Source organism: Balaenoptera ricei, chromosome 7, assembly GCF_028023285.1.
Source record: "Balaenoptera ricei isolate mBalRic1 chromosome 7, mBalRic1.hap2, whole genome shotgun sequence".
NCBI classification, from domain to species: domain Eukaryota; kingdom Metazoa; phylum Chordata; class Mammalia; order Artiodactyla; family Balaenopteridae; genus Balaenoptera; species Balaenoptera ricei.
In genome coordinates, this window is record NC_082645.1 from 4265763 (window position 1) to 4409941 (window position 144179).

The 144179-nt window shown below is 39.7% G+C and overlaps 1 protein-coding gene across 2 annotated transcripts; it reads left to right on the top strand.

Moving 5' to 3' along the window:
* Positions 1-17459: 17459 nt before the first annotated feature.
* On the top strand, positions 17460-72914 carry ACTR3 (actin related protein 3). 2 transcript variants are annotated; one of them, XM_059927631.1, is made up of 12 exons: positions 17460-17752; positions 39038-39093; positions 41152-41276; positions 46105-46215; positions 49373-49468; positions 50921-51028; positions 54036-54179; positions 56435-56608; positions 66371-66463; positions 66672-66797; positions 70136-70219; positions 72130-72914. In XM_059927631.1, the coding sequence occupies exons 1-12, from the start codon at positions 17709-17711 to the stop codon at positions 72223-72225; spliced, it is 1257 nt and encodes a 418-aa protein (XP_059783614.1). In that variant the 5' UTR covers positions 17460-17708; the 3' UTR covers positions 72226-72914. The 2 variants fall into 2 exon arrangements, with proteins under 2 accessions (XP_059783614.1, XP_059783615.1); XM_059927632.1 differs by lacking the exon at positions 17460-17752 and adding an exon at positions 18093-18223.
* The last annotated feature ends 71265 nt before the right edge of the window (positions 72915-144179 follow it).

Here is a 144179-nt window from a genome sequence, read left to right on the forward strand (position 1 = left end):
TGGTTTTCATTATAATTCACATAAAAACTGCATTTTCTATTAATGGCAAAATAAGGTTGAATGCCATGTTGTTGATACAATGATATGCACTCATAATTCCCAAATGAAGATTATTGTAAATTTCTTCTTTAACGCTAATAAGTAATATAAACACTCCTAAAGGAACTGCAAACTTGGTAGCTACTGCTATTTCGTAAGTGGTTCAAAGGCTATGAAATTAGCAAGATATTTGAACCGCTCAAACCAACAATGGCTTTAAATCCATCCCTTCCAAAATTGCACCTAGGAGCCATTTTTGCAGCCAATAAAAGCTTTAATTTTTTTTAACTCAAGAATGTGGGCTATGATAGCACAGCTATCATATTTAAAAAGCACTTAAACCAAACTGACACTAGGAACTAAAAAGTAAGATAGGAAAACTTGACTTTATATGTTGTACTCTAAAATACAGTCGGTTATCATTATTCGCAGTAGTTAAATTCTATAAAGTTGCTGTGAACACTGAATTAGCAAATACTGAATCACTATTCCTATGCGGAATACAGGAGCCTCTGGTCACAAAATTTTTGTCAACTGAACCCATATCTTGTTTCATGTGTGTTTCTGTTTAAAGACACATTATTCAATGTATATTGCTGATTAACATTGAACTCACGGCCAACAACACTATAATTCGTGCCTGAAAGAAGCTTATCTAACACTGTATTTTCTCTATAAGGCACATCATAGCCGTCTTATGCTTAGGAGTGGGAGACACCACTGCAGCACTATCCTCGGGGGCCATTTTAAATACCAAAATCCCCACAAAAAGCACAAAAATGTGAAAAACATAGCATTAAATAGACCACAAAGAGGACACTTGTTTATAGTATGAGACCTGAAACAAGAAGGCCAAGTGGCACCTTGTTTGACCTCATCTGGGAATGTGTATAATCAGCAACTCAAATTTTTGGCCCCTCTGCTCATCTCTGGGAATGACGATGAAAATGCCATGGGTATTGATTTTGGGGTTGTAGGTAAATTTTTAGCAGGTAGGAGAATTCACAAATACAAAGCCATGAATAATGAGGTACTTTGACCTGGCTTCCATTGCCCATAAACCAAATAAATAAATAAGGTCTTATTTGCCTAACAAAATAGGTTATTTACGTTTAAAGTTGATATTTGTAATGTGAGGCCTCATTGAGTGCTGGCTAAGTATAATTAATGTCCAAGCCTTGCTACTGATTGTGAGACTGACCTTGGGCATGCTGGATTTCTGTGGGCCTCAGCTTCTTGTTCATAAACTGATAGTCTTGGACTACAAATATATATACGTATATATATGTGTATATATATATATATATATACGTATATATATTTGTATTCATAGAAATACAGATATCTTAAAGCTATTTTTAGAACGCACACAGAAGAACACATATTTAAATGTGCTTAACATCAGGAAGATATATAAGAAAGTGTTCTGGACAGATGGGGGACAGTGATGATATAGATGTTTTCTTTTTATGCCTTTTGGTTTTTGAACCATGAAAACATACTAGCTATTTAAAACATTAAGCAATAAAATTGAAGATGAAGAAAGAGAATAAGAATTAAACTTTAAGAAGAAAGGAGGAGGAGAAAAGAAAGAAGGAAGGAGGGATGTAGGGAGAAAAGAGAACTCCTGATAGGCATTTCATGTTCTGTATGGCAAGGGGTAGATATTACAAGCTCAGATTATACTATGACCATTAGGCCACAGGGTTTTATTTACATATCTTTTAATAAATCATGTGCTTATTAGGCATTTGCTGAATACCAGGGACAGTGCTAGAATATTATTCTATTTAATTTTTTCCTTATGTCTGTGAAGTAGGTATTAAGTTGAATCATATGAAATTGTCAATACTCAATGATTTTTGACTCACAAAAATGTCAGTTTCATATGTTCAACCTAATGTTAACATCCCCATTTTAATGATGAATAACCCAAGGTTCATAAACACTGAGTAACTGTCCAGTGGCACACACAGCTTGCAGAGAGACTCCTGATCTGAACCCAGATCTCCTGTTTCCACCGAGTAGCAGGTATACATTTCAGGCCACAAAAGTAAATGTCCAAGAAATGTTTAACTTTCTTTACATATGTGTGACCTTAAATGCCACCAAATGGTAGAGATTTGACTGTAAAAACAAAAACAGAGATCGGATGATGCTTCTGCCAGCCCAAGAACACTGAAGATTGCCGGCAAGTCACCAGAAACTAGGAGAGAGGCCTGGAATGGATCCTTCCCTCAGAGCCCTCAGAAGGAAGCAACCCTGCCAACACCTTGATCTCAGACTTCTGGTCACCAGAACTGTGAGACAATACATTTCTGTTGTTTAAGTCCCCTAGTTTGTGGTCCTTTGTTACAGCGGTGCCAGGAAGCTAACATACAGCCCATCACTGGTTGAAGAATAAAACTAGCCCTCCCCCCGCCCCCTTGTAGCTTCTAGCTCTGCTCCATTTCAACAAAACCAGAAAAGAATTTACTTAGAAGCGAGACACAATGAACTGAATCCTACCCAAGGTCATGAAACCATAGCTTCAACCTTTCCCAGAGCACAGAACTCTGATTTTGAAACCTACCTCGAAGGATGGGTCACTCCAAGGCCATTTGGGCCACTGACAACTGTCCTGGACTCTTTCTTCCACACAACAAGTGTGACTGCTTTTGTGTCATGGAAAGATTAAATTAATGAGAGAGAGTTTCTGCGGGGAGAGCAGGAGAAGTCTCCATTGCCATTTAACATTAGCAGTGCTAAATATACTTTGTTACCTATACTGGGTGCTGATTACATCTTGCTTTCTTTTGTGCAGGCAAATCTGCTTGGAATTATTTTGGACTCAGCGTGGGCATGGTTCTTTGTTCACTCTGTTCCATTCCCCATGGTTTCTTTATTGATGGGAGATTATTAATGAATGAAGATAAGAACTAAATGAATGTTCCTTTTAAAAAAATTAAATGACCATGTTTCCGTTTATATATTTCCAACAGCATGTTCATTAGCTATTTTATATCTCTGCTGTGTATTTTGGGACGTGAGCCTCGAAATACCTACCTGAGTTCTTCTGTGATGACGACGATCATTTGGTTCTTTGCCTAACAATTCCCCAAGTATTGCCTCTGGAGACCAGTCAAAAACCAGAGCCCAAGTGAGGTAGTTTGGTTGAGGGAACTTAATACAAGGAACTGGTTACAAAGGTGTTGGACGGGCCAGAAAGCCAAACTGGGGAAGGAAGGGAACCTCAGTGGGAAGCAATAGCCGGAAGCCTCTACCCTCCATCCCTAGGGTTGGAGAGACCAACAGACTGGCTGGATTAACAGAGGCCTAGAGCCACCGTCCCCAGATGGACCTAGAATGAGAATCACAGAGAAGCAGTCACTGTGGGAGAAGCCCCCTGAATCAGAAAAGGAGGAAAATACCTTGGCTTCTCTTCTTCTTCTGCCAGTGTTCCTAATTTATTTTTTTATCTTTCGTTGTCTTAATTTCTTTTTGGCATGGTCAAGTGAGTCTAGGAATGGAGTTGGCAGGAATCAGCTTCCTTCCAAACAGACAGAATAAGAGAATGGCAAGGAATGAATGGATTTGAGAGCAAGTAGGCAAATGACCAGCACATTAAGCCCCTAGTGCAGTATGTGATGTTGGGCTTTGGGTAGCAAATGGTCAAAGCAGGTCAGAGAAGCCAAAACCAGAGATTGGGCAAAGCCAGTGAGGTATGACTGATATTGCATACAGAACACAGGGTCATAAACAGGAGTTGAGTCAACAGAGGGGACTAGCACATATACATCATAAACTATTAGTAGAGACGTATAAAACAGTCTCCTAGAGATCAGAGGAAACACAGTCATAGATTTTCATGATAATTAGGCCATATTATGGGGATAGAAGGTCAACACACACAGGGTAGTAACAAGGGGTCAAATAGGCTTAGAGAGTTGCAATTCATTGTCTGTATGTAGGAATCCATTCCAAATAACCAGTGTGAAAGGTAGACATTAGAATTCCAAACGGACTTTTCTTTTTGTCAATATCTTTGCCATTTTATATTTTCTGGTTATCTGAAGTTAATTCCTACATCTGCTTGGAAACTGCACTTTGAAATCATTGATATTAGCTTGACTACTTGCCATTGCTTTCTCATGACAGCAAATTATAAAGAAAAGTTGTAACTATTTGAGTTTTCTGTTGATTTCAAACTCTATAAGTAGGATGTTCCTGTTAGGCACCCAGAAGGCACTTATCTGCAGTGAGGAAGGCAAAGATAATGGGGAATAAACAAAAAAGGAATCATCCAATCAATGAACAGAATGAAAGCTTAAACATGAAGAGTAATGTAACCAACAAGTTAAGTCTTACATTTTCTGTCCTTGTATTATTTATCTTTCATGGGCTTGAGTAAAGCTTTTCTTATTTATGGCACCATATGAGAAAAAGATAAATAGATACTTTAAAGTGATCATACTACTCTATTTAAAAATAATCTCTCTGGATCCACAAATGCTTATTTGGATAACTGAAATGAAAATTGTTCCTTGTCTTTAATTAGATTGAAAGTTAAAAAAATTTTTTTTTATTAACCAAGCTCTTTTTGGTGGAATCTAAATTAATATCCATAGGAGATGCCTGGTTCACTGATTACACAGGCACCTTGCAATAATTAATATTTGGAAGAAAGCAGTGTATTTTGCATACTCTTATTCATCAAAAAATGTGCATTTTGGAAAACAATAAAGGAAGCATGTACAATTTTAGAAATACTAGTTTATATGATCACACACACACACGTGAGGCCCAAAGCCTATATAACGAGTCTGCTGTAGCTGTAATCTAGATAATTAATAAAATTCATTCACCCAGAAATGGAGGCATCAAGTGTGTGCAGGCACAAGGCTAGGCTCTGAGAACATGTAGATACACATAATTCCTAGCTTCAGGAAGTTTATAAGCTAGAGAGAAAGTCTAAGAGGCTGCTATAGAAGCTATGAGGTGACTCTTGCCGGGGACCACAGGTGGCACAAAGCAGGGAGGGGTCCTTAGGCGAGGAGTCATCCACAGGTTTTCAACCTCAAGGTTTGCAAAGCTGAGGCTCTGGATCTTGGATAGCCCAGTCCCAAGCCTTGGCCTCCTGCCCATGGCAAGCTCCAGCCTGGCCTCCACCTTGAGCTAACATCACACTGCTGTACACACAGCTACACGCCTCCCGCCTACCTCTCGCTCCCAGTTCTCAAGGGCACCCTTTACAAACTTAATGCCACCTCTCCCTCCCCCTCCCTTCCCCCCCACCTCACTTCCTACATCAAACAGACTGTCTAGTGCTGCCCATTACGTTTTGCAGAAGTACGTCTGAACATCTGCCCGTGCTACAGTGCAGGTACCTGCCATTTCTTAGTTTGTTCTTTCACAACGGTCTCCCATCGGGTCTCTCCATCTCCTGTTTTGATCTGCTCTACTGCAACTTTCCACTGGCAAAGAGCTATCTTTCTAAAACATGCTACTCTCTTTCCCAGTACCTTCTGATAGATCCCCATCGTCCACACACAGTGGCTCTCAGACTTGGATGTGCCCCATTATCACGTTAGGGAACTTTTCTTTCCAACAGATTCCTCTTGAACCAAAATTTCCGGGAAGTGCAGCCTGGGCAATCTGTATTTTTAACAAGTTTTTCAGATGGCTCTTTACTGTCAGCCTGGTTCTAGTCGGGGGACCAGGGTTTTGGAACTGCAAGATGGAAGTCCAAACTTAGCACACAAAGTCATTCACATTGACTCTTCCCCAGTACACATCCCATACCACGGCCACAGCTGTAATCCACTTCTGAAACTCTCAGGGTTCTCCTAAGCCTCTGTCACTGCACATGCTGTTCTCTCCAGAATTGCTTTTCACTCCTTTTCTACCCTGGAAAGCATTCCCTAAGCCTTCTTCTTTAAAGCTTTCCCTGATCTCTCAGCTGAGTGAGGACTTTTAAAAGTCCTCCTCTGCTTTTAAAAGCCCTGTGCAAATCACTGCTCATGGTGTACTTTATTTATTTATTTTTTAAAAAAATAAACATTTATTTATTTATGGCTGCGTTGGGTCTTCGTTGCTGCACGTGGGCTTTCTCTAGTTGTGGCGAGCGGGGGCTACCCTTCGTTGCGGTGCGTGGGCTGCTCATTGCAGTGGCTTCTCTTGCTGTGGAGCACGGGCTCTAGGTGCACGTGGGCTTCAGTAGTTGTGGCACGTGGGCTCAGTAGTTGTGGCTCGCGGTCTCTAGAGCGCAGGCTCAGTAGTCGTGGCGCACAGGCTTAGTTGCTCCGCGGCATGTAGGATCTTCCCAGACCAGGGCTCGAACCCGTGTCCCCTGCATTGGCAGGCGGATTCTTAACCACTGCGCCACCAGGGAAGCCAAGCCCTCATGGTGCACTTTAATTTTCACTTGTCTGTTTCCCTTCCTGTACTTGGACTTCTTCAAGGGGTGGGGCTGCAAATTACTCATCTCTTTAATCTTAGTGTCCAGCCTTGTTCCTGATTCATAACTGGCACATAACATAAATAAATGAATGGATGGATAAATGAATGAACAGAGTTCTAGTCACACTATGGTAGAAACTGGCTGTGTATAGACCATTATCCTTTATGAACTAAATAATTATATATCTTCCAACAGAATACTATTAAGTGAAGCTAGCATAAGTTCTTCAGTATTTGAGATGAAATGGAAACAAAAATAAATGCTACTGCAAAAATATAATTGCTTTCCCAGTGCAGGATTGAGGGAATCATTAAACATTTAGATTAATGTATTGTTTGGCAGATGGCCAACGTTTTTATTCTTCATTTGCCTTTGTGTTCATTTATGGGCTGGCAAGATACACACACACATGCAATGCATCTTTTTTTTTTTTTTTTTTTTTGCAAAGTCAAAAATATTTTTCAGGGCTTCCCTGGTGGCACAGTGGTTGAGAATCTGCCTGCCAATGCAGGGGACACGGGTTCGAGCCCTGGTCTGGGAAGATCCCACATGCCACGGAGCAACTGGGACCGTGAGCCACAATTACTGAGCCTGCGCGCCTGGAGCCTGTGCTCCGCAATAAGAGAGGCCGCGATAGTGAGAGGCCCGCGCACTGCGATGAAGAGCGGCCCCCGCTTGCCACAACTAGAGAAAGCCCTCGCACAGAAACGAAGACCCAACACAGCCATAAATAAATAAATAAATAAATGAGAAAAAAAAAGAAAAAAAAATTGTTCAGTGTATTTCTATTTTTTCTGCTTTTAGTGTTGGTAGTATTTTTGTTTCAATGAACGTATCATAAACCCTCAACCACTAAGCAAGAAATTAACACTTAGTTGTATCAGTTTATAATTTAATGTAAATGTAAATGGAATTTTTAATGGCTTTGGTTTGCTTTTGCTTAGATTCATTACCTCTCTTTGGGTACCATACACTTATTCTTCCCTTTGTGACTCCTCCTCCTCTTTCTGTCCATGTGGTTCTTTTCGGTGGGACTGCTCGGGGGAGGGGGGCATGTGACCCAGGCTTGCCCAACTGGAGTCACAGTGAAGTGCTCAGGGAAGACACCTAACCCAAGGCAGCCAATGAGAGTTCGTGCCAGTTCCTTTGTCGGGGCTATAGGGGAAGATGTACTCTGTGCACTGGGATTGATAAAGTATTAGAACATCAGCCATTTTTGCCGTGGAGTGAGTAAAGCTGCCTAAGAATGAAGCCAACACAGTGAGAAGCAAAGACAAAGAGAGGCAATTTCTGATGATATTTTGAGCCTCTGCCTATAGCTGTAAAGGACTGTAGACAGTTTACCCCTTGGGATTTATACTTATTTGAGCTCCACTCACTCTAAAGAAAAAAATTCCTTTTTATTCTTAAGCTGATTTGAGTTTGCTTTCTCTCATTTACTACCGTAAGTGTCTTGACCATAAGACATTACGTCTGATTTTATAGCATCACTGAATTTGTTGTATTACACAAGAATTGTGTGAATTTTCAATAAAGCTCTTCTCTTCTATGAATCTCTAGAGATATACTTAAGTAGAAGTAATTTACTAGTTTGTTGTGAGATCTTAAATAAGTCACTTAATTCTCTGTACCCCAGTTTCCTCATTTGCTAAACTGGGGAGTTAATACTAAGTCCCTTCTGCAGAATTATTACTCTGTGGAAAAAACACTTGACACTTTAGAGCAATTGACTGCTATTTAAGGATCATAATTCCCCAACCATAAAAGCTGTTATGGCATATAGTAAGTGTCAGGGGCTGGGGGTAGTGGGTAGGGTGGAAAAGCAGGAGGAGAAAGTTTGATAAACTTCATTTTGGATAAACCCCAAACAGCCAAATAATTTATTGGGTTGGCCTACTCAATATTATTTATCATATTATCATTATTAGCTTCTTCTGTAATTTGGAGATCAGTTCCAGAAATGTGAGAACCGTCACAGGTTGTCAGATTTACCAAAGGATGAAAATAGATGTGTCAGAAAAAAAAATGTATTCATAATTCAGTTTCTTCTCATCAAATTGGAACCAAATGCACAGTTTTAGATGGAGAGGAGAAGCCTAAACATTCGTCAGATATGTGGTTTAAAGAGATGGCAATGCCTGAGACAGAAGTAGGAAAAAGTAATGACTATTTAAAAATCTGGGCTGCTCTAAAACCAGAACCAGTTTTAATAAAAACCAACATGATATGTTAAACTAAATGTAATTACACACTGGTCACATTGTAACTTCAAAGAACTCAGAATGCATTTCTTTTTATCTTTTACTTAAAAAATAATCATGGTTCCATTTCCTGAAACACTTTTTTTCTCTATTTTTTTCTCCAACTGACGCATATGTTTATATAACTTCCTGTTCATTGACACCTAACAAAAGTCACTGCTACCTACAATGTGTTTGTGTTTTCTCTCTCAAATTTGTATTTTCTAATTTTAGGTGTTAATACTTAATGACCTGCTCCTAAGACACACTGAATTTCCTCAGACTGAATCATCCTAAAAGTTTTCTATGACTATGTTGTGACAATTGCATTGGATTTCCAGTCTGGGTAACTTCTCAGCAATTTTCCTTCTACCTTATTAGATTTTTTTTTTAATTACAAAATTAATGTATATTCATTGTAATGAGACAGAAAATACAGAGTTATAACAAAAGTTATAATGAAAAAATTAATCTCCTTCCTTCAGTCTCATCTCTCTTAGGTCTCCATTGCTTCATGTGCAACCTTCTATGTAGTTTCTATGTTTATACCACATAGAAACATATATGTATATAGGGCCCACCCTTCCTTCCTTTCCACCTCCCTTACTACTCCTTTTTTTCCATAGTTTTCCAAATATTAGATCACACTACAAATCAAAGATCACACAAACTGACGGCCCACCATCAGGGAAAACATTTTGTTGGCAAAACGTTAAGGAAATTTAACATGAATGACCTAGACTCACATACGTACACGGTAATCATATTATTGATGTTGCACAGGCCTTCCAATTTAACATGGTCCTTTCCATTCCCTGTTATTCATACCTCCACTAATCCACCTTTTCATATTACTGGCCTAACATCCATAAGCATTTGAGTTTATATTCTCCTGATATTACTTAGCTACTTGCTTTTTGCATTTAACATTATGTCATGGTATTATCAATTAGAATTAACTTTAGCTGCATATAACCGAAAATGCCAAATTACAGTGGCTTAAACCCTAAGGGTATCTTTTTCTCACATGTAAAATAAGTCTGGAAGTGTGTGGTCCACAGCTTACATGGTACTTCGGAGTCACAAGGGACTTGAGCTCCCCCTATTTTTCTCCTCCACCTTCCTTGGGACGTGGATTCTAGTCTCAAGGTCAGTTAATCATCCCTAATGGCTAAGGAGCTCTAGTCTAGTCACTTGATCTGTGTTTCAGGCAGTAAAAAAAGTGGAGGGCAAAAACAAAATGGTCAGCTTCTCCTGAGTCAGCCCTTCTTTAAAGATATTTCCCAGAATTCCCACTCAAATACTTCCACTTAGATCTCATTGGCCATAACTTTGTCATACAGCCACACCTAGCTTCACATGAGGTGGAGAAATGTTGTCTTTTGGCTGGGCACACAGGCACCAGAGTAAAATCCAGGTACTGTTATTAAGGAGAAGATACAGATATCAGTCTCTGCTCCATATCCCTGCAGGTTAACACGGACATATGGAAGAGACTGTGAAGGCCCTCAATATCCAGGCTCGTCTTCTTCTGAGTTAAAAGAAACCTCAGATTTAACCTGGTCGCAGAGGCACTTGAACTGAAGGCTATGTTTCTGAATCTTCACATTTTTAAATAATTCTTCATAATCTTCTCTCCCTCCAACATCAGTATTTTAATTTTTTTAGGATTCACCAAATGGGATTCCTAGGACTAATGTAAACAAATTTTAAGTTTTAATAGATGCTGATGGTTAACTTTTTAGGAGGCTGTGACAATTCATTGTCAGGAACAGTGTTCAGCTGCATATCCATTTTCCTATACACTTCTCAGCGCTGGATATTTTCTTCTCCTTTTAAATGTTGTGAATCATGGGTGAAAAATTATATCTGTCATTGTTTAATTTGTGGTTCCCTTACTACCAGGAATGAAAAGCCTCTTTTCCTATGTTAATTGCCCACTTAAATTTCTTCTGTAGGGAGTTTGTGTTAATACCCTTTGCCAATGTTTCTGTTGGACTATTTGCCTTTTTCTTATCATTTTAACTATGAGAGATGTTAACCTCTGTCATATGTGATGTAAACATTTTCTTCTAATCTCTAAATTCTAAAAAAATCTCTAGCCATTGGAAATTTGTTTACATAACCAAATCTTTCCATGAATGGCGATGGGTTTCTACTTTTACTTAAGTCTCTCCCACCTTGAGCTAATACAAATATTCTCCTGAATTTTTTTCTAATTTTCTAATATACTTATAGTTTTTAAAAAAAAATAAATTTATTTATTTATTTATTTTGGCTGTGTTGGGGTTTTTTTTTAACATTTTTATTGGAGTTTAACTGCTTTACAATGGCGTGTTAGTTCCTGCTTTATAACAAAGTGAATCAGTTACATATATACATATATCCCCATATCTCTTCCCTCTTGCGTCTCCCTCCCTCCCACCCTCCGTATCCCACGCTTCTATCTGGTCACAAAGCACTGAGCTGATCTCTGGCTGCTTCCCACTAGCTATCTATTTTACATTTAGTAGTGTATATATGTCCATATATACACTACCACTCTCACTTTGTCGCAGCTTACCCTTCCCCCTCCCTGTGTCCTCAAGTCCATTCTCTAGTAGGTCTGCATCTTATTCCCGTCTTGCCCCTAGGTTCTTCATGACCATTTTTTTTTTTTTAGATTCCACATATATGTGTTAGCATACGGTATTTGTTTTTCTCTTTCTGACTTACTTCACTCTGTATGACAGACTCTAGGTCCATCCACCTCACTACAAATAACTCAATTTCGTTTCTTTTTATGGCTGAGTAATATTCCATTGTATGTATGTGCCACATCTTCTTTATCCATTCATATGTCGATGGACACTTAGGTTGCTTCCAAGTCCTGGCTATTGTAAACAGAGCTGCAATGAACATTGTGGTACATGACTCTTTTTGAATTATGGTTTTCTCAGGGTACATGCCCAGTAGTGGGATTGCTGGGTCATATGGTAGTTCTATTTCTAGTTTTTTAAGGAACCTCCATACTGTTCTCCATAGTGGCTGTATCAATTTACATTCCCACCAACAGTGTATGAGGGTTCCCTTTTCTCCACACCCTCTCCAGCATTTATTGTTTGTTATACTTATAGTTTTGTTTTTATTATTCGACTCATTCAGTCAACTATTTGTTGACCACTTACTATGTGCCAGGTCTTCTTCAAATTCTAGTGGGGAATGCCTTCTAGTTAGGAAAGACGGACAATAATGCAATGAACCAATAAAAAAGCAAGGCATTTCACCAGAGAATTAAAACATGGTGACATGGTAGAGTGAGGTGGGCTATTTCAGATTGAGTGGTCAGGAAAAGCTTCTCTGAGGAGATGGGATTCAAACGTATTCAGGAATAACTACTGCTCTGGGGAGAAGTCCAGGGAGAAGATGCAGGTGGGAATGGCCTTGGGATGTGTGAAGGGCAGGAAGGCTGATGTGGCTAGTGCCTCAGGCTGAGGAGACGTGCTGGAGAGGGGGGCAGGTGCTGGCAGGCTTAGCGGGCCAACGAGGAGTTTGGATTTTATTCTACACTGAGGACTTGCAGTCCACCTGGACTTTGTTTTTATATGTAATATGGTATGTGTGTGTGGGGAGTCTAACTTTTATTTTCTTTCACATTGAGAGTTATCTTTTAAATAAACTATTCATCGTTTGCGGTGGTGGGGTGGGGACCAGGGTGATATCCCACAGACCCTCACCTCATTTCAAACACTGTACAGATATCATCATTATATGAAATATACGTTCAACTGAAATTGAACATATAATGAGTCTAATTTTTTTTGTTTTTGTTTTTGTTTTGGCCGCGCAGCAAGGCTTGTGGGATCCTAGTTCCCTGACCAGGGATCCAACCCGTGCCCCCTGCAGTGGAAGTGCAGAGTCTTAACCACTGGACCACCAGGGAAGTCCCCATAAGTATAATATTTCTATCCCAGGGATGTGACCATTCAATAAAATCCTTCTAGAACTACTTTTTAGAAACGTGGTCAGGAAGTCATCTCAAAACCCAGTTTTAATACTTTATAGTCACACAAAACTTTTGATCAAAAACCATAGCCCTGGGCTTCCCTGGTGGCGCAGTGGTTAACAATCCGCCTGCCAAGGCAGGGGACACGGGTTCAATCCCTGGTCTGGGAAGATACCACATGCCGTGGAGCAACTGAGCCCGTGCACCACAACTACTGAGCCTGCGCTCTAGAGCCCGCGAGCCACAACTACTGGAGCCCGCGTGCCTAGAGCCCGTGCTCCACAACAACAGAAGCCACCGCAATGAGAAGCCCGCGCACCGCAACGAAGAGTAGCCCCCGCTCGCCACAACTAGAGAAAGCCCACGCGCAGCAACGAAGACCCGACGCAGCCAAAAATAAAAACAAATAAACAAATAAATTTATGTTAAAAAAAAACCCACCATACCCCTAGTTGACTGGCCATTTTATGCATTAGACTTGGCTCTGAAAAAATAATTTTGGGCCAATTCTAAAGATCAAACCTACCCACAAAGGGCCAAGATTTGTTACCAATGAAGATATTTAAAGGAATGTGCAACAGGCTCTGAAGGCAAGCCTGAAGGAAACCTTCCAAAAATATTTTGCATGATGATAGCGTTAAAAGAGTAAGCACACAGGCCCCAAGATAAATTCTGTGAAAAGGAGGACCAACTTTTGGATGTTTAGGTCTGTATAACTAATAAGCAAAAGAGTCATTACTTTATAATTCAACCATATTCCTCTTGATCTGTTCGTAAAATCATTATATAATTTGTAATATGCTTTTTTAAAAATTTAAGCTTTACAACAACCCTGTGGGTTAGGTATTCCTGCCATTTTTACTGATGAAGAAACAGATTAATTTAAAAAGCTCATACTCAACTCAAGTTTCTTGATTCCAAGTTCAGTGTTCTCTCAACATACGAAGTTATCTAAGATCACACAACTTGGAAAGGAGAAGCCACAGTTCACAGCCATCATCCCCTCTGACCACTAGGCTGCATGGACATCTTGACCATTTATCTATCTGCTTTAATCAATGCTCTCTGTAGATTTGACTGGTCTGCCAACTTGCAAATAGTCACCCGTGCAGCAAGTACCTAAGCTGAAATAATAATGTTTAAAAAAATAATAATGTTTCCCACTTTAAAATAATGGAGATTGAGTGACACGTGAATTTCTTGGACATTTTAAGATTCAGAGACATGTGCTAAATTGGCCTTAAGACACAGGAATGACCTAGGAAATCTCATGGTAACTGGTAACCAGTATATCAGTCAAAATTAAACAATGCTTGTGGCATTATAACTAAAGAGCCCTGAAAAGGGGTCAGAACTGGGTTTTGGTCTGGACTCCGTTCCCTAGTTTGTCTAAGATACTGGGAAAATCACTTAAACTTTCTGGGCTTCTGTATCACTTAGGGTTCTTAAATTTGATGCAAGTAATGGGAACTGATTGCTGCTAACTTAGGCAAAAGGGGATTTATTGGAAGGATATTGTAAGACGCACAAACGCTTGAAAGGCTGGGAACTGGGCTTGGAAACTAATAAGAACAAAGCACCTGGTTGACCTGAACTAAAAGGGAAATTAGGGTGCTACCAGGGAGTAATGGATTTAGGGCAGTCCAACAAACCCCACCCAACCACCACTGCTTTCCTTTCCACATCTTACAAGATCATCTCCAAGAGGGCTTCTAGTTCAGACATCCTCTGCTTCTCTGTATTTGGAGAAGGGTGGGCAGGAAGCAGGGGGTGCATATGCAAACAGGGTGGTCAGAAACGCTTTGGCCAGATGTGCCTCCAAAGTACAGACGCTGACAATGTGGCATGTAGGAAGCAGGAAGTAGAAGGGGTCTTGAGCAAGCAAAGCGTTTGGGTAGACGTTATGAGGAACCTCCACAAATGACACTTCTCATAAGTGTTGCAAGCTTGCAAACGCTTCTAACACTCACAGCCTTATAGACAAAGGACAGTCCTGACTACGTGAAAGAAACCGTGGCAGGGTTCCTCACGCCTACGAAATGAGATACAGCACCCAGCACTGACATGAACTTCATATTTGAGTGTAATACACAAGTAAACATTAAACAGCCTCTCAACTCAAACGTTGAAAACTGACAGACTACAGGTCAGATACAGCCTTCAAAGAATTAGTTACCAACAGATAAAAATACAGATTTCTGACTTTTCTTGAAAAAAGGGAGGCTTTGGCAACACCAGGCCTACATTCCCACATAGCAACAGTTTTCTACTGTCTTCTGTGGGCTCTCCGCGTTGCCGTACCCCCCACATAGTCCTCTTCACTTATAATGTTGCCTGCCCGGGCTGTGGGAGCATTCTAGTTTCTGAACACTGATGTAACTACTTCCACGACAACCCACCCAAGGCCAGCATTTGCACAGCCATTCTGAGGATCTACCACTATGGGTTTCCCTGAGCGTGAGAACTTCCCCGAGTTCAAGTTCCTAACCTCTGTCCTTGGGACCCCTTAGGTAAGATCCCTTTAGTCCTGACTTACCACCTGTGATGCTGGAAACAACCATTTGCTCTACTGCAAAACCAAGCCACATCTCCCTCCTCTGTCAGAGTCAATCTTTAGGCATCTGCTCTCCCAAATGACCTTAAATACCTGATGGTGGAAAAGGCAGCAATGAATCCCCATAGAGCATCTTCTACATGTAGGGAAAAACAAAACAAAACCACGCATCTGAACGAAGAATCACTTCTGTCTGCCTTCTTGGAAGACAGTCTCTGAGGAAAGCCTCCCCTGAGGATTATCTGTTTATTTATTTTCTATGAGTAGCTGGGGATGTGCTGGGCACCAGGTGATGGTAATGATGATGACGCCCCTTAGTAAGTCTCCTTTGCACGTACCCAATCCCATCTGGATGCTACTCCTCACACGTTTCTATCCCTGAATGCCAGCATCATGTACGATATATGGTCATTCACTTCACTCTTTACTCTGTGGGATCCACTCCCTACAAAGCAGCCAGAACTTTTCCTTGCTTTAAGTCTCTTTGATGGCTTCCAAATAGCTTTCAGGCTAAATTTTACGACACTTAGAGAAGTCTACAAATCCTTGCATCATTTGATTCTTCCTTCTCTCTCAGGTTTCATCTCCCATTCTGTCTTCCCTGGCTCACTTTACTTGGATCACTTGCGTCTTCTTTCAATTTGTGGAAGAAGCCAAGCTCTTTCTCACCTCAGGGCCTTGACTCCTGCTGTTCCCACTTCCTGAAGGGCTCCCCTTCTTCCTCGCCCTCTCCTCTATTTCCTACTATCCTCCAGCCCTCAGCTTTTAAATGCCACTTTGTCCGAGAAGCACCCCCTACCTTCTACCTCCCTCCAATTCTCCCACTCCTCCTCCCCATTTCTCAGAGCCCCCTGCTTTCTGACTTCTGTAGCTCTTAACACAATTTGTATGTTCCCCCACTAAACTGTAAACTCTACAGCACAGAGACCTGATCTATTTTATGCCTACGGAGTATTTAGGGTCAGCAGAGTCCCTGCCATAATAGAGTGGGTGAGCAATCCTTATCTGCCAAATGAATGAAAAACCTATACCCCATCCCCCGGGCTGGTCTAAATCTTCTGGAGTAATTAGACATCCTTTCTGAGGAAAAATATTTCTATTTCAGTCACATATAAGCACATCCACATGGTTTATCAGAAGGTAAGCCTGGTGGAGAAAAAAGCTATTCACTTTATAGTTTTCCCAGATTGGGGGGCGGGCGGGTCCCAGACCATCACCTGAGAACTCGGTAGAAATGCACATTACCAGGGCCCCCTCCACACCAAATCATCAAGAGAATTCACGGCCCAGCATTCTGTGCTTTAACAAGCCTTCCACGTAATTCTCATGCACACTTTGAGAACTCTGAAAACCACTGTTCCAGGCTTTCCAGTTTTTAGCTTTTTTTTTTTTAATTAAAATCTTTGGTCCTTAATCTTTGGTTTCATCCTGCAAAAGTAGAACAATAGAATCTTAAACTACTCCAGAGGGAAATCTTTGTCATCGCCCAAAGCCGTCAAAGATGTATTTGTGTAGAGTATGTTACATAGACCATATTCTCGGGAGGTCTGCCTTCCTCGTGGGCACAGGCCTGCCCTCCGGAGGGCCTGCAATCTAAACCGTGTTGTAACGCTTGTAACACGCGAGGCTGTAACAAACGCACAAGTGTAACTGAAAAAAAAAAAAAGAACGCATAAAGGCAGAGGAGCCACGGCGCAAGCCTTTGTTCAACCCTCCACCGACTGCTCACCCTCGGTCTGATATCGCTCTTTTCCACGCGCAAAAGCAGCCACTCAAGTTAGCAAAAAAGGATGTGTGCCGCTGACAACGTTTTCCATTAGGCCGTTTTCCCCGGGGCACCGGAGAAGATATTCGCGGCTGCGATAGGCGGTCCCAACCCTCCCTCAACCAAGCACAGAAGTAACTGAAACTATCAGCCCCTTCCAGCTTCAGAAGGAGACTTGGAGGCTCGGGCCGACTTCCCCGCCCCTACCTGGACGAACACCCGAAGTGGACTTCCTCACCGTCGGGACCGGAGCGGCGGCCGGAGGCGCACCTCACTGCGCATGCTCTCTCGCCCCGCCCGCCCGGAGCCGGAACGGGGAGCGCTCGCGACCTGGGCCTGGCCTGGCCGGGGCGTCGGCACCGGCAGCCATCTTGGCTTCCCGGGGAAAGGCGGCGCGAGGGGAAGAAGTTGTAGGGTGGGGGCAGGAGCGAGGAGGAGGGGAGAGAGGGGGAGGAGGCCGCGGCGGGGCAGGGCGGGGACTGCCTGCCCGCCCGGGTTGCGGAAGTGGTAGCCGCTGACCGAGTCTGCTGCTCTCTTGCTACTGCTTTGGCTTCCCGGCTCCCCCGCGGACGGAGAGGGCGGCCTGGCCGTGGATGGTCAGATAGCCTCTACCTCTCGCCGCCCATCCCTGGCCCCAACCGGCACGGAGCAGACGGCGGCAGCGGCAGCAGCAGGCGAGGAGGAAGATGGCGGGACGGCTGCCGGCCTGTGTGGTGGACTGTGGCACGGGGTAAGGGGGCTGATGGGCGGGGGTGGGGAAACTGAGGCGGAGGGAGGAAAATGGCGGGGCCGGCAGGAGGCCGGGAGATGAACGATGCGGCGAGTTGCCGCTGCCGGCGGTGTCCACCCCGGCTCCGCCGGCTGGCGAGGGGTGGGGCCCGGAGCCAGGGCCTCCCTCTTCCCTCGCGTTTCACCTTCTGGGAGCCGGGCGGGTGCGCGGGGCCGAGAAGCCCCCGGGGAGCGGCCTCCTCCACCCGACCCCTCCCAGCCCTTCCCCCACCGCGGTGGGCAGCGCCGCCCGCGGAGCTGCGGGGACGGTCGCCTCCCCGGGGCCCGCGGTCGCGTTGGGGTGGTCGCGGAGCCCGGCGCGCCCGGCCCTCCTTTCCCCCCGTGCCGCCTCCTGCCCGTGGGTTTGGGGACCGCGGGGCATCGAGCGCGGAGACTGGCCTGGCAGAGGAGCGAGGAAGGAGAAGCGCTCCTGGTAGGTTTTGCAAGACTGCTGTGACAACACTCTGCCCGGGGTGTGGGTGGGGAAAGGGAAGAGTCGGACTCGGAAAATGGGAACCTAGAGCGGGGCTTTCATTTGACCACCCGCCTCCTCTTGCTTTTCGGACCCCGGTCTTTTCCATCTCCCACGATGTTCTTACCGGTCAACCAAGTCACAGTTTAATTTGAGAGAAAGATGTCATGTGTTACTTCTCCTGCCTCGAAAAAGTCCCCCAGTGAGCAAGCGCGCTGCAACTTCCTTAGTTTTGTCAAAGCCGCTTCCTGCTTTCAGTCTTTTATACCCTTATAAGGTAGTTTTTCGTTTCCAACCTGAGCACATCTTATTAGAATTTTCAAAATTAAACAGTTTTCACATAGGCTGAGTTACTGGTGCTGGGTGTCAGTTTATGGGAACCTAAAAAATGTATTTGTATTCCACGGAGAGGGAGGAAGGGAAGCACCCAGGAGGGTTAATTTAGGTTGTATACGTTCATTCTGTGACGGTATCTTAAGGCGCGAGGAAGGTGATAGAGTTGTAAAGGGATGTGCTTGCTTTGCAAGGAGTTGTTTATCATAGATCTGTAGTGTAGTTTACTCAAATACAGGATGGCGTGAAAGTGGTCGTTCCTTTTGTGTTCATAGGCATTTTAGAGAGTTACAGCACACTTTATACTTACGTAGAAAATATTGCCTGTATTTTAATGTAGAGTGACTGCTTTACGTTGCAGTATCGGAAGTGTTTTCTTTTGTCCGTGTGTATACCTTGCTGATATATTATTACTTCTCTCATTTCCCAAATACTCCACATTTTTTGTTTGGGGGGTTGTTGTGAGAAGTGGACTGCCAGCCTTTTTCCCCCCTTTTTTACTATTCAGCAAACTATTGTTACTTAAAGGATGGTCTGCTTCTCACTCTGTTTGCTCTCTGTTAACATTTCTCTGTAATCTTCATGCTCATACCTTTATGCAAGTGTGGCAGTTTCTAAAATCCCAGCCGTGCATAGGGAAACAACCGATTTATTAATATGTTAATATAATAGTAATATAGGAAACACCGGCCTCGTTTAGCCTTGAAACTTCCATGTAGTTTTTCGGTGGACAGCTAATTAAAGTTTTTTTTTCTTAATCCAATTTCATTTCCCTGAACCAGTATTTTTTTTTTTTTTTCCCTCCCTTCTTAGTCCAGCTGGTGAGTAGTTTTATGTGTAGGGTGAGTTTTAAAATTAGATTTGGCAGCCTAACAAAGAATTTTCAAGTATGTTTTGTTAAAGTGAAAAATATTGCTACATAATTAATATTCTATGCTTTAGTAATCATTGCCTTGTCAGTAAAATTAGTGTAGATAATTGTTGCTCTAATAAATAACATGGTAACATCTTAAGTAGGGTGTTAACTCTTTCTCACTTCATTTTTTTTCCCTTTCACAATAGTTTTGGTTATTTTTGAATTAATGTGCTGGGTATTTCATTGAGGTTAACTATCCTTAAGTGACCTCTTTCTGATAGGGCAGCCTTGAATTTACGACACAGACTGAGTGAGCAGGAGGCCTGGGGGACAGGGGTTCAGGCTATGCTTAGGATATTTTTGTTTTAATATAGCAGTTATTCTTACATTATTACATTAGGTTAATCTCACCGGGAGAGGTTGTTAGCTGGACACATGATTTAAATGGAACTGATTAGGATACTTCTCATTTCCTTTTACCATCTGTCAGTCTCTGAAATTCCACCTTTAGAGATCCATTTATTTTGGTTTTCAAAAGGCATTTTGGTGTTTCCTGTTGCCTATTATGCAAATCCTGGAAAGTTACACCTTCAACTTTATTAGCACTTAGAGGAGATAGCTCATTGAAATTGGGCCTGTGATAAGCATCTCTAAATAAGGCCTTAATAGAGAGTTTCATGTTCCAGAATACTGAAAGTTCCCAGATGCAAATTGTGCACCTACAATTTGTGTGTTCCTTTGTGCTTTAGAGAATGCATTCGTCAATCACAGTTACCCACTTAATATAAGTGAAAAATTATAACTGGAATCAAGTTGCTCATTCCATTTCATTATATAAGTTAGGCAAACTGTGACTGAAAAAAGTGGCCATCTATGAAATTTGGTGGTCTTAGGTAAGAAAAGCTGTAAGAGTTTCGATACGTGAAGCTTAATCCCTAAATTTAAAATTAGAGATCCTCCAGGAGAGATCTTTTATTTCAACATAAGATAAGGAATCACCGGCCCAGATCATAAAAGAGATAACTCCTTTTGAAAAGAATTTAGAAAAAAATACTCCTTTCATATTGATACCATGTCTACATACTTTTTTGGTGGGCGATCTGTATTGGAATAGTAATGTAGAATAAAATTTGTGGACAGAGATTCTTATTGATAGAGCTGGTTGCTTAAGAACTAAGGTACAGACTCAAACGGGCTACCATTGGTGAGGAAAACTTTTTTTTTTAAAGCATTTTTTAAAACGTTGTAGTACTTGTAAAGTTAAGATTATCCTAAATTATCTTTTGCATGTTTTCTCTCAGAATTCTTCAACATTCAGGCCATATAAAGGAACTCCTTATGTACTTTTATTATGTTGTAGCTTGTTTACAAAGCTTTGCATTGTGAGATTTCTCTTCCCTTTTATATCTTTCCTTTTTTTTTCCTAATAAATACTGCACTGGTAAATTATTTTCATTGATTATAATAGTTATTATAGCCTTATTGTAGAGCTCTTGGATATATTCAGATCTAGAATGAGTTAAGGAATTTCTCTGAGTTAAACTTCTTAGCAATCTTAAAATGTAAGGATAAATATTTTGCTGGAGTCAGTGGATGAGGAGCTTATATTATTCATCCTGTCGTCACATTCTAGCTGTTAGTACAGGTAGGATGATCTTGTTTGAGAGCAGTGGGGAAGAGCTGAGTGGGTGGGAGAAAATATAAGTGGGAAGTTCACGTTTCTTACATGAATTTTGTACATAATATGTAATAATACTATTTCTCCAGTTGTCTGCAAGGGCAGAAACATTCACAGTATCTAGTTGTTACCAAAAACATTCATTAAAACTCTTATTCCGTCATGGGTCTTGTTTTTTTTGCATGCTGTTTGCAGTAAGTATAGCACACTTGCTCCTGTTGAGAAGTTAGATTCTTACTTAGTCTTGCCTAAAATATCTTTCTCCTTTCCTTTCCTGCCAATCTCTTCCTGCCTGCCAATTTTGTGTTGGAATATTGACTTTGGATTGGGTGCATATTGAATCTAATGAACTTTTCAGCCTCATTGTAAAAGAGTTTGGAAATTTTACTTTTAAGCACAGAAGGGAAAGATCCACTAGTGGAGGACCTGCTGGTCAGGCTTTTTATTTAACTTATTTAATCTTGTGACAGCTATTTTTACCTCATATTACAAGTGAGAAAATAGGATCAGAGAATTTAAATTACTCTTTTAATGTCATGTAGGTGGGTTGTGAGAGTTGCTATTTGTATTTAAGGTTTTTTTTCTTTTTTTGTATTTAAGCCCTGTGTTCTTTCTGTTACACCATGGGCACTTCTTTTCAGACCTATGCACATTGCTTTATTTGTATTAGTGAGGTTAACTCTTTATTCTTTTTTTTTTTAAATTTTATTTATTTTTGGCTGCGTTGGGTCTTTGTTGCTGCACGTGGGCTTTCTCTAGTTGTGGTGAGCGGGGGCTGCTCTTTGTTGCGGTGCGTGGGCTTCTCATTGCGGTGGCTTCTCTTGTTGCGGAGCACGGGCTCTAGGCGCGCGGGCTTAAGTAGTTGTGGCACGTGGGCTTCAGTAGTTGTGGTTTGCGGACTCTAGAGCACAGGTTCACTAGTTGTGGTGCACGGGCTTAGTTGCTCCGCGGCATGTGGGATCCTCCCGGACCAGAGCTCGAACCCGTGTCCTCTGCATTGGCAGGTGAATTCTTTTTTTTTTAATTTTTTAATTTATTTTATTTACTTATTATTTTTGGCTGCTTTGGGTCTTCGTTGCTGCGCGTGGGCCCTCCCTAGCTGCGGCGAGCTGGGGGCCGCTTCTCGCTGCGGTGCAAGGGCCTCTCATTGTGGCGGCCTCTCCCCTTGTGGAGCACGGGCTCCAGAGTGCAGGCTCAGCAGCTGTGGCACGCAGGCTCAGCAGTTGTGGCTCGCGGGCTCCAGAGTGCAGGCTCAGCAGCTGTGGCGCACTGGCCCAGCTGCCCTGCAGCATGTGGGATCCTCCCGGACCAGGGCTCGAACCCGCGTCCCCCGCATTGGCAGGCGGACTCCCAACCACTGCGCCACCAGGGAAGCTGTGCCAGGCAGATTCTTAAGCACTGCGTCACCAGGGAGGTCCTTCTTAGATGATTTTTAAGCAGTCCTCTCAGCACCTGTTATGCAGGAATTCTGAAATAGGGTGTTGGCAGTGGGAATGGAGCAGAAGAGATAAATTTGGGAAAGATTGCTTCTTTTGTTTGTACCTTTCTTCTGGCAATTATATTGCTTTGTATGGTTTATTTAGGGTTAGCAAGGGCTTTGTAGTCAGAGCTGTTTTTGAGTTCAAGCTCTACCATTTACTAGCTGTGTGACCTTGTACACTGCAAACTCTACAGGTCTTAATTTTGTAATTTGGAGATCATAGTATCTATCTTACGGGGTTTTTGTTTTTTGTTTTTTTGAGATAATGCATGAAGATGGTTCAGCACAGTGCTTGGTACATAGTAAGAGCTCAGTACAATGTAATTATTACTGTTATCAGTTAGCTCCCTTTTTTATTGAATTGAAAAGTCCTTAAGGAAAGGAACACATTGTCTTATGCTTATTTTCTTATTTCCTGTGGGCTTTGTCTACCACAGTTCTTTGCTCAGTCAAAATGTTTTTGCTGATTTGAGAGATAGAGGTATAGCTAGGACTTGGCAGTTGTTTCTAGTGTATCGTAAATAGGAATCAATGAAGATTTCCGATTCTGAGTTTGAGTGGGACAATAAGGAGTTGGTTTTAAGAAGCTGAGTAAGATTGGAATTTGGATTAATGATCCATAATTGGAAATGTTCTAGGGGAAGTTAAAAATAGAGGAGCTTCAGAAGTGAAGGTGGGGGTTTGACAATAATCATTATAATTTTTAAATTGAAGCTAATAAAATGACAATTTAAAGAGAGAACAAAAAGACTGAATATTAATCTTCCTTAAAAAATCTTGGTTATGTGATCTGGCTTCTTGAGCATCACAAACAGAAGAATGAGTGAGCACTGTGGCTTGAAGTGGTGAGTGATTTCATCCCACTCTTTAGGAGGCACAGTCCTTAGGAGAGTTTAGCTCAAGGTAGGGCTCAGTTTCCCTCCACAGTGTTCCTCCTTGTCCAGAACGCGCCCCCTCCTCCAACATGTGGAAACGGCTAACCGCCTGGATGAGGAGCGGAAGTCTGGGATGGTTGAAGTGTACCTGTAGGCAGTACGTTTTCTGAAACAGAATTCCCCTGTAAGAAAAGCATTTGAGTGCCCACCTGTAATTCTTTTGGAACTTGTAGCCTCTTTTATGACACTGTGGATCTGTGATAGCCACTAGCATAAAGAGGTAAGAGCAAAATAATAATGCTACATTAACATGCTTTATAGCTTACCAAGCACTTATAAATTCATGAATTATTAAGTAATGGTGCAACATAAGGTGATGTTATTGGATAAATATTTTAAATTTGGTTCTTCAAAATAGGATACTGATTAATACTGTTTTTTGTGTTGCTTGTTTTATATCTTTATGTGGGCCTTTATATCGTAAAATGTATAAAAGGTACCTGCATAACTGATTAATACCAGAGCAGAAAGACAACTAGTATCTTAATTTTTCCAAAGGACTACTTTGTGGAATTTTAATAATTTTCTTTCAAAAATTTTTTCAAAACCTTTCCAAACTGTTCATTTAAACACAAGTCATTCTTACATACTCCTTGCAACCAGGAAAGGAACAGCCTTGAATTTGTGTGGTCACATATATTCTTCTTCCCTGCTACTCCTCCTCTCCTCCCTACCCCTAACCCATACCTCAAAGACTATTTTCTTCATCTGTTCTGATGCTTAGCATTCCATCTTTAAACATTCTCCTTTATGGCTTCTTGCCCTTTGTGAAAATGCCATACTCTTGCGAAGGATGTCTTTAACACTTTTTCAGTTACAGGGTTTAGTGTGAATGAGGGGTTGCTACAAGGAGGGTAAAAGTCTTAAAAAGGGGAACTAGGATGCAAAATACCTTACAGTTTAGGGTTGGGTTGGAAACTGTAAAAATATAAACTATGTTTTTAGTATTGGTCGATGATAAAACCCAAGTGTTTGCTTAAAGTTCTAGAGTTTAGTATAATTAAAATACAGTGCGCTTTTCTTCTGCTTATAAGCATTTAAAAAATTCGGTTACTTTGAGGCTATTAAAAATAGCGTTTAATGTGTATTTGTGACACACTTCAGTGAATTAAGAGAAGTGCCTAATTACTCACACAGAATTAATGGAGCTGAAAAAGAATTTGAGAAATAATTTAATCCACTCTTTATTTACAGATTAAACAGAGGTCCAGGGTTGAGAAATGTCTTTCAGGAGTGTTTTTTACGTGTCAGTTGACAGCATTCTTGAATTCTTTTAAGTTTTCTTAGGAGTTCATGTTTATGAGTTATAGTAATTGAAATTTCTTCTTAATAGTCGAAGTAACATGTATGTTTTTTGTAGTTAAAGTAGTCTTGTTTGAGATGTGGTGCAACACATGCATCAGAATTCTTTAGTGTTTCTGTTGTAATAAAAATGCGCAGTGTAAGGCACAGATGAAAACCTGTGATTTTATGTTCCCCAACATAACGTTAGAGACCGTTTTCATAAAATTGATGATCTTTTCACAGAAATGTGCTTCTTTATTGTTTTAGGCATTTAAATGTTAGATACATTTATTTTAGGTTTTGGATTTCAGTTATTTAAAGACTTATTACGTGGAATGTATACAAATCAGCCATTTCAAGGCCTTTTAAGAGTTTAACAGTTTCAGAAACCCTGCAAAGTGGGTATGTACTGTTCTATAATTACCATTTTAAAGATGAGGAAAGTGAGGTATGGTGAGCTTAAGTAACTTGCTTATGTAAATAGTTAAGTAGTAGATATAGAAATTGAGCCTTGAGGCAGTCTGACTCCCAGGCCCACTACTATACTACCCCAACTTGGGATATTATTCAGTAAGGGTGGTTAAATTGTTAAACCCAGGTTTTGAAGAGTTCAAATTTTAAGCTACATATTTAGAAAAATAAATTTCTACTTTTAGAACTGTTAATTTTTAACAAATATGAACTATATAGGGAGGTCTTTGTAACCAATTCTTTGATTTTATTAACTTGAAACACATGTAAGTTAAATGACATAGAATTATTTATTTAGTCCTTTGAATATTATAAAGACATGTATTGTGTCTAGCGTGGTAAAACTGACAATAGCTGGTTAATTCAGGACAGCTCAATTAAGGAAATGATGTTTAATTACATATAACTTTAAAATGAAGGTGTACATATTCGTTAAGCTGCAATTTGAAAATAAATAATCGATGCATTAAAAGTCATTCCTCACTAATGATTGCATAAAACATAGAGATGAAACAGTTGAACCTAAGAATAAAAATAACTTAAGAATATAGGACTATAAAAAATAATTTTTATGTTAGACTCAGAGGACTTAGTACATATTTGACATTTGACTCTGCAAATAATGAATATATAGATTAAAGGAAACACATGGTTATTAGAAAGCAGATTTTTCTTTTTCTAAACGAGAATGAACAAAATTGTTATTTCTGGAGTATATGATGAATTTGGATACATTTTATTGAAAAAGCACAGGTAAGAGCTTGTATGTTTCCTGTTTGAAGGTATTTCTTTTAAAACTTTGTTTCATAATGGTCAAAAAAGGTAGAGGTAACAGCAAAAGAAAGAGACTTGGGGGGAGCTTTTTTTCCTACCTTTTCTTGATGAATTTGTTATTTGTATAAAAGACTAGTTGAGAATTTTATTGCTTCCATAATGCCTTTCAAAGGGATGTGCCTTGCTTGTTTAAGTTGCCTTACTGTCAGGAAAGTTATTTTAGAAACGAAACTTTGATTTTTTTAATAAAATGAAACAGGATTTAAAATTGAGAGCAAACTCTTGAGAAGTAGAAATGAGAGATGTAACTTGTGGTTATATCAGTGAGAAATTAGCTACAAACAACAAAATAACTTTAGCTAACATAAGCAAAAAAAGGGATTATTGAAGGGATATGATGTAGATCACAAAATTGATGAGAAGGCTGAAGAACCAGGTCCAGAAAAGCAGAGAAAAAGGAAGGTCAGGTATCAAGAGTCTGCTACCAGTCATGCTGCAGGAGGTCTGCAGAATGCTGCAGCTAGACACTAGCAATACCAAGTCTAAACCATTTCTTCATCTTTTGGTTATTCAGTCAAGATTGAAAGTTCTGACCTAGGCTCAGATGGGCTAGACATAGATCATGTGATATATAGAAGCTGACAGGAGTGGGATGGGCCAGCGTCAGTTCCCTCCTTCTGTTAAGTGATGTGGGGTTTTGCCTCCTGTGGGTCCCTCAGGATAGGAATGGTGATTCAATTCTGGCAGAAAAAATGAGTGTTCACTGTAGGGGAAAAGATGGGTATGGAGAAGTCAGTTGCCCATTTTTCTTTATGTTGCCTTAAATTCCTTATTATTTCATTTTGATAACTGCATTATCCATTACTGACTAGCAATTTGAATTAAAATTTTTTCCAAAAAATTCAGCCTGAACGTGTTGAAAGAGCAGTTTTTTTTTTTTTAAGAATAATGGATGATGGTGTGAATAGTGTGGGATTTTTCATTAGAACAGAGGTATAATAGTCTAGCAATTTGGCATTATGGAGTATTTTGGAAAACAGGACCTATTTGATAATGACAGGCTATTTCTTTAAATTTTTTTTTTTTTTTGAAATTGTAAACCAGGATTATAATTTAAAGAATTTGAGCTACACTTTTTTTTTCCCCAAGAGGCAATGGGATGTGTATGTATATATGTGTGTGTATGTGTGTGTATACACACACATACACACACATATATATAAAACTTGGAAGGGAGGAAATAGCTTATGCATTTCATTTGTTTATAGTTGGAGAAATTGGTCTTCAGTGAATAGTAAGCATCATCTATGCAAATGAACACTTTTGCAGGACTTCGTTGTGGGGAACGTAAAGATGAATAGGAAATGCTGCTTGCCTTTAGGAAGCTCGCATGTACACAAATGATTATGACAGTATGGTAAATGCTCTGGTAGGTATAAAATGAAATTTTTTGGAATCATAGGTGAAGGAACATGTACATTTTCTAGGGAACATGAAAAAAAATTTTCCTGATAGAGATAATAATTGAAGTAGGCCTTTAAGGATAAGTAAAATATTGATAGGCAGAAATAAGACTAGTGTACCAGGTGAGAGAACAGTGGGAGGAAATAGTGAGGTGGGAAGTGTAAAGGTAGAATTTGGGTGTGTTAGGTTTGATATAGTACAAGGAAGTAGTAATGTTTGAGATGGTACAGAGAAGTAGTGAAATGTTTGATATGATACAGGGAAATAGTGAAAGAGTCTGACATGTGGAAGGTGCTCAGTAAGTGCTTCTTGGGTTGAATTAAAGTAGAAAGATGTTGGAGCTGGATTATGGAAGGCTGGAAGGCCTTGAATTCTGTACTAACTTGGTTCATGTTGTAGGTAGTATGAGGCCACAATCTGTTTTAAACCAGGTTTATGAGAGTAGGAAGTAGATTTGATGACTTCGTTATGGTGATTTATGATGATAAAAAAATAACAGCCAACAGTCATATAGTGTATACTATGTGCCATACACTGTTCATTTGATTGCATTACATATATTAATTCATTTGATACCTAATCCTATGAGATAGTTACTGTTATTCTCTTTTACTGATGAAACTGTGACACAGAGTGTAAATTACTTGCCAGAGATCACATAGGTAGCATGATAAACTATACTGTTAGTTCTTTCTGTGGTTTTATTGTGTATGTAATTGCTCATGCTTTAGGGAGACAGTACAAACCAGCATTGACTGGAGGCTGATAGATACTTAAGTTCAAATCTAGCTTTGCTATTTCTCTGAAGTGGTTTCTTCTCTGAGTTGCAGTTTCCCAGTATGTAAAAAGAGATAAAACATCCAGGGTAATGATAAATATTAGGGATAATGTAAAGTGCACAGCAAAATAATTGGCATACAGTAAATAATGGTGGCTCTAGTTATTATTAAGGGTGTTGAAAGTAATTAATTACTTATTTCACTGTTACAGTGTTCTCAGTTCTATGCTGAACACTTTGGTATGTACAGAAAGCTATGGCATGGTTTTATACTGGAAGCTTGCAGTTAAGTTACAGAGATGAAACTAATGTATGTGAAATAATTAAGGATGGAATTTTATTTTATTTATATATTAAAATATCTTACAATTTTATTTGTCAGTAAAGCTGGGGAGAAAAGTCAATGGGTAATTATAATAACCTAATTGAGGCAGAACATCTAATGGTCAAAGCATTCAAGAATGAATGTTGAGTCATCTTCTCAGGCAAAGAACCATGAAGAGCTGAGTGTTGGGTGAGGACAAGGGTGTGGAAAGAAGGTGATTATAAATACCAGCAATGTGACCTGCTACACAAACCAGGACTGAAATAGTTTGTTTGTTTTTTTTTTCTGGTTATGTAGGCATTGCCAACATTTTTTTAAAATGAATTTTTATTGGTGTATAGTTGCTTTACAATGTTGTGTTAGTTTCTACTGTACAGCAGAATGAATCGGCTATACATATATCCCCTCTTTCTTGGATTTCCATCCCATTTAGGTCACCACAGAGCATTGAGTAGAGTTCCCTGTGCTAAAAGAGTAGGTTCTCATTAATAAGGATGGCATTTTAGTATTTAGTTGTTCAGGGAGATTAATAAGGGCTGTAGTATTTGGAGGTTGGTTTATGAATTTGATCAAATCCTTGGAAAAGTGTAAATAGGATATGATAGATGGAAGGGTAGGAAGACTTTGTCAGGGTAAGATGTGCAAGCTAGGTTGAAAGCTTTATGATGGCAGGATGTCTTTTGTTCAGCCTCCAAGTTATGGCCTCATGCATAGTATTTAATAATGCCCAGCAAATATTTTATTGATGAAGGGAAGTCAAGAAGGAGTTTCAAAATATTTGAGGGAGGGATCAGTTAGGAGATTGCCCTACCGGGAATTGAGGTATTCCTATTGGGAGCTTTGGGACAGCAAGTATTTTATTTATTTATTATCCTGCCTTATTTCAGAAGGAGCTTAAATGGGACACAATTGTTTGGAATGAATTGATGGGCAGTTGATTGTGTAGATCATTAAGCAGAAGACTGATAAAAGTTAAATTTATGCAGTATTAGTCTGAGTCTAGTATTTTATTTTGTTTTTAACAGCTCTATTGAAATATAATTCACATACCATAAAATTTCCCCTTTTAAAGTGTATAATTGAGTGATTTATAGTATATCACCAGGTTGTGCAACCATCTCCACAGTCAATTTTAGAACATTTTTATCACCCCAAAAAGAAACTTCATACCCATTTGCAGAAACTCTCCATTCTCGTCACCCTCAACCCTTGGCAACCACTAATTTACTTTCTATCTTTGTGGACTTGCCTATTTGGCTATTTCATATAAATGGAGTTATACAACTTGTGGCCATTTGTGACTGGCTTCTGTCATGGGGCGAGTATTGACTGCTGTAGTCTACATGTTTAGAGGTGGACGCTTGGACTGGTTAGTAGCAAAGAGGTTGGGAAAACATCGCCAAGAGTCTTTGAAAGAATAATTATGGGAGTGGATAGAGGGGAAAAAAAGGAGGACTATGGATAAAGGAAAATGATCTGGGGAAGGAAATGTTTACTGAATACTTAGTGAGTGCCATCCACTGTTATCTTACTTGTGATGACTGCCTTGCAAATTTGGTTTCATTCCTTATGAATAAAGTCTATGATCACAAGACAGTAAATGGTGGAACAGACATTTCACTCATGATTTTCTGATTCTGCGGTCCATGTTCTTTCCTCCCTAAGACTGAAAAGGAATCATTAGATTTTAAGTTTTAGATCTGGAAGAACTGGGAGAATATTTCTGTTGACATTTAGGAATCCGGGTTCTTCCACTCAACAGTCTTGTCAGTCTTTTTGTGTTAAATAGTGACTTTCATGTAATGAGAAGAACATTGGAGGGAACTGGAAATGGAAATGCTTTTTTAAAAATTGCTAGTTATCTTTATAGCTAACATTCCCTTTGAATTAGCTGTTACATTCTTGTGCTAAAAGTTCCTCACACTACAAGTACGAAGAAAACTATATAGCTAAGCTGAGAATTGAGGTATCATGAAAGTTGGCATTGGGATTCATTTGTAGACCTACATTTTCACTTAAAATTTGAAAATTTTATGCTTGTTATGTAAAAATCTCTATGTGTGCTTTACTTTGTTTTTATAATATGTTCAGGGTGGAAGCTGGTCATTCATACTGAGATAAAATTCTTTCAACTTTAAATTAGTGGTTCTCAATACCAAGAAATTTTGGAAAATGAGTTGTACTAAATTATTAAGGTTCTATCCACCCTAAAGTTCTAGGGTCTTATATTCATTTTGTTGTATGGTTTAAAATTGTTGAAACATTGAAAGTTAAAACTCTACTGCTGTTTCTCCCTTAGGTAGTCTGTAGAGTCACACACTATATTTAGCGTAATAGCTTTGGTACATGTTTGTTCTTTTCTGGAATGATTTTTGTCCTAGCTTTTTATTCCAGTTCATTTTTGAAATGTAATTTTTTTTTTTTTAAAGATTCTGTTCTCATTTAGTGGTTCAATATCCATAATTTATTGGGATCTTCAAGTAGATTTTGCTGTGATAAGTTTTTTCAAAGCAAAAAGAAGTGAAGCATCGTATTAAATAAAAAAGTACTCTGTCAAATCAACTACATGCTTTCAATAAATAAACATGAATTTGCAGAATTAAAAATAATATCCAACATGAGGGATGCTACTGCTTTTAACTGGTTTTACTACTTAAAAATATTCTTTCCATAAATAAATTTCTTCCTTTTAGAAAGGTATACTGAATAATATAACATATACCCCTATTTATCAGAATCATTACCTGGTAATGATTCATCTCTTTTTGTTTTTTAAAAATGAAAGAACATTATAAATGGCTCTCCTCAAATCCACTTTCCCCCTGCCCAGAGGCAGTTAAAACCACAATAAAGTAACTATTTCTTGTATAAAATTCTTTTTTTTTTTTTTTTTTTTTTGCTGTTCATTTCTATCAATCCGAGCTTTCCCTCTCTCCTAACTTTATTACATTTCCACTACTGTTCTTCTAATCACTTTGATAACTTCAAAAGTGCTTTTGAATTCTCTCCTTTACTGTATTCCTTTCTCAAAGCAATTTCCAACTTTGCTGACCAAAGCCAGCATTGTAGATCTTTTCTCATTGCTACCACAGTCCAGGGAGATTTTCTGTATATTTAACCTGCTTGCCTGGGCCACAAAGAAAAAATTTGGTTTAGTTTTTCAAAGTATTGTATTGCCCTTATGAATTTCATAAACTTAGGATAGCTTTGCCTTTTTCATTTTATGGTCTCTTTTTAAAGACCACTTAGAAAATGGCACTTTCTTATTTAAGTATAGGAAAGCATAAAGAAGTGACATAGATTCATGATTTCACTACCTGGATAACCCAATGACATGTTTTAAATTAAAGTAACATAAATGCCTCTCTATGCATGAATTATCTCTGGAATACATAAGTGATTGCCTCTTGGGTTAGCAGTGGGGTGGCTAGGAGATAGGCCTGGTAGGGAAACTTACTTTAGTACTTTTTATGTGGTAGGGAAAGTTACTTTAGTACTGCTGCCTGTTTTATTTGTTAAAATTTTTATCATGGGCTAATGTTACCTATTCAAAAATTCTTTTAAAAAATAATTTAGTGCATGGTTAGACCATTTAAGATAAGTGTTAATTTGAAAAACAAAATTCTCCCATCCTGCTATCTGTAGATAATCAGAATTTACTATTTCTTGTGTAGACTTCCGGAAGACAAAGTGTGTGTATATGCTAGCATTATATAATAGAATTATTCTTGTGTAGTTTTATTTTTTCTCTACATATATATGTAAATTTTTGTTTACAAGTGACATAAAAATATTTGATATGAAAGTATCAAGGTATTCACAAAATGTATTTTCCCTGTTTAGGACTAGATTTGAAAGTATTCTCGAGATATTTCAAAGTAATAAAGTGTAGTGTAATTAATATTAAAAATAGACACACGTGTACATAGGCAGGAAAACACATACACACACACCATTTATTAAGGAACAGCAAGTTGGAAGGTATTAGGACTGTACTAATTTTGCCTGGGAATCATACTATGAAAATCAGATGTGTCCAAAAGGACTGATGAAAATGGAAGATTTGAAAAGGGCCTTTGAGGAAAAAAAGGATTAGGATAAAATAAAACAAAAGCAACAATGAAAAGAAGGATGGAGCATTTATATTTTGTAAGAGCTAGGATTTATGTTTTTTCTTCCTAAATATAATTACCAAGGTTTTGTAAAAGTGATTCTTTCTACTTCAGACATAACAGAGTATATCGCAGGGGTTGAGGATTATGAAAGTGAATTGTGGGTACTTAGATGAGTCTGGGAAGGGAAATAGGGATCAGACCATACATAGCATGTTGAGGAGTAGTCTTCCAACCAGTGAAATTCATTGAGGTGTTCTAAAAAGTAGAGCCTTGATTTTTGTACTGTTAAACCATGCTTGACGTTAAACTGTTAATAGGCACATGTACATTTAAGATTGTTATGTCTTCTTGATGAATTTATCCTTTTATTATTATAAAATTTCTCTTTATCTCTGGTGTTAACTCTTTTTCTTAAAGAAGTTTCATCTGATATCAATACAGCCACTTCAGACTTACGTTTACTATTTGCCTTCCATCCATCTTTCTTCATTCTCCATCTCTAAAGTGCATATCATGCAGACAATATATAGTTGGGGCTTTCTTCCTTTCTTTTTCTTCCTTTCTCTTTCTTCTTCTCTCTCTCTCTCTCTTCCTTCCTTCCTCCCTTTTAATTGGAGACTGTAGTGTATTACATTTAATGTAAAAATTGGTATAGTTGAATTTTGGTGTACCATTTTATTTATTCTTTTACTTAGAGTTAATAATTTAAAACTTTAATGCAGAGTAGAAACCATGCATCTCTGTAGATCTGTTAACTCTCTTGCCACTACCTCTACCCTACTGTCCTTGTATGCTATAGTTATCATAGGTATTACATCTGCACATATTATAACCCCACAAGATAATTTGATTTTTGCTTTAAATAGTCAAAAGTATGTTAAAAAATTAAGCAGAAAAAAGTCTCATTTACCTAGCTGAATATTTCTGATGTTCTTCATTAATACCAGTTTCCCTCTGGTATCGTTTCCCCTCAGCCTGAAGAACTTTATTTAGCTCAGGTTTGATGGCAGTGAGTTTTCTTTTCTTTTTTCCTTTTTTTAAATAGATCTTTATTGGAGTATAATTGTTTCACAATACCGTGTTAGTTTCTGTTGCACAACAAAGCGAATCAGCCATATGCATACACATGTCTCCGTATCTCCTCCCTCTTATGTCTCCCTCCCATCCTTCCTATCTCACCCCTCTAGGTCATCGCAAAGCACCAAGCTTATCTCTCGGCTGTGCTGTACTGCTGCTTCCCACCAGCCAACTGTTTTACATTTGGTAGTGTATATATGTCGATGCTACTCTCACTTCGCCCTCCCACCCCATGTCATCGAGTCCATTCTCTATGTCTGCCTCTTTATTCCTGCTCTGCAACTAGGTTCATCAGTAGCATTTATTTATTTATTTATTTTTAGATTCCATGTATATAATACTTTGTATTTCTGCAGTGTCAGTTGTGATTTCTCCTTTTTCATTTCTAATTTTATTGATTTGCGTCCTCTCCCTTTTTTTCTTGATGAGTCTGGTTGAGGGTTTATCAATTTTGTTTATATTCTCAAAGAACCAGCTTTTAGTTTTATTGATCTTTGCTTTCTTCGTTTCTATTTCATTTATTTCTGCTCTGATCTTTATGATTTCTTTCCTTCTACTGACTTTGGGTTTTCTTTGTTCTTCTTTCTCTAGTTGTTTTAAGTGTATGGTTAGATTGTTTATTTGAGATTTTTCTTGTTTCTTGAGGTGAGATTGAATTGCCATAAACTTCCCTCTTAGAACTGTTTTTGCTGCGTCCCATAGGTTTTGGGTCATCGTGTTTTCATTGTTATTTGTTTTTATGTAGTTTTTTATTTCTTCTTTGATTTTTTCAGTGCTCTCTTGGTTGTTTAGTAGTGCACCGTTTAGCCTCCATGTATTTGTGTTTTTTACCGTTTTTTTCCTGTAATTGATTTCCAGTCTCATAGCATTGTGGCCAGAAAAAATACTTGATAGGATTTCAGTTTTCTTAAATTTTCCGAGGCTTGATTTGTGACCCAAGATGTGATCTATCCTGGAGAATGAGTTTTCTTTTATTTGAAAAATGTCTTTATTGCACTTTCATTTTTGAAGCATATTTTTGCTCTTCAAAGATTTCTGGGCTGACTATATTTGCACCACCTTCAGACTTAAAAAATGTTATTCCACTGTCTTTTGGCCTCCATAGTTTCTCATAAGAAGGTGCTAGTAATTTGAATTTTTGTTTCCTGTTAATGAGCCATTTTTCTCCGGCTGCTTTCAAGATTTTTCTTTATCTTTGATTTTCAGTAGTTTGATTATGATGTGCCTAGGTATGGTTTTCTTTGGATTTATTCTGCATCTCTCTCTCTCTCTCCCCTCCTTCTGGAACCTATGTCACCTTTCAGATATTGTTCCCCAAGTCTCTGAGGATCTATTCTTTTCACTTTGTGTCTCTCTTTTTAATATTTTTCCCCTCTCTTGTCAGACTGAATGATTATTACTGATCTGCCTTCAAGTTCACTGATTATTTCCTCTGTTCTGCTGTTTAGCTCATCCAGGGAATTTTTTATACCTGACATTGCATTTTTCAGTTCTGTAATTTCCATTTGTTCTTTTTGATAGTTTTAGAGTTTCTGTGATATTTACTATTAGTCATTACTATTTCATTGTGATAGTCACAGCTGCTTTCAAGTCTTTATCTGATAATTCCAACATTGTGTCATTTCGTCTTCTGTTGAGTGTCTTTGCCTTAGAGAATGGGTTACATTTTCCTGATTCTTCATAGATGGAATAATTTTGGTTTGTATGAATATATCAAGCCTTGCATATCTGTTTTCTTGATGAATATACGCTGTGCTTCCAGTTTTGGGCCATTATGAATAATGCTTTTGTGAACAAATGTTTACTCTTCTTTGTGGGGACATATTTTCTTCGGTATATACCTAGAAGTAGAGTTGCTGGGTCATATGGTAAGTGAATGTTTAAGTGTTTTCCAAAGTGGCTGTTTTATTTACAAATGATTTTGATTTTTTTCTATCATTCCAACTAGGAATGTATGAAATTTACCTCAGTGTACTTTTTTTTTTTTAATTATTAGCACCTTTAATTATTATTTATTTATTTTGGCTGTGTTGGGTCTTCGTTTCTGTGCGAGGGTTTCCTCTAGTTGCAGCAAGCGGGGGCCACTCTTCATCGCGGTGCGCCAGCCCCTATCATGGCTTCTCTTGTTGTGGAGCACAGGCTCCAGACGCGCAGGCTCAGTAGTTGTGGCTCACGGGACCAGTTGCTCCGCGGCATGTGGGATCTTCCCAGACCAGGGCTCGAACCCATGTCCCCTGCATTAGCAGGCAGATTCTCAACCACTGCGCCACCAGGGAAGCCCCCTCAGTGTACTTTTAATTTGCCCTTTTTTTTCTTTTTTTATCCCACAGAGGTGAGCATCTTTTCATTTATAGCCATTTATATTTCTCTTTCTTTGAATGGTTATTGTCTTTTACCTTTCACTCTTCCTTTCTTCCCTCCTTATTTCCCTCCTTTGTTGACATCACCTTCTAGATATCCTTTATATATTAAGGTGATTAACTCTTTGTCTCTGAGTGCAGATAATTATTCTCTTTTGGTCATTTTTCTTTTGGCTACTTTTAGTATGTTTTTGTGAAGAAGTTTTAAATTTTCACATAATTTGAGTATCAGTCTTTTCTTAATGTCTGGATTTTGAATTATAGTTACTAAGACTCCCCTATTACAGGGTTATAAAGAAGTTATCCTGCATTACCTTTTAAAGTTAATGATTTATTTCCCTACCCTGTTTTAATATTTCATCCATTTAGATATATTTTGTTTTAACATGTACGATATGTACAGAATTTAATTATTTTCCCCAGTAGCTGTCAAGTTTGCGTAGCTTTTTAAGAAAATTGTTGTAAAATATACACAACATAAAACTGACAGTTTTAACCATTTTTAAGTGTACAGTTTAGTGGCATTAAGTACATTCACAACTATCACCTTCAGAACTTTTTCATCTTCCCAAACTGAAACTCTGTACCCATAAAACAGTAACAACCATACCCCACCTCCATCCCTGGCAGCTACCATCCTGCTTCTGTCTCTGTGAATTTGACTATTTCAGGTACCTCATGTAAGTGGAATCATATAGTATTTGACCTTTTGTGATTGGCTTATTTCACTTAGGATGATGTCCTCAAGGTTCATTCATGTTGTATGTAGCATGTGTCAGAATTTCCTTCCTTTTGAAGGCTAACTAATATTCCATTGTATGTATATACCACATTTGTTTATCCATTCATCTGTCAGTGGACCCTTGCATTGCTTCCACCTTTTGTCTATTATGCATAATGTTGCTGTGAACATTGGTGTACAAAAATCTGTTGAAGCCCCTGCTTTCATTTTTTTTTTTTTTTTTTTTTTTTTTTTTGGGTATATACCCAGAAACGGCTTTGCTGGCTTGTGTGGTAATTCTGTGATTAATTTTTTGAGGAATTGCCATATTGTTTTTTGTAGCAGCTGCACCATTTTACATTCCTATCAGCAGTGTACAAGGGTTCTGGTTTCTCCATATCCTCACTGATATTTTTGTTTGTTTGTTTTTGTTTTTGATGTTTTGGTAATAGCCATCCTAATGGATGTGAAGTGGTATCTCATTTTGGTTTTGATTTGAATTTTCTTAATTATTAATAATATTGAGCATCTTTTCATGTGCTTGTTGACCTTTTGTATATCTCCTTTGGAGAAATGTCTATTCAAGTCCTTTGCCTGTTTTAAAAACTGGGTTGTTTATTTTGTTGAGTTGTAGGAGTTCTTTATATATTCTGGATATTAACTCCTTATCAGATATATGATTTGTAACTGTTTTCTTCCATTTTGTGGGTTGCCTTTCACACTATTGATAGTGTCCTTTGGTACACAAAAGTTATTAATTTTGATGATGTTCAACTTATTTTTTATGGTGTTGTTGCCTCCTTGTCGTGTCATGTCCAAGAAATCTTTGCCAAATTTAATATCATAAAGCTTTGTCCCCTATATTTTCCTCAAAGAGTTTTATAGTTTTAGATCTTATATGTAGGTCTTTGATCCATTTTGAGTTAAATTTTGTACGTGGTATAAGATAAAAGTCCATGTTCATTAATTAACGGATATCCAGTTTTTCCAGCACCCTTTCTCAAAAAGACTATCCTTTCCCTGTTTGAATGGTTATGGCACCCTTGTCAAAAATTATTTGACTGTATATGGGAGGATTTATTTCTGGGCTCTGTTCTGTTCCATTAGTCTGTGTGTTTCTATGTCAGTGCCACACAGCTTTCATTACTGTAACTTTGTACTAAGTTTTGAAATCAGGAAGTGTGAGACCTCCAACTTTGTTCTTTTCCAAGATTGTTTTGGCTATTCATAGTCCCTTGAGATTCCATATGAATTTTAGGATAGATTTTCTCTTTCTCCCAAAAAACATTGTTGGGATTTTGATAGCAATTGCATGGATCTGTAGATCAATCTGAGTAAGTAACTTCCAAATGTGAACGTTTGTCCCATGTCTGACTCCTATACTAAATAATCCAGTTATCCAAATGGCAGATTTAAGAAAAATCCAAGCTGTTTAATCCCATGTTTAAAGCTTAAGGAGAGGAAAAGTTATCAAAGTGTCTACTAGCTGTCTGAAGGAAGAGTTTTTCTGAAGGTGCTACTGAACAATGAGGCCAAAAAAACTGAAACATCGGAGTTTGGAGCAGAGAAAGGTTTATTGCAGGGCCGTGCAAGGAGATGAGCAGCTTGTGTTTTACATGGTTTACCCCTACCCTTTACTTTTATACAGATATCACATAGTTGACCATTGTTCTGTACCTTGCTTTTGTTCAGTTAACAATACGTTTTGGAGATTGTTCCATATCTGTACATAAGGAGGTTCTTCAATCTATTTTTTAATAACTGCATAATATTCTATAGTATAAATGAAGCATATTTAACTAGTTTGATGGCTATTTATTTCCGGTCTTTTACTATTATAAGCAAGATTGTCGCAAAAGGCCCTGTTATATGTTATTTTGTACATGTATGAATATCCCTGTAGGATCAATTTCTAGAAGTGCAGTTCCTGGTTAAAAGCTATGGGTATTTATAATTTTGATATAATTTTGAAAGCAGAGATGTTTAAATGAACTGAAACGATGGAATTTTGTATACTATTTACCCAGAGTGGAATCTTACTTTATAACAAATGGAAATCAAGAATTAAATTCATAATTGCTGAGATATTTGTGAAATCCTTATGAAATTCTTTTTGTTTTTCAGGTATACAAAACTAGGATATGCTGGAAATACAGAACCACAGTTTATCATCCCTTCCTGTAAGTATTTCTTTTAAGTCACAAATAAGCTGATTTAATATCTTTTCTTAATAAAGTAAAATAAATAATCATTTTTGACACTCTGTAAGATTTAGTCCTTTAAAAACATGGTTTGCCAAGTTCTAAGCATGGCCTCATTTCTGTACCTCTGACCATTCATTTCAGATCTCTGTTTAGCTCTTCACTGACCAGATCTGCCAAGTATCTTTTTAAAGACAAAAATGAATGAGCTGATAATTAAACAGTTTTCTGCTTTGAGGGTATTGCTGTTAATAATGTGTGTGTGTTACTATTAAGTAATGCATTCCCCATCACACGCCTACAAAGGCTATCCTTTGGTTTGTGCATGTGATTGTTTGCAGGGCTCGTGCTTGTTGACATCCCTGACGAGAGCTCATGTTTCAAAATAAGGATGGCATCTCATCTTTAGAGATGCGGACTTCAGCTGTTTTCTGACATCTTTTTCTTTTTCTTTTCTTTTATTTTATTTATTTATCTTTGGCTGTGTTGGGTCTTCGTCTCTGTGCGAGGGCTTTCTCCAGTTGCGGCAAGCGGGGGCCACTCCTCATCGCAGTGCGAGGGCCTCTCACTGTCGCGGCCTCTCTTGTTGTGGAGCGCAGGCTCAGTAGTTGTGGCTCACGGGCCCAGTTGCTCCGCGGCATGGGGGATCCTCCCAGACCAGGGCTCGAACCCGTGTCCCCCGCACTGGCAGGCAGATTCCCAACCACTGCGCCACCAGGGAAGCCAATTTTGAACTTTTGAACCTTGGATTCTCATCACCATTGTATCCTTTCTCTATTTCACCTTTCTGCCAAAATTTGCAGTTTTAGTTTTCATTGTCTTATGAGAAGCTGTGGCATGTTAAAAATCCATTTGCGTATGAAAGAAGGTTTTTGATTTTGGGGGGTTTTTTTTCACCCAGCCAGTTTTAATGCTGCAGTTGTAGTTTTATAATGAGCAGATATAATCACTGCCACTGATAAGCACGGATATTTTATCTGGAAAACCTGTGGATATGGTTCAAAGTTATTTTCATAATCTTTGTTTTTTAGGAAGTTTATAGTGAGCCATCTGATGTCTGTGTACATTGTAAATAAATTGCTAGAGAAGCTTTCTAACATTTAGAAGTAGATTGGATTTAGAATTTCCTTCAGTATTTTCTACCCACCTTATTAAGGATATAAATTGTTATTAAATGAAAGTGTAACAGTTGGGTGCCATATCAGCTTAAGTGCATGCAGATTTTTTTTTTTTTTTTTAATTTTTGGCCGTGCCGTGCATCATGCAGGATCTTAGTTCCCTGATCAGGGATGGAACCCAGACCCCCTTCAGTGGAAGCATAGACTCTTAACCAATGGACCGCCAGTGAAGTCCCCAGGCAGATATTTTGAATGAAGAACTGTTTAACTTGAAGGATTCAGAAATTTATAACTTAATTAAGAAATATACAATTTTTAGGTCTAGAACTGTATGCTGGATTTCTGAAATTATATAAGGAGATTGTTGTGGGTTTTACCTAAATGATTTGCAATTTCCTTTTTGTATATGTGATTTAAGTTTAATAGGTCTTTATGCCAGTGTTATACCTAAATTACTAGTTCATAATAATGCAAATAGGATAGAAATATGAAGAAAACTTTAAAAAAAATTTCCCCATGCAATTTTCCTACTTTTATAACTGTTTTTCAGTTTTTTCTTTCTGGTTGTCCATCAAGCATAGGTTGACTTGGTGAAATTATAATTTTACTCAGATCAAAATAGATCTCACATAGTTTTTAAAAACATAACTGAAACATTCCCACAGCAGTACTTTGGTTTTTTTTGGGCTTTTTACACTTGAGGCCTTGTCTCTGGGTGGAAGTTGAGATTTCATTGTGTTAAATGAATTTTGTCTTTTTTTTTTTTTAAATGACCTTTTTGCTTTAATTTGACACTTTAAATATACTAGATCATGTTCTATTTAGTAACACTTTATTACGGAAGAAATACAAGTGAAAAATTCGTCTCACTTGAAAAAAATACAATTTTTGACATGTATAAATAACTTCTATTTTAAAGGTATTGCTATTAAGGAGTCAGCAAAAGTGGGTGATCAAGCTCAAAGGAGGGTGATGAAAGGTGTTGATGACCTAGACTTCTTCATTGGTGATGAAGCAATAGAAAAACCTACATATGCAACAAAGGTATATTTTTATGATTTGTATAAATACAAATAACATTTTCTTTCAAAAAATTAGTTTGTTCTATAATTGTGCCGCTTGGAATTTCAGTCAATTACAAGCCTAATACCCTCAACCTCTTCACAATAGAAATTCCTTCTTCTCTGTGGCTCCTCCCAGCCTTGCTTTGACTGTACTGGTTTTTTTCCCCAAGAGGAAGATTTTAGCCCCTTCAGGTGAGCAGTATTTACTGTTTCCACCTCAGAATCATCAATGTGATTGGCTTTCTCTTGCCTCCACATCGCCACACCTAGAGATATTTCCCTCCCGTCTTTATTCAGACCCACACTTTCTGCCCTTTTGAAGCCTATGTCATCTGGAAGTGCCACTCTCTTTTCTCCTTTTTATCTTTTTCCCTTTCTTATTTGTTCCCTACCATTCTTCCTCCTTCTCCCTTATTATTGAGGTATAATTTATATACAGTAAAATAGGTAAGGCTTAGTTACACAGTTTAAAAATTTTTGTGACTGTAATCCTAAAAGTTCAGGACATAGAACAAGTCTAGTAACCCAGATGCTTTCCTTGTGTCTGCTCCCACAGTCACTACCCCACCTGCACCAAAAGGGAAACACTATTCAAATTGACTTTACCTAGTTTGCACATTTCTTCCTTGGTCCCTCTTTTCTTCCGTTTTAGTAATTTATTCATTAACAAACAACTACCATGTATAAACAACTTTACTAAGTGCTGAGATTAAATAAGAAAAATGGCTTTCCTGACTTCAAGTCTATTATAATTGGTGGAAAGGAAGCCATTGAAGAAATAATTATAAGTGGCTTGTAGTTATATAGATATTTGGCTCTTGGAGCTTAGAAACAAAACAGAACTGGAGATAAATATTTAGAAGGTATTAGTTACCTTTGGAAGGGATAAGATTCCCAGGGGTAGGCCTAGGACAGAGCCTGATCAATGCATCATTTAGGTTTGGATGGAGGAGGAAAGCCTACAAAGGAGACTGAGAAGGCATAGTTAGAGAGACTGGGTAAACAGGAAGGAGCGATAAAGAGTGTGGAATGCTGCAATCAAGTTAAGCTAGAGCCTATAGGTTATTTGCTGTCTTTAGCTACAAGGATGTCATTTATAACCTTAATAAGAATAGTTTTAGAAGAGCAATGAGGCTGGATTAAAGTAGATTGGATTATGAATGACAAGGAAAAAATGACAGTAATATTCAGTGAGGTTTAGCTTTGGGAAGGAGAGATGAAGAGACAAGTTGTGGGCTTAAAATGGAAGAGATGCTTAAATGCTACTGTGAAAGAGTCATTAGAAAAAGAGATTAAAGTAACAGGAAAGATGGAGTATAATACAGGGCTCTTGACAAAGCTAAAGGGATGGAATCCAGATGATCTACTTGATATATGGAGGATCTCTTACATTATAAAAAATGAAAAAGAAAAAAGAGGTAAGTATGGAATCGGTTTTATAGATATGGGGAAGAAAAGTTGGATTCCTGACTGTTGGCTTCTGCTTTCCTTGTGAAATACATGGTGATGTTATCTCTGCTGCCCAGGAAATAGGGGGGAGAAAGTGAAATCTGAGTGATAGGGAGAATGTTTAAAATCATCACTGTGGATAACAGAGTAGGGAAACAAAGCCTTGCCAGGTAAATTTAGGTCCATTTGGCAATAGCAATTATGAATTCTTAGTTTTATCAACCAGCTCTGTGTGATTTGTGTGATCAGCATTCTGGGTATAGGCAAGTTTAGGGTAGGACTGTGCTGAGTTGGGTTTTGGTAGATGGAATGACAAAAGGAAGTATGAATAGTCAAAGTGATGGGGCCTAAAATCTAAACTGTGTGTGTGTTTGTGTGTGTTGTGAGGGGGATGATTTTTGGCGAGGGAAGAATTACAACAGCCAGTGGACTGCAAGTCTAATTGTGATCCAGAGAGATACAGTGAGGTGCTGGAGTATGCTAGAAGGATAAGAAGTTGTGATCAGAGAGGGGTGTACTTGCATTTCAGGGACTTAGAGATGATAGTGATGATCTAAACTGTGGCCAAAATGGAAAAGACACCTTTGAATGTCATGAAGTCAGTGAGCTGAGAGGCCAGAGTTCCTCTGCATTGATTCTGTTCTTTTAAACACATTTTCATGTCTTCCAAATGCAACAAACACACTCAAATGACAAAAATTCTTTCAATCCTACCTTCTTTCCTTAGCATTTTAGCTATTGTTTTATTTTCCTCTTTTAAAACCGAACTTCTTATTTAGTCTCATTATTTGGTAAGCTCTTTGTTAAATCCAATTATATGTAACAATTTTCATCCTTCTTGATTTGTCTTTCTTTCACAAGACTACTCTGCTGGTTCTCTTCCTAACGTGGACTATTCTTTTTATTTGTTACTTGTTTATTTTTTTCCCCTACTGTCACTGCTTCTTTCTCCTTTGCCTACTACTCAAAGGTCAGTATTTCCTAGGTACTGTCCTTGATTCTCTTTTATTTCTTTATTAGAGACTTTCTCTAGGTGATCTCATCCACACCTTCGTCAACAACCACAGCCTACATCTCTACTTCCAATTCCTTGACCCCATTTCCAAGTACCTACTGTCACCTACCTACTACCTGGCTCTTGAGGTTAATATACTCAAAACAAAATTTATTACATATACTCTACCCTTGCTTATTCCAAGATAAGACAAAACACAACTTTCGTGTCTTGATTAATAGATCCTTTCCATCCTGACTTCAGAGCTAGAAACCTAGTGATGATATCTTTGAGTTTTTCCTCGTAGTGACAGAAATCTTGAATCTGGCCTAGCGTTATTTACACCAAAACTGGGGCTCTTAGTCTTTCTTGCTTGGTTCTTTTAAGATTCATTTCAGCTTTCCCAATGCTGCTATAATAATCTTATTAAAAATTGAAGCTATTCTTGTTCATACCCTGCTTGAAAATTTCTACTGATATTCTGTTTCTTATAGAATAAAACCCAAATACAAGGCAAGTAATCGTTTTTGAGAACCTGGTCCCCTTCGTGTAGAACTGATCTATCTGTCTACACCCCTTTCCCTAAAGGCACACGTGTTTTTCATTGATCACTGTTGTGTTTGTATATTATTGCGGTGTTTGTATATATTTTTTTCTATTCTCTATTTACCCCACCCCCTGAAAACAAAATTAACAAGGTTGCTCCTTTAAGACCCAGCTTAGATACGACCTCCTCAGTCATAGAGGAATAGGAGCCTTCCCATTTTCCCTCTGAAGCCAAGTTGATCATCTTGTCCTAGGTACTTTATTTCCTTAAAAACTTACAATGTTATGTTTGTATCTATTTCTTTCACTGGACAGCTTCTTATGGCAGGATGTTCATGTCCTTAGCATTTGTGCCAATGGTTATAGTAGGTGCACAATAATAAATGAGGAATAAATGAATAAATAACACTTAGAACATTAAAATATGTCAGTTCCAGTAATGTTATAAAGTGAATGATGTAGTACATTTTTTACTTCCCTAAAGCAAAGTGGGGAGTAAAAGTTATTTTTTAAGTATAATGACTTAGAAAGTATCTAGAAGGCTATGGTGAAATGTGGATATTAGGAATTAATAGATAAGAGGTTTAATGATTGAGTAGATGACTGTAGGATATTTATTTCACTAATGCATTCAGCCTTAAGTACTGGGTGTGTATTTGTACTATGTGCATGGAACTATATTTTTTGTTTATTTTTCTTTTGTATATTTTTTGAAGTTTTATGCCTACGTTTTTACTTTGCTTAAGGAAGTCTTCATATATTCAGAATACTAATCTTTAGTTACATGTGTTGTGAAACTATTTTATTGCAGAGATTCACAAACTTTCTCAGTGGCCTTAGTGTCTCAGTAAAATTTTTTACAGTGTCACTTAGAAAGAAATTCCTAACAGTTGTTTGTTAAGTAGCAACTTAGTAGCCACTTGAAAAAAATAAGACACATATTTGAAAGGAAAATATTTTTATTGTTAAATAATCACAGTTACTAGTAGGATGCATGTGCCTGTCGGGCACTTCACAGTTTCTTACACCTGGAATCAGATTGCACATCACCATCCTCATTTCTTATTGTACATGGGTTTTTTGGGGGAGGTATTTAGTTTTCATCATAGCAACTGCTGGCAACCCAGCTTTTCTAAGAAGTGCTATTACTTGAAGGGAATCTAGTATGATCTGATGTTGAAACTGAACTACTTTAAAGTAGTAGGTATGCAGTGCCAAACTGATTCTGAGTATCACCAAGTTTCCCTGGAAAATGTAAAATATTTGCGGTGTCTTTGAGAATTTGCTGTAGTACCCTGGGGCTCAGTTTTGGAACCATGGTTCTATAACAAATACATATGACTTGTCTTATAAAATTTTGCTTGCTTGATTTATGGTTATTCTTGCTCTATACTTACCAACTGTGTTTTATATATTAGGCACACAACAAATACTTGTGAAAGAGCTAATAAAGATTAAGCAAATTGTCATAACCTGTAATTTTCACAGACTAAATTTTAATAGGTTACGTTTCCATTATTACAAAATTTTCAGCAATCTGTAAAGACCGGTGCAATGACCTGCCATCTAGATTGTACAGTTTTTAACATTTTGACATATTTGCATTGTGTTTTTTAATTGAAACATCTGAAAATATGTTGTAGAAATAATTTCTTTTATCTCTAAATAGTTAAGTATGCATCTTCTAATGATCTCTGTGTCATTAGCACACCTAAGAAATGCTATCCTCATCTAATACTCACTAGTGATCTGTTTTATATTTGATTTTTTTCTGATATTAGTAAAGATTTAATTCCTGTTTTATTTTTTGTTTTAATAGTGGCCAATCCGCCATGGTATAGTTGAAGATTGGGACTTGATGGAAAGGTTTATGGAGCAAGTGATCTTTAAATATTTAAGGGCGGAACCTGAAGACCATTATTTTCTTTTGGTAAGTACAAATTTTAATTTCTGTGAGGAAATTTTTGAAGAAATTTAATGAGAATGTTTTCATCACATCTGTACTCATAGGACATACGTTCTTGTTTATTAAATTGTCATGTATCTAAAGACTTTGTTATAAAGCTGTATCATCTTTAGTATCTTCAACAGTAAGTTTCAGGGGAAAAAGTTGGAAACATGGCACTTTATTTTTAAAAAAATGACTGGTCTGATTATTATTTCATTTGTAATTCTTGGTAACAAACTACAATATAATTTAATTTTTAAACTTTTTTCTTTCTTTTTTTACCAAAGCAATGCATGTTCATAATGTTAAAAAATCAAGTGCTATAATATCAGATTTAAATTAAAATTTTCCTTCCTCACCTCCCCCTACCCTTGAACCCTTGATTCCCCCTGGGCAGACACTTTAAACTTTTAAAGAGTTTTTCTTGATAGTTATATCATGTATTTCTTGTATTTTTGTTTGTTTATTTATTTATTTTAGTTTTTTTTGCTGCGTTGGGTCTTTGTTGCGGTGTGCGGGCTTCTCATTGTCGTGGCGTCTCTTGTTGCGGAGCACGGGCTCTAGGTGCGTGGGCTTCAGTAGTCGTGGCACATGGGCTCAGTAGTTGTGGCTTGTGGTCTCTAGAGCGCAGGCTCAGTAGTTGTGGTGCACGGGCTCAGTTGCTCCGCGGCATGTGGGATCTTCCCGGACCAGGGCTCGAACCCGTGTCCCCTGCATTGTCAGGTGGATTCTTAACCACTGTGCCACCAGGGAAGCCCGTATTTTTGGTTTTTTTAAATATTAGACAGTCTATTAACTTCCTGCTAGGTAAGATGAGTATTTCGTTCTTTTCCTTTTATCCCCTCCTTTACCCAAAATCCTTACCTTCTCCCTCTTTCTGTGACATTAATTTTGGGTTAAATTAATATTTTAATATTTTTAATATTTTATATTTTATTGTGATTGTGAATATTGTTTATGGTTGGACCATAAACATAAAGTTGAAAAGAACCTTGCAGTGAATGCCCAATATACCCACAACCTAGACTCAGCAATTAATTTTACTGTAATTGTTTTAGGACATCTATCTATTGGGTTATCCTTCTATCACTCCATCTTATTTTTTTAATCACTTCAAAATGAGTTGCAGATGGAGTCATTTCACCCCTAAATACTTTAGCATACATTATCATCAACTAGAGTTTGTTATTGTTTACATTTTTTCTTTTATATAAAACTTACATTCTGTAAAATCACACATCTTAACCCTACCATTTTATGGGTTTGACTGGGCATTGGCAGACTTTCTCTAAAGCTAGTTAGCAAATATTTTTGGCTTTGTGGACCATGTGGTCTCTTTCGCAGCTGCTTAATTAGCTCTGCTGTTGTTGTGGGAAGCAGCCATAGGCAATACTTAAATGAGTGGCTGTGGCTGTGTTCCAATAAAATTCTATTTACAGAAAGAAGTGGTGGACTAGATTTGGCCTGCAGGATGCATGATGTAGTTTGCCCATCCCCTGGGTTTGACAGATGCATACATCTGTGTAACCTAAACCCTTATCAAGATAACAGAGCATTACTGTTAACCTGGAAAGTTATCTCATGCCCTTTTCTAGTTAATCCCTGCCCCCATGCCCTGGAGGCAACCCTTGTTCAGATTTTTTCCAGTACATACATGTTTTGCTTATATTTGAGTTTCATGTAAATGGAATTGTACAAGATGTGCTCTTTGGTAAGACTTCACTCATCATAATCTTAAGATTTATCCATGTTGTTGCATATACACGTAATTTGTTGCTTTTTGTTGCTGGGTCGTACTCCATTGTATGCCTCCCTGTCCATTTTCCTGTTGATAATCACCTGGGCTGTTCCCAGTTTTTGACTACTGTGAATATTTTTTGTGTATCGTGAACATTCTTAAACAAGTCTTTTTGTGGGCATGTTTTTATTTTTCTTTTGTAAATACCTAGATATGGAATTGCTGTTTCACAGGATAGATGCATGATTAATTTTATAGGAAACTTTCAGAACTTTTTCCAAGGGATTGTACCTTTCTGCACACCCACCAACTATGTGTTAGTGATCTGGTTACCCTATGTATCCAGATCCAGCATTTGATGTGTCAGTCTTTTTAATTTTAGCCATTCTGGTTGGGTGGGTAAACTTTCTCATTTTGGTTTTAATTTGCATTTTTCTGATGACTGATGATGTTGAGTACTTTTTCATGTGCTTATTAGCTATTTGAATATTTTCCTTGTGAGGTCTTCTGATTATATTTTATCTTGTATAGAATTTCTGCTTTTCTTGGAGTTTATAATTTAACTGCCTTGGTTTTTTAGTTTTCTTAATTTTATATGTAACTCTTACTGAATTATCTTCAAACTCTTGAACATAGTCCAAAACCCTCTTAAGTTTAAACACATCAAGTAGTTTAGAAGTTAAAGGTTTTACATATGGAAAAAGTCTAATCCTCGTTAATTTTCTAAAAAAAATTTTATAGTGTCTTTTAAAATTAAAAAAAATGATTTTATTTGTAATGAATTTAAGTTTTATCTGTCTTTCCTTTTGCAGTTTATGTTCATTAAATTTAAGCAATCATTCCTTACCTCAAGGTCAAAAACATAATTCTTCTGTATTTCTTAAGTTTAAACTTTTGCCTTTCAAGTTTAAATATTTGAGATAACAAAAAGGATTGGATAGTCAAATCAGATTCATAAGAATGATGTCTTATGTAGTTTCAAGCTTTGGTAATATGAAATGATTTAGGTATTCCTGAGGCATAAGTGAAACATTAAGTCCAGGATTTTGAGGGCTGTTCCTTAGGTCCTTTCTTCCCTCACTGGGATGTGTTGTGGCCCAGACTTAACCCGCAGGTTTCTAAGTGATGTGATGTATGCAGTCACATAACTTAAACTGAAGAAACATCTTAAACTGTGTAAACATCTCCGTTTTATACTCTAGCAGTTATATAAACATACAGATCTGTTTGAGTTCTCTACTGTTTTTTTTTTTTGGTCTGTGTGTCTTTATTTTTGTACCTCTGAGTTTAATGACTTTTAAATACAGTGTTTGAAATACATTATTTCTCACGTAAAAGTTATCTATAAATTTATCAAAATAATTTGATATTGCGTACTTAAAATCTTATTCAATTTAATAGACTGAACCTCCACTGAATACTCCAGAAAACAGGGAATATACTGCTGAAATAATGTTTGAGTCCTTCAATGTTCCAGGCTTGTACATTGCTGTACAGGTAGGCAAGTTTATAAGTCAAAATAAGCTTGACTCTTAAATTTTAATCTGGTTTAATTCACTCTTAAAATATATGTATATTTTTCTTAACCTCAAAGCATATCATAGTTCTACTGAACTGATAATTTAGAAATTGTATTAGAGGAATGGAGCTATTTAGTCAGTAAAAGAGAAATGTTAAAGGAAGTAAGTTAATGTTTTTTGGATAAATCAAGACCTTTTATAGAACAGAAATAAGGGAACTGATAGTTATTGAGAATTTACTCTACGTCAAGAATTTTCTGTACCCATTCATTTACCCTTGTAACATTCACTGTGTCCTTTTTTTGTAGTCTGTTTTGAATGACTTACCACTACATATATTTGACCACTGCCTCCTTTGTGCCCCTCTGTATCCCGTATATCACAAATCCCCATAATATTTTATTGCATTTAATTTGTGTATGTATCTGTATGGAACAGCTTCTCTCCCATCCCTCAGGATCAGAGCTTACTTCTTACTTGTTTTTTAACGCTGTAGCAAATGTGATACCTGGCATATCACAAATGCTTAAAAAGTATATAAATTACTGTGTAGTTTTGTTAGCCCACGGTTATTATGGTGTGATCCTGTGTTAAAATAGGAGGATGGCCTAGTTACCTTTCTAGGTCCCTTTCAGCTATTATATTGCAAGTAGGTAAAATAAAGCCAGCTTAGTTCTGTTTTTAATTAATTAATTATTTATCTCGTTCGAGGCTTGGATTTGTATGAAATTTAGGTAATTTTTTTTAAATGAACTAGCTTCATTAATTTCTTAATTTGCAAACTTTTAATAGAAAAAATTATACTTTATTGCCTATGCCAAGATTTTTTGTAGAAGTACATTATTTCATCAACTTTGCTTTCCTCATTAGATCATAGTATTTGGAAGTGTGCAGTGGCCTTTTCTGGTTAAATAGCTTGTTACATATTCCTAAATGCATGTTGCACTTAGAAAATTTGGAGCTAATCTTATGAGTGATACTTAGTATAGCCATCTATGTACTGAATAACTCTGATGATTGGTGGTTGTGTGCTTCTCTCTACCTTACTTTGTGGTATGTTCCAGGCTAGGCCATATAAACATACTTTTAAGTCCTGTACTGTATTATCTCATGTTAGTCTTCCATATGTTAGTACCGTACTATCTCATGTTAGTCTTCCACATTTTTGGGGGGTATAGGAGGAAAACGGTCCTCACTAAAATATCGAAAATTTATAAACATGCCCCTAAAGACTAATGTAAGTAAGCCTGTAAGTTGTCTTAATAATATGTAGGCTGTGAACAATTTTATTGTATAATATAAATTAATTTTGTGTGTTCTCTTTCCAAAGATACTACATTTAAAATTGCATAAAGTACTCCAGTAAAAAATTTTTTCTAATAACTCTTTGTTTTTATTTTTTTGCCTGTCATATTTCTTTTTGTTCAAGGCTGTTCTTGCCTTAGCTGCATCGTGGACCTCCCGACAAGTAGGAGAACGGACATTGACCGGTACGGTAATAGACAGTGGAGATGGTGTCACTCATGTCATCCCTGTGGTAAGGATATTTTAAAATTACTGAACAAGATATCAGATAACACCTGGAAAAGTTAAATTATATGAATTAATGCCACCTTTTAAAAACTTTAAATATTACACTTAAAAATTTACTGTAATTTGACCATTGTTCAGCTATAGCTGTGTTTTGCTCAAATTATTATTAGAACTTTGTAAACAAATTCCAGATTTTTTTTTTTTGCTATAGGTTTTTACTACAGTTAAAAATAATTAGAAAATTATTAGAAATAGTTTCTAATTCATAATTAAGAAATGATGAATTAGAGTATCTGGAATGGAAATATGCCTTTCTTGTCTTAAACGTGGAACTCAGTTTTCCAGTTTGGATGCATCTGTTTGTGTGTTAGCCAGCTGATAGTTTTTCTTATCCTTAATTAACAGATTTCGTACTGGTCATACGTTATCTACTAAATAGGAGTTAGTCGAAAGTGCATGACCATTAATGACTTTTGGGGAATTACGTTTTTGAATTAAAAGGCTCAAGTTGTGATTGTGCTTTATGGTTTGGATTTAATCAAGCATGTTAAGAAAAATGCATCAGATTGGAGTATTTGTGAGAGATAGCATTTTTCTGCCAAAGCCTTTCTGCTTCCAATTTTTAATGACAAATTAGATTTTTTATTGTGTCTAATAGATTCAAAATGACTACTTAAATTCATACTAATTATTATTGGGTGCGTATATGTAGAAAGGTTTATCTTTTAAAGTAATTTTTATGTTATATTGAATAACATGTAAGTAATGAAATTATTTAGAACTTTTATTTTTTCATTATTCTTATTCCTCTTTTTAATGCATCAGGCAACCTCTGTTGAAGATTACATCCTCCGAGTGACTACTTTTGGATTAGATGTCATAATTTATTCTTCTGATGTCATAATAGTAATAATTGCCCTTCTTTAAAAAAATTAAAACTTCCTCGTGATATAATTCACACACCATACACTTCACTCATTTAGAGTGTACCATTCAGTGTTTTATTGTATATTCATAAAGTGCATCCATTACCAGAGTCAATTTTAAAACATTTTTATCACTCTAAAAAGAAACCCTGTATCTTTTAGCATTCACTGTCCCCCCATAACTTTAGCCCCTGGCAACCACTAATCTACTTTCTGTCTCTGTAGATTTGCCTGTTCTGGATATTTCATATAAATAGAGTCACTCTTTTTTTCTTTTTTTTTAAACATTTGTCACCAGGTTTTTGTTTGTTTGTTTGTTTTTATTTTTGTCTGTGTTGGGTCCTCGTTGCTGTGCTCGGGCTTTCTCTAGTTGTGGTGCGTGGGCTTCCCATTGACGTGGCTTCTCTTGTTGCAGAGCACGGGCTCTAGGCGCGCGGGCTTCAGTAGTTGTGGCTCACGGGCTCTAGAGCGCAGACTCAGTAGTTGTGGCACTCTGGCTTAGTTGCTCCTCAGCATGTGGGATCTTCCCAGACCAGGGCTCAAACCCGTGTCCCCTGCATTGGCAGGTGGATTCCTAACCACTGCGCCACGAGGGAAGTCCTAGAGTCACTCTTTTGTGACTGTCCTCTTTCACATAGCCCCTTGTTTCAAGATTTATCCATGTTGTAGCATGTATAGTACTTCATTTCTTATTATTGCCAAATAATATTTCATTGTATGGATAGTCTACATTTTATTTTATTGCCATTGGGGGATATTTTAATATCTCGGAAATTAGGATGTGTCCAACATTTTGATGGCTTTTTATAATTTAGTTGGCATATTTTTCTTTCTTAGTGCTACGTATTCTTTCCCCTTTTTTTTCCAAAATGGGATAATAATAGTGACCTATGTCATAAAACTGTTTTGAGGATTAAGTAATGCATATATGTATGTTGCTTAGAGATACATAAAGATTTTTAAAATGTTCATTTATAATTCTCATTTAAACCTCAAGATCTATGCTGTAGATTATATTATCCTTTGAGGACTTCAGTTTACTCATTTATAAAATGCAAATAACTGAGTTGCTTAAGATCACCAAATCATAGGTCATGGGGCTAGGATCTGAACTTGTTCTTCCTGACCACAGTCTTTTCTTAACATCTACACAATTAAACAGTAATATTATTATCTTGAAAATTAATATTAGAGTAGGTAATTTGCAAAAAGAAGTTACCAACTTGGAAAAGAAAGAGTTTTAGTAAGAATATTAAGAATTGGGTATTCCTGTGATTTTCCTGCCTTCTTTTGAATTAATGGACTGTTTTTTATAATTTCAGTTTATCTTTTTTTATTGACTTATTAACTATGCTATATATTTCTTTGTTATTGTCATTTATTTTTTGGTGGTTTTTGCTCTAGGGCTCATAGTAAACATCTCTAATTTATTATAGTCTAACTACAAATAATATTTTACCATTTCATAAACAAGAATGTTATGTCGTTAATGAAATTTAATTTTGCTACATTATTTTTGTACTTCTGAGTTGTATTAGTAAGTTTATGAGTTCATTCTGCAGAATTAAATTATTTGGAATTTTGATGGTACATGGACTGCCTCAGGCTTGTGAAGTTGGTACCTACTTCATTAGGAAAATGATAGCCAGCTTGTGGGTTAATGATCAAATTTCTTACAATGCGCTCTAAATTTTTTGCTGAAATTATAGAAGATTTTAAACTAATATCCTATTTGAAGTCTGTTATCTAAAACCTTTAATACTTCTGAAACTCACTATTTCTTTGTTGTTGAGTCATTTCAGTCTTGGTTGTAAACTCTTATCAGTAGGAGAATAAATCTAAGCTTTGTTCATAAGTTTTGTTCATTCTTGTTCATAATATCTGTACAGTATTATAAATTTTATGCTAGGTTAACTTTGAGGAATACAGTTGAGGAATAAATACTAGAAGAATTCTCCTGGGATAAAGCAATACTTAAGGATACAAATACAGTAATCTGAGAAATTGGTCTTTAATGATTAATTTAGGTGATACTGATTTTTGAAAACCTTGAAAGTAAATTTGACACTTTTTTTTTCCATCTAGGCTGAAGGGTATGTGATTGGCAGCTGTATTAAGCACATTCCCATCGCAGGACGAGATATAACATATTTTATTCAGCAATTGCTGAGAGACCGAGAAGTAGGAATTCCTCCAGAGCAATCCTTGGAAACTGCTAAGGCAGTAAAGGTAAAAAAAAAAAAATTAAGAATATAATTCAGTTAAAAATTAAAATCACGTTTATAATAGGAACATGAAAAATTCTTAAGTCAAGAACAGTAGTTTAAAAAAAACTTTTGTTAGCCAGTTACAAACCACTACTCTTAATTACATGTGTTTTTTCTCTGTATTTCTTGTAGGAAATTTTGGGAGATTATCAACCCTTTGCTTACTCTCACCACATTTCACATTTGAGAGGACTAACATATAAGAACATTTATACCAACTGACTTCAACATACATTTCTGTGATTATTCTCTTTAGTAAAAATAAATGTAGCATGCCTTGGCGGTACTGTGGGTTCTGTTCCAGACCACTGCAATAAAGCGAATATCACAGTAAAGCGAGTCACACAAATTTTTTGGTTTCCCAGTGTGTTTAAAAGTTATATTTACACTATATTGTAGTCTATTAAGTGGCAATAGCATTATGTCTATAAAAAATGTACATACCTTAATTAAAAAATACTTTTTGCTGAAAAATGCTAACCATCATCTGATAATGCAGAGATGCCAGAAAAGTTCAGTTTGTAAAAAACACATTATTGGTGAAGCACAGTAAAACGGGGTATGCCTGTAATTAGTTCACTTCAGAGTCCTCACATCTTAATTTTTGCTGACTTCTTTATTTTTAATTCTAGCGGTTTTCTGTTACAATAAAATTTTTGATGTCATTGATTCATTTGGCTGTATAATAGAGGCAATGGTTGGCTCAAGTGATATGGCCCATAGAAGAAAAATGTGAAGGCTGTGTAAGGTATTTTAATAATTTGTATGCTACACCAGGGCTTCATGCAAAATACCAAAATATTTAACATTGCTTTTTAAATTTATCGTTTGTCAACATACCTAAAAAATTTCATTGGGTCTCACATATGTTTTGAATATGTCAAAGCAAACTTCCCAGGTAAAAATAACTCCATATATTTGACAGTCTGCATGATTATAGTGTTTTCTTTGCTTATCAAAGGATAGGAATGAAAAGGAATTTACTACTTCCTAGGTAGTAAAGGAATTTGTAAATGGTTGCCAGAAGTCACCTCAGGTAGGTGGCATCAAAATTAAATATGTAAAAAATTAATATGAACACTACTGTTTCAACATCTTTGGGAAATTTCTGGAGTTTAAAAATTAACAAAAACACCAAGGATTTGTTCTAGAGCATACTAGTGCTCAGTCTTAGTGTCTTTTAAGGATCATCATTTCCATGTAATTCCTACTTCCAAGATTTGGAGAAAGAAGACCTAATATGACATACTCAAATTATCTTCTGTTCTCCAGTATTCTTTCCCATTATGTGTGTTGATTATCAGTAATAATATTTGTACCTATCTTGGATAGAATCCTTGATGTATACAAATATGTGAAATGTGTGTTTTTCTTCAAAAAAAAAAAAAAAGAAATAGACTGGCAATCAGGAGTCCACAAATTGCAGATAGAAAGTTATAACATGTTTGAACTGCATTTTTGATGAAAACTTTTACTGAGGACGTATATCCAAATATGCAGCGATTCAGCCTTGCAGGTGATAATAGTAAAAAAGAATAGTTTATATTTTCAGTTTTTTTTCTTTTGCTCACTTAGCCCATAATCTTTTGTTCCAGATAGGTATTGAAGATCTATATATGTAAAAAAAAAAAAAAAAAAAATTTTTTTTAACTGAAGTTTAGTTGCTGTATAATATTATATAAGTTATAGGTGTACAATACAGTGATTCACAATTTTTAAAGGTTGTATTTCATTTAAAATATTGACTGTATTCCCCATGTCGTACAATATATCCTTGAAGCTTATTTTATACCTAATAACTTGTACCTCTTACTATATTAATTTGTGTGGTTATGTCAACTATTTATTCTCCAGTTCTTCGTGTATTTTATGTTTTCTTTTTTCTAAAATGTGAACTCCTTTAATTACTGAAACAGCATAAAATTTTGGATGACATTAATGAGTGCTTTCATGAAACAGCACTGAAATATTAGAAATTGGCTCTTTGGTTTACGTCTTATTCTCTTCATCTGTGAACCCTTCGCTTATGTACAGGAGATGAGCTGTTTATTTTACTACACGCACGATAACATCTGAGCATAAAAGTTTCTTCAGCTTCATTTGCTCATTTTATTTTCTGAAGACTTTTATTCATTTGATTTCAGTTTACTGAAAATATGCCATTCTGTTTTGCTTTTCCTAAAGCAAGAGGAAAAAATTACTCATTTCTTTTTCTAGGAGCGCTATAGTTATGTCTGCCCAGATTTAGTAAAAGAATTTAACAAGTATGATACAGATGGATCGAAGTGGATTAAACAGTATACTGGAATCAATGCTATCTCAAAGAAAGAATTTTCCATTGATGTTGGATATGAGAGATTCTTGGGACCTGAAATATTTTTTCATCCAGAGGTAAGTTTTTTTTTAGATGGAATTGTTTTGAAATATTCAGCAGAAAAAATCAGTCAACTATATCAGAGGACTTAATCTCAGGAACTTTCTTTTGTATACTAAAATACTATAGTGAGTCATATTTTTCAAGAAAAAAATTGCCTTTGTGTTAAAACTGGGTAAACAGTTACTATATTTCATACATTTAGAAAAATGAAACTTTTGTCTAATATTTGTGGCTTACTTGGGGTCATGGAAGGTGGGGAGCCCTTAAATTCATGGTCATTTAAATAAAATATTTTAGGAGATGTTCTAGAACTCTCTCCTCCTCCTCCCATATAAAATAACCATTATACAAAGAACCCTCAATTGACTATCATAACAAAATATTTAACTATTAGCAAAATAGTCTTCTCTCTTTATGAAGTGTTAGCCACATACAGGCTATATTAAATTAATGAAATATGTGCTTTTAATAATGAAAAATTCTTCTAGTAAGTTAGTATAAGAATTTTTTGTATTAGAATTAGTAACATTAAATGCCTTTTCTGCTTGTTCAGCAGTAAGAATAGTTTGTTTAATATTGTTTACTCAGTCAGCAAGTGGTAAGTGAATACAGTTTTCATGATCTCAGTTTAAGCATTGTGTATTTAAGATGAAGAATTATTTATCTTGCTCTTATCAAGCTGAAAGAATGAGAGATGAATATCTAAAAAATGGAATAGTTGCTTAATGAATGCATGTATCTGGTGAGGGCATGGGAAGAAAGAGCATCTAAGTCTGCTTGGGAGAATCAGGGAAACTTCTTAGAGGAGATAGCAGTTGAACTGAGAAAGGATGAATGGGTATTTCTCAGGCATGTGTGTTAGGGGAGTACATTTCTGGCAGAGAACTATATATATATATAAAAGCTGGGTAGAGGTCTGGGGCGTAAGAGAGCTAGATAATAAAGTATAAAGGAAGAGAGTGGTAGGAGATGGATCCAGATAGGTGTTAATGAGAGACTAAAATGCTATGCAAAGGAGTTTACTGGATTCTGTGCTTGTGCAGAAATGTTCAGCGTGGAAATGACACAGATTTATGTATGGTATGGGAAAGGTCACTGGTTGCACTGGGTTGGATAGATAGGAACAGAATGAATTGTGTTGGAAACAGGTGAGTTTATTGCAGTTTCCCAGATGAAAAAAAGTCAGTAGGTCAATGAGAATGAGAAAGGAGGTGAGAGAAAGAATAGAATTGACATGATTTACCGATTGCTTAGATGTGAGGGGAGTAAGAATATGAAGAATCTGTGATGCTTCCCAGGTTTGTAACTTGAGCAACTCAATGTTTTGCCATCACTGAAGTTAGGAAAACGGAAGGAGAAGATAGATAAGGTAGAAAGAGGTGAGTTTACTATGCATCTTTTAAAAAGTTTGAAAATGAACACTTGGGTTCTAAGGGTTTTGAACTGGGGCATGTGTCCTGGAGTGAGGATAGATGTCAAGTCATCACCATATATGGTGCAAAGGAAGAGACTGGCCAGGCAGAGAATGTGGAGTGGGAAGGATGGGGCCTTAGTGCACACTAACACTTTATAGACAGGCAGAGTAAGAGGAGCCTGCAGAGGATACTGAAAAATACAGAAAGGAAGGAGACAAGCCAAGGAATTGCGGTGCTGACATTGAAAGAAGTGAATGTTTCAGGGAAGGAGGAGGTTAAATAGTGCCAGTTGCTACAGTGAGGTGATAGAGGAAATTTGAGAAATACCCATGGGTTTTTAGCATCCAGATTAGTGGTGATCCTAGGGGAGCAGTTCCAATGGAATTGTGTGATAGAGGCAGTGTGTCGCATCAGTGAGAGGTAAAGCTCTGGGAATTGTCAGTGTGGGCATCGTGAGAGGCGGCTGTAAAAGAAAGCTTAGTGGCTACAGGGAACTGGTAAGAAGTCAGTTGTAAGAAGGCTGAAGTTAGTTTTATTTTTAAGAGGGGTTACTCCAGGGACAGAGGTAAGGGGTTAAGTATGGGTGCAGGAAAGTGTGGAGCTGGAAAGGGTTAGAGGAGCAGGCAGATAGCTGAAGAAGTTTATCATCATAGTTCATAGCTTTAATTATTTTTCATGAACTGGAATCAAGCTGTTGTCTTGGAGAAGGGATCAGACAGAAGGTCGAGGGCTGGGAGAGAATAGTGACTTGGAATCACTCTTGAGGAGAATTGAGAAGGTGACTGTATTACTAGTCGTGGGGCACCACTGAAATTAGATACTCAGAACTTGTAGTCATAGAATGGTGTCGTCCCCGCCCCCTGTCCCACCCCACCAGGCAGTTTTGGGAAAGGACCAAAGGGCTTTGCCAAGGCAGAGGTTAAAGTGGTGCAGTCCAGAGAAGAGAGGGAATCCGGAAGGCTGAATTACTTAGAGATAGTGAGGGATACCGGCAAGGATTGGAGGTCATGATGAATTGGCATGTAGTTGGAAATGGGGAGCAAAGGAGTGAGCACCAGAAGGGTAGGGCACTGTTGTCAGACAAGTGTACAGGAGTTTTCAGATTTTAGACAGCACGTTTTCTTTGTAGTTCTTTAAATAAAAAAGGATATGTGCGTGTGGTGTTAAAAGTCGGATAACACTGACAGTGATGTGCAGGGCGGCCACTAGCTCTTACTTAGCCATTACTCTTGGTAGTTACTTCCAGATTTCAAAATACAGTGCTTATACTGCTGTTTCTTGATATATCAATGTAAGTAGTTTATCTAGTAACCTCCTTTCAGTTGATTTTGTTTCTAGAACCTCTTTTCTCTTAGCCTGTCTATTATGTTATGTTATTGGCTGTTATGTTAAATCAATAGTATGACAGTATTTATAATATTATACCCGTGAATGTTGTTTGTTTTTGAGGCAGTAATGTAATGTGATTTTTTTTCTCTTAAAATTTAGTTTTTCCTAAATTTTTGCCTCATTTCTTCATTTGTGTCATTTTGTTTGTTCGTATATTCTTTCTTTCATTTATTCATGGACATTGTAGTTAACTACCTGGTTATACCAGGTCTGGAAAGGAACCTGGGGGTGTCACTATTCCATGTAGAGAATTTTAACAATTTCTTTCTTTATTTTCCACCTAGCATTTTTTTTTAATTGAAGTAGAGTTGATTTACAATATCGTGTTAGTTTCAAGTGTATAGCACAGTGATTCAGTTATTTATATATATATATATGTATATATATATTCTTTTTTCAGATTCTTTTCCCTTATAGGTTATTACAAAATATTGAGTAGTTCCCTGTGCTATATATAGTAGGTCCTTGTTCGTTCTCTATAATAATTTCTTTCCTTATATGGTTTCTTATACCTTCAATTTCTGGGAATTTTGAAGGTGCTACAGGGTGCTCTGGAAACACTTAGGATGTAAGGTCCCTTTTCTGTTTTCCAAACAGGGTTGGATTATTTTATTGTTTCCTTACCTCCTGTTTTCATCCTTGAGCATTTAAGTTTCCTTGTACTTTCCCTCTGTCCTTGTATTGGGGATTCCAGAGGATGCAGAGAGAGAACCATATGTAGCTGGAAATCAGGGCACATTTTCCAGTGGGGCCATGTATATGTGAGTGGCTGAAGTAGAAGTGGATTAAAGGTCACTTGAGTTAAGGAACATCAGTTGTTTTGAAGTTGAAATGTTGGAGAGAGATGTTAAAACCCTAAGTTGAGGACAGGAATTAGAGTATTATGGAAGATTCTGAACCAGAGTCTTAGATGAATAGGATCCACAAGATAGATAATAGCATGGAAGATAGGAGATACCCTGGATTTCAAAAGAAGAAGAGTTTGAGTGAAATACTCTTTACAGGTATCTTTAGCTAACATCTTGACTGTCTTAAAAACCTTGAAACATTAGATATGTAAATAAAATGTGTTTTGGTTGTGTCATATTGCTTAGAAAAGGGATAGTTGTCTGGATGAAAATATATCTTGCTGTTTAAGGTTTCATATATAATTTTTTAAATTAATTTAAGTAATCTTTATTGTTTGATAGATGAAGTTTTCTTCATTGTTTTTGAAAACTTTGAAACATCTTTTCGTCTCCATAGCTTTTATTCTCTTTGAAATTTCTTCTATGAAAAATCTGTTTTCTTTTCCCTTTTTTAAAGTTTAAAAAAAATTAGTTATGTATACGCACATTGTTTAAAAGTCCTAGTTGTTCAAATTCTAGCAAAAAGTAGGAGTGCCCTGTATATATTTCCCCAATTTTTTTCTAGAGGTATACTCTTACTAGTTGATTCTTTTGGTGATTGCATCCATAGCTGTGAATAGCTTTGGTTATATTGCAACTTCAAGTTCAGTTTTAGACATTTTTGTCAACTTCTAGCTATGGAAGAGGAGGATTGCCTTTTCTTTCCTCCCTTTGTCTCCACCACAAACAGTACCTTTTCATAATCTTTTGTCCCAATAGTTAGATTGTAATTTCAGTTAGGTAAAAATCCAGTGCTTATATGTTGGTGAACACAAATTTTATTTAGATGTGAGCCATGTAGTTTACCATGAAATATTTTCCTGTCTAGTATTTTGTTTTCCCACAGAGTCATTAATAAGTTGTCCACTTAGTTTTAAAATAATGGTCATTAATTCACTTTGCATCTGTCTTCTCAGCATACTCAGATGCATAGGGTTTTTTCATCAGTTTAATTTTCCAGAGCATCTGATATGTCCCAATCTGAACTTGTTTCCTTCTGCACCTGATAGAGAGTTCACCATCATTCTGGGGATTCCCTTTGCCTCTCTCTTGTGTTAGAGTTAGATCCCTCTTTCCTCTGTCCTGTGTCTTTCCCTTTCTTACTGTCCACTTCTTTATTTTGGTGGAGATCATCTGCCAATAGAGTTCCTGATAAAAAGGGTACATGGGAAATGAAAACTTTAAGACCTTGCATGTCTGAAAATGTATTCATTTTATCTTCACACTTGTTTGGTAGTTTGGGTGTAGAATTCTAGATTGGAAATTATTTTCCTTCAGCATTTTGAAGCTACTGCTTGATTGCTTTCCATTATAACTTGAAGTGAAAAACTGCTCTGATTTCTAAACCTTGTATAGGACCTTTTTTTTTCCTCTCCAGATAGATACTTGTAGATCTTCGCTTTGTTCCTTAGCGTTCTGCTGTGCTATTTTTCTCTTCTAGTTGCTCTTTGTGCTTTTGTTCTGATCTCTAGATGATTTCTCCGACTTTGCTTTCTGAACCCTCTATTGAATTTTTTATTTCTGGTAACATACTTAATTTTCAAGAACTTCCCCTACCTCTGCTTTTGATACTCCTTTTTTATGCTACCGTGTACTTGTTTCATGGTTGCATATCTTTTGGCTCTCTGAGGATACTAGTCAGAGGTTGTTTTTTTTTTTTAAGTTTTCTTCTTTCTGCTTTCTTCCAAGTTGCCTTTCTCTTTGTTTTGATTCCTATATTTTACATGCTTGAGACTCTAGGGGATCACTTATTTAGGAGGGGGACACTCAGCCTGTTGGAAATCTAAGCTTTGTGAGTGGGACTTGTTGACTATGGCTTTTTCTTTGGAGGATAGCCCTATGTGTGTTTCTTCAGATCATTTCAGGTAATCCAGTTGCCAGAGAAGACTCCTGCCTAGAGAGTAAAGGTTGGCAGCCAAATTGAGGAAGAGGGTTGGTATTTATGTGTTAGCAGTAGGCTGCATGAATACCTTCACTTAAAATCCTGCTGCTTTCATTCCTTTCAGTTGTGTGTAAAGAGTCCTGGCACTCTGCTTTATTCCCTTTAGAGAATAGGTTAGCCAGTTTTCTCCTTGGATGATGAGGAGGCATTTGATAGACTTCTTTGGAGGGGATCTGGAGCTTTAACTGCTCCTCAGAGAGACTTTCTGCCAGTCTTCCTCCCTGCCCTCCTTCTAACTTAATTTCAGCGCTGACAGGTACAGCTAGTTCTTTGGGGGATTTGTGATACAGCTTGATTCGTGGCTTTTCCTACTGATGACTTATTAAGTGCTTTAGGGGGAGTGCATGGTCTTATCCATCTGCTTTTCAGATTCTGTTTTACCAAATTTTGTTGCTGTTTCTTCCTGTTCTGTTCTCTCCATACTTTGGGGATTATGCCTTAAAAAATTCTCTTTATTGGTGCTTTTAATAGAGAAAGAGCAAGATTAGATATGTGTGTGTTCAGTTCACCACGTTTTCCAAGAATAGACCTGTTTTTTGTATCGTTTGAACTGTCACTTCCCAAGTTAATTTTAAGATTCTTCTGTAATTTTAGATATTTCTGTCATTTGAAGGATTTGCTCAGTTTTTTTGTTTTGTTTTGTTTTGGTTAGATGAAAGTGTGGGCATTTGAGCTTGATTGAACACTGAAGATAAAATGTGTGAAAGAATAAGGGGATATTTATTATTGAACTGCTAAATTTATCATAAATAGTAGAAAGAACTTTTTTAGAAGGAATGGGTTTAGCACTTCATTTTTTTTTTTAAAGGAAGATTTTTTTCACAAACCTCTTTGGGCTGCTGTGCTTTAGTTGGGTACCTTCCCTATAAATTTTTCAGAAGAGAAAAAAGATATGTCTTCCTTGAGAGCTACTTGCAGTAATCCTAAGACCTGATCAAGGAGCAGTTAGGCAAGACTAATCCTTTTGCTGAAAGTGAAAGAAAAGGCCTACAGATATTAATAGGCACCCTAGGTTGAGCCTATTAGTAGTAAAGTAGCGAATAAATCTCCAACACTTTATTGTTAATTTATTGTTAATTTTTTCTTTTTTCCTAAATTTTTTAAAGAAATATTCATTGCTTGCTTCTTTACTGTATATTATTCTACTCGTTCTCACCTGGGGTTCTGCAGCACAGTAGTCCGTGAGCTTTTTCAAAACATACTTTCAAATCAGACTCCATTTCTTTCTAAATGAGAATTTCTGTGGGTAGATCCCAGGGTATGTGAATACTTAAAGGTTTATAAATATTTTCTTTTGCATATTCCTGATTAAAAATTACTGTGAGAAGGGCACACAGGTACATAGCACAGGAATGAATGACCCTATCCCTACCTTCTGCTTGCTCATGGTATAGCAGACAAACTGTCTTGAAGGTAGAAAAATAATTCCAGGAAGGTTAATCTCGTGTGTGTGTGTGTGTGTGTGTGTGTGTGTGTGTGTGTGTGTGTATTACTGTTTTAGGTAAGTACTGAAGAAATGGCTAACAAAGAACCAGCAGAGAATTTGGAGGTGTCCTGTCAGCAAGTTGATAAGATAACATTTTCGGGATTCCACTTCTGCTGCTCATTCCCTGCCTGTAACCTGAGCTTGTCTATGAATGGCACAGGAAGGCAGCCAAGTTGAGCTGTATTCTCCCCTTGTTCCACAGAGTTCCATACAGACCACCTCGGACAGATGAAACATTCTCTAGTCTGTAGGTTGGGTTCTTGAGACTCAGTAGGAGCCACATTTTTATACCCCCTGTATATCCCGGTTAGAGTTTCTTACACTCATCAGCATGTTTCAGAAAATTAGATTTTGGCTGCCAGTTTCTTTTCTCTTACTGTGGTAGTAGAGGTCAGTAGAACCTTTGTTAGTGGTATTTTACTTTATGTAAATTAAAATATTTTCTGTCATTATGCTTCATTACTCAGGTAACATTAAATCTCTCCATTGTGTGCCCACCCTCTAAATAACTTAAAACTAATTTTAAAAATTGTGAAAAATCGACACATGCCTGATAATTATCAGTCAAGTTATGGAATCAGTTTAATGAACAAAGGAATGTTGTCTCTCCCATTAGGACAACCTAATTCTAAAAATGAGAGGCCAAGAGAGGTTGTTGGCAGCTCATTTTCTAGAAAATATTTTAAATTGTATTCATTTTAATAAAGTATACCTATTTATTTTTGACAAATTAGAGCTAGATTCTGACCTTTTATTTTAATCTAGGAAAAATCCCTTCTAGCATTTCCTTTCCAATTTTAATGACATGGCAACTTACACATATTTTTGAAAAATTTTGGTAAAATGAGATCTTTGTTTCAGAATACAAGTTTAATTCTGAGATCCAGCATTTGAAAACTTCTTTATGTTTCTCTTTTTTGTGGTTCCTCTCAGGAAATATATGGCCTGATTTAGGAGGGCTATAGGCATGCATATAAAAATAAATGATGGGTAAAAAGGAAGCTTTCCCTAATATTGTTTCTCCTTGTGTCAGACCTCTTTGTTATATATAAAAATTAAATTTTAAATTATTTATTATCTTTAACCTCATTCCATTTCTGTAATAGTTTAAATTGTCAAACAACTTTCCATCTCAAGCCTACCCATCTAGCCAGTCTGTTAAAAAAATATTCTGAAAAGTGTATTGTATAACGCACATGTACTTAACCACCCCAAATAAACACATAACTAATATTTTAACATTTTTCATACATTTTTTTAATGAAATTAACTACAGAAAGAATACCTTCCTCAGACCCTTTCCTTTCTCTACTTCCTTTTCATCCTTTCTTCCTCCTGAGGTAATCACAGTCATGAATTTAGTGTGTTTCCAGTCTATGTTTTTAAATGTACATGTATCCATAAAAAATATATATTTAAAAAAATTTGCATATATGGAATCATTCAAGTTTAAAAAAACGAGTGTCACTATTTGGAAATTGTTTATTTTGACTATGAGTATATCATCCTGTGAATACTACAGTTCATTCTTGTTATTCACAGTAGATGTTATATAAAGTTGCTGTAAACACTGAATTGGTGAATGCTGAGCCACTGCTCCTAAGGGAAATGCGGAGTTAGGTTCCTGTGAGGCTCAGGCTACAACATTTTTGTCACTGAAACACGTAACCTTGTTTTATGTGTGTTTCTGTTTAAAGACACATTTTAAAATAGATATTATTGATTTATTAACATTGAGCTCAGGGTCAACAGCACTGTAATTCGTGCCTAAATGAAACTTATCTAACACTGTATTTTCTCCATAAGGCACATCACGGCCTTCTTGTGCTTTAGGAGCAGCAGACAGTACTTCACACTATCCTTGGGGGTCATTTTAAACAGCAAAATCACCGACAAAAATGGGAAAACTGTGGCACTAAGAGATCATGAAAAGGACACTTATTTGTAGTATAAAAGCTGAAACAAGAAGGCAGAGCGTTGCCTTGTTCCACCTGAGCTGTGAATGTGAATGTCAGTCAGCTCCAATTTTCACAGCTCTGCACATGCGCATGTCCATGTGAAAGCACCGCAGATACTGATTTCAGGGTTACAGGTAACTTTAGTAAGTAGGCAAATTTGCAGATAACCAAATCCATGAATAATGAGGATTGACGGCACAGCATTTTATTTATTTCATACCCTGCTGGTGGACTTCTGGGTTGTTTTTACTCTTAGAAGCAAAGCTGCTATAATTTTATGCCTTTATGTAATAGCACATGTGTGGGAGTTTCTTTGGGGTTTGTTATAAGAAGTGGAGTTAGTAGTGGTACATTTTAAATTTTATTAGATGTTGCCAAATTGTTCTCCAAAGTGTTTATATCAATGTATATTCTCATCAGCATTGTAAAGTGTTGCACAGATTTTTGCCAGCTCATAGTATATGTTTGGCTTTACATTTTTGCTGTTCTGGTGGTTATGAAATGGTATATATGATCATTATTTTAATTTGATTTCTTCTGAACTCTCTGATTTCAGTGTCTTTAATTTGAATCAGAGACCAGAATTTATGGTTTTTAGAAGTCCTTTTATTTTTGAACTGAAAACTTTCTTAATTTTTCATTGTGATATTTAAGTCAGTAGTGGTCTAATCTCTGTCATACGTCCAATTTACTTTTCAGTTTGCTAATCCAGACTTTACTCAGCCTATCTCAGAAGTTGTAGATGAAGTAATTCAGAATTGTCCTATTGACGTCAGACGTCCTCTCTACAAGGTCAGTATTTACAGCAAAATTGTTATTCTAGGTCATACTTTTTAAAAAACTTCTTTGTTTTCTCTCTGTTGGTGAATGTAAATTTAAAAACACCTGTCTTCAAAGGGGTATAATAGGATTTTCGTACCATTTCTTGTATCTTTAAACGTTTTCTTCTTTCTCTTACATAAAAGTTGTATTTATTTATTTATTTTGTCCACTAATACAGAATATTGTCCTCTCTGGAGGTTCAACCATGTTCAGGGACTTCGGACGTCGCTTGCAAAGAGATTTGAAAAGAACCGTAGATGCCAGGCTGAAATTAAGTGAGGAATTGAGTGGTGGTAGATTGAAGGTTGGTTTTCTCAGTTATTGGTGGGAAGGTTGAGGGTGCCTTGATTATTATATTGGGAATGCAAAATGTCTGTCAACTTTCTTTTATTTAGAAAGGTAAGAGGAACCTGAGGTATTCTGATGGAACGTGGTTAATTTTATAGATTCATATCCATGATATTCTCGGTCATTCCATTCCTCTAGGATATTACCTACATTTCTGGAAAATATTCTTGGTTATAGCCATGAGAGAGATTTTTTTTGATATCTGTCTCAAACAGATAATTTATATATAGTAGATTCCTTGCATATTCCAGCGATAATATTCTTTATGGGTCCACAAAATTTTAAATACTTTTTACAGCAGGACAGCAAAGCAGAGTTGAGAGAGAAAGGCTGTTGTGTGGTCAAGCCTGCTTTCACAGACTCTAGCCTCTAGCCTCTCCCATAGCAGCCTCATAGTGTGAAATCAAATTGGTGGTTCAGCAAAACAACCTTTCTATTACGTGTCCTGTAATTTTGGGCTTGCTGGCAAAAAGTCAGAATTAGCCTTAAATTCTCAGATGACTGCTTTATGTATTTATAAGACAAATTTTCAGTAAATTTTGTTCCATTTTCGTTAAATGTGGGATACTGAAGCAAAACATTGATTCAGAGGATATGTTGCTAAGTAAAACACATTTTATTCAACTTGGAAAACTACCAAGAATGAGGGCTCCATCTGAGACTACCACAGTCATTCAAAATTACTTACAAGTAAACTACAGCACTCTTGTATTGCTGCTTGTTGAGAAATTGCATGACAGCTGACTGTTTTCAGCCCCTAAATTTTGATTATCTTAAACTTATCCCTTGGAGTACAGTAAAAAGTAGTTGTTTAGTTTGTAATGACTCATTACAGATACATGAAATGAAAAAAGAAATGCTGTTTTTGAAAACAATATTTCAGTAAAGTAAAAATGTTTAAAATATTTTTAAGCTTCTTGTATATTTCTAAATAAGAAATGAGAGATTTTTTTCCCTCAGTGATGTCAGCACTATGCTGACATATCTAATTATACAGGAAAAACCTGTATACTAGAGTACTCCGCCTCCTTCCCTTTTATTTTACTCAGTAGTCATTTTTATAGATCTTCATAACATCTTTATGTATTTGTATTTAAATCTGGCTTTATTTCTTGTCAATCCAATTTTAAATGGCAGCCAAACAGCTTTTTTTTTAAACAAAAAAAGCCAGATCTTTTTATGACATGTAAGTTTAAAAATTTTTTATTTTGACATAATTTCATGCTTTAAAAAACTTGGCAAAATCTAGTAAAAGATTCCTATATGTTGTTCTCCTAGGTTCCCCAAATTTTAGCATTTTATTTTAGTTTTATTCTGTTTTTATAAATATATGTCTGTATGCAAATACACACATACACCTTTTTCTGAACTATTTGAGAATGAGTTGCAGATATGGTGGCCCATTACCCCTAAATATTCTAGTGTATATTTCCTAAAAATAGACCATTACAGTTATCAACAAAATTAACCTTGATACACAATATTTTATCTAGTTGTAGACCTGGTTCAAATTTCTCCCATTATTGTTCTTTATAGCAAAAGGAAAAAAATACATTTTTTTTTTTTTTTTCCTGGTTTAGGATTCAATCCAGGATCACATGTTTGAATTCGGTATCATTTCCGTTTAATCTGGAAAAAGTATCCGTGTTTTTTATCTTTTATAATCTTAATATTTTTGAAGAGTACAGGCAACTTATTTTGCAGAATCTTTCTCAGTTTGGGGTTCTCTGATGTTTTATTATGATTAGGTTCAGATTTTGCATTTTTGGCAGTAATACCGCAGAAGTGATGTTGTATTCTTTTTAGTGCATTGTATCACTAGACACGTGATATGATTTGTCCCATATGCTAACTTTGATCACCTGGTTAAGTGTCTGTCAGGTTCCTCTATTATAAAGTTATTTTTTCCTTTGTATTTAATAAGAATCTTATGGGGAGATACTTTCAGACTATGTAACTATCCTGTTTTTCATCAAACTCTCACCCACTGGTTTTAACATCCATTTTTCTTTCCTAAAATAGTCATTACTGTGGTAGCGGCCAAATGGTATTTTGCAAATTCCGTCATTTCTTCTATGTTTTATAGTCTCATTTTACTGTAAGGAAGAGTATTTCCTTCCACCTCGTTCATTCATTCATTAAGTAATATCTATGAACTCCTGATTTCTCAGTTATTCTATAGGCTGTATCATTAATATCATTGTGATATAATATCAACATATCATCATACTATTATTAATTTTGATGTTCAAATTTTCTCAGCTTTGGCCAGTAGGAATCATTCAAAGGTGGTTTTTATTCCTTTTGTTGTGGCCCCAGTATTCTTCAGGTACTTCCTTACTTTCTGGAACAGCAAGATATTGCAGGTTCATCTTGTACTTTCTCTTCTCCAGTCTTGTAATCAGCCATTTTGTTTCAACGTACCCTTGTTCCTTTTAGTGGGGAATGCTATTAAGAAACAAAGTTTTATGCTATACAGAAAATAGATAAGCAAAAAGGATTTACTGTATAGCATGGGGAACTATATTCAATATCTTATAATAACCTCTAATGGAAAATAATCTGAAAAATATATATATATGAATCACTTTGCTGTACACCTGAAACTAACACAATATTGTAAATCAACTATACTTCAATTTAAAAAAAAAAACACCAAGATTTGGACACTAGGTATATTCATTGCTACTGAGGGGTCACTGCATTTAGGCCTTGTTGGCAGTCAGAGCTAGGATGAGTGTGAGTATCCATCTATATCTAGTTGACTCTATTTATATAAATTAAAAACTATGGATTCATACTGATAATGCAAGTTCCAGAACACCATAAGGTTCATTCTAGCCTTCTACCTTCCCGTATTTGTAATGTTCTTCCCTGACAGTAAGAAACCTGGCTTCTATTTTCTATAGTACATTTGTTTGTGCTCAATCCTGGAATACATATATAGTAGTTTCAGAATTATTAATCCATACCACTGTGAGAAATAGACCCACTAACTGAAGTTCAGTGTTTGCTTAGTTTTTTTCTTAGGCCTGAGGACACAGCCATAATATTGTGTTCACAGGTTACCTGCGTTAGTTCCTTTCCCTCACTTCAGTGTGGTTATGTTTTTTAAAAAATAATAAAATTAGCTTAATTTGTTTTTGTTGTATTCTGTTTTGCCGTGTGTACCCCTCCCCCCACATCTTTTAAAGTTTTATTTATTTATTTTTGAGTACGTACATCTAAGGTTAAATGATACAGAAATTGTTGTATGAATTTACCATTGAACTGATCTTACTATGCCTTTTATAGCCAAAACCTATTGATGTACAAGTCATTACACACCACATGCAGCGATATGCAGTTTGGTTTGGAGGGTCCATGCTGGCTTCCACGGTAAGTGAGATGAAGCTTACTTTAAAATTTGATTTTTTTTTAAGATAAAAGAACTTATCAGTACTTATACAATTTAAAAGAACAAGAGGAATTTCTTAAATTTTGATATAATATTGTATAGGGAAGTTACTGAATAGAAATGTACACAGTATTTTAAAAAGTGGAATTCATTTGGATTTTTTTTTTGTTTTTGTTTTTTTTTTGTTTGTTTGTTTGTTTTAGAGTGAGCCTTTAAAGTTTTAAAATTTATCTGTAGGGAAAAATCTTTTAACCCTGTGGTAATACGGATATCAGAAGGTCATTGTTTTTTCTGTGCAAATATTTAAAAGCATTAAGAGTTATGTTTCATCACATAGGAAGTATGATGTTCTAAACTGAATAAAGGGAATTACTAAGATCCCTCTCCCCAAACCAAAACATCTTAAAACCCCTTTAAAAGATATTTTAACATTGTTAGCCTACGAAATAATGGTGCTTTATCCTGTAGTGCACAGAGTATTAAATAAAATGTAAGAACTTTTATCTGAATTATTGAAAACTATACAACCTTGGATTGAAAACCATTTAAAAATAAGAGGTGAAAGTTATTTTCTTCCTTAATTTGAATTGTCTTCAGTTGTGCCGTGTAACCTAGTTGAGTGTGTAACTTTGCCCTTTGAGAACCCTCCTGCACTGTTGGTGGGAATGTAAACTGATACAGCCACTGTGGAGAACAGTATGGAGGTTCCTTAAAAAACTAAAAATAGAACTACCATGTGACCCAGCAATCCCACTACTGGGCATATACCCTGAGAAAACCATAATTCAAAAGGACACATGTACCACAGTGTTCATTGCAGCACTATTTACAATAGCCAGGTCATGGAAGCAACCTAAGTGTCTTATCAACAGATGAATGGATAAAGAAGATGTGGCACATATATACAATGGAATATTACTCAGCCATAAAAAGGAACAAAACTGAGTTATTTGTAATGAGGTGGATGGACCTAGAGTCTGTCATACAGAGCGAAATAAGTCAGAAAAGAGGAAAACAAATACCAGATGCTAACGCACATATATGGAATCTAAAAAAAAATGGTACTGACGAAACCTAGTGGCAAAGCAGGAATAAAGATGCAGAAGTAGAGAACAGACTTGAGGACACAGAGGGGGAAGGGTAAGCTGGGACGAAGTGAGAGAGCGGCATGGACATATATACACTGCCAAATGTAAAATGCATGGCTAGTGGGAAGCTGCTGCATAGCACAGGGAGATCAGCTCGGTGCTTTGTGACCACCTAGAGGGGTGGAATAGGGAGGGTGGGAGGGAGGCTCAAGAGGGAGGGGGTATGGGGATATATGTATACGTATAGCTGATTCACTCTGTTATACAGCAGAAACTAACACAACATTGTAAAGCAATTGTACTCCAATAAAGATATAAAAAAGAAAAAAAAAACTTTGCCCTTTGAGAAATGAGATAACAGAGCATGGAATAGTCTCTCCATACCAGAGCATGAGTGAGGAAAACAGGTTAATCTAGAAGTTTTTGTAGCATGACTAGGAGTAGTTTATCTGTAATTTAGATTAATGCTGCTGCTTTTCTTGATTCACTGTACGGTGTGGGAAAGCCTCAACAGAATGGTCTGGGCATTTGAGATTCAACCTTCCATTCCTCAGAATTTCAAAATCCCAGGAGAAACAGGTGTTGAGGAGGGGGATGGAGGGACTCGAGTTAAGTGCTTCTTTTCAGTTTTGGTTATAGACTTAAAGCTGAATTTGAGTCATGGTTGCTAGAATTTCTGAGCTTTGTTCAAGTACCATGAATGGACTAGTAATAAACATTTTAGATTTAACAAATCTATTTCAAAGCATGTGGAAGAGTGGTAAATTTTTGACCTTTACCAAAATATATGTTTTCATTTGCAGCCTGAGTTCTACCAAGTATGCCACACCAAAAAGGATTACGAAGAAATTGGACCTAGCATTTGTCGTCACAATCCAGTGTTTGGAGTCATGTCGTAAAATTGGCTTCATAGTTATTGGGGTTAGGGAGGTGGGGAAGAAATAATCTTTCTGATTACCTGTTTTGTCTGGATGGCTGGTTTTGAGGTTGTAAACCTGACTTGAAGTAGTAAGACCAAACGTAATTATACAGGAATATTTTAATAAGTATATCAACATGCGAATGTAGAGGAGAGCCAAAATGATTAAGTGTTTTTCTTTAGATTGAATATTTGAATCTTACGTGTAACAAAAAGAAGTGGGTTTTAGTTCTTTCTGTGCCCTGCTATTTTGTATATTATTGAATTATCCAAGATTTGATGGGATTTATCGGTATGTAGATAGCTCTATAATGCTTGAATTGTACACTCTGAAGTGTGCAATGCAAGAGCTTGTTTATATTTCATACTTTTTATACTTTGAGGAAAAAAAGTCGAAGAAAAACTAGTATTTGAGGGAAAAAAAGTGACCAAGTAAAGGATAAATACAAAACATAGCCTGTGAGACTTGGCATACACACACACACATGGGATTCCAGTTATTAGGAAGTGCTTCCATACCCTATGCCCCCCAATGGTTTTCTTTGCAAGTGCTTTTGGAACTAAGAAGCTAGTATCTTGGATTAACTGATGCCTGCTAGTGCTTTCTGATTACTCGCATTCTGTTTCTCGCTTTAAAGGAAAAGTAAAGACAAGACTGTTGGACCAGTATTGCAGTTCTGCAGTGTCATTTCTTATTAAAAAATGAATAATTTGATTACCCAAATTGGTATATTTAAAGCCTAACACCATTCTAATAAAGGCATAAATTTCTTTTTAATACTTGTTTCAAGCTCTTTAATCTCTTTATAAGTTAACTAATAAATCTATTTTCTTCAAACCTCTGCAGTAGTTCTTTAAAAATCACAACAGTTGGTTAGCAAGCTGACTTTTTTATGTGCTCTAAACAAATAATTGTGAACTTTTAATATGTTGATGAGTGCTTTCATTTTGATAACTGGATCTCCATTTGGTATTTTCGTTTGTATAACTCATTTGCAGTCTGAAAATTTTTTTAGTGCCAGTCCCTGACATATCATGGAAAGTTAATTTTCATTGCATTTTAAAATATCTGGATCATGAAGAACAAGTGATGAAAATAAATTAAAACTGAATTACCTTTTCTGTTTTTTTTTTTAGAAGCAGTGTCATTCTACTTTGTGTTTATATATTTACATACTTTTTTATTTCTGTTGAGATAGTAGGATTCATTGAAATCTCTATAATGTATATGGTAGAAAATTTCTTATGAACTTGAAATTTTACCAGTTATTTATAGAAGACTAAAACGGGAGATGTTTTATAGGCTTTTAGAACTTAAGCAGTAGTACCAGTGAACACTTGAACTTCATTATCCGTGAAAATAACACACAGGATTAATATATATACCTCTGTCCAAAAGTTGAAGAACAATTTAATTGTTTTTGTTGTTTTTAATATAAAGATAGAATTGGGGAGTAAACTTTAGTTTTTATTTAGAGTGAATCTGGACATTTAAAATTATATTGATCATTTATGTGACTCTTAATTCTTTGGGGGAGTGAAGAACATACTGTATGTCTTGTAGTGGTAATAGTATCAGGGTCAAAGATCTTCTTTTACTTGAAAAAGTATTTCATGAATGTTGTAAAAAAAAAAAACTGTTCAAACAGTACCAAAGAGTACATAGTGAAAGTAGATTTCTTTCCCACACTAGCCTGTCTCATTTTCTCATCATTACACTGTTAGAATGTCTTACGTGTCCTTGTAATTTTCTGTGCATATAGAAATGACTATAGCTCCCTTATTTAACACAAATAGGAGCTTACTATATATGCTGTTTTGCACTTTGTTTTTTCAAAGATCTTTTGATACAGAACTAAATTGATAAGCATTGAAGATTTCATCCTCCTGGCCCAACAAAGTATTATTAGTATTGTCATAAATGTCTTTTCCATCTAGGATGGTTGAATAGTACATAAGCAAGCTTGAAAGACATGTTTACAAAGCTGCAGATTACAGTCTCATGCATACTTTAATAAAGATGTTCTTAACCATTTGATATGAAAATGTGAAGCTCAGAAATTTTGCTTTAAGCTTAAACTTATTTGGGGAAACAGGAAGACTCTAAACTTTTCCTGTATGTTTCCTGATGTATAATATGATAGAAACAGTGCTCTTTATTTCTTTACATCTCTCCTGTCATTATATATCATTTCTTCTTTATATAGCACCTTTGGTTATATATGTGTAGAGGTTGGCCAAGTGAATTAAAATCTGTAACACTGATTTGATGTCAGACTTCATGAGCGTGCTACATTGGAAGAACACTAGACTGAGGCCAGAGGTTGAAATTTTTATTCTGGTTCTACAAATCGATAATACAATTCCTCCAACTTTTTTTGTTGTTATTGTTAAAACATGAAAAATATATTTGTATAATCATGGACATATTGTTTGAGCTTTATGGACCTTAATTCAATTTATAATATAAACGTAGTAGTGTTATCTGGATTTAACAGTGCAGTTTTTATGAGTTGTGAGAATATAACCTAGCCTTTTCAATTAATTCATTTGTGGTAGTAAAGATGTTATCGAAGGTCTCCTTTCTAATAGGCAGGGCTTTGATAATTGGGAAATATTAATGGACAGAAGTAAAATAGATGATGGCTACCTAACTTGATGGCTACTCTTTGGTAAGTACAGCTTCACCCTTAAACATGAGTAAATGGTGTAGACTGCAAGTATCACCCTCTGCATTCGGGTCCCTCAATGCAATTCTTTGGTTTGTCTTCAAAGCTACTTTAACAGATGGAAATAAATTGTTCCTGCAGTTTCTAGAAATATCTTCAGAAATAATAAAATGAACTATAGGGATAATAGGCTATTACGTTCTTTATTCTTCACTTAATTTCTAGAGAAGTCCTAGAGGATATATCTATATAAACAGAAACTTTGTTCTTTCAGATAACCCTAAAGGTGGTACCAGAGTACTTGTAACAATATTGAGGAAATTATTTGTCATGTAAAAATCTTATTTGCATCATTGTAGAGAGTGCTGTTGTTTCTTTAAATGCTGGACTGATCTGTCAGTAATAAAGTCCGGTGTATTTCCGGTTTTCTTACCAGCCCAGCTCTGACTCCTGTGACCTTGTACTTCCTGTTGTTTTGTAATTCATCATCAATAGACTTGAGTACCTTGGATAGCCCTGTGCAGTCTCACCTTTTAACTGTTAGCCCCCAGAATCCCAACTTAGGTTAAATGGGCACTAAATATATTAGCTAACATACTCACAAACCAAAATATGTGCAGACTCTAGGGGTGAAACATTCTCCCATTCATATTGGAATCCTGTGTTTTAGAACATATTTCCGTGTAATACCACTTAGTCTGTATAGTTGGCCAAGGACAGAGTTGTTAGCGAGAAGTTATAAAGAACTTTCACAGCAAGTTCTGAAAGTAAGTACTTTATTTCTGTAATTAGGTCCATACCACACCTAAATTGACCTTAAGCAAGAATGTCTAGATTCTGCTTGTGAGTGTGGAAAGTTTTTAGACTTCAGTGGAAAAGGATTTCTGTTACTCATTGTTAATAACTCCTTAATACCGTAACATGTTCATCCCTCTTCCACATAATTTGTTTTTCAGCGTACCAGAACTTTCTTTATTATAACCTGCTTGGTCCTGATAAAATCTTAACAAAAACAAGTTAAAATCTGTGGTTGTCTTTGGTATTCTCCATGCTATAACCCAGTTTAACTGATGCATTTGGGACCTGGAGTTGAAATAACACCTACTGGAATTCAGAATTGTATTAACATTGCTCCAGTAGTCACAGGAACAGTAAAAAAAGAAAAATAGAGATGAATGATTTAGAAAAAATGGCAACTTAGGGGGAAAAAAAACCTGAAAAAAGAAAATAAGGAAATTAAAAATTAGGAAGAAGAAAGGTATTTTTCTGTTATTTTGATTTAGCAAATAATTATTCTTTACTGTTTTCCAGTGTTCCTTCACTTTTGGTGACTTTTATATATTACATTAAAACTAAGATGCTGAGTCAAAATAGTTTGTTTTATTCAAACACTACAACTCATTTATACTACCTATATAGTGCATCAAGTCTGGGGCTTCTAATCCCAGAGGTATTTCTTGACTACATACTATGGGTCAAGCACTACATGAAGATGAATGAAACATTATGTCCTGAGCTTAGACGCTGATGCATTAGTAAGGATGCTCTCAGAGGAATGGGAAATATTTTGCCCAGAGTTTTAAGAGACATCATCCTAGCTTAGAATTTCTTTTCATAAAGATGGTGGTGGTGGTAGTACTGGTTTTTAGGAAAAAATAACTCAGCTAGGTAAAGGTGAAAGTTATAAAGTGTGGCTACGGTTTAAAATTATTATTTTGTGTGTGCCTGAAATTATTTTTGATAAATGTTACCCAATAATAGTCAAAGTAATTGCACAGTAGGGTCTGTCTTATTCATTTGGTATTTCTAGTGCCTTACATATTTCCTGGCACATTGTAGTGGTTAGGTAAATGTGCTGGATAGATGAGTGAATAAAATCCATTTTTCACTTTGAAATTAAAACTTTGAATTACTTGAGTATACAACTTTTTTCCTTTAAAATTATCTATATCAGAAAACTAAGGCTGAATTTTTGCCTTAAAAATAAAACAGTGAAATTTTACATAAAACAGTGGGGAATTATTTAAGTGATCGTAAATTTTCTGAAGTAGGTCTTCAATAATTCCTTAACTAGGTCTTTGATCATTTTGAAATCTCCGTGGTGTAAATAAATGACCATGTCTCTAAATCATAGCATTGTACAAGGCTAACTGAAATGCCCTGAAATGTTTTGTAACATTCAATGTCAATAGTAGAAACACTACTGATTTCTAGCTCTGGTGTTTTATTGATCAATTTTGATTCTTTTGTCCAAATCCCATTTTAAACCAATTAATTCAGAGGTGATGACTTCAAAATTGCCTCCATTTTCAATGAATAAGAGTCAGTGATGTGGTAGATTGTTAATCTCTTGGAGGTTTATTAGAAAGTTGATACTGGAATTAGAACCATACATTCTTTCTCTTATTGGACGTACATGGTATCTCTCCCAAGCAAATTCTTAAGAATCCACTGTTCAGAGGGTTGGGCAATAAGAAAATCTGAGACTTGTTTTTTGGTGCCATAATGCTTAGCTGGGATGTCACGTACATTCATGAGATGATCGAAGTACTTCACAGGGCAGTTTCTACTGAAATACTACTGGTCTTTCCTGAGACCTTGAAAGAAGAATAAGATTTTGGTAGATGGAGAATAGGTGGGGAAGATGTTTTGGTTATGGAAGCAACGGCCTGTGTGACAGTAGCTGGGGAGGGTCAGCATGTTGTGAATGTGGACAGGCTTGAAGAGTGGGGCGTAACATGGGAAGATGTTTGCTACCCTCAGACATGGAGAGACTTGAAAATTGATGCCTTTAAGGTTGAGATCACACACGCACACAATTGACATCAGTAACATTGTGGAATTTTCAGAGTTTGGTCTAGTTCAACTCATATTTTACAGATGAGAGAACACACTATGTGAGGCCACTTAAGTACTTAGTGGCTGAATAGGACTTGTTCGTGATGATTGTTTTTATGTTTTGTTTATACTGAACAGCATATGGTTTATTAATTTTTTTTTTCAAAATTTATTTGGCAGCATTGCTTAGCCTCTCAGACCCATCCTGTTGGGAGAGCTTATACCAGCATTATTGTGCTAGATGCTGCTGACGAGAGGGAGGTATCAGATGACCTAAATATGTGTCTACCAAGCCATGCATGATGCCCATAGTTACCAGGCTGAAGGGCTGAATGAATAGCAAGAGCCTAAAACTCAGCAAGTCTATTCGAGGCTGAATTGGACGTTATGAGGCAATGATGTTTAAAAAGAAAGAAAGTAAAGGACAGTTGGTACACAGAACAACCATTGGAACCTTAAACTGTCCTGATCTAGGCCAAGTGGCATATCTGAGCTCTTACACATTTTGGCCATGTGTCTCTAAATTTGTGCTAAATTTATGTACCATATTTCCGCTCTCACTGATGATGAAATTTAAATTTGTCAGTGATGTAACTGGATTTTTGTGAATTAGAAAGTACCTCAACTAGTACTTTAAAAACTGGGAAAGCGTTTTTAGGCTACAAGTAAAAGTGAAGTTTGTGATAATGTTATGAAATACAATTCTTGGCACATGGGAAGTGCTCAAATATTTCTTGAAAAATGATCTAGATCAAAAAGGACTTGTGGAAATGGTATTTTTGATTCTGCCACTGTTTTGATTCAGTAATTAAAAAGAATACTTACGATGCAGGCAGGGTGATGTCTGTTTTAAAAATAGGTCACATATTTGGCACAAATTAAAATTCTATTTACACATCCATTTATAGCTGTCTTTTTAACTTCATCCCTTGCAAGATGGGCCATTGAAAAAGTGGTTCAACCCTTATATGCATGTATGTTTTAATAACTTCAAGATCAAGGATCTGCTAATGAGCTCACGTTTGGATTACATTTGAGTTGTATGAATTCACCTGCCACTGATACATCTCAAAAGAAATATGTTTATTTGATCTGAGCAGTACTGTCTTTTCCTATTTCTCTTTCTTCACCTTTATAAAATGGAAGTTGCAACTCTGGACATTATTCCTTAGGGCACTGGAAGGATGAATTAAATGGTTTTAAGTACTCTTCCCACCCCACCCCCAACTCCCCCACCCCCCAACCCCCGCAAGAAGAAAGATACGGCTTCTTAAACCCCAAGTAGAAGACTGTGTTCAATCGTTAGCATTTTAGTATTCTTGAAATTGAAGTAACTAACTTGCTTTTGACCTATTTCACAAAGAAGACAAATGACTTTTTCAGACATTTAACAAGAGATGGAAGAAGTGGGGTGGCTTTTGAGTTTAGTCTTTCAATCCATCCACTAGATGTCTCTCTTTTCTCCATTCATAAATGAATATATTTCAATTAGATTTGCTGCTATCAAGAACAATTTGGATCTGGGTTATAGAAACAACACATTTCACTTTCCCATTTAAAGGATGCCATCTTCAGCAATATACCTTTTTTTTTTTTTTTTTTTTTTAATTTTATTTATTTATTTATGGCTGTGTTGGGACTTCGTTTCTGCGCGAGGGCTTTCTCTAGTTGTGGCAAGCGGGGGCCACTCTTCATCGCGGTGCGCGGGCCTCTCATTATCGCGGCCTCTCTTGTTGCGGACCACAGGCTCCAGACGCGCAGGCTCAGTAGTTGTGGCTCACGGGCCCAGCTGCTCCGCGGCATGTGGGATCCTCGCAGATCAGGACTCGAACCCGTGTGCCCTGCATTGGCAGGCAGACTCTCAACCACTGCGCCACCAGGGAAGCCCCAGCAATATACCTTTGACTTCAGTAAAAACGAAATGTTCCTTAGGCTGTTTCAGTAATGCACAGTGTGATTTATTCTGCAGTATCAATTTGTAACGTTCTATGTGCTAAATACTGTTCAAGATGCAGGAGCATTATAGCAAAACAGAAATGGTGTTCTTTTCTGAGACTTTAAGGGTAGGCTTTGTACAATTTCTCTTCAGTGATGTAAATCATTGGAAAGATGCCAAGTTAATTGCAAAGTCAACAAAGAAATCTAAGATCGGTTTCATCTCAAGTTACAAAGACATGATTTGATAATTGTCTTTAATTCATGCAGATTTGCGACACCCATCAACTTAAGTTCCACATTTGTCTAAGGTTAATATATAAAGGGTAAATGAAGGTTTCTTAACCCAGAAAGAAGTTCAGAACTACCTCCATTTTGCAACATGTGATCAAGAGCTCCTTGAGTGGTGTGTTTTACATATCAAACTGAACCTTAGGTGACAGCATGGATTGGTTTGGCCAGTTGCTGTTTGTATTTTAGCATAGAATTAACCATAGGTGTCCTGATCCTGAGATCCTTGAGCTTTGGCATCGGAGAGGATTGTGATTTCAGTTTTATATTCCAGAGTCTATTTATTCAGGATAAATATACCCTCCTCTGTTCTATAATTTAAATTGGTTATTTCCCACAGAAAATCTCAACTTTTTTTTTTAACTGACCGAAGTCATAAAATTATAACAAGAACCGAGAATTGATGGTGTTCTGAGACCAGGGCTTGTGTGCTGTCCAGTCACCTACATTCTTGGCTAGATCATTTCCCATTCCCAAGCGGCCTTCCTCCTTGGGCCCCTTTATATTCTCAAAATGAGCAGCACCGGCAGAAGGAAGTGGTTAAAGCTCCTTAAGTCAGTGGCCTTGGGCCATCTGAGCCTAAGTAGCAAAGAAATGAAGTTATCCTTTATCAAAGCAGCAAGCATTTTTATTTCCTCTATGTGCTGTTACGTTGTCCTAGAGCTGCCTCATAAAACCTGCAAACTCTTAAAGAGCCACCTTTAAGAATGCCTCCCCCTCCCCCTCCCCTCATCCTTGGGTTAGGATAAGACAGAAAGAAAAGGCTGATTACTGTTCCCATTCATAAAAAGGGCAAGATCTGAAAGATGCCGGTTTGAAAGTATGTCATTCACATGAGCAGGATTTACACAGAAGACTAATCCGAGTCACAGCTGCCTATTTCCTTTGAGAGTTCCTTTCGTAGGTGCAACTTTGCTGAATGGATTCCTATGGAAATCCTGTTAAAGGATTGTTTCTTCCAGCTGAGGAAGAATGGCCTGCTTTCAGTTTTGCAAGTGGGGAGGTCTTTGGGTTGTTGAAGAGCTCCCTGACCTACTGCTTGACTCGACCTAATCTTCGTTTTGCTTGGGCTTGATGTGCCGTTTTGATGAACTTGAAATATTGCTATTTCTTGATAATCAAATTCAGCCCCAAAAATGTTTTTGAGCCTCCATCACGTCGGAGGCACTGTGCTAGGACCTTGGTGGGGATACAGGGCACTTTGTAGTTATAGCTTAACTTGGAGACAGCCCTGAGCATTACTAACGAAATGCAGCACAGTGTGTGTTTCAGGTTGTAATGGCGAGAAAGCAAAAATTAGCTCAGACTGAGAAAATATAAATCTGCATTGCCCTTCATGAGGCACAGATAAAGCCAGCTGCAGAGTTAACAGGAAACAGTATTTCTCCCATGGACATGCCGCAGCTGTAATGTGTCATAACAACTCTCTTCGAGTGACTGCTGCTTTCTTACTCACTGAGAAACTTCGTTTTCTAACTATCATAGACTATCAGAAATTTTGCTATTTGAAATTGTACCAGTAAGATGAAATATCCCCCTTTTATGTAATTCGCTTTGATACGAAAGTTGCCTTGGCTTCTAGATGAGGGACAGGGCTTCAAATAAGGGTTTGGGAACACAGCACTGAACACACCAACTTTTGTTTCCAAGGATACAGAACCCCAGGTCCAGTTTGTTGTCCAAACCTGATGTTCAGCCCTTTACACAGAGCCCTGCCTTGCTCTGAGTCTATCACAATGTTGATTTATTTAAATTTCACCCTTCCACCCAAATTGGTAATTTCCACATTTCCTCCATGTGCAGTACATGTGCAGGTACTTTCATAGCAATGGATATTGTCAGACTATTGACTTTGTCAGACTATTGGTTTGCTTCTGGAAGCCTTAGGCTGATTGGGCTAGGACAGATGTCCACTTTGACAATTCTCAATTTAGCATTAAATCTATGTGTAATGTATTTACATAATACATGTGCTGCATATATCCATGTATCCTGTTTTTTCACTTTTAATGGTTTTGTGTGTAGATAATTTTTCTTCCACAAAGTAATATCTCTTCCTGGAGGGTGGCGTCTGTGCTTAAAATTCCATCTGATTTTTTTTTTTTTCAGTGTCTTGACCAGCATTGTGCATACAGTAGATGTTCAATAAACACTTTCCACAAAGAAGCTTCACATCTTAGCTATTTCTTTGAGACTTTCTCCAAGTTTGAAACCTAACAGATTGTGGTATCCTCTCCTTACAATTCTGTCTCTGCTTAATAAAGTGCAAGTTACCCAGGCAATGAGGCGTGGTGCAGTTGAAGCTTTTTATAGCTCCATCTGTCTGCAGTCACCTAAATGTCAGTGGATAGATGTTATTTGTCAGAATGTGCGGTAAGTGCAAATAAGCCCCCCGTTAGCAGTATCACTAGAGATAAAATAGATGCACAGGAACTCAAAGAGGTGATAAACTGTCAGATTGCACTCTGAGGAAATACAGCATGTCATTGGTAGCTGAAAATGTGCAGAAGTAAATGCACAATTCCTCACTCCAACCTGATTTGTTTTCAAACCTTTGTGTATTTACTTTCGTTCATCCACCACTTTGGTTGAAATAAACCATTAATTAAAAACAGTTCAGGAAAACCACTGACGACATTAATAGATCTCAACACAGTAGCAGCAAAACAGCAGTCTCAATTCACCAAACTGCCTTCCAGGTGGGCCTTGCCCTTTCTGTAGAGGATGGTGGAGAAGCAAAAGTCTCTGGCTCTCGGGGGCCGCTGGGGGATCGCTGATCTTATGTCTAAAGTAATGCTTTTCCTTGAAACTTAGGTATGCAGGGATTCATAAAACCAGCAGAAATAGGAAGTAATAAAGCCTTTTGAGTAACCAGAGAGGATTTGGTAAAAGCCCACACGCTGCATAATCCGTGCTCCTTCCTCGTGGTTGTGCCCCTTAGTTCATGTTTGCCTGACACGCGGTCCTGAAAGCTCTCTGTTCTAGTGTTTGCTCCCTAATGAATGTCAGTGTATTAGATTCTGAGCTAGTGACAAGGGACTTACTTGTGTTCCTGTCCTCACATTCCTCTGGATGAACTAAGTGGTTTGATTAAGCCCGATCACTTCAGTGACGTACACTGGAACGGTTTGATTTTTCCCCACAGAACGCGCATCAAGGAACCAGGAGAGAGTCAGTCCCAATGTGTGCTGTTAACGTTCCTCAGGATCCGCTGTCTTGTGGTCTGGTCGTGTTATGAAAATTGCAGTCTCAAGTCATTTCAAAACCCCTGCCCTTAACCACAGCTCAGATTGGCCAGGGCTGCCCCAGCAACTCGACGCTAAGACGTCCAGGGCCCGAGTTCTCTCCCCTTGCCCCCTTCCCCTGCACCTGCTCCACGAGGGGTGGGAGGTTGGGGAGTTTGCTGTTCTCTCCTTGACGGGTTGCTGCTGCCGATCAGGTTTCTAACCCTACAGATTCATTATGGCCAGGCGGGACTGGCAGGCCAGCCCGGGCTCTGCCGAGGTGGTGAGCCTCCTGGGAGTGCAATGTGCCTTCTGCCTGCAGGCGTCGTGCTCACGGTTCCCCGAAGCTCACTCCTGCTGTGGCAGCCCCGACAAGCGGCAGACCCCACCTCACGCACCTTCCGCGTCGCCGAAGCAGACATCCAACTGGAAGATAAGATGCAGACATCTCCAAACATCAGGAAACATTCTCTTAGAGCCGGTCCCCCAGCCTGGGTGAGAGTCTGGGGAACAAACTGAACACGTCCCTTTCTCCATGCAAAGGAGAGAGAGAAGCCACGTTCTCAAGAAGAAAACTGTGCGAGGTGGTAACCCGCTCCCCGTCTCCAGCTGTCTTTATCCCGTCTTTGTCCCCCCGCAGGCTGACAACCATTGCTTTAGAGACCACTGTCTTATGCGGCTCCTGATGGAGTTTCCTGATGCTGAACCAAACATCTCCAGGATGCTGTTCTCCCTGGCTGGCTCGCTCTCTACACCGAGTGCCCAGTCCTGCCGCCCCCAGCATCACTCCAGCAGTGGGTTTCATCTTCAGGACCACACGTGTTGCCGGAGATGCTCTGACTTGTCTTGAGCTCATCTTCTGATATTTGACGGGAAGAATCTACACACGTCAGCAAGGCCTGAAGGCACCGTGTATGTGAAAGATAATGAAGATTGCCAGTCATGATCCTAAGCCTTGGTTTTGATAATTTTTCCACAGAAAGATTCAATTCTGTTCAATAAATATTAAAAAATTATTGAAAGAAGAAAGTGTTTAAAGGAGTATATTTTTTGCTACCTGGAAAACAACGTTGACAACTAGTTAAAAATATAACTACCAGTTATATATATTACTACCAGTAGTATAACTACTATAATTCCCTGGCAGTCCAGTGGTTAGGACTCTGTGCTTTCACTGCCGAGGGCACAGGTTCAATCCCTGGTTGGGGAACTAAGATCCTGCAAGCTGTGCAGCGTGGCCAAATTAAAAAAAAAAAAAAAAACACAAAATAAAAAACTACTATCTATTGAACACCTACTCTGTGCTAGGCAGTGTTTTAGATACTTCACACTTAATCCTCACAATCATCCCATGAATTGGGCATCACTAGCTCCATTTACAGAGGAGAAAAGTGAAACAGCACAGATGAAAGACTTGACCAAGGTAGAATCCATTTGGATACATGTAACAGAAAAATCCAACTCAAATGGATTAACTAAATAAATAAGAATGTAATCTTGTATTGAAGCAGTCTATAGGTAGGTCGCTCCAGGAATGATTAATCTGATAATCCACTGACCTCATCAGGGACCCTGTTTTCCCTATCTTTCTGCCGTGCCAGTCTCAGCATGGGAGGCTCTGTGTTTGCGCTGTCTCTTCCCATGGTTGACAGTGAATGGTTGCTTTTTCAGGTCTCCTGTCCAGACATAATCACGTCCAGCAGCAGAAGAGACATCTCTTCCTGGATGATCTTTTTTAAGAAGACGGGCAATTTCCTACACGCTTCCCAGAAGAGTTCTCCTTACGTCTCCATGGTCAGAATTACAGCGTATGTCCATGCTAAATTGAGTGGATTTCAGTGTCTGGCTTAGTGAGAGCAAGTGGAAGAGTGTATCTTACTGAGATAAATCGGCTGCTTGGAATGGGTGTGTGTGCACGTGTTGGATTGCTGGATACACAGCTTCCCTCAGAGCAGAGCAGGGATTCATCCCAAAGCCTGGGCTTGTCTCACGCATTCCCCAAACTCACATGTGCATAAACGTTTACTGTGTGTGGCTATTATGAAAAATGTGACTGGAACAGATCCCAATGTTTGAGAGATTTACACTTGTGATTATATTTGGGTTAGGTAAGTATTAACATGTGTTCACTTTCTCTGGATATTGGCCAAATGGTGTGTGGAGCAACTATGGTCTTGAAGAGTGTGACGTCTTAGCAACAGGACAACTTAGCTCCTCTGACCAGTGTTACGGTCTCTTCTTACATAGCATCCCTCTCCCTCTCTCCTGTCTGAGGAGTAGTTGTGGCTAGTGAGTTTGGGAAGGCAGACAGATTGAAGAGGCCCTTGAATTTCAGGCCAACGGATATAGACTTTTGTTTTCTCTAAGGAATATGGAGTCACTGAAGACTTTAGCCAGAAAAAGACATGACCCGCAACTGTGATTTAGGAAGATTAATTTATCAGACTGGATGGGAAGAATTGATTGAGAGAAAAGTCAGAGGTCTTTCCGTTTGTGGGAGGTATGACTCTCAGTCCATCAAGTCTAGTATACACGAAACGCCCATTTCTTTCTTTCTTTCAGGTTGAGTTTTCAGTTTCATTCTGCTGGGCTGATAGGAAATTCAGTCTCTATCGTTGTTTGGCACTCCTGCCTTCCCAAGGACGCTCTCAAATCTCGAAACTTAATGAGGTACCTGAGAGGCTTGGGAAGGACCCCTACCCTCCATTCCATCATGGCTGCACTGACGTCTGTAAAGTTGAGTGGCCTCCTGTGGCTTAGGGTATGGGAAGCTTTCCTAAGTCTAGGACCCTTGGAGTCCAAGGTCCAGGTTCCCTGAAGACCACACAGCCCTCTCCTCTGAGTGGTGTTTCCTCTTCAGGGTGCTACCATCAGAAATACTCAGGTAACTCCTCCCATCACCCTTTCCCAATCTCTGACCTCTTTTTAAATTTTATTTATTTTTGGCTGCACTGGGTCCTCGTTGCTGCGCGTGGGCTTTCTCTGGTTGCGGTGAGCGGGGGCTACTCTTCGTTGTGGTGTGCGGGCTTCTCATTGCGGTGGCTTCTCTTGTTGCGGAGCACGGGCTCTAGGTGTGTGGGCTTCAGTAGTTGTGGCACGCGGGCTCAGTAGTTGTGGCTCGTGGGCTCTAGAGCACAGGCTCAGTAGTTGTGGCGCACAGGCTTAGTTGTTCCGCAGCATGTGGGATCTTCCCGGACCAGGGCTTGAACCCATGTCCCCTGCACTGGCAGGCGGATTCTTAACCACTGCACCACCGGGGAAGCCCTCTGACCTCTTATTAAACTTTGCAATCAGTGGACTTTGTAGACTTCACGTGTAGAGTTTGATGTGTTTGGATAAATGGAATAGCCATATAACCACAGCCCAACCAAGATACAGGGCATTCCTCTCGCTCGAGAAAGCTCCCTTTTGCCCCCTTCCACTCAATCCTCCCCCCTCCCCCAAGGCAGCCACTCTACTGAGTGCCGTCCCTATCAATTAGTGTACCTGTTCTAGAATTTATTATAAATAGAATCCTTCAGCTTTCACTCAACATTGTATATATGAGACCCCTCCACATGGTTGTGTATATCAACATTCATTTTTGGTGCTTAGTATTACCTTTATATTGTTGAATAGTATTCCACTTCTTTTATTTTGTCAGTCTTTCCCTATCTCTCCTCCTCTTTCCTTAAAAGCATCTCCTTTGTCCCCTTGTTGCCCTCAAAGGCATTAAGTGTGCTTTCTCCAATAAAAGCCAGAAAGGATTTTATGAGAGGCAAGGATGCACCAAGTGTTCAGCTGTCTTCATGGAATGGAGGAGGGAAATGACAACATGAAAACACACAAATTAATCTCAAGAAGTTAGCCTACCACTTAATTCTCCAGAAGAGAGGAAGTCCAGGCCTGAGTTAGAGTGGAGTGTGGGAACAGGGTCAGGAGAGTGCGTATGAGAAAGCTGGTGCGGAGCGGCTGTCAATGGAGTTCAGTGCATCATGAGACCCGGGCAGAGGTGGAGGAAAGACAGTGCTGAGCCTGGGTGGGGGCTGAGGATGGATGTTGGTGCCAACAGCAGAAACAGGAATAGAGCAGGTTTAGGCTGGAAAGTGATGAGTTCACTTTGGTACCTGTTGATGGTGAGGGGTGTATGGAAGGGAACAACGGAAATGTCCATGAGGCAGGTGGAAATAGAGATCTCTAGGTCAGCAGCACCTTCAGAACTGAAGATGAAGATCAAGAGTTATGGACAAAGAGGTGAATGCTGAAATCTTGAAAAGGGAAAGTTAAAGGAGAGAAACAAGGCAAGGACAGGGCTTTGGAGAATGCCATGCAGGGGGCTCAAGGAGGAAGAGGAGTCAAAGGAGGGAGGAGTGGTAGTCACGGTATTAGCATGAGAATTGCAGAGAGTGGAGTGTCTTGGGAATCAGGAGAGCAGAGGACATTAAGGAAATCGCTGGCAGGAATGCCAAAAGCTGCAGAGTTGACCAAGACGAAGGCTGAAGAAAAGGTCATTAAATTTCCCAACTGGAAGATCACTGGTGGCTTTTGAGGGATCAACTTCAGAAGAGAAATGGGAATTGCAGCAGGTTGCAAGGTGCTGTGGAGTAGGAGAGGGTCCTGAGACAGACCTAATGATTCTTAACAGCTTTTTTCAAGAAATGTGCACCTAAAGGAGTGAAAAAGGGTTCCGTGTAGCAGAGTGGTGGAAGGAGGGGAGAGAGGACAGGTTGAGTGGGCTTGTTGGTCCCAGGAAGTGGGGAGCATGGCCGGGGGCTGGGCGAAGGAGGCATGCTGAGAGAGTCGCTTAGTGCTTTCTGATTCAAGTTCCCAGAAGAGGTAAGAGCTGGTGGGATGGAAAGTGAGAGGGGGCGGGTTAACCCTGGAAAAGTGATGGGTCAGTCCTCTTCTTGGAAAGAGAGGAGGAGAGGATGGGTGGGACACTCCTGGGTGAGGATGGCACAGCCCCAGCTCCAGTGGCTTGTCCTCAGCATAACATGGCTCCTTCAGAGCTTTTCTGTTCTATTTACTCTGAACGTGTGAAGTTGATAAAACATCCCGCTTAGGGTTCAGGAGGTTGGATATCAGTGCAGCACATATAGAGGAGGCCTCTCCCAACTGCCCAAGGCTAGATGGTAGCGATCACTCTCCCAAGAGTCAGTCTGTAGCCCCTCCATCGTGTTGTGGCAGAGATGGCAGCAAACCCTAGGTTAGGGACCACACTATGATGTGTTAACAAGAGATACTGGGCACAAGTCCTCTGATCAGATTAATCAGGGATGGAATTACCCGGCACTACCGACTGAGATTAGCATTGGCTGCAGAGGTTGGCAAGATGAACCTGGGAAATGCCAGACTTTGAATTCAGGTGACCTTCTGGTTTGTATTCATTTTCAGAATTGTATCTGCAGCATAAAAGGGGCTCTCAGAAGTCTGAATGGGCTTCACAATGAATGTGATGCTGTGAGTGTACAGTTCCCTCAGGCCAGAGTGCTTTGCTACTCCTCCTCTACTCCTTCTCTACCACCAGTTGGTGGTCCAGTGAGGCAGTGATGCTGTGATATTTTTACCCGACCCCAGGATCCTGGTTGTGTTCTGGAGGGTTGAAGTTGCCGGAAATCTGGCTAGGTCTTAAAAGGATACATATTTTTTAAAACCCTAGCAAGTGGGGACTTCCCTGGTGGTTCAGTGGTTAAGACCCCATGCTTCCACTGCAGGGGGTACAGGTTTGATCCCTGGTCAGGGAACTAAGATCCCACCTGCCGAGTGATGCAGCAAAAAAACAACAACAACAATAACAGCAACAACAAAACCCGAAACTAGCCAGTATGGCCAGTCAACAGGCCCAAATATACACAGATTGAAATATATGTAAGTATACTTTTGACCTTCTCGGCACAGGATACTGGTCCAAGGCTGCTCCACTCATTCACATTGTGGTGGCTTCCTTATCTGATATTACAGATTTTATCATTGATGCTTCTGGAAAAAAAATGGCATTTCCCACTTCCCTTGCCCACACGTGTGGATCTTACAACTTCTTGTCAATTCCTTCTGTTACCGGTGCCTAACCTTAAACTACTCGTGGTGGGTGCTGCAGGCATTAACCTATGAAAGAATAAACGATGCATCTAGGAGGCCATCTTTCTGGAAGATGTCTGTACTCAAGGACACTAGTTTTTCTGAATGTTTAGATGACAGCTCCTAAAATTCTATCAGTGCCCACAGAGTGGGGAGAGCTCAGAAACCGGAGGCTGTAACAGTGTGTCTCCAGCGGCTTCCACTTCCCTCCTCCCTCCCACCGTGGTCCTGGTCGTTTTCTGGTATGTGAACTCCCTCTGCCTGGAGGTGAATGCGCCCGCTCGCGGAGCCCCAGCAAGATGTGCTCCAGGCCTCTGGGAACTTGCCTTGTGATGGATGGTGGCAAATTAAGCTGGCAATTGAAAAAAGTCAGAGCGTTTCCAGACCCTCTGCTGGGGGAGTGATTCCAGAGGGGGAGAGGCAGGGAAGACACATAGCTGGAAAGTGGCCAAAGACATTCGGCGCTCGGCATCAGTCTGGCCAATAAACACTTCCTGAACGCCTATGAAGAAGGAGCTGCTCCAGACGCTACAGGCAAACACAGAGATCACAGAGACCAAATTTTGTCCTCTATCTAGTAAGTCTGAGAGCACATGGAGGGGCGCAGGGACAATTCTAGGCTGGGCAGAAGGAGGAACGAAGGCTTCCATAAGGGTGAACCGAAAATTGTAGTCACCATACAATAACATGGTAATGTGTGTGGACGGGGTAGGTCTTGAATGACAAGAGGAGGAGAGAAACAAAATTCTGGGGCTGGAAGGGACACTTGGCAATCCCCTCAATTTAAAGGTGGGGAAACCGAAGCCCCTCTTCAGTAGGATAAAGTGGTTTGTTCAAGGTCAAGGTCACTCAGTTATTTGGTACTCAGTGATTAATAGTACTACTACTAGTACGAATAATACCATAAATAATAGTACTAATAATACTGTATTATGAATGAGAGTGGTAATAATAGTACTAACAGTGCTTCTAATAGCTGAGATTATAGAGCACTTACTGTGTGCCAGCCACTATTCTAAATGCTTTCGGTGTATTAGCTAATCGAATACTCACAGCTGGTTATGTTGCTTTCACCTCCATTTCACAGATGGAAAAACAGAGGCAGAAGAGTCCAAGTAGCTTGCCCAAAGTCATGGAGCCAGAGAGTGTTGGAACTGAGATTCACCCTAGGCAGTTGGGCTCCAGAGCGTGTGCTCTTCATTTCTGAGCTACACAGCCCCTCAGGCCTCTGACTTCTGGTCCAGTGCCCCTTGGACTGAGCATGTAGGGTACTGAAGAGACACTGAGCAAGGGAGTGACGTGACAAAAATGATATTTAAAGTTGATTCGTGTGGCTTCAGTGGTCGAGGTGGACTAGGGAAGAAATGGAGAAGGGAGACCAAGTAAAAGATTGTCTAGATACAGGTGAAATGAACATCTGGACCACAGCAGGAATAGAGAAGATTGCATTGGACAGGAATGATCAGGTAGCCATCACTCACCCCCTAGTACAAATCAGCCTGTTGCTTATCCTCTTAGAAAACAAAACTCTGACCTGTAGAAGGCGGGAATGGAGAGAAGGAAGAAAACCAAGAAAGGGGAGAAACAGTACAGTAAAGAGAAGGGGCAAAGGGGCAAAAGTAAAAATGGAACAAATGTTGGTGGTTTCCCCCATATTTCTTACATACAGGTCCTGGTCTTTTGGGGATGGTTTAATGTACTTTGGGTAAATGCCTGTGTCAATTTCTCACTGCATGAGGGTAAGAAAGAATAGAACGAGAAAGATGCCGTCTCCTAGCGGGAATGAGACCTTAACAAGGGAATAAACACCACGTGAGGAGCCCAGCTAGTTGTCAGGGATTGGGGATGCCCTCAGGGAAGGACTCGCTGCCCCCTTGCTGGGAGGCCTGTAGCAGACAGCTACAGCAGTAGAGGGCCTCCCTGTCCCAGGGCTTGCCTTTGCTAGGTGACCCACACCCAGTGACTGATGGATACGAGGGTATAAAGGCTGGGACGTCTTCACCCAAAGTGGGCAACCCCGACAGGCCGTCTACACTGCAGAGCTCCCCGTGGGGACGGCAGAGGCTGGTCTTTGGCTGCATCGCAGCTCAGTTCTTCATCCTGCCTCTTTCCCTTCCCGCAGCCTGCCCACCAGACTGCAGAGTCGCTTCCCGGGGAACCCAGGGGCCATCAGGGAAGCCTCTGGCTGCCTCGTCTGCCACCCACTGCGGCGTGACTGCTGTGATGGGGAGTGGGTGTCTCCTTCCTCCATCACCAGGCACTTCCTCCCCGAAACTGTTTGCACCCTGGACGATGATCGAAGAAAACCTGCTCTTCGGGCGGGCAGAGGTGTAGCCACCCCCCTTGCTAGAACCTTCAGACGGGCCCGAGCAGGATGGTTTATCTCGTTGTGGATCACAGATGTTACATAGAGCGTGGAGGCCCTCAGAATTTTTTCCATTAGAAGTGATTTTTTATTTCTGTGAACTCCTCCGACTCCCCCAGGTGACCTCAGAGGTCTGGCAGCTCAGGCTTCAGGATCCACTGACAGATCTTCAGAGAGTGTGTGTGTGTGTGTGTGTGTGTGTGTGTGTGTGTGTGTGTGGTGTGTGTGTGTGTCTGTGTGTGTGTGTCTGTGTGTGGTGAGTGTGTCTGTGTGTGTCTGTGTGTGTGTCTGTGTGTGTGTGGTGTGTGTGTGTGTCTGTGTGTGTCTGTCTCTGTGTGTCTGTGTGTGTGTGTGTCTCTGTGTGTGTGTCTGTGTGTGTGGTGTGTGTGTGTCTGTGTGTGTGTCTGTGTATGTCTGTGTGTGTGTGGTGTGTGTGTGTCTGTGTGTGTCTGTGTGTGTGTGTGGTGTGTGTGTGTGTGTGTGTGTGTCTTAATTATAAGTAACCACAGAGCCTGCTCCAGTAGAAAAAGGGGAATTCCCTGGTAGACACAGCGAGGCTCATGAAGTCCCAGGGCCAGCGTGCAACCCGGGACGTGGAACGCTCCAGAGCACAGACAGGAGGGTCTCTGCAGCTGGCTGTTCTCCGGTCTGGGGTGTGCTCGTGGCCGGCCAGCCTTGGTTGCTTTCCTGTGCACGTGGTGGCAGCAGTCGCCCCTCAGCACCAGAGTCCACCTCACTGCAGATGTAGCTGCAACAGTTCATGGTTTCTGAATACTGATTCCAAATCCCAAATGCCAGGAAGGCAAGAATCTGGCTGCCCAGCTTGAGTGAGATGGCCATCCCAGTTCAACCAACTGCGGCCGGGGAGTGGTGGACAAGCATGCTGGGACCCCCATCTTCATCAGGGGCGCAGAGTCTCAGAGGAAGGGGCCATGGTGAGCTGGGGAGAGGACCCAACTGCGGCCGGGGACTGGTGGACGAGCATGCTGGGAGCCCCATCTTCATCAGGGGCGCAGAGTCTCAGAGGAAGGGGCTGTGGTGAGCTGGGGAGAGGACCCCTCCACGGAAGGATTAACCACATGTGTGAATCTGTCCATGGAGAGTTGGACTCGACAAGCAAAAGGCTTTTGAATGAGGGATGACTAGATTTCTCAAGATACAACTCTCAGAGATGAATGTCCATGATAAAGAGAAGCAGAATTATACTTCAGAGGAACAGAATAGACACTGAATAGCTATTTGAATTACAGTCGTCCCCCCTTATCCACAGGGGATACGTTCTAAGACCCCCAGTGGATGCCTGAAACCATGAATAGTACCAAATCCTACATGTACTGTTTTTCCTATACATACATACCTGTGATAAAGTTTAGTTTATAAATTAGACACAGTAAAAGATGAACAGTAACTAATAATAAAATAGAACAATCATAACAATATACTGAAATAGGACTTCCCTGGTGGCTCAGTGGTTAAGAATCCGCCTGCCAATGCAGGGGACACGGGTTCTATCCCTGGTCCGGGAAGATCCCACATGCCGTGGAGCAACTAAGCCCGTGAGCCACAACTACTGAGCCTGCGCTCTAGAGCCCGCGAGCCACCACTACTGAGCCTGTGTGCTGCAACTACTGAAGCCTGCGCACCTAGAGCCCGTGCTCCGCAACAAGAGAAGCCACTGCAATGAGAAGCCCGCACATCACAACGAAGAGTAGCCCCCGGTTGCTGCAACTAGAGAAAGCCCGTGTGCAGCAACGAAGACCCAATGCAGCCAAATAAATAAATAAATAAAATTTAAAAAACAACAATACACTGTAATAAAAGTCATGTGAATGGGGTCTCTCTCAAGGTATCTTATTGTACAAATTGAATGCCTTTTCCGTCTTAACTAAGCACTTACCACGTGCTGTGGTCGTAAGTAACTTCTGCAGTTTGAGGTGCGCCAGCAAAATTAGCACGGACTCCTTTTTCCTTCTTCACAATTTCACGGATAGATTTGTTCTTACTGTAGATCTTAGCAACCTCAGCATATGATTTTTTTTTTTTTCCTCTTCTCATTACATCCAGAGCTTTCCCCTTTTCACTTAAAGGGAGCACTTTCTTTGGTTGGCACCCGAATTGCCAGCACCAGCGCTCTTGTGCGTTGGGGTCATTATTCAGTAAAATAAGGGTGACTTGAACACAAGCCCGGAGACATCCCAGCTGTTGCTCTGACACCAGTCGGCTCCTAAAGTGACCAATAGGCGGCTGCGCCCAACAAAGCGCTGATTCACATCCGGGCGGGATTTCAAACCGCGCGAGATTTCATCGTGCTGCTCAGAATGGCGCACGATTTAAAACGTTTGAATTGTTTATTGCTGGAATTCGCTAATTAATATTTTCAGACCGTGGTTGACCGTGGGTAACCGAAACCGCAGAGAGCCAAACCGCAGGTAAGGGGACGACTATCCTTGTAAACAGGACAAAGGAGGCCAGGAAACAGACTCTGTTAGATGCTTCTGATTGGTTCTGAGAATAGCTGTATGTGGAGTCCAGTATTTAAGGGCAAGAGCCCGTTTCTGGATGCTGAGCTCTCGCTCAGTCTCGGAGTACTATTTCCACTGGCATTCTGTCGGGCGAGCTGCTCTCAGGTGCTCCTTTTCAAGCACAGGACGTGAGCAGTTTCCGCAATATCCACCAGATGGTACCTTCCTACCAGAAATTAGGTTTCAGGCTGTGGAACTCCACATTGCTTTTCCGCCCCGCAGACGAGCTGCAGAATCAGACGCCTGTGGGGCTGCAGTCAGAACGCAGAAAGCCGGGAAGAATGAATCCCCGGGGGAGTGGGGTAGGCGAGCCTACAATATTTTTATTTCCGAGAATATGGAACAGAAGTCGAGTGTCCTTTCTGTGGTGGGGCAGCGGCTTGCCGAGTGTGGACCAGAGTCATAGAGAAGGCCACGTGTGAGGGGAGGGCTGCGGGGTGAGCCCCCCCCAAGAGGACTCTGTGGTATCCCACCAGTGCCAAACATCTCGCTGCTGCCGTTTCTCTGACATTATAACCAGTAGCCCTGTTTAAAAAAAAAAAAAGCCTTTGTGGGAGAGACTTCTTGTTTGTTCAACACTTTGGATTCTAAGACCTGAGCTGTAATCCCCACCCCCAGGGTTGTTTAGCATCCCTGGACTGGGGAAGGTCATGACGTTTACTGCAGGGCCACGATCGTGTTCTGGTTTGCCTGGTACGTTCCTGCTTTTAGCACTGAGAGCAAAGCAAACCCAGATGGCTGGTCATCCTGGGTGACAGAAATGTACACCCCGGGGACAACACTAGACCTTCACACACGTTCAGGGAGCTGGGCGGCGGAGTGGGGCAGTGGGATAGTATTTTCAAATTATGAGTCACTTTACTGCTGGTGTTTTCTTAGCAGACCCCCTTTGCCCCGTTTAGCGAGTGAGATGCATGTCAGGAAGTCCAAAGCTCTGCAGGAAAGAGTTCTTTTCTTGGCTTTTGAGTTTCAGAAGTTTAGGCCTAAAAAAAAAAAAAAGAACCAATGAGCTAGGGTAAAAATAACTTTATCACATAGCATTTAAATCACCTCTAGAAACTCACCCAAGCTCAGATGTATGTTGTCTATGTCATGCTTGGCCAAATATTTTCTATTGAACAATTGATGTCATTACAAAATATGAAAGCATCCTTAAATGTTAAAAAAAAAAAAAAAAAAAAAAGAAGTTTAGGCCTTCCCCGATAGACTTGGAGCACAGGTAGTAAATAGACACAATGGTCCCAGGTTGGGGAGAGAGAAGGCAGTGCTGGGGGTGAAAAGAGACGGGGTGCTGGTGGGTCTGAGCCCAGCGAGGCCGCGTTGCTCTCATCCACCTTCAGCCAAGTTCCCAGGGAAGGGCTGGGCTTATGGGACCTCGGGGTGAGGGCCTGAGCCCCTGGGGGGAACACAGGAAGGGTGGGAGGGTCTCAGAGCAGAGAGGGCTGTCCCCTCGCCCCACAGCAGAGGGCCAGAAAAACCCAGGTGCCTTCGAGAGGCATAGACCCAGCAGGGGAAATCTGTGGACTGGAGGGCACCTCTCAGAGAGTGCACTGAATTGCATAGTGTCTCTTCCAAATTCACGTCCACCTGGAACTTCAGAATGTGACCTGATTTGGCAGTGGGGTCTTTCTGATATCAAGTTAGGACGAGGTCATACTGGATTAGGGTGGGCCCTAATCCAATAGTTTACTGTCCTTAGAAGTAGAGGAACATTTGGACAAGAGCTGCACATGCAGAGAGAAGACAGCGCACAAAGATGGAGGCAGACACGGAGGGATGCAGCCACAAGCCAGGGAACACCAGAAGCGAGGAAGGAGCAGGGAAGGATTCTTTCCTAGAGCCTTTGGAAGGAGCATGGCTCTGCGGACACCTCGATTTCAGATTTCTAGCTTCCAGAACCGTGAGAGGATAAATTTCCGTTATTTAAAGCCACCCAGGTTGGGGTCCTCTGTTTCGGCAGACCCAGCAAACTCGTCCTGCCAGGAGTGAGGATGGTGGAGGAGCAGTCAGTGTGGGTCACACGTGAGGAGCAGCTGGAGTGAGAGAGGCCCCTGTACACGCCAGCACCGAGGGCTGGCTGGGCCCGACCTGGCACAGAACGTTTGCAGCCAGAGTTCTGAACTATGTGACATGACATTTCCCACATCAGGGAGAATGAGGCTTGGAACAGAAATTGAATAAGAAAAAAGTAAAACCTACTTTAAAACTTTTTTTTTTTTTTTTTTTTTTTACTGCTTGGGTTTGTAAACTAAAATGTAATACCAACTGCACACCCATTCTCGTATTTAAATCTGTGAAAAGTAAGGCCCATTATCCACATTTGATAGTCAAGGAGCTGAGCTTAGGGAGTCAACCGAGACTGCCGAGGGGTCTGTGGTGGCCCCGGGATTCAGGCCCGCCTCTGCCTGCCTGCCGAGCCTTCCTGCCTTTCCTTATCATTTCTCTGTTTTCCTGCTACTTGCCTGCTATTTTGGCCAAACTGAACTGGGCCCCGGGCCCTACACACAACCCCGTACTTCCCGCTCGAGCCCTTGGATCAGGCTGTATCTTTGCTGAACAGGTCCTTCGTTTCTTGTTTCCTGTCAAAACCCTACCCTTTATTCCAGGCCCAGATCATGAAGCTTTTCCAGGTCTCCCAAACCACTTGTCATCTCTTTTCAATTCTGGCAATTGTTTTGGAGCATCTTTGCAGGCAGCCTCCCTGCGTTTCATATAACTTTGTGTCCCTACGGCGCCCATGGCAGGTCTCAGTGCAGACCTCCGGATTTGTTGGATGCAGTCATTGCTAAAAGTAGTGCAGTACTGTATTCCACGTGCACTGTGGCCAGTACCTCTTGGCGTGAGACCGAAGCAGGCCTTTATGATTTGGGGAATCACCTCTTGCCCTGGCTGTGCTGATCCCGTGGATGGAAGGCTCTCTGTTATCAGGAACAGAATATCGTAGGCACTTATGGGTTTGACCTGTGACTTTCCAGAAAGGTGAGGGAAGAATGAGCATTTGGGACCTTCTGTCTGAGAACCTGGTCCACTTGCTCTGGGGGTAGCTCTTCTGGCCTCCCTGATAAAGCAGATTGGGATCGTCAAGCCCCTTAGGTGGCCTGATTTCAGCACCTCACTGACTAGCTTTCATCTCACATCTTCCTCTGCTGATGCCTGAAATCCTTGAACTGGCTGCACACATGCGTTCTGGACTCAGAGATCAGAAGGCCAGTTTTTCTGGGAGAGAAAAGGAGTGATTTAAATGTTCACTAAGCTGCTGATGGCAGGTTCTTTCCTGAGAATGGGTTTCAACTAGGAAGAGGAAGTTGGGCAGGGAGAGAGAAGAGGGCCCTGAGCTGACCCGCTGACCAGGGCCTGGTGTGCAGGAAGGAAGGAGCAATGGGTGGTGGGAAAGAAGGCTGGGGACCTAAAGGTGAGGTTTATTTCTACCCCCTTTTTTGTCCTGGGCCCTGTCTGATTCTACACGAATGGATCTCTGACTTTTGATTTCAGAAACCCAAAAAGTAATTTTCTAAAATCATTTGTGAACACCAGAAAGTTGCCATTATTTATTGGATTAAATAAGAATGTTAACAATAAAAAATAACCCTCTACCACATATAGTTGCCATCATTTCATAAAAGAAAGGAGGTTTTAATGATAAAACATGTACTGGGAAAGGCAATCTCAGAACAAAGGGTATTCCTTCAAATTGGATAAATAGTTTTATAGGGAAAAAAATGACTACCTCTATCTGTCTCCCTTTGCTGTGGGCCCAGGAAACTGTTGGCAGAGTCTGGCATCCTGGTACCAACTGGTTTTTGAGAATCACATCCACCCTGGTTCGGAAACCCAACCAGTTTGTAGTTCAAGACACCATGCCGCCCCCTGGTGGCCAAAAGGAGTAGCTGTAGCAGCTAAAACGGTCTCACAATATATTTAGGGCCTTGTCCTATCGATTGTGTTCTTATACTTATTTCACCCACCATGCACTAAGGGTGGGGCTGTGTAGGGTAGGGCCACATGAAGATGAAGAGAGCCAGGCCTTTACTATCAAGGAGATTTCCTATGACACTGACATTTCAGACAAAAGTTAGCGAAAATGTCTGGATTTGTGTGTTGAAACATCAACTCCCCAGCAAGGTGGTTTTACTTCATCTCTGGGTCCAGAGGCCCAGGGTGGTCACAGACACCTCTGCGGTGGCATGCAATCGATCTGTCAGCATCCGAGCAGTCCTGTGAACTAGGGCCCATTGGCCACCTGGTGCTTTATCTCCATCTCTGCCCGGAAGCCTAGGCCCACAGGTGCTGAAGAAGCTGGAAAGTAACAGCACAGACAAAAGTGGCCGTGCTGTTCCCCACAGGACATTCCTGCTCCCAGCTCCTTGGTGTCTGAATCCTACTTATCGGGCCATCCCCAGGTCAGGCAAGCCTACCTTTCCCACGAAGTCCTTCCATGCCTCCTCCAAACCCACAATGACTTCTGGGCCCTCAGGACTACTCACTACCATCATTTTCTCTGATTTTATTTTTCAAGTAGACAGGAGATTTCCTGATGGCTGGGGCTGTATTTTATCAGTTTTCTCTCCATCTCTCCTTCTCAAATGACATCCCAGAGCTTTCAATTTTCTCTTTTGTTATGCAGAGGAGCTGCCGACTTCCTTTCAAATATTAGAGCTGCACTTAAGCCTAATCAAAATATTTTTTCATCAAAAATGAGAAATTAAGTCAATTTAGGCTATTTGGCTGTAACAAACAATCCCCAAGTCTCTGGCTTAAATTAAGTTTTTTCTTCCTAATTCTACATGGCCCATGTAGGTCACTTGGGGGTAGGGTTACCTGAATTAACAAAGAAAAATACCCAGCTAAATTTGAATTTCAAATGATCAATCTTTTTTTTTTTAGTATGTCTCCAAAAATGCATACTAAAAGTTATTATTTTAATTATTTGAAATTCAAATTTAACTGTACATCCTGTATTTTATCTGGCACCTCCACTTGGGGGTTACCTATTGAGGTTTTTCTGTTGCCCTGGTGATATCTCAGTCTTGGCTTCCTTATTACATGAGGAAGACATTGGCAGGACATTGGGAAGGATGAGAGGATGGAAAGGGTGGTACCCACAGCTCATTCTAGAAAGCAGAACTGAGGTTCAGGTATTGAGTAGATTAAAGATGGCTGCAGATTCTTTGCTATTCATCCCCTTGAATGTGGAGCAGCCTTAGTGGTCCAGCAGAACCACTAGACCAATAGAATGTGGCCGAAGTGACACTATGTAACTTCCAGGACTTGGTTAGAAGAAGCCTTGAAGTTCCCACCTTCGTCTCTTGGAACACTACCTCAAAGCCCCAACTTACTTTGTAAGAAGTGTGACTACCTTGAGACCACCATGTTGGCATAGTTACGTGTAGCTGCTCCAGTTGACAGTCCAGCTGAGCCCAGCCTTTCAGCCATTCACGCCAAGGCCCCCCAACTATGAGTGAAGCTGTCTTGGATCCTCCAGTTCAGCCTAAATATCACACCGTCTAAATATCACAGCCTGATCTCAGTTGATGCCATGTGGAACTGAAACATCCCCCAGCTAAACTTGGCCTGAATTCCTGACCCATAAAATCACAAGATATAATATGGCAGTTGTCTTAAAGCCACTAAGATAGTGAAACAGATAATGTACACTTAACACTCACTCCTAGGTGCCTGATTTCCTTTTCCCTTTACCCAGATCCTTCATACTGCATGCCTGGATGCTATAACCAGATTTCACCAGTGAGGAGTTGTGGTTAGCCTGGGGTCTCCATCGTCAACAGAGATGCTCCAGATGAACTCTTCTTTCAAGCAGAGTTTGGCCTACGGCGCAGGTACAAGTTTGTTGTCAGCTTAAATCCAACAAGTAATCAGTCCAGTGTTGAGTGAGCCTCTCCATGCGGGGGGAACTGTGCTGGATGGTGATGGAAGAGGACTCTCACTGTATATATCATGTGAAACAGCTCACTGTGGTTTAACAAGTGCACTCATATGCTTAATTAATTTGTTTCTTACCATTACCTTGTGAAGCAAATATTATTTTATTACACAGACAAGTAAATCAAAACCAGGTCACACAAGCAGTAAGTGCCGGAGATGGGATTTGAACTTAGGCTTATCCACCAATTATTTTCCACAATGTGAAAGCCTTAAAAGACAGATGCAGACCTTCATTTTACAAATGAGAAGATTGAGGACCAGGAAGAAGATGATATCACTGCTGTGCTTTATTACTAACCATGAATCTCTGGCTGGCAACACTCCAGTCTGGCCCTAAAGGCTCTCTGGAGTGTAGACTAAAGCTGTGTTGAGTGAGTGTCTTCAGAACTGTTGCTTTAGGGGGGACAATAGAGGAGATAGTATGTGCACTGCCCTTTCTTGTATGTTCCCAGGGAACACGAGCCCTTGGTCATTCTGTTTAGCTCCTGGCTGGGGTGTGTGGGAGCTATCACTTGGCTGATGAACAGTTTGTGGGTCCAAAGTGCTGGAGTGGTAGCGTGAGCTCTTCTCTGGAGAGAACACCCTCCCATGAAACCATCCATCCCTGTGGTCCAGGATGGGCCACAGAGACAGTTTCATCTTTGCTCCAGAGCATGGAAAAGTAGAGAAACAGTGAATTGGTGGGGCTGTTTGTGGATCGTAAGTCACTCAGAAGACCATTCCTGGCTTGTTCTGGATGTCTCAGTCTGCCAGGGTGGCCAGATCCAAATCAGCATCCATCAGCAGCTGGGGGAAGTGTGAAGAGGCCAGTGTGGAACACAAACTGTGTACAAATAGAGAGGGATCCTGTATGACTTGGACAAGAAGTCCAAATGGAGTCAGACACTCTAAGTCGAAGTCTCTCTGGAGATTAAGTATTTATGAAGCGCTTTGTACCTGCAAAGTGAATTTCAATCATTCATCATCTAGAAACACAGTATCACTGTAACATACAAATATTTGTGTTATGGCTGATGACCCAAACTTGAACTCCTGCCTGTAAAAAGGGGAACATTGTCATGCACTTGGGATCTATTTTTAATGCTATTGTGAAGGAAGATCAGGAATTTTAGAAACAAATATACGAGTCTTGATCCAGACCCATCATTACCATGCAAACCTGTAATTCTCTTGTGTGTCACTTCTTTTTTTTTTTTTTTTTTTGTGGCCGTCTGTATGTCTTCTTTGGAGAAATGTCTATTTAGGTCTTCTGCCCATTTTTGAATTGGGGTGTTTGTTTCTTTGATATTGAGCTGAATGAGCTGTTTATATATTTTGGAGATTAATCCTTTGTCCGTTGATTCATTTGCAAATATTTTCTCCCATTCTGAGGGTTGTCTTTTCGTCTTGTTTATGGTTTCCTTTGCTGTGCAAAAGCTTTGAAGTTTCATTAGGTCCCACTTGTTTATTTTTGTTTTTTATTTCCATTACTCTAGGAGGTGGATCAAAAAAGATCTTGCTGTGATTTATGTCAAAAAGTGTTCTTCCTATGTTTTCCTCTAAGAGTTTTATAGTGTCCAGTCTTATATTTAGGTCTCTAATCCATTTTGAGTTTATTTTTGTGTATGGTGTTAGGGAGTATTCTAATTTCATTCTTTTACATGTAGCTGTCCAGTTTTCCCAGCACCACTTATTGAAGAGACTGTCTTTTCTCCATTGTATATCTTTGCCTCCTTTGTCATAGATTAGTTGACCATAGGTGCGTGGATTAATCTCTGGGCTTTCTATCTTGTTCCATTGATCTATGTTTCTGTTTTTGTGCCAGTACCATATTGTCTTGATTACTGTAGCTTTGTAGTAGAGTCTGAAGTCAGGGAGTCTGATTCCTCCAGCTCCATTTTTTTGCCTCAAGACTGCTTTGGCTAGTCGGGGTCTTTTGTGTCTCCATACAAATTTTAAGATGATTTGTTCTAGCTCCGTAAAAAATGCCATTGGTAATTTGATAGGGATTGCATTGAATCTGTAGATTGCTTTGGGTAGTATACTCATTTTCACAATGTTGATTCTTCCAATCCAAGAACATGGTATATCTCTCCATCTGTTGGTATCATCTTTAATTTCTTTCATCAGTGTCTTATACCTTTTTGCATACAGGTCTTTCGTCTCCCTAGGTAGGTTTATTCCTAGGTATTTTATTCTTTTTGTTGCAATGGTAAATGGGAGTGTTTCCATAATTTCTCTTTCAGATTTTTCATCATTAGTGTATAGGAATGCAAGAGATTTCTGTGCATTAATTTTGTATCCTGCAACTTTACCATATTCATTAATTAGCTCTAGCAGTTTTCTGGTGGCAGTTTTAGGATTCTCTATGTATAGTATCATGTCATCCGCAAACAGTGACAGTTTTACTTCTTCTTTTCCAATTTGTATTCCTTTTATTTCTTTTTCTTCTCTGATTGCCGTGGCTAGGACTTCCAGAACTATGTTGAATAATAGTGGTGAGAGTGGACATCCTTGTCTCGTTCCTGATCTTAGAGGAAATGCTTTCAGTTTTTCACCATTGAGAATGATGTTTGCTGTGGGTTTGTCATATATGGCCTTTATTATGTTGAGATAGGTTCCCTCTATGCCCACTTTCTGGAGAGTTTTTATCAGAAATGGGTGTTGAATTTTGTCAAAAGCTTTTTCTGCATCTATTGAGATGATCATATGGTTTTTATTCTTCAATTTGTTAATATGGTGTATCACATTGATTGATTTGCGTATATTGAAGAATCCTTGCATCCCTGGGATAAATCCCACTTGATCGTGGTGTATGATCCTTTTAATGTGTTGCTGGATTCTGTTTGCTAGTATTTTGTTGAGGATTTTTGCATCTATATTCATCAGTGATATTGGTCTGTAATTTTCTTTTTTTGTAGTGTCTTTGTCTGGTTTTGGTATCAGGGTGATGGTGGCCTCATAGAATGAGTTTGGGAGTGTTCCTTCCTCTGCAATTTTTTGGAAGAGTTTGAGAAGGATGGGTGTTAGCTCTTCTCTAAATGTTTGATAGAATTCACCTGTGAAGCCATCTGGTCCTGGACTTTTGTTTGTTGGAAGATTTTTAAGCACAGTTTCAATTTCATTACTTGTGATTGGTCTGTTCATATTTTCTGTTTCTTCCTGATTCAGTCTGGGAAGGTTATACCTTTCTAAGAATGTGTCCATTTCTTCCAGATTGTCCATTTTGTTGGCATAGAGTTGCTTGTAGTAGTCTCTTAGGATGCTTTGTATTTCTGCGGTGTCTGTTGTAACTTCTCCTTTTTCATTTCTGATTTTATTGATTTGAGTCCTCTCCCTCTTTTTCTTGATGAGTCTGGTTAATGGCTTATCAATTTTGTTTATCTTCTCAAAGAACCAACTTTTAGTTTTATTGATCTTTGCTATCGTTTTCTTTGTTTCTATTTCATTTATTTCTGCTCTGATCTTTATGATTTCTTTCCTTCTGCTAACTTTGGGTTTTGTTTGTTCTTCTTTCTCTAGTTTCTTTAGGTGTAAGGTTAGATTGTTTACTTGAGATTTTTCTTGTTTCTTTAGGTAGGCTTGTATAGCTATAAACTTCCCTCTTAGAACCGCTTTTGCTGCATCCCATAGGTTTTGGGTCGTCGTGTTTTCATTGTCATTTGTCTCTAGGTATTTTTTGATTTCCTCTTTGATTTCTTCAGTGATCTCTTGGTTATTTAGTAACGTATTGTTTAGCCTCCATGTGTTTGTCCTTTTTATGTTTTTTTCCCTGTAATTCATTTCTAATCTCATAGCGTTGTGGTCAGAAAAGATGCTTGATATGATTTCAATTTTCTTAAATTTACTGAGGCTTGATTTGTGACCCAAGATGTGATCTATCCTGGAGAATGTTCCGTGCGCACTTGAGAAGAACGTGTAATCTGCTGTTTTTGGATGGAATGTCCTATATATATCAATTAAATCTATCTGGTCTATTGTGTCATTTAAAGCTTCTGTTTCCTTATTTATTTTCATTTTGGATGATCTGTCCATTGGTGTAACTGAGGTGTTAAAGTCCCCCACTATTATTGTGTTACTGTCAATTTCCTCTTTTATAGCTGTTAGCAGTTGCCTTATGTATTGAGGTGCTCCTATGTTGGGTGCATATATATTTATAATTGTTATATCTTCTTCTTGGATTGATCCCTGGATCATTATGTAGTGTCCTTCCTTGTCTCTTGTAACATTCTTTATTTTAAAGTCTATTTTATCTGATATGAGTATAGCTACTCCAGCTTTCTTTTGATTTCCATTTGCATGGAATATCTTTTTCCATCTCCTCACTTTCAGTCTGTATGTGTCCCTAGGTCTAAAGTGGGTCTCTTGTAGACAGCATATATATGGGTCTTGTTTTTGTATCCATTCAGCCAGTCTATGTCTTTTGGTTGGGGCATTTAATCCATTCACGTTTAAGGTAATTATCGATATGTATGTTCCTATGACCATTTTCTTAATTGGTTTGGGTTTGCTTTTGTAGGTCCTTTTCTTCTCTTGCGTTTCCCACTTAGAGAAGTTCCTTTAGCATTTGTTGTAGAGCTGGTTTGGTGGTGCTGAATTCTCTTAGCTTTTGCTTGTCTGCAAAGCTTTTGATTTCTCCATCAAATCTAAATGAGATCCTTGCCGGGTAGAGTAATCTTGGTTGTCGGTTCTTCCCTTTCATCACTTTAAGTATATCATGCCACTCCCTTCTGGCTTGCAGAGTTTCTGCTGAGAAATCAGCTGTTAACCTTATGGGAGTTCCCTTGTATGTTATTTGTCGTTTTTCCCTTGCTGCTTTCAATAATTTTTCTTTGTCTTTAATTTTTGCCACTTTGATTACTATGTGTCTCGGCGTGTTTCTCCTTGGGTTTATTCTGTATGGGACTCTCTGCGCTTCCTGGACTTGGGTGGCTATTTCCTTTCCCATGTTAGGGAAGTTTTCGACTATAATCTCTTCACATATTTTCTCTGGTCCTTTCTCTCTCTCTTCTCCTTCTGGGACCCCTATAATGCGAATGTTGTTGCGTTTAATGTTGTCCCAGAGGTCTCTTAGGCTGTCTTCATTTCTTTTCATTCTTTTTTCTTTATTCTGTTCTGCAGCAGTGAATTCCACCATTCTGTCTTCCAGGTCACTTATCCGTTCTTCTGCCTCAGGTATTCTGCTATTGATTCCTTCTAGTGTAGTTTTCATTTCAGTTATTGTATTGGTCATCTCTGTTTGTTTGTTCTTTAATTCTTCTAGGTCTTTGTTAATCATTTCTTGCATCTTCTCAATCTTTGCCTCCATTCTTATTCCGAGGTCCTGGATCATCTTCACTATCATTATTCTGAATTCTTTTTCTGGAAGGTTGCCTATCTCCACTTCATTTAGTTGTTTTTCTGGGGTTTTTTCTTGTTCCTTCATCTGGTACATAGCCCTCTGCCTTTTCATCTTCTCTGTCTTTCTGTAACTGTGGTCTTGTGTGTCACTTCTGAAAGCTCTGGCTCTCCTGTTGGCAGGCAGCAGTAAAAGGTGGATTCTTCTGGATGAACCTCTAGTAACTCTTTCCTCTTTATTCCACAGCGAGGTGGTTTGCCTTTGTGTAGCCCTTTGTGTTCGAGATGACCAGATGACTGAGATGATGGTGATTTTGAATATGTGTATGGCTGAGAAGGCCACACCAATTAGTCTTCATCTAGAGATTAAGGTGAACACTGCTTTGCATCGTGGCAGTTGAAGCTGTTTGCAAAACCGGGGGCTGATTGTGGCTCTTTCTGAGATTACCAAGAAGACTCCAAAAAGCTGTGGCTACATTTTTTTTTTTTTCCCTCTGACTGTTCAAATGACCCTATTTACAAAAGACCTCTCTCCTTAATCTAGCTAATCTCTCCAATTGTCTAAAACCCTACTTTGCTTTTTAGTTAGAATTATTGACCATAGGGTCTAAAAGGAATTTTATAGACCATCGGGTTCAACCCTCTTATTTTACTCACGAAGAAACTGAGAATCGAAAAGGTTAAAAGGAAGACGAGAATCCAAGTTTTCCAAGTCTTCCTTCCACTCTGTATTTCAGAATCTTGTGCTGTTGGATGTAATTAAATGGGTTCCCCCAGCTCCACTGCATGGTTTTTACCTTGGACTTTTCTGCATTCCACAGCGTGCCTTGTACAGGGTTCCTCCATAGCACAGCCAATCGGCAGTTGACTGGTAATGGCTGCCAGGAGACCTGTGTTGAGGAGTCAGTCAGGCTGGCCCTCTGTCACTGGTCAAGTTTCTCCCCACATGTGACCTCTACCAAGAGGACTTGACCACCCCAGCTAAAGTACCTTGCCTCCTCCCTCTTCTCAGCCACACTCCATCTCCTCTCCTTGCTTAATTGTCTTCCTCTCACCTCTCATTATCTGAAATACCCTTTCTTGTGTATTGCCTTTTTCTCCCAGTAGAGTATAAGCTCCAGTAGGGCAGGCACTGTGTTTACCTTGTTCACTGTGGTGTCTGCTGTGCCAGTCAGAGTGCTGACATGTAGGAAACACCCAGTAAATATCTGTGGAAGGGGTGGCCAAGTGCCGTAATTGATTAGTGATGTCTGCCAGGGGCAGTGGATGTCAGTGCTAGGCTTTTGTCATCACAGGATTGGTTGTTAATAGCCAACCAATTCTGGATGCAAAGCTGGTTTCCTTCTGGCATTCAGCTTGATTCTAGCCCATCTCCTGATGACCACTTATTAGGTACTCTGGAAATAGGAATTCATCTTAATCACTAATTAAGAATTTAAAAGGAGAAGGCACATTTTCTGCTGTTCTCCCCTTTTCTCAAAAGTATAATAGTGTCATATTCATCATGGAACATCTATGACGTAGCACAGTTCTTCACACAATAAATATTTATTCACTGACCATTGTGTTTTTTCAGCGTCATAATTTTTAGTGAGAATTTTTTTAAAAATTTTATTTATTTATTTATGGCTGTGTTGGGTCTTTGTTGCTGAGCGTGGGCTTTCTCTAGTTGCTGCGAGAGGGGCTACTCTTCGTTGCGGTGCGCGGGCTTCTCATTGCAGTGGCTTCTCTTGTCGGGGAGCACAGGCTCTAGGCGTGCAGGCTTCAGTAGTTGTGGCACACGGGCTCAGTAGTTGTGGCTCGCGGGCTCTAGAGCACAGGCTCAGTAGTTGTGGCGCACGGGCTTAGCTGCTCTGTGGCATGTGGGATCTTCCCGGACCAAGGCTCGAACCTGTGTCCCCTGCATTGGCAGGGGGATTCTTTTTTTTTTTTTTTAATTTATTTTATTTTACTTATTTTATTTTTGGCTGCGTTGGGTCTTCATTGCTGCACGCGGGGTTTTCTCTGGTTGTGGCGAGCGAGGGCTACTCTTTGTTGCCGTGCGCTGGCTTCTCATTGTGGTGGCTTCTCTTGTGGCGGAGCACGGGCTCTAGGTGTGTGGGCTTCAGTAGTTGTGGCTCACGGGCTTAGTTGCTCCGCAGCATGTGGGATCTTCCCAGACCAGGGCTCGAACCCGTGTCCCCTGCATTGGCAGGCAGATTCTTAACCACTGCGCCACCAGGGAAGTCCTTCAATGTCATTTTGAAGGGATTTTCAACTTTCCTGCTGATCTAGAATAGCTGCGCCAGAGACACACTACATAGTACACAGTACACAGTGCACATTGGTGTGACTGATGGAGACCCAGGTGTGCAAAGCCATGAGCAAAGTTCAGGTAAATATCCAAATTAAACTGTCCTAAAGTAGGGTGAGCAGCATTCATTACCTTATCACTGAGTACTGGCTTTTCTCATCCATCTCCTCCTGGAAATCAATATCTGAAATTGGCTAGTGTGAGGAAGGAGAGATTTGAGAAAAATAAAAGACCCAAGAGAGATTTAGTGCTTAAATATATTTGGAATTCATCTCTGTTTCTTTTAATCTCTTTTTAAAGAATGGTGGTACATATGGAAACATTTATAGCAGGTAGAGGTTTTTGGAAGTTGGCTCTTTTTAACCCAATCCATACTGTTGTTTCATGTCAAAAACAAGATATGATTCAGTAGCCTGGTAAATCTGATTTAATATTTCCTAGGACTCTGGGGTTGTATACCATATACTCTCCTAAATTTGATGGCGTCAGTATGACCTGACATTTAGTTATTTGCATAGACTATTTAAAATTAAAATAGCAACAGGCTCAGAGTTCTTTTCAAGCTTTAATACACTCTCCTTTTAAAAATATATTTTTCATAAATTACTCTGCTGTCTGGCAGGCCATCACATTCTTCAGTTTCTGTAATAAAAGGGGAATGGTGCTATGGGGGTGTGAAACATGAAACACAGAGGAGAACACCTTGGTTAAACATGAGCGGACAGTGGTCAAGTCCATTAATCAAAGTGCCTTTTAAATCTCTGCGAGTTGAAAACTGTAGCATCCAGGGATAGATTAAAGAGGAAATATAAAATGGCAGAAGAGCCTGCCTGGGCAGGCCACATCTCAGAGTCTCTGATTAACAGAATGTTGCTTTCAGTGGGATTTGTATCCCCTGGGTTATCTTTTGAGGTTTATTTTCTAAAAAACAGTGGGTCTGAGCTGCAGTGTCTCCTCACGGCTGTGGAAAAATCACCAAATCAATATTACAGAATCTTGCAAAGCTCTTCAGGCCAACATCTCACATCTTTCCAACATCAGATTACCCTGACTCTCCCGACGCCCATGTAACACAAATAACTCCTGTAGTCTTTTTATTCCCCCAGTTCCAGTGTTCCATATCCAAGGCCACAAGGATTCCTCAGCACTTCTGAAGGATATTTTAATCTTAGAGGTCATTGGTGCCATTTAGTCATTCTTTGGTTTGCTCATTATTTTATTCATCAACTCGTTCAAAAGTATTTCTTGATCATTTATGTCTAAGCCCAAAATCGCATGTGAGAAGAAAGGCGAAAAGGCCACATGACTGTTTTCTGGGTGCTCTCAATACAGTGGCGAGAGAGGTCAGCATTTAGTACAAAATACGGCAGGGTCTGGCTGCCCTGAGGCTCTCCGAGGTACAACGGGGAGCAAGTAGAAAGGAGCTCGGAAATCTCGGCGGGTTGCGCAGGGGACGGTTCCCAGGGAAGTTCTCAGGTAGGAGAGGAGTTGGGAGGTTGGGAACAGGAGGCAAGGTGTGAGTAAATGCGTGTGCAAGGGAGTGGAGGTGACAGAACGTGGCTTGCTCAGAAACAGCAAGTGCAGCAAGAGTGAGCGAGACTGAAGCGCGGAGGTGTGGGCAGCAGGCAGGAACCAGGTCCTAGAGGATCCTATGCCAGGGGATAAGGGGAAGCCATCCCAGGATTTTCAGTGGGTGAAATGCACTAGATCTGCATGTTGGAAAGACCGTTCCGATTTGAGCGATGGAGAAACCTAGAAGCTGAGCCCTAACCTGGGAGAGAAATGGCTAGAGCATGGGCTGCTAAGAGGAGTGGAAAAAGGAAATTTGGCGTATGTTCTAGAAATCTCCAGGGCTAATGTGAGTTAGGCCACGTCTGGTGAGAAGGACGACTTTAACTTGTTCCAAGGTTGCTTTTACTTTGATCTGCTCGTGAAACCTCAAGAAGGCAGATGATACGCCGTTTGTGACATGAGGGCGAAGGAAGGTCTCCCACGGCTCCCCTTGTTTCTAGAGGTGTCCCGTAGTTTGGATGTTTTGGCAGTCCACTTAGTGAGATGTCTGCCAGGTCAGAGAGGCCACGGGCTCTGGGTTTCATGGCCCTGACACATCAGCACCTGGGACCACTGCTAGTTCCACACGAGGCCCATCACACCCCTCGTGCTAAGGTCTGAATTCTCGGTCTTAAGATCCTGGATTGAGCAATTTCCCCCTTGTCATATGTGTTTGGTTTTTTTCTTTATCCTAAAGTGAGATTGGAGAAGGGTAGAAACTTCAGGACATTTGAGTTTGAGCCGTCTGTGGGACTCAGGGAAGATTTGGGTCTGGGGTTGGAGTTTGGGTCGTATTTGAGATTTAAAGAAAAGACGGGGTGGAAACCACCGACACATGTGAATGACGGAGAATGTGCAGGGCATCAGGACAGAGCCTGGAAAACATTCATATTTAATGAGAAGAGGAGTGTTACGGACTGAATGTTTGTGTCCCCCCGACCCCCAAATTCGTGTGTGGAAAGCCTAACCCCCACTGTGCTGGTATTTAAAGATGGGGCCTTTGGGAATCAATTGTTGTTAGATGAGGCCACGAGGGTGGGCTCCTCGTGATGGCATTAAGTGGCCTTGTACGAAGAGACAGAGCTCTCCCCCCGGCCCCCGAGCACACGCACCAGGAAAAGGCTATGTGAAGACACGCAGAGAAGGTGCTGTCTGCAAGCCAGGAAGAGTACTCTTACCAGGAGATGAAGCAGCCTGCATCTTTCTTGGACGTCCAGCCTCCAGAACTGTGAGAAATGAACTTCTGCTGTTTAAGCCAGCCAGTCTGGGATATTCTGTTATGACAGCCCAGGCTAAGACAAGGAGCCAAAGAAGAAGAATAAAAACGCTGATGAGAGGGCTAAAGCGAGAAGCTTGGGGTAGTAGCTTCATGGAGGTTAAAGGATTAGACAGATTTAGGAAGGAAGAAATGGTCCTCCAGCTGTGTCGAGAGAGATCCAGATCGGAGGTGTCTACTGGGCTCTATCAGTTTATTTTAGGCTTAAAGGCTTGTGTTGTCATCCAGGTGTGCATTATGGGTGGCTCTTTCAGGTGGGATAAACTGATTAAGAACCACTGTAAAGCGTATTTCCTACTTGATTGTGCCCATTCTGATCACCGACAAAGTTTTGATTAAAATTCTATGGCTTTTTTCTTTCATATTGCAATGGTAGCAGCTATTCGTTATAGGAAAAACAGAAAATTTAGATTAGGATAAAAAAAAACGAAACAAATATTAAAAAAATCTTCCGTATTATTATTATCTAGAGAAACTGGTTTTAAATTTTCATTTTGGTATTTATATTCTTCCTCTCTCTCTCCCTCTCTCTCTCTCTCTCCATGTATAGTAGATGTATATATATGTGTATATATATGTATCATATAAATACAATGGGATCATATTATTTTGTAACCTGCTTTTTTCAACCTAGTGAACTCATTCGAGGCCAATAAATATTTCTTCACGGAATAACTTTTTTTTTTTTTTTTTAATTTTATTTATTTATTTTTGGCTGTGTTGGGTCTTCGTTTCTGTGCGAGGGCTTTCTCTAGTTGCGGCAAGCGGGGGCCACTCTTCATCGCGGTGCGCGGGCCTCTCACTATTGTGGCCTCTCTTGTTGTGGAGCACAGGCTCCAGACGCGCAAGCTCAGTAGTTGTGGCTCACGGGCCCAGCTGCTCCGCGGCATGTGGGATCTTCCCAGACCAGGGCACGAACCTTTGTCCCCTGCATTGGCAGGCAGACTCCCAACCACTGCACCACCAGGGAAGCCCGGAATAACTTTTTAGATGGCCCTAACCAATCTCGTACTGTTGGACATTTAGGTTGATATTATAAATGATATTGTAATGACTATCCTTATAGCCCCGAATTAATTCACATTCTTAATTAGTTCCTTTGGTTAACTTCCTTAAAGTAGAATTTTAGGGTCAAAAAGTGTTCACACTTTAAAGAAAGTACAGGAGTGTCCACACGTTTGTATGCTACATGTATGAAATATCAAGAAATATTCTTTAAGTCAGAATTGGTTGAGTGTGACTAATTCCTCACCAGTTTTTTGGGAGACCCATATACAGTTTACCATGCACATTTATATAAATGTAAACTAAAAGATTTACAGCAAATTCTGATGCCAACTTTTAGTTCTTTCACACCAAGGAAGTAGCTAGAGCCCATAAGCAGTGGGAACAAGAGAGCAGTCTCTTTTAGACTCTTTTGGATGTTTTTCTGCTTATCCACATACTGCAGTGATTTGTGCTAAATTCTTAGTATTTACTTGTGTACTTGTCCAAAGTTCTGTCTCAAGGCATTGAATTTTTCTTAACTAATTTCTGTGGAAGATTTTTACTGCTTGCTAAGTGCCTGCTTTTCTACTGATGAGAAGTGGCTCTGTGAGGTGTGTCCTCTGCCTTTCTGGGTAGAAGTTCTGTGCTCTGTGTGGCGATAAGTAGTTTTGGGGACCATGGTGGTCAAGGAGCATTTTAAATCTGTTCTGTTGGGAAGCGTTCCATGTAGGTGGGAGACTGAGCTGAAAATGGATCCTTCTTGTGCTGTATGACAGTGATTTCCTACAGAGAGCTCACCACATGGGTAACCACTTCATGTGTTCACGCAGTGAACACTTACCAAGGATCCACCATGTGCCGGGCGCCGCTTGATGGCACTTGCGGGCAAAACAGACAATACTTCTGTCCACGTGGAGCTTCCATTCTTGTAGGGGATTCAGACAGAAAGTGTATAAAAAGTAATCAAGATAATGTCACATAATTTTATTTTATTGAAGTGTAGTTGGTTTACAGTATTGTGTTAGTTTCAGGTGTATAGCATAATGATTCAACTTTTTTGCAGATTATATTCCATTAAAAGTTATTATAAGCTATTGGGTATAATTAATTCCCTGTGCTCTACAGTAAATCCTTTTTTGTATAGTAGATTGTATCTGTTAATCCCATGCTCCTAATTTGTCCCTCCCACCATCCCTTTCCTCATTGCATATCACACAGTTTTGAATGTCATGGTGACAATAGAACTGACTGATGCAGTAAGTGTAGCAGAGGTCATGGTGGTGGGAACACATCCTTGGGTTGGGTGAACAGGTGATGTTTGAGTTGAAGATTGGATAAGGAGAAGGAGCCAGCTTTGGGAAGATCTGACAGCAGGGTGTTTAATGGAGAAGAACAGAAGTGCAAAACTCCCTCAGGGGACCAAGTTGGGTGTGTTTCAGTCACAGAAAGAGGGCCAGGTTGGCTGGGGAAGAGTCAGTGCACAGAGGGTGGTCAGAGATGAGCTGAAGGGGCAGGTGTGGAGAGAGATGACATGGAGACTTTGGGGTCATGTTAAGGAAACTGGATGCTTTCAAAGTGTGATGAGATGCTTCACTGTGCTTAGGCAGGAGAGTGGCATGTCTGTTTTACATTTGTAAAAGACTGTGGGAAGTGAATCAGAGAAGGGAATTCTGTCGAAGGGAAGGGAGTAGAGAGATCTCTTGTCATGGAATAAACAAGGAATTCCTAGGAAGAGTGAATACTAACCTGTGTTGAATTCTTCTGAGAGGATGAGTAAGATGAGGACAGAAAAACCTCTTTTGAATTTAGCAAGATGGAGGCCATCGAGGACCTGGACAAGAGAAGCTTCATGGCAGAGATCAGGATGGAGAACTGATTGGAGTGGGCTGAACAGACAGAGGTGCCCTGGGAAGAGACTGAAATGGAGCAGCTCTGGGCTTGCAGATGACCACACAGCTAAGGATAGAAGTAAGGCGAGGGGATAAAAAGGGGATCAAGGGACACTCTACGTACTGAGCGGGGTTACCTCTAGCCCCCTTGCCTTTCCCAGCAACCAGAATGCGGGCAGCCATACCTAAGAGTGCAGGCTAGGAGGTGTCTAGCCTGCACTAGACTTCTGCCTGGAGACACCGTCTAGGGTGAGATAAAAGAACTCCTGACGCTGACATGTGAGGAACCACAACAAAGGAGTCTGGCCCCCACTCTCTGACTGTGCAGTGTGCTCACCAGTTAGCACACTGCACCCACACACAAATAGTTTCCAGTCATGAGTGCCTCACTTTTAAACAAGAACAAAAAGCCAGTGAAAAACTTATATTTAAAATAACCCTCTGGGATGAAAGACAGAGAAGAAAGTGAACAAACTGGGGGGCGGGAGGGAAGGAGAAAAGAAACCAGAGAAAGCAGGCAATGTGGAGGTCAGACCAACACTAAAAAAGAACCCTGTAATTAATATCTTCAGAGGCATAAGAGAAGATTTTATGTTCATGAAAAAGAATAGGGTACTATAAAAAGGAACGTTTAGAGAAAAAAGATAGAAGGTTGGAAATTTACATAAACAGACTACAATATATAAAGTAGATAACTAATAAGAACCTACTGTATAGCACAGGGAACTCTTCTCAATACTCTGTAATGACCTATGTGGGAAAAGAATCTAAAAAAGAGTGGACATATGTATATGTATAACTGATTCACTTTGCTAACACAACAGAAACTAACAGCAGAAACTACACAACATTGTAAATCAACTATACTCCAATAAAAATTAATTTAAAAATATGCTAGAGAGATTGGTATTAAAGTTAAGGAAATCTTTCTGATTGTAAAACATGACAACAACAAAAAGAGAAAAAAGAAAAAAGTTAAAAATTGATATGCTATGGTAAAATTAAAATTGAAAGAAAAAGGAAGCTCAACTGTTGGTCAACTCAAGATTTAAAACTGTAAGAAAACAGAAAATGAAATGAAATGCTCAGTAGTAAATAAAATGAAAAAAAGCATATTTATTGACATAGAACAATAGTTATAATTAGTTAAGTGAAAATGCACATTAAAGAATGTTGTTTTTAAAAAAATTATATTTATGCAAAGCAAAGTATAGAGGATATATATCAAAATAAACATATAAATGGATTGTGAGATTATGGGTTGTGTTAGTTAGGATAGGCTGAACTGTTATAACAAATAGACCCCAATAGCCAATGGCTCAAACATTTTTAAGCAGCTTTATTAAATATAATTCATATACAATACTGTTATTTAAAATGTACGATTCAACCTTTTTTAGTGTATTCACAGATATGTACAACCATCACCATAGTAAGTTTTAAACATTTTCATCTCCTCAAAAAGTAACCCCATACTCTTTGGCTATTACCCTTCTATCCCCCCATTATAAAGCTCCCAACCATAAGCAACCACTGATCTGCTTTCTGACTCTGTAGATTTCCCTCTCCTGGACATTTCATATGAATGAAATAATGGCATTTGTGGTGTTTTGTGACTGCCTTCTTTCCCTTAGTATAACGTTTTTGAGTTTTGTTCATGTTGTGGAATTCATCAACACTTCATTCCCTTTTATGGCTGAATAATATTCCATTGTATGGCTAAACCACATTTTGTTAATCAATTCATCATTTGATGGATGTTTGGGTTGTTTCTAACTTTGCCTATTATAATGTTGCTATAAACATTCATGTATAAGTTTTCATGTGGACGTATATTTTAATTTCTCTTGGGTATATACCTGGGAGTAGAGTTGGTGGGTTATACTGTAACTCTATATTTGATTATTTGAGGAATTGCCAGATTGTTTACCAAAGTGGCCGCACCATTTTAAATTCCCACCAGCTTTGTATGAAGGTCCCATTTTCTCCACTTCCTAACCAACACTTGTTGTTATATGACATTTAATTATAGTCATCCTAGTGGGTGTGAATAGGTATCTTACTGGGGCTTTGATTTGCATTTCCCTGATGACTAGTGATGCCACGTATCTTTGCAAGTTCTTACTGGCCGTTTGCATATCTGCCTTGGGAAAATGCTTATTCAGAGCCTTTGCCTATTTGTAAACTGAGTTTTTGTCTTTTTACTATTGAATTCTTTATAAGTAAAAGTTCTTTATATATTCTAGATACAAGTCCCTTATCAGATATATGATTTGAAAATATTTTCTCCCATTCTGTGGATTGTCTTTTTTATTTTCTTGATGGTGTCCTTTGAAGCACAAAAGGTTTTAATTTAATTTATTTTATTTATTTCTTTGGCTGCGTCAGGTCTTCGGTGCGGCATGTGGGATCTTTGTTGTGGCGTGCAGACTCTTCATTGCAGCGCGCAGCCTTCTCTCTAGTTGTGGTGGGCCGGTTTTCTCTCTCTAGCTGTGGTGCGGGAGCTCCAGAGCTCATGGGCTCTGCAGTTTGTGGCACGCGGGCTCTCTCGTTGAGGTGCGCAGCCTCAGTAGTTGTGATGCATGGGCTCGGTAGTTGTGGTGCATGGGCTTAGTTGCCCCACGACATGTGGGGTCTTTGTTCCCTGATCAGGGATCAAACCCACGTCCCCTGCGTTGGAAGGCGGATTCTTTACCACTGGACCATGAGGGAAGTCCCAAAAAGGTTTTAATTTTGATGAAGTCCAATTTGTCTATTTTTTCTCTTTTTGCTTGTGCTTTTGGTGTCACATCTAAGAATCCTTTGCCAAATCTCAAGTCATGAAGGTTTACCTCTATGTTTTCTTCTAAGAGTTTTATAGTTTTACTTCTTACATTTTGGTCTTCAATTCATTTTTTGTTTGTTTTGAATATGGTGTGAGGTAAAGTTTTAGTTTAATTCTTTTGAATGTGGCTAATCAGTTGTCCCAATGCCATTTGTTGAAAAGACTATTCTTTCTCCCTTGAATGATGTTGACACTCTTGTGGAAAATTGGTTGACCATTGATGTGTGGATTTACTTCTGGACTCTGAATTCTCTTCCATTGATTTAAATGCCCATCGATATGTCAGTACCACTTTTTGATTAACATTGCTTTGTGGTGATTATCAAACTGGAAAGTGTGACTCCTCCCATTTGTCCTCCTTTTTCTGGATTGTATTGGCTATTCTGGGTCCCTTGCAATTCAATACGGATTTAGAATTGGCTTGTCAGTTTCTACAAAGCTAGGATTCTGAATAGATATTGCTTTGAATCTGTAGATCAGTATGGGGATTATTACCATCTTAATATTGTCTTCTGATCCATAAACATGACATATTTATCCATTTGTTTAGCTCTTCTTTAATTTCTTTTGATAATGTTTTGTAGCTTTCAGCATATAAATTTTGTACTTCTTTGTTAATTTATTTGTAAGTATTTTATTCTTTTTAATGCTATTGTGAATTGAATTGTTTTCATAAATTTATTTTTGGATAATTTATTGCAAGTGTATAAAATACAATTGATTTTTGTGTAACTTATCTTGTATCCTATAACTTTGCCAAACTCATTTATTTATTAGTTTTACTAGGCTTTTGTTGGATTCATTAGAATTTTCTATATACAAGGTCATGTCATCTGTGAATAGAGATAATTTTACTTCTTTTTTACAATCTGGTTTCCTTTTATTTCTTTTTCTTCACTAATTGCTATTTACAAACTGAATATTTGTGTTTCCCTAAAATTCATATATTTAAATCCTAATCCCCAATGTGATGGTATTAGGAGGTGTGGCCTTTCATAGGTGATCAAGTTATGAGGGCAGAGCCCTCCTGAATGGAATTAGTGCCCTTATAGAATAGGCTGTAGAGAGATCCCTTGACCTTTTTGCTGTGTGAGGACACAATAAAAAGACTGGTCTATGAACCAGGAAGCTGCGCTCACCAGACAGTCTGTTGGCTCCGTAATCTTGGACTTCCCAACCTTCTGAACTGTGAAAAATAAATATTTGTTGTTTAAGTCACCCGGTCTATGGTATTTTTAAAAATAGCATCTCAAATGGACTAATTGCCCTGGCTAGAACATCCAGTACAAGGTTGAATAGAAGTGGACAAGAATGGACATCCTTGTCTTGTTCCTGATCTCAGCAGGAAAGCTTTCAGTCTTTCACCAGTAAGTAGGAGGTTAGCTCTGGGATCTTCATAGGTGCCCTTTATCAGGTTGAGGAAATTCCCTTTTGTTTTTAGTTTGTTGTCTGTTTTTATCCTGAAAGAGTGTTGGATTTCGTGAACAGTTTTTTCTGTGTCTTTGAGATGATCATGAAATTTTTGTTTTTATCTATATATGATGTATTACATTAATTGATTTTCCAGTGTCAAACTAACCTTGCATCCCTGGGATAAATTCCACTTGGTCATAGCTTTTATATATTACAGGAAGAGGAAAGAGCATAGAGGAGTATACATGGGGGTTTTGTGGCCCATGCCAATAAGTAGAACATATTACTACCATTCACATTAGTGAGAAGAAACGATGTGTCTCACTCACCAATGGAATGTAAGTGTTCACCTGAACTGCAAGTGGTGCTGGGAAATGCAGTTTACCATGTGCTTAGCAGTTTCCCCACATGGATACTTTTTCTCATCCTTTTTTTTTTAAATTGAGTATAGTGAAATGATTCAGTTATACATATACATATACATATACATACATATATATACACATTCTTTTTCATATTCTTTTCCATTATGGGTTATCACAGGACATTGAATATAGTTCCCTGTGCTATACAGTAGGACCTTGTTGTTTATCCATCCTCTATATAATAGTTTGTACCTGCTAATCCCAAACTCCCAATCCTTCCCTCTCCCACCCCCCTCCCCCTTGGCAACCACAAGTCTGTTCTTTATTTCTGTGAGTCTGTTTCTGTTTCATAGACAGGTTCATTTTTGTCATATTTTAGATTCCACATATAAGTGATATCATACAGTATTTGTATTTCTCTTACTAAGTGACTTAGTATGATCATCTCTAGGTCCATCCGCCACATGGATACTTTTAATTTTCTCAGAGCTTATCTGTATTTTCTAAATTCCCACAATGAATTTATATTTATAACACCATATAAATATAAATTTAATTAAAAATAGAGACTTGGCAATGAAAAAGTAGAGATAGAATGTATATGAACAATTCTTTCTGAGAAGTTTTGCTGGTGCCACTTCTGGAGGAGGGGACTAGGTTAAGAGAAATATGGAGATTATTGTTAAATATGGAGATTCTATCATATTCTTACAAGCTGAGAATTATTCAAGAGGGAGGAAACAACTGATAATGAGTTTTTGAGTTGGCTGCCCTTAAAACCTTTATGGACTGTCTTTCTTACTAGAGAAAGGAGAAAGAAGAAAAGGAAAAAAAGTTGGAAAATGGTCACCCACTCTATTTCCACGCACTCAGGATCTCAAAGCTTTTCCTGAAAGACTTGTAAGCAGAAAAAAACAGTGTTTATTGAGCTTGACAATGTTAGCAAATTGTGAAAATTTTAAAGCTAATTATTGTTGTTTTTCTAAAAAATTCCTTTGATATGCTAATAGTTTTAATTAGGGTCATTAACTACAGAAACTTAGGTTGCAAAGAACACCAGAACAACACACTGACGTGCTGAGTGTGAGTAGATTGCTATTTACCCGCGAACTTCATGACACAAAAATGAGACCATCATGCAATGGGGCTATTCTCACTAACTTTCATGGAACTAGCTCCAATATCAGACAATCTTCTGAAAAATTTCATAAGTGATGAAAAGGAGGTCCTATGGGAATCTATTCAAAGGAAAGGGTTAGTTTTCACTGAGACAGTTGGGATCAGCTTCAGGGAGGAAGTGGCATTTGAGCAAATTCTGGAAGGCCAGTAGGATTTTGACAGGGTCCTTGGAGAGAAGACATTATGCGCTGGGAGTGACAATATGGCTGGAAAGCAGAGGACAGGTTTTGGGAGGAACTAGGAATTGGCTTGACTGTGGCTGGTGACCATGAAGAGAGGGTCAGGAGAAGGTAAGTCCAGGGAGGGTGGTGACCGCCACAGCATGGAGGGTCTTGAACGCCAGCTTAAGGCATTGTGCTTTCTGCTCTGAGTCCTGACCAGTGTTTAGGAAAACTTACCTACTAATAGCGCGGAGAGGGAGGGGAGGAGGGGAAAAATACTGGAAGCAGATGAGAAGGAGGGGACTGCCACCCGTGGTTTGTTCAGGAGGTAATGGAGATGTTGTGTACAGTTGACACAGAAAGATGTCGGGGAGATACTGAGACTCCCCTGGAGTGTGAGGAGGAGATTTTGCAGCTTCCAGAGGGAACAGAGTGGTGATCACAGGTCCGAGGGACTCTTTGGTCCTTCCCTACATGGGGAACAGAGAAAGTTTTAGGTAGATGCCATTTTAAGAGCCAACCTGTGGATTCTCTTTCCAAAGAGCACCCTTGCAAACTCTCAAGGGAAACCAATCCTTCCTGCTGTTAAAGTTTCACAAGTGGTGGCATAGATTGTTCTTCAAATGCCAAATCTACCAAAGAACAGATCACCAAGAGGCACCCTGAGGTTTGCAGCTGTGGCATTATTGCTCTGTATGTAGCCTTGGACGTACTGAGCTCTGTCCCCTCTGAGGCTGGATGCTGCAGCCCTGCCCCATCCAGTCACCTAACTCTCACCTGGAAACGTCCTGTTCTTCAGTGGGAGGAAGTCACAAAGGTCCTCACAGGCAAACACGCCAGGTGAGCCCCCGAGAGCTGCCCTGCCTGCTCTGGCTGGCTCATCCTGGGCGTTTTGCTCCAGGCACTTCCCTCTGTGAGTGTGTTTTCGGCTTCGTCACTCTCCTGATCGTCCAGTCCTTTGTTCATTTATCACGTTGTATTCATGTAGCAAGTCTTCACCGAGCACTTTCAGGCTGTCTGCTTCCCTGCAGGGCTCCAGCAGTGGACCGCACAGACATGGCCTTGTGGTGAAGGCAGGCAAACAGACTGGGAACGGTACAACTCTATGAAGAGTGCTCTGCTGCAGGGGTAGGGGGTGCGCAAAGCGCCACGGGAACACAAGGGAGGCGGGTCAGAAATGCTTCCAGAAGTTAGCGACCCGCGGAGAACTTCAGTCATCTTGGATGAATTCCTCTCTCATACTCCAGTCTCCACACATAATCATCAATCAATTCTGTTGCTTTTCCCCTATAATCTCTTGTCAGGTCAGTTCTTTCCTTTCTACTACCTTCTCATAAAGGAACTTACGCAATAGCTTCCCTGGAAGGCAGGTGCTTAGACGAGCCAGGCAGGCCTGGGCCTTCCAGCTGTGTGGCCTTGAGCAAGTTACTAAACCTCTCTTGGTCTTAGTCTCTTCAACTAAAGAATGGGGACAGCAAAGCCTCCCTCATAGATGTATGATGAAGAACCAATAAGATAATACTTTAAGAACACCCCCAGGCCTGGCATGTAACAGATAACCATTCCACTCTCTTCCCTGTGCATGCGATGTCTTCCATTGTTTAATATACTCTGCCCACAGCTGCTGAATTTATCTTCCCCTAGCTTTAATCTTATCTCTCCTTTGCTTGAAAACTTTCAGATTCCCATAGTCTACAGAATAAAGTCTGAGTCAGTCAGGAAAGAGGCGCACACCCTAAGGGATGAGGGAAGAGAGTGTAAGGAAGGAGAAAGACTCCATGAGCACAGGACAGGGACCCAGATAATGCAAGCAGCTGGGCACCTGGAAGGTTCCCTGAAGAAGTGATCTCTGAGCTGCGGTGTTTTTTGTTTCTTGTTTTTTTTTTCTGGCCGATTGGCCTGTGGGATCTGAGTTCCCCAACCCCAGGGATCGAACCCACACCCCCTACATTGGAAGCGCGGAGTCTTTTTTTTAAATAAATTTATTTATTTATTTTTGTCTGTGTTCGGTCTTCGTTTCTGTGCGAGGGCTTTCTCTAGTTGTGGCAAGCGGGGGCCACTCTTCATCGCGGTGCGCGGGCCTCTCACTGTCGCGGCCTCTCTTGTTGCGGAGCACAGGCTCCCGACGCGCAGGCTCAGTAGTTGTGGCTCACGGGCCCAGTTGCTCCGCGGCATGTGGGATCCTCCCAGACCAGGGCTCGAACCCACGTCCCCCTCATTGGCAGGCGAACTCTCAACCGCTGCACCACCAGGGAAGCCCAGAAGTGCGGAGTCTTAACCACTGGACCGCCAGGGAAGTCCCCATTTTTTTTTTTTTCCCTGAGCTGTGATCTGAAGGATGAAAGGAGTTTACTAGGTCAAAAGAGGGGCAGAGGAGGTGGGAGGTGGGAAGAACATTCCAACGAGGCTGGAGTGCCGAGAGCAGGCAAGAGGTAGGGGATGTGAGCCAGGGGCCCGCCCAGGACACAGAGCCTGGCAGGCCAAGAGTTTGTGGAATAATTTCCATGTATGAGCCAGCGGGAGCCATGGGAAAGTTTTAAGCTGCTATTTGTTTAGACATCAATTTCTCTTGTTAAGAAGGACAATCTCTGTGTTCTTTATAGTAAGCATCAAAGGTGCTCAAGAAATCTGACTGATGAAGTGGATGCAATTGTAATTGTAGACATAGCGGAAAAGAAATCTGGGAGTTGAATTTCCTGATTGTTTGGGCAAGAGTTCATTGAGACTGCGGCGCAATTCACCAGCCACAGAGTGTCTGAGGGCTGCTGCTGAGATGGAGTTTGAGTTGATCTTCCTCTCCAGGAACATGCAGCTGTGACTAAAATACCCTGCATTTCCCCAGAGTAAGAAAACTCACGCTCTCCCAGAGACCCAGACAAAGGGGAATTAGCTCGCTTGTACCGGAGCCTGGGGACTAGAAAGCTGATGGAGGCTTTGCAGGTTCTTGGGTCTCTATGGAAACGGGCATATTCTGGGGAAGTTTTTTTCTTGGAAGGAAGAAGAGTGTTGGCTGCTTCCTTTCCTCTGGACACGCTCAGATGCAAGATCATGAAGCAGCTGTCTCCAGGTTCACTGCAGACATGGGGCCATTCTACTGTTTCTGCCCTCTCACTCCAGTCCGCCCTCCTGTGGCGCTCACTGGAGCTCTAGTACCTGGTGTATCCAGCTGTCCCACAAAGAGTGAGGGCTCAGTAATGGGAGACACAAGCCACAGAACCAAGAGCCATGTGCCTAGTTCCTCCTTGGATCTCCGGGCCTAGGATAACATCTTCCACAGAGTGAATGTTCAACCATTTGTAGCAAAAAAAAGGTGTGAAAAATGGAAAGGAATGATAGCCAAGTTCCCAGGTGGCCCTCTTCCTTAGAGTTGAGAAGCAAAAACACATAGCTCAGGCTTCTCAAATTCTATGCTCATACAATTGACTAGAGTTCTCGTTCTGATTTAGTAACTTTGGGGTGCAACCAGAAGTTCTGCATTTCTAACAGGCTCCCAGGTGATGCTCCCTTGAATCAGCCATTGGGTAGCAAGGAAGTAGATGGAAGAGCTGACTACACAGTCAAATGCTGAGAAAGGGCAGAAGTCACTTATAACATTTTATAAGTTAGTAGCCTGCCTAACTCACCCACAAGATACATGTGCAAGCTCAAGTTCACATGCATAAGGTTCAGTGTATTTTTGGAGTATTCACTTTATCTGTGTCTGTGAGAATATATGGACATACAAACCAACCATATGTATTGAAATTCATCTCCACACCCAACAGATTAATGGTCAATTCAATAGCAATTCATAGCATATAATTCCAAGTGATTTTGTAATTATTTCAGAATCATTAAATAGCTGTAGTTTTTTTCTTTTTCGTCATAGCTTCATTCATTCAACAGGCATTTGTGGAATATTTACCGTAAAGCCTCTGTCTGGGCATTGGAAGGCACTCTTTCTGTTCTCCTTGAGCTCCTAGTCTGGTGGGTGAGACAGAGATAAAACAAATAATGACAGTATAGTGTGATGAATTGTCCATTCTGTCCAACAGAAATATAACGTGAGCCACAAATGTGTTTTTTTTTTTTTTAAAGAAATTCACGTTCTTTTATTTATTTATTTATTTATTTATGGCTGTGTTGGGTCTTCGTTTCTGTGCGAGGGCTTTCTCTAGTTGCGGCAGGTGGGGGCCACTCTTCATCGCGGTGCGCGGGCCTCTCACCATCGTGGCCTCTCTTGTTGCGGAGCACAGGCTCCAGACGCGCAGGCTCAGTAATTGTGGCTCATGGGCCCAGTTGGTCCGTGGCATGTGGGATCTTCCCAGACCAGGGCTCGAACCCGTGTCCCCTGCATTGGCAGGCAGATTCTCAACCACTGCACCACCAGGGAAGCCCCACAAATGTGTTTTAAAATTTTCTGATAGCCACATTAGAAAAGTAAAAACAAGCAGGTGTAATTAACTTTAATCACACATTTTGTTCAACCCAGTATATCCAAAATAGTTTCATGTAATCAGTATGAAAAGGTATTAGCGAGGTAGTTTGCATTTTTTTCCTGTTGAGTCATCAAAATCTGGCATGTATTGCATTTGCCCTGACAGCATGTCGCAAGTTGGACCAGCCACATTTCAAGCGCTCCATAGCCACCTGCGGCTGGCGACTACAGCTGGACAGCACGCGTCTCCACCGTGGGGTGTCCAGCACCTTCGCTGGAGGCTAAAACCCCCAGCATTACACCCCCACTGAAGGTCTGTGAACACATTACGCAATGTCTCCTAACTCTGCTTTCCTCCGGGACTGTTTTGAGGATTTAAAGAATGAATAACACATAATATGTCTATCAAGACCTATGACCTGTTTTTATTTTTTTTCTCTTTTCCCCTAAATACACTAACTAACCTTTGGAATCCTCACTTAGTAAGAAAAACCAGAATTAATTTGATCAGTTTTGCTACGGTCATTCACACGTAGTTGCAGATTGGGAATTTGTCTTAATGGAGAAGGGCTGGTGTATATATATGGTGCTCACTATTTGTCGACCACTCAGAAGTCATTCCTAGGGAATTCCCTGGAGGTCCAGTGGTTAGGACTTCGCGCTTTCACTGCCAAGGGCCTGGGTTCAATCCCTGGTCGGGGAACTAGGAACTAAGATCCCACGGGCCGCATGGCGTGGCCAGAAAAAAAAAAAAGTCATTCCTAGACTCCTTTCTCCTGATAGGCTTTTGCTGTTGCTCTACAGGCCAGAGTACCACATAAATACTTGCTAGTAGGGACCTTGCAAACCAGTTCTGTCCCATTCATTCTTTCATGCTTCCGTGTGTTACTCAACAGCTAATATGTGCCAGGCTCTGTTCTAGTCACTGGGGGAGACAGATAAAAAAAGATAAATACGTATATATGTTCGATAATGCTATGCAAAAACAGGAAAATAAAACATGGAAGGGAATGGGGGAAGGGCAGTTGGAATTATGAATAGTGTGGTCAGGGAAGTTCTCTCCGCAAAGTTGAAACATGAGCAAAGGTTGCAGAAGGTTGGGGAGCCAACTGTATAGTTATAGAGGGAACAGCATGCCAGGCAGAGGGAACAGCAGGTGCAAAGGCCCCCATGTGGGGAAGCCCGGCCTTATTAAAATAGTAGGAGCCAGCGTGGCTGGAGCAGAGTGGACAAAGATTGTGCAGTGGGGGGAGGTCAGAGAGGGAAGGAGATGGCCAGATCATGTGGGCTTCTCAGCCCCTCTGAGGAGTTTGGATTTTACTCTGGAGGGTGTGGGGAAGCTACTGGAGTTCAGGGCAGAGCTGTGGTGTGATCTGATTTTCACTTGAATGTGCTCACTCTGGTTATATTGAGAAAAGACAGAAGGCAAGGGGAAGAAGGTGGGAGAGAAACTAGAACGTAATGGGGGTGATAAGACGGTAGCTTGGACCAAGGGTGGTAGTGGAGGTACGTGGACGGCAGCTGGAGGCTTCTGGAAAAGGTTGTGATTTTCTAATAAAAAGAGCCAGACCGTGCAGAAGTGGTCCTTCCCCTTCGACTCTTCGTCGTGGATGTGATGACTTGATTTGCAGCAGCCATTTGTGGTTAAAAAACATCCTGAGATGTCGGCCTGGGGCTGACGTCGATTCCTTGAACCAGGGCCAGTGATCGCCCATCTCCAGGTTTCTTGTGTTTTGTGACTCAACAAAGCTCTGCTGCCTGCAGCTGATGTGTATTCAGTGACACGGTGCCCCCGATGACGCCCTCCCTCTCCTGCTCCTCTCCACAAGGACCCCAGGGGCCTGCAAGGCCAGACTCTGAGCTGCTCCAGAGAAGCAGAGGGCCCCCGTGTGATTGCAGGAGGAAAAAGGATCTGAAGTGTGTTCTCTCCTAATCCCCGTTCATCTGAGCTAATCTTCAAATGGACAACATAATCAATTCAAGTAATAAATATGGCTTATTCAAAGGGCTGAATAAGTGGCTGGAAGCAATTCCCCAAACTGTTTTCCATTGAATAATTGAAATTATTCAAGGGCATGGAAATTTTTCAACAAATAAAATGTCGGAAAAATCTATTAAAAATATGTCTGCATATCTTTGAAAAAATTATTTATTTGAAAAAACCCAACTTAGCAATAAAAAATAAATTACATTTCCATTCTTGCTGTTGCTTCCTTTGGGAAAGAGCCTATTACTACCACTTCGTGGACAAATGGAACCAGCACATTTCCGACTAAACGGCTCTCCAGGTTGTAGCCATGAGGTTTAGATGACAGGATGATTCTACACTGAAAAAGAAATAAGAAAAAAATTCCCTGACTTAATGTTGCTCAGATAATGTATCTGCTGTTTGGTTTCATCCATGGAGGTGTTGGGAGTCTTAAGTTTTCCATCTGTGACTCTGAGTGACAGACAACTGTGCTCTGAGATTTTGGAGTTCATTAGGGCCATTTAGACCAGCCCTGTGGGAATCAAAAGTACGCTGGAATCCCTATTTCTATTTTCATCTTATCCAGAGCAGAAGGGCTCAGAGGAGATGGCACCTCCAAAAAGTTAGCTAGAAAGTTGACCAAGGGAATGTAATTTTTTTTTTTTTTTTGGCTGCGATGGGTCTTCATTGCTGCACGCGGGCTTTCTCTAGTTGTGGTGAGCGGGGGCTACTCTTCATTGCGGCGCATGGGCTTCTCACTGAGGTGGCTTCTCATTGTGGAACACGGACTCTAGGCGTGTGGGCTTCAGTAGTTGTGGCGCATGGGCTCAGTAGTTGCGCCTTGCGGGCTCTAGAGCGCGGGCTCAGTAGTTGTGGCGCACGGGCTTAGTTGCCCCGTGGCATATGGGATCTTCCTGGACTAGGGATCGAACCCATGTCCCCTGCATTGGCAGGCAGATTCTTTTTTTTTTTTTAACATCTTTATTGGAGTATAATTGCTTTACAATGGTATGTTAGTTTCTGCTGTATAACAAAGTGAATCAGTGGTACATATACATACATCCCCATATCAGGCAGATTCTTAACCACTGGACCACCAGGGAAGTTCGGGAATGTAATTTTTGAACTGTGAATTTAGAGACCTTCTGAGTATTTTCTCTCCAGTGTGATGCAGCTTTGTGAATCGGCTTCAAAAGTTGGTTGGGAATAGGTAACTAATGAGAACCTACTGTAGAGCACAGGGAACTCTACTCAGTGCTCTGTGGTGACCTAAGTGGGAAGGAAATCCAAAAAAGAGGGGATCTCTGTATACGTATAGCTGATTCACTTTGCTGTACAGCAGAAACTGACACAGCAGTGTAAAGCAACTCTACCCCAATTTAAAAAAAAAGAAAAAGAAAGTTGGCTGGGGTTGTGTCTCCATCACCCTCCTCCATATTGGTTTCAAAGCAGCTAGATGGACACCTCTTTAAATAAAGACCATATAGCTTAAATCACATTTTTTAATCTCTGTTTCTTCTTTTTCAACTCACTGCCTTTGTTGTAGCTCACAGTGCTGGCCTGGGTTTTGCTAACTGCCTCTGGCAGGGCAGGATCTGTGTTTTCCTCTCTCCAGATGAGCGTTAGCGCACAGGGCTTGCCCATTTCTGTGGAACTGGGCCAACCATGTTTACCTCCAAGCAGATTCATTGCCTGGGAAACTTGGAATGGGGAGAGACAGCCTCTCCTCACCCTGAGTCCAGACCTCCTCCCCACTGAGAACAGTTAGAGCTATGCTTTCGTTGCTGAAAAGAAGCCATTGCCTCTGACCCCAAATTAAGGGGAAAAAGAATCAGTTGCCCACATCAGTTGCCTGCTGCCCTGGAGGCAACTCATGGCAAGCTGAAGTGAGAGCCGGTGGCTGAAGTGGAAAAACAGGACTGAAGCCACGGCAAAGGCGGCTTCCTCCAAACACAGAGTGAACTTCAACTACGGCGCCTGCCTTCCTCCTGTAAGCAAGGAAAGTGGGTAAACAAGAGCAAGGCTCTTGCTGGGAGTGAGGTCAGGTGTGGAAGGGAGGTGGAGGATGGCGGTTCTTTTCTTCCATGGTGAGAGCAAGTTTACCAAAGGTTAGAAAGAGAGTGCCTCGGTAACAGAGGTTTGAGTATTTTCTATCTGCCAGGCATCAGACCAAGCACTTTATATGTTCTAAGTCATTTAATTCTCAAAATCACCTAATGATGGAGCTACTCTTTTCACCCCCATTTTACAAATGAGGTAACAGACGCTTAGAGAAGTTAGGTAACTTGCCCGGGGTCACAGGTAGCCAGTGATGCCATGGGATTTGGCGGCAGCCTATCAAGGCCACTGCTCTTACCCTCAACAGGACTGCTTTGAGGGAGGCCCTGTTGGCTTCCGCAGATTCTCATGGTGTGTAGAACTGGATTTCTGTCTCATGGTGACCTGAAGTTTGCTGTCTCATCCAGGTGTGACACCTACTCCCTCAATTTCTCTCCCCCTGCTTCGTCCCCAGTCACCCCTCTGTAAACAGTGTCTGTGAGGGGGTGTGCCAGTGGTTGCCCTGAAGGGGGAAGTTGCCTCAGGAGCTTGCGGTCTGTCTGTAGTGGGGCGCTGGCTGGGAGCCCGCAGCTGAGCCTGGTGGCCATGGGCCCTGAGCAGTCCTCTGGCCTTCCGGGTTTCTCCCACTCAGAGGTAACCCCAATGTGGCTTCACCTCTGGTCCTAATGACATCTGATCAATCCTTTTAGTTTCCTGACATAGCCAGAGGGGATGGCAGTAGGCACATCAGTCAAAAGTGATGCAGGAGTGGGGCTTCCCTGGTGGCGCAGTGGTTGAGAATCTGCTTGCCAATGCAGGGGACACGGGTTCGAGCCCTGGTCTGGGAAGATCCCACATACCGCAGAGCAACTGGGCCCGTGAGCCACAATTGCTGAGCCTGCGCGTCTGGAGCCCGTGCTCCGCAACAAGAGAGGCCGCGATAATGAGAGGCCCGCGCACCGCAATGAAGAGTGGCCCCCACTTGCCGTAACTAGAGAAAGCCCTCGCACAGAAACGAAGACCCAACACGCCAAAAATAAATAAATAAATAAATAAATAAAACTTTTTAAAAAATTTAGAAAAAAAAAATATTGTCACCATCATTTAAAAAAAAAAAAAAAAAAAAGTGATGCAGGAGGAGTGAGAAAACCCAAAGGGGAATACAAGGGGCCACCTACTCCAGTCCTGCTGCCCTGAAACCTGGTCACCCAGGGTGCTGGGCTGCTGGCTGGGAGGATAACTGCAGCTGAGGTGGTTTCTGGTCCCCAGGGAAGGTCACTTTCCCAGCCACCCCTGCACCCCCATTCCTATCCCGATTTCTGAAATTCTGTAGTTGTAGGCTTACTTTTTATTTTATTTATTTATCATTATTTTCTTAAAATTGTTATCAGTATCGTTGATTTACAATGTTGTGTTAGTTTCAGGTGTACAGCAAAGTGAATCAGTTATACATATACATATATCCACTCTTTTTTAGATTCTTTTCCCATATAGGTCATTACAGAGTATTAGGTAGAGTTCCCTGCGCTATACAGTAGGTCCTTATTACTTATCTGTTTTATGTGTAGTAGTGTGTATATGTCAGTCCCGATCTCCCAATTTGTCCCCCCCCCCGTAACTGTAAGTTTGTTTTCTACATCTGTAACTCTATTTCTGTTTTATAGATAAGTTCATTTGTTCCCTTTTTTTAGATTCTGCATATATGCGATATCACGTGATAATTGTCTTTCACTGTCTGACTTACTTCACTCAGTATGACAATCTCTAGATCCATCCATGTTGCTGGAAATGGCATTATTTTGTTCTTTTTTTATGGCTGAGTAATATTCCATTGTATATATGTACCAAGATGTTTACTTTTAAATTTAAGTATTCTTAAATGTCAATCGTGGGTTATCTTAAAAATCAACAGATTATCTTCATACCAAAAAAGAAAGGAGAAAAATTTTATTTTGATAGAATGATCCAGACTTTTGAAATCAGAAAATCTGTAAGGAACTTATTTTAATTATCCCATGCATGTAAGATATGTGTAATTTCAAAAACTAACATTTTATTTTGAATTACATGTGATAGTGACTGTGGGATGTCAAGGTCTTTTTATTGCTTTTAGTGCTTTAGGTCTTAATTTGCACCTAGTTAAAATAGAAATACTCTTGGGAGACTACAACTTTGTATTAGTTTTCTATTGCTGTGTAACAAGTAACTACACAGTTACAACTTAACAAACACCCATGAATTAGCTTTGTGCTTTTGAGTAAGGCACTTCATTCCGGGACCTCAAGTTTCTGATCTGTTAACCTGCAGTGGTTGAAATGGAAATGTTTTCTAATGATCTTATCAGTTTAGACATTTTGAAACTTGGTTCCAAAACCACAAAAGACTCTCTAGCTTTATAGGTACTTGGCATTATTTACAAGGAAGAGTCATGAAAAGAAACGAGAATGGCTCATTACAGTGGAAAGCTATTGAATGTGCACTGTTGATGGAGCCCCGAGGGTCACCTTTGTGTCTGGAGGATAGTGTCTGGAGGGTAGCTTTCAAAAAGTAATTTATGTCAGAGAATAAGTGGGACAAGGGTGGCCAGACTGGTGTTTCACAAGATAATTCATTCAAGTACTCTTACCCCCAAGCGTCTGGATACAACTCCAGACACAACAGCGGTTTCAAAAATCAAAGTGAAAACCAAACAGTAACAAAGCTTCTCATATTTGGGAGCAAAGCAGGTGTGGAAGCCACGAGTGCTGCCTCCCAATATTCCTGCTTCCCCTCCTTCAGGCAGTCCCCTCCCCAGCCTCTGAGGATGGGCATCTCATGTGATCTTTTTGTCCCTGAGATGTGAATGGAAGAGGTGTAGGCCACTTCTGGGTGGAAGTGCTTAAGAACTGATGAGTGATTCTCCACGTTCTCGCTTCCTCTCCTACAGTCATCATGCAAGTAGGAGGTTGCAACACCAAGGACAGCTACCTGGAAGGTGCCAGAACTGGGAGTATACTTTGCATGATTGAGAAATAAGCGATTGTTTTAAGCTTTTTAAGGTATCTGGGGTTGTCAGCTACTGCAGTGTAACCTAGTATAACCTGACTGATACAGAAAGAAACAGACCACATTTGGTGAATGGAGATTGTGATCTAGAGGAATATCAGTTTACAGACAAAAGGAGAAAGAAAAGCCCTGATAATCCAAATTCCTGGGTGAAATATTTTGATTTTTCTTTTTCTGCTTCATCCCAGGCTTGAGGGAGTCGGTGAAGTGTTAAAAAGCAGAAAGCAGGGATGTGAAAGAGACGAAGAATTAGTCTGGATTCACAGATTGAACTGCCAACCTCTGGCCAACTGAAAGTTGGCTGGATTTGCAAGCTTGGCTTTCTAAGGATATACCCTTTATAACCTTGTCTGAAGTCTTTTTCTGGTTCACTTGTTTTAGTTCTGATGGGCTGCATGCAAAAAAAAAAAAAAAAAAGAAAAGAAAAGAAAGAAAAAAAAGCATTGGAATTCTGTCTTTCAACTAAATAACATGGGATTTTTTTTTTTTTTTTGAGTTCTTGTTATGTTTGGGCTGATGTGTTTTGGCCATCTTCTCAAAAACCTTTTCCTGCTGCTTCTTACTCAGATCAGTTTCCTGGAATTCCTCTGAGCTAACCCTTTGCTCTCTGTCTTTCTTTTCTTCCTTCAGAGGAAAATCTGTTACAAGCCAAACATCAATCCCCAAATCTAAAATTTAGGACTTCTTCTTCTGGAAACTGAGCCTGCGTTGGTCTTCTCAGTATATCTCATTCTGTGAGATAGTTATTCTCAGACCCCAGAAGAGATGACATGAAGTTCAAAAGCAGGTAGAAATAAGTTAAGAGAAAACTTAAAGAAAACCCATTTGTTTGCCTGTTTATTTTTATATCAAGTACTAGTTGAACTCATTTTCTTTAATTTTTAAACTTAATTTTGTATCAGCAATATACACACGTGATTAAAAATTGCAAAGGTAGAAACGGATATACAGTAAAAGGTCTCATTCCCATGTCCATCCCCCAGCCGCCAGTTCCCCTCTCCAGTATGATTAACGTATATACCTTTACAGGTATGTATTATGCACAAATAAGGACATCTCTGAAGTATTCCTTCTTTTCTCTCATTTATACAATTGGTAACATTCTATCCCTCATTACGCTCCTTGCTTTTCTTGCTAATGGTTTATCTGTCTTGTAGACCTTTCCACATCAGTACATAAGGAGCTTCCTCATTTTAAAAATTCCATTAAGTTCATTTAACCAAACTCTGTACTGATGGGCATTTAGGTTGTTTCCACTCTTTGCTTTTACAAACCATGCTGTGATGGTTTGTAAAAGCCATCACTTTAGGAATAACTGTCCTAAAGTCAGTTTGCGTCTGTGTGAGTATATTTGTGGAAATAACTTCTAGAAGTAGAATTGCTGGGCTACCATATTAATTTAATGGTGAGGTTAAGGTGTAACTGAGTGAGATAGCAAAGGGCTCAAAAATCCATTCTCCCAAATCACAGTGCTCAGAGCCTAGCATGGACAGTTGTTGCGAGTTTCAAGTGTTATCACATTGTACACTCACAAAGTATATTTTTGTGTCGATTGTGTGCCTGGCACTATGTAGCAATAAACAAAATATGTAAGAATGATGCCTCCCTAAGCAACTCGTGAGGCAGGAAGGGCAGTGTGGTGGTTAATTTTATATTTTATGTGTCAATTTGGCTGGACTATGGTAGTTGTTGTCTGGTTAAATGCTAGTGTAGATATTACTGTAAAGTATTTTATTTTCTGAATATCATTAACATTTACAATCAGTTGACATTAAGAAAAGCAGATTACTCTCCATAATGTGGATGGGCCTCATGCAATCAGTTGAAGGCCTTAAGAACAAAGACTGATGTTTCCTGAAGAAGAAGGAATTCTCTTCAAGGTTGCAACATAGAAACTTCTTAGAGTTTCTCTTTGCTACCCTGCATAATTCAGACTCAAGCCCGCAACATCAATTCTTACTCAAATTTCCAGGTTGCTGGCCTGACTTATAAATTTTAGGCTTGCTAGCCTCCACCATCATGTGAGCCAATTCCTTAAAATAAATCTCTCTCTCTCTCTCTCTCTACATATATATATATATATATATATATATATCTCCTGTTGATTCTGTTTCTCTGGAGATATCTGAATAATATAGGCAGGAATGATGACCCCCACCCAACAGATGAAGAAGCAGAGGCTGAGAGGGTCCATATCCCTCTAGAGCCCAGACTCTAAAGCCAAAGCTCTTTCTACTGCTTTGAAATTTAATTAAAACTCAAAATAGGGTATACACAGTGACAATCCCATTATAGAACACTAGGCATGCCCAGCAAGGTGCTCACTCTGTCTATAGACCCTGCTGTAGGAAAGCCATGGGTTGGAGTGTGAGATCTCCCTGGTTACCGCGATTGGATCAGAGATGGCAGTGTGACACAATGGCAGCCAGTCTGCAGACTTGTCACTGATCAATGGCATGGCCAGTGATAGAAAGATAACCTGGGCTGATGACATTCATGCAGAGACTGAGTAACAAGGCAGCAAACAGTGGGAGCAGAAGCTGACAGGCTGTGATATAGGGAGAAACAGGGCAGGTCACAAGAAGATCGATGCAAGCCAAAGTTGTAAGAGAACAGAACAATGAAACAGAGCCGAGAAGCAAATCCAGCGGGATACAGTGGGCGGTGGACGGCGTGGCTGGGCTCCAGAGCCGCCTCAGGTCCTCCTGGTGTTGCAGCTTCACGGGTGTCCTTCAGGCAGACTCACTTTTTCTTCGTGAAACTCAACTGAATTTCTCCTTTTTACAACTGATTTTTACAGTCCTGAAACAGGAAAATTTCATACAGAACTCCAAAGACAGATCTTGCACAGGCCAGTTAGAACCAAGTCAGTTCAGCTTGGAGTATTAAAGCTGGAGACAGGCTTATCTTGGTCTAACTGAAGGTTGGGAAACTAAGTTGCTCTCATTTTCCTAAAATCGACATTTTATAGCTGGAGAGGAATTAGTGAACGTTCAGGCCACACCTGGTTTGCTGAGATCAGCAAGTAGCCGTAGGTCCCGCAAGGTCACATGGAGGTTTGCTGCAGCGGGACAGGAAGTCTTCCCACTCGTCTTTGTTGCCTCTTCAGCAACATTTGCAAAATAGGCAGGTCTACTTTCCTGGTTCTCAAGTTCTTTAAACCATCTCTCTCTCTCTCAAAACTAAATCTCTTTGGCGGTTTTAGAATTGTATGCATAATATGCTTTTAGGGTCTCAGAAAAAAAAAATCTCAAACCCTAGGAAGTATTTTTTAAGGTCTGTATCAGCCCACTTGATGTGTAATAGAACAAGGTTGTTTGTTTGTTTGTTTCTTTCTTTCTTTCCTTCTTTCTTTCTTTCTTTCTCCACACCACTTGGCTTGTGGGATCTTAGTTACCCAGCCAGGGATTGAACCCAGACTCCGGCAGTGAAAGCACTGAGTCCTAATCACTGGACCGCCAGGGAATTCCTGATAGTTTCTTTAAAAAAAATTTTAAAGATAAGGGGAAATTCCTCATATTCCGAGAACTGAATAGAACATATCCAAGTGCTAATTTGGGGGTTCAGTCAAAACCTGTAGCATCCAGTAATGTCATGCAATAGGTGTGGAAAATTCAACTCTTGGGAAGGAATTGGGTAAGCTGCTTTCATATTTTAAGTATGGACAATTCTCCTGAAAACATAATTGTTTTGATCTCTGTAACAGAGAGGCTAAAAGTCTCAGTGGCTTAAACAAAATAGAAGTTTATTTCTCTCTCACTTATAAATTTAGTTTGGCAGTGTAGAACTCCACCATAAGAAGGGCCCAGGTTCCTTCTGTCTTGTTGCTCTGCCATCCTCAACACACAGCTTCCACCTCATGGTCAAGATGGCTGCTCTAGCTTCTTCCATCATGCCTTTATTCCCGCTGATGGGGAGTGGTAAAGGGGGAGGGAAGGCAGGCCTTTTCTCTTTAAGGGCGTCATCCTGAATTTGCACACATCACTGCTGCTCACATTCTATTGGTCACAGTTTAGTCATGAGGCTTTACCTATTAGCAAAGGAGGCTGGGAAATGTAGTCTTTAGAGAGGCAGTCAGGTCCTTAACTAAAATCCTGTAATCCTATGTAATAAGGGGAGAATAGATCCTGGGGGGATAACTATCAGCTCTGCCACAGGGCCCAAGGCATTGCTTGCCTGCTTTCTTTTTCACATCTGAGAATGACCAGAAAGTTCAGACAGTCATTGTTAATAAATATTGAAAATTCTCATGCCTATGAGAAAGCAGTGTTAGGTACTTTGGGAGTACAAAAGGGAGAAAGAACCACCCTCTGCTCTCAAAATATTTACTCTCGAGTTGTCAAGTCATATACTATACTAATTAAGAGTAAATATGTATACATGTTAAAGAAAGGTCCGAGAGCACTCTTTTTCTGATTACTGTGTAGGTGGCTTTGATGGATTAATCTTATTATCACTATAACCTGAATAAATTGTGTGACACCTCAAAGCTCAGTTTGGACAGGATGTTATGTTCGAGGAAGCAATATGGTGGCAAAAAGGTTATACAAATACTTTGCCTGTTTACTCAACTTCTTACGGAAATGGAAAAGAACCTAGTGTGTTCTTAATACACAGCCAGCCTCTTTTAGAATAGATTTTTCTCCCATCACTGCTCCTTTTTTTTTTAACATCTTTATTGGAACATAATTGCTTTACATTGTTGTGTAAGTTGCTGCTGTATAACAAAGTGAATCAGTTATATGTATACATATATCCCCATATCCCCTCCCTCTTGCATTTCCCTCCCACCCTCCTTAACCCACCCCTCTAGGTGGTCACAAAGCACTGAGCTGATCTCCCTGTGCTATGCAGCTGCTTCCCACTAGCTATCTCTTTTACATTTGGTAGTGTATATATGTCAATGCTACTCTCTCACTTCGTCCCAGCTTACCCATCCCCCTCCCTGTGTCCTCAAGTCCATTCTGTACATCTGCGTCTTTATTCCTGTCCTGCCCCTAGGTTCATCAGAACCTTTTTTTTTTTTTTTTTTAGATTCCATATATATGTGTTAGCATACAGCATTTGTTTTTCTAATTCTGACTTCCTTCACTCTGTATGACAGACTCTAGGTCCATCCACCTCACTACAAATAACTCAATTTCCTTTCTTTTTATGGCTCAGTAATATTCCATTGTATATATGTACCACATCTTCTTTATCCATTCTTCTGTTGATGGACACTTAGGTCGCTTCTATGTCCTGGCTATTGTAAATAGTGCTGCATTGAACGTTGTGGCACGTCTCTTTTTTTTTTAATTAAAAAATTTTTTTTACTTTATTTATTTTTGGCTGTGTTGGGTCTTCATTGCTACATGCGGGGCTTTCGCTACTTGCAGGAAGCGGGGGCTACTCTTCGTTGCGATGTGCGGGCTTCTCATTGCAGTGGCTTCTCTTGTTGAGGAACACGGGCTCTAGGTGCATGGGTTTCAGTAGTTGTGGTGCATGGGCTTAGTTGCACCACAGTATGTGGGATATTCCTGGACCAGTGATCGAACCCGTGTCCCCTGCGTTGGCCGGCAGATTCGTATCCACTGCGTCACCAGGGAAGCCCACATGTCTCTTTTTGAATTATGGTTTCCTCAGGGAATATGCCCAGTGGTGGGATTGCTCGGTCATATGGTAGTTCTATTTTTCGTTTTTTAAGGAACCTCCATACTGTTCTCCATAGTGGCTGTATCAATTTACATTCCCACCGACAGTGCAAGAGGGTTCCCTTTTCTCCACACCCTCTCCAGCATTTATTGTTTGTAGATTTTTTGATGATGGCCATTCTGACCGGTGTGAGGTGATACTTCATTGTAGTTTTTTTTTTTTTTTTTTTTTTTTTATTATTTTTTACAAACCCTTGTGTCGAGGGCTGACTTTCAATAGATCGCAGCGAGGGAGCTGCTTTTCATTGTAGTTTTGATTTGCATTTCTCTAATGATTAGTGATGTTGAGCATCCTTTCATGTGTTTGTTGGCAATCAGTATATTTTCTTTGGAGAAATGTCTATTTAGGTCTTCTGCCCATTTTTGCATTGGGTTGTTTGTTCTTTTTGATACTGAGCTGCATGAGCTGCTTGTATATTTTGGAGATTAATCCTTTGTCAGTTGATTAATTTGCAAATATTTTCTCCCATTCTGAAGGTTGTCTTTTCATCTTGTTTATGGTTTCCTTGCTGTGCAAAAGCTTCTGAGTTTCATTAGGTCCCATTTGTTTATTTTTGTTTTTAATCCATTTCTCTAAGAGGTGGGTCAAAAAGGATCTTGCTGTGATTTATGTCATAGAGTGTTCTGTCTATGTTTTCCTATAAAAGTTTGATAGTGTCTGGCCTTACATTTAGGTCTTTAATCCATTTTGAGTTTAGTTTTGTGTATGGTGTTAAGGAGTGTTCTAATTTCATTCTTTTACATGTAGCTGTCCAGTTTTCCCAGCACCACTTATTGAAGAGGCTGTCTTTTCTCCATTGTATATTCTTGCCTCCTTTATCAAAGATAAGGTGACCATATGTGTGTGGGTTTTCTCTGGGCTTTCTATCCTGTTCCATTGATCTATATTTCTGTTTTTGTGCCAGTACCATACTGTCTTGATTACTGTAGCTTTGTAGTATAGTCTGAAGTCCTGGAGCCTGATTCCTCCAGCTCTGTTTTTCTTTCTCAAGATTGCTTTGGCTATTCGGGGTCTTTTGTGTTTCCATACACATTGTGAAATTTTTTGTTCTAGTTCTGTGAAAACTGTCATTGGTAGTCGGATAGGGATTGCACTGAATGTGTAGATTGCTTTGGGCAGTATAGTCATTTTCACAATGTTGATTCTTCCAGTCCAAGAACAGGGTATATCTCTCCATCTGTTTGTATTATCTTTAATTTCTTTCATCAGTGTCTTATAGTTTTCTGAGTACAGGTCTTTTGTCTCCTTAGGTAGGTTTATTCCTAGGTTTTTTATTCTTTTTGTTGCAATGGTAAATGGGAGTGTTTCCTTAATTTTTCTTTCAGATTTTTCATCATTAGTGTATAGGAATGCAAGAGATTTCTGTGCATTAATTTTGTATCCTGCTACTCTACCAAATTCATTGATTAGTTCTAGTAGTTTTCTGGTAGCATATTTAGGATTCTCTATGCATAGTACCATGTCATCTGCAAACAGTGACAGTTTTACTTCTTCTTTTCCGATTTGGATTCCTTTTATTTCTTTTTCTTCTCTGATTGCTGTGGCTAAAACTTCCCAAACTATGTTGAATAATAGTGGGGAGAGTGGGCAACCTGGTCTTGTTCTTTGTCTTAGAGAAAATGATTTCAGTTTTTCACCATTGAGAACGATGTTGGCTGTGGGTTTGTCATATGTGGCCTTTATTATGTTGAGGTAGGTTCCCTCTATGCCTACTTTTGGTGAGTTTTTATCATAAATGAGTGTTGAATTCTGTCGAAAGCTTATTCTACATCTATTGAGATGATCATATGGTTTTTATCCTTCAATTTGTTAATGTGGTGTATCACATTGATTGATTTGCGTATATTGAAGAATCCTTGCATTCCTGAGATAAACTCCACTTGATCATGGTGTATGATCCTTTTAATGTGCCGTTGGATTCTGTTTGCTAGTATTTTGTTGAGGATTTTTGAATCTATGTTCATCAGTGATATTGACCTGTAGTTTTCTTTTTTTGTGACATCTTTGTCTGGTTTTGGTATCAGGGTGATGGTGGCCTCGTAGAATGAATTTGGGAGTGTTCCTTCCTCTGCTATATTTTGGAAGAGTTTGAGAAGATTGGGTGTTAGCTCTTCTCTAATTGTTTGATAGAATTCGCCTGTGAAGCCATCTGGTCCTGGGCTTTTGTTTGTTGGAAGATTTTTAATCACAGTTTTAATTTCAGTGCTTGTGATTGGCCTTTTTATATTTTTTATTTATTCCTGGTTCAGTCTCAGAAGGTTGTGCTTTTCTAAGAATTTGTCCATTTCTTCCTGGTTGTCCACTTTATTGGCATATAGTTGCTTATAGTAATCTCTCATGATCCTGGGTATTTCTGCAGTGTCAGTTGTTACTTCTTTTTCACTTCTAATCCTGTTGATTTAATTCTTCTCCCTTTTTTTCTTGATGATTCTGGCTAATGGTTTATCAATTTTGTTTATCTTCTCAAAGAACCAGCTTTTAGTTTTATTGATCTTTGCTATTGTTTCCTTCATTTCTGTTTCATTTCTTTCTTATTTTTAAATAATTTTATTTATTTTCGGCTGCATTGGGTCTTCGTTGCTGCATGTGGGCTTTCTCTAGTTGTGCGAGTGGGGGCTACTCTACGTTGTGATGTGCAGGCTTCTCATTGTGGTGGCTTCTCTTGTTGCAGAGCACGGGCTCTAGGCACATGGGCTTCAGTAGTTGTGGCACGCTGGCTCAGTCGTTGTGGCTTGCGGGCTCTAGAGCACAGGCTCAGTAGTTGTCGTTCATGGGCTTAGCTGCTCTGTGGCATGTGGGATCTTCCCGGACTAGGGCTCGAACCCATGTCCCCTGCAATGGCAGGCAGATTCTTAACCACTGTGCCACCAGGGAAGCCCCTCTTATTCATTTATTTCTGATCTGATCTTTATGATTTCTTTCCTTCTGCTAACTTTGGGGTTTTTTTGTTCTTCTTTTTCTAATTGCTTTAGGTGTAAGTTTAGGTTGTTTATTTGAGATTTTTCTTGTTTCTTGAGGTAGGATTGTATTGCTATAAACTTCCCACTTAGAAGTGCTTTTGCTGCATCCCACAGGTTTTGGGTCATCGTGTTTTCATTGTCTTTTGTTTCTAGGTATTTTTTGATTTCCTCTTTGATTTCTTCAGTGATCTCTTGGTTATTTAGTAGCGTATTGTTTAGCCACCATGTGTTTGTAGTTTTTTACAGATTTTTTTCCTATAATTGATATCTAGTCTCATAGCGTTGTGGTCGGAAAAGATACTTGATATGATTTCAATTTTCTTAAATATACCAAGGCTTGATTTGTGATCCAAGATATGATCTATCCTGGAGAATGTTCCATGAGCACTTGAGAAGAAAGTGTATTCTGTTTTGTATGGATGGAATGTCCTATAAATATCAATTAAGTCCATCTTGTTTAATGTATCATTTAAAGCTTGTGTTTCCTTATTTATTTTCATTTTGGATGATCTGTCCATTGGTGAAAGTGAGGTGTTGAGCCCCCTATTATTATTGTGTTACTGTTATCTCCCCTTTTATGGCTGTTAGCATTTGCCTTATGTATTGAGGTGCTCTTATGTTGGGTGCATACATATTTACAATTGTTATATCTTCTTCTTGGATTGATCCCTTGACCATTATGTAGTGTCTTTCTTTGTCTCTTGTAATAGTCTTTATTTTAAAGCCAATTTTGCCTGATATGAGAATTGCTACTCCAGCTTTCTTTTGATTTCCATTTGCATGGAATATCTTTTTCCATCCCCTCACTTTCAGTCTGTATGTGTCCCTAGTTCTGAAGCAGGTCTCTTGTAGACAGCATACATATGGGTCTTGTTTTTGGATCCATTCAGCCAGTCTATGTCTTTTGGTTGGAGCTTTTAATCCATTTACATTTAAGGTAATTATCGATATGTATGTTCCTATTACCATTTTCTTCATTGTTTTGGGTTTGTTATTGTAGGTCTTTTCCTTCTCTTGTGTTTCCTGCCTAGAGAAGTTCCTTTAGCATTTGCTGTAAAGCTGGTTTGCTGGTGCTGAATTCTCTTAGCTTTTGCTTGTCTGTAAAGATTTTAATTTCTCCATCAAATCTGAATGAGATCCTTGCTCGATAGAGTAATCTTGGTTGTAGGTTTTTCCCTTTCATCACTTTAATTATGTCCTGCCACTCCCTTCTGTCTTGCAGAGTGCTGAAAGATCAGCTGTTAACCTTATGAGGATTCTGTTGTATGTTATTTGTTGCTTTTCCCTTGCTGCCCTTAATATTTTTTCTCTGTATTTAATTTCTGATATTTTCATTAATATGTGTCTTGGTGTGTTTCTCCTTGGTTTTATCCTGTATGGGACTCTCTGTGCTTCCTGGACTTGATTGACTCTTTCCTTTCCCATGTTTGGGAAGTTTTCAACTATAATCTCTTCAAATATTTTCTCAGACCCTTTCTTTTTCTCTTCTTCTTCTGGGACCCCTATAATTCGAATGTTGGTGTGTTTAATGTTGTCCCAGAGGTCTCTGAGACTGTCCTCGATTCTTTTCATTCTTTTTTTTTTATTCTGCTCCGTGGTAGTTATTTCCACTATTTTATCTTGCAGGTCACTTATCCGTTTTTCTGCCTCAGTTATTCTGCTATTGATTCCTTCTAGAGAACTTTTAATTTCATTTATTGTGTTCATCATTGTTTGTTTGCTCTTTAGTTCTTCTAGTTCCTTGTTAAACATTTCTCCATTCTATTTCCAAGATTTTGGATCATCTTTATTATCATTACTCTGAATTCTTTTTCAGGTAGACTGCCTATCTCCTCTTCATTTGTTTGCTCTGGTGGGTTTTTACCTTGCTCCTTCATCTGCTGCGTATTTCTCTGTCTTCTCATTTTGTTTAACTTACTGTGTTTGGGGTCTCCTTTTTGTAGGCTGCAGGTTCGTAGTTCCTGTTTTTTTTTGGTGTCTGCTCCCAGTGGCTAAGATTGATTCAGTGGGTTGTGTAGGCTTCCTGGTGGGGGGGACTGGTGCTTGTGTTCTGGTGGATGAGGCTGGATCTTGTCTTTCTGATGGGCAAGGCCATGTCCTGTGGTGTGTTCTGGGGTGTCTGTCAACTTATTATGATTTTCGGCAGCCTCTCTGCTAATGGGTGGGGTTGTGTTCCTGTCTTGCTAGTTGTTTGGCATGGGGCGTCCAGCACTGAAGCTTGCTAGCTGTTGGATGGAGCTGGGTCTTAGCGGTGAGACGGAGACCTCTGGGAGAACTCTTGCCGATTAATATTACGTTAGGCTGGGAAGCCTCTGGTCGTCCAATGTCCAGAGCTCGGCTCTCCCACCTCAGAGGCTCAGGTCTGACACCCGGCTGGAGCACCAAGACCCTGTCAGCCACAGGGAATTATCAAGACAGTGGTCACTGGCAAGTGAAACCACAAGAGAAGAGTCCTGTGCTATGCCTGGTCCTGCTGAGCAATTTTCAGACTTCAGCTCATTCTGGCCGTGGGGCGACTAGGTCGGTGAAATGAGGCAAGACAGGGTCTGTGAGGCGGGCGGCACTCAGCCGGTGTGTGGCCTGAGCGGCCCAGCGAAGTCCTTGGGGAAGGCCGACAGCGGCCAGGACTCCAGCCTCCTGCGGCTGCGGCCCCTTTGGCATCTCCCTCCTGGTGTCACGTCACTCTCACTCCTGCTTTGGTGGCCGTGCCTTTACCCTTCATCAATGCTCCTTTTAATAGCCTTTGCCCCCTAAAACTCTTTCTCTTCTACTCTCATTTTCCTGTGCCTGAAAACCATCTCCTGACAGTTGTAAGCATAATTGTTCTCTTCTTTTTCCCTTTTGCCCTATTCAGGACCTTCATAATGCACGACAGCCCAAGAGCTGACCTGGCTTGCAAGAATTCTTCCCTCTTAGATGCCGGGGTGAAGAGTCACACATACATTTTGGTCCCTGTTTCACAATAATATTTTTGTCTGTGTTAAATAGGGTAAAATATACTGGCCCAGGGTTGGGGGGGTTGGTCAGGAGATCTGCCCCCACTGGATGCATCACTTTGGAAAAGTCACTGAACCCTAGGATTATTTGGTTGCTTAACTTGTAAAATAAGAGAAATGGATTGGTTGGATCTTTGAGGTCTCTGATTGTATGGTTAGTGGAATCCTGAGTAATCCTGGCCTTAGGTGAGGGCAGGCACTGAGTGGAGGAGAGGGCGTGGCACCATCTGTGTGGCCAGAACAAGGCAACACAGCTAGAGAAAGCTCTCCTTGCTCGCATGATTTTCGGTTCAAGTGCAGAATATTTGGCGCTGTATTGAAACATGAAACATGTCAAGGTTGGTTAATCAGTCTATAACAAAGATAAGAACATTTTAACACTTCGAAAGGAAAGTTTCCTCACCCTGCATTCCTTGACTGTCGCAGCTCACTTTTTCCTACATTCTTTTCTTTTCCTTTTGTTAATCTTTACCACAGCAACTACAGCTTGTGATTCCTAACGTGGGTGTGGCTTTCCCATGGCACTCTTTCCCGCCGATGATTGGCAGGTAGCAGGAACTATTTCTGTAAGCATATGAAATGCTCACCTGTCCGTCAAAGTACCCTCTTGCGTTAACTTTCCTGTTGCAGTGTCACCTTGGGCTTTTTATTTTGGCAACAATTATATTGAGATGTACCTCACATACCTTGCAATTCACCCACTCGAAGTGTGTAATTCAGTGCCTTTTAGTATATTCTCAGAGTTGTGCAACCATCACCACAATCAATTTTATAATATTTCCATCACCTCCAAAAGAAACCCTGTACCCATCAGCAATCACTCCTCATCCCCCTTTTCTCCAGCCCCTGGCAACCACTAATCTACTTTCTGTCTCTATGGATTTGCCTATTTTGGGCATTTCACGTCAGTGGAATCTTACGCTGTGTGGTCCTTTGAGACTCGCTTCTTTTACTTAGCGTAGTGTTTCACCATTCACCATGCTGTAGAACGCATCAGCACTTCAGTCCCTTTCATAGTCAAGTGGTGTTCCATTGTATGGATCTAGTACATTTTGTTTATCCATTCACCGTTCATGGACCATAGTTTCCTTTTCCCCCCTCTATTTTCTCAAACTTAGTCTGAAAATTTTGCTAAGAAATATTACGATTCCAAAAGTCATGGGGTCGGAAGCCCACAGCTGTTTCCTTCTCCAGAGTCTATTTATATGCAGGGTGGAGGGGCACCCCCAAACTGTGTGGTAAAAGCCTACATAAAAAGCTGGTTGATCCTAGTTAAGAACATGAGACTCTGAGTTAGACAGCCTGATTTAGAATTTTGGTTTTACCGCTTTATCTCAAGCAGCAATTAGCCTCTTTAAGCTTTGGTGTCCTTATCTTCAAAATGGGAATTATACTGGTACCTATCGATGGCAGGGACTGCCAGGCACCCCTTAGTTACCATTGTCACTTCTAAGGTGACAGAGGCCCATTTTTTGGCTAGGTATGGGGCTGCCCAAGATGGAGGCTGCATTTCTTAGCTTTTCTTTGAGCTCTTCTTAGTGTCTACCTTCTGGCAAGCAAATGATAGGCAAGGAAAAGCATCCTTAAGTAGCTTTTAGGAGCTTTCTTTTAAAGACATGGCACATGCCCCTTTCCCTTTTTAAGCTTGTCTCTTCTTGCATCCTGCTCCCTGGAAGCCGGTGCTATAAACTTGGACCATAAGGTCAAAGCTAAGAACA

Bases quoted from the DNA above. Each gene is read 5' to 3' on its own strand.
- ACTR3 (XM_059927631.1), top strand. From the start codon at position 17,709: ATGGCGGGACGGCTGCCGGCCTGTGTGGTGGACTGTGGCACGGG. The intron at 54,180-56,434 runs GTAAAAAAAAAA...TTCTTTTTCTAG, and splicing joins AAACTGCTAAGGCAGTAAAG to GAGCGCTATAGTTATGTCTG. The intron at 70,220-72,129 runs GTAAGTGAGATG...TTTCATTTGCAG, and splicing joins GGTCCATGCTGGCTTCCACG to CCTGAGTTCTACCAAGTATG.